At 34.8% G+C, this 129,673-nt stretch overlaps 1 protein-coding gene across 1 annotated transcript; it reads left to right on the forward strand.

The window, feature by feature from the left end:
* The first annotated feature begins 11,998 nt into the window (after nt 1-11,998).
* Nucleotides 11,999-106,099, forward strand: LOC145291154 (DNA mismatch repair protein Mlh1-like). Its single transcript, XM_080136683.1, has 19 exons — nt 11,999-12,111; nt 23,218-23,411; nt 24,982-25,072; nt 32,182-32,354; nt 36,154-36,226; nt 40,363-40,454; nt 44,214-44,256; nt 47,370-47,458; nt 51,912-52,024; nt 66,114-66,361; nt 75,140-75,215; nt 78,544-78,748; nt 82,695-82,807; nt 84,650-84,758; nt 90,006-90,069; nt 93,997-94,161; nt 99,079-99,171; nt 100,926-101,018; nt 105,859-106,099. Exons 2-19 carry the CDS (start codon nt 23,287-23,289, stop codon nt 106,054-106,056), a joined length of 2,163 nt encoding a protein of 720 aa, XP_079992809.1. The 5' UTR covers nt 11,999-12,111; nt 23,218-23,286; the 3' UTR covers nt 106,057-106,099.
* The last annotated feature ends 23,574 nt before the right edge of the window (nt 106,100-129,673 follow it).

The raw sequence follows: 129,673 nt of genomic DNA on the forward strand, positions 1-129,673 counted from the left end.
ATGATGTGATGTGTAGCATTAGAATACATGCGCCGTATAGACTTATGCTATAATGGAATGACCTAGCACCCCTACAGACAATAAGATGGGCATTGTAGCTATACTCCTTCGGAATTTGAGAGGTCAGACTTGTGTTGACGGACAAACTTTTTAAGGAGAGCTTGACCTCCTTGCAACCATTCAGGGAGAGTGTATCCGGTACCCAACCTTCTCAAAAAACTGAACATTCTCTCATGTGGAGTTGTGTTAGTTGCTGTAGAAAGGAGAGACCAAATAGAGTGCAAAGCAATGTCAAGTGCTTCTTGCCAATGGCGATCATCCAGTTGCCAGGTCTTGAGGGCGAGTTTGATCATTTTCCAAATTATACCATTTAATCTCTCACATTGTCCATTGCCAAATGGATGGTATGGAGTTGAATGGGTAATCACAACTCCATGTTGCCAGAGAAACTCTTTTAGTTCAACTGAAATGAACTAACTCCCTCAATCACTATGGATGGAATCTGGGCAACCAAAGAAGTTAAATAAATTCTGGAGACATTTTATGACAGCTTTTGTTGATATATCCTGGCATGGATAGACAAAAGGATAATGTGAATATTTATCTACGATCACGATTAGGTATTTGCAATTATTCTTAAATGATTTTGAACCCATGAAATCTATTGAAAGGCATTCAAAGAAGGATCGAGAATAGATTAAACAACCTGAGAGGTTTGAAAAATCTTGGTTTTAGTTCAACACATTCTTCAGTTAATTCAGATGTGGGATTATTTTTAGATTCTTCTGGATGCATTGATACTTTTGCTACAACTGACGAAATGTCATAAGCCGCTGCATTGTGTTAAATCATTCCGAGACTTCTTGTGGTTCTTACTGCATTATCTAAATTAATTTCACAGTTTTCTAGTAGTCTTTGTTGTATCGTGTAAGGCCTTTGGCAAGATCATTACAGACAGTGGCTAATAGCAATATCACAAACTGCTGTTAGACGTTCAGCAAAATATATACAGACAAGCTACTAATCGAAAATTAACAGATCAACAAGCTCATGTCAGGGAACTTAACAAGATGATCACAGAAGATTACAAAGATTTCACCCGATCTGAATTATTTACTCTCATCAAGGAATAGAAACTATTACTAAAAGATGTTTTTGAAGGCTTACAATGCAGGAATATACAGTCCATACGAGCAGATAAATAAATAAATAATGAATAATTCAATAATTTTTTTTATTTATTTACTTGAATGGTTTCTTTTTCTTTCTTTCTTTCTTTCTTTCTTTCTTTGTTTTTCAACTGTGGGTGGTATTTATTCCATAGGTCCTTTCGAGTGTATAACTCGTCATCAGTGGAGAAACCTATCCATTCTCTAGTCAGTCGTGAATATGTTTCTCCACTGACGATGAGTTATACGCTCGAAAGGACCTATGGAATAAATACCATCCACAGTTGAAAAACAAAGAAAGAAAGAAAGAAAGAAAAAGAAACCATTCAAGTAAATAAATAAAAAAATTATTGAATTATTTATCATTTATTTATTTATTCATTTATCTGCTCATAACGACGCTTCATTCCTGCATTGTAAGCCTTCAAAAACACCTTTTATCCGTTAAACAATGCTTCAAGCAAACCACACCATACTTCTTAGAAATTATAACCACCTAACTTGAAGGCGGGATCAACACAACCATCCGAGGATACACTCTGTTAAATTTAATGATAGCAATATAGAAATTGGTATCATAAATAAAAAATAATAGAACCATAGTATACATACATATAAACAACATAGGTCCCTTATGCAACTGCTACAGATCCAATCTGCAGACACCAGGAAAGAATCCTAGAACATATGTTCACTCCTCCTCCTCCTCCTCCTGCAACTTTGGCCTGAGGGGCCAAAACAGAAAAGAACACCCCAAAACACATGTACAATCTCGGTCATCTTGCACACACACACATTCATATGCATTAAAGTTAGACGAATAGGAACAGATTGCTGCTAACATGCATTAACAGAACATATGCATACTAACACAATGCCATATTATACAGGGTGTTCCAAAAGTTTTGTGCACATTTTCACATTGAATATCTTGAGAACTATTAAGTAGGCACTTTAAATATCCACACTAACGTACTGTACTTACAATAACCCTTATCCCTGAGTGGCTTCCGGGCCTTGATAAGTGGTGACCACCTTGTAAAAAAAAAACAACAACAAAAAAAACAAAACAATTACAGCAGCATCTAAATCCTATGGAGACAATGTGGATTCTCTCCCAGCTAATGTTAAGCATGAGCCCTGTTTGTTATAAATGTGGGAGTTCTAACCATTTTGCTAAGGAGTGCCGGAGTCGAAGTGGTATGATAGATGTTTATCCATGAGTATACAGAACACTACAATGTTATTGCTGCAATGAGTTAGGTCACAGATCTCGCAACTGTTTGAGAAACAAAGTCAGGGACAAGGTACTGTCACCACCCTTGCCAAGCAATGAACACAGCATTGCCTGTTGTCAGCATCAAAGTTAATGTTGTGCAATGTTCAGCACTTGTCGGACATGGAGGAAGAAACAAGTGGAGCTTATGACCATTAATGGCTTATCCCAAGCATGTTGTGGTATAGGGACTGTCACAATCTGCACTGAAAAAGGTGACACAGCTGAAGTTGATGTCCTGGTGATGCAGGAAAAATCTCTTGGATGCAACTTATTACTTGGAATTGATGTAATAAGAACTTTAGGAGGTGTCATGGTTACAGCAGCCAGAGGTATAACGCTTGGTAGAGGGGAAGAAGTATGTGCAGATATTTCTATTAAGGAAAAGCACTTCTGTGTTACGTTTAATGACAAAGAAAGGACCTGGACTGCGAGGTAGAAATGGACCATGATCGAATCGCCAGATCAGTTATGCAATACCATTCTAGAATATGCAGTTTCTACCAAGAATCGGACTGCATATGAAGAACTTCAGTTGTGGATTGATAACAGTGGATTAATACAAGAATGTCTAGGACTACCCAAAGGATTAATTCTACTCATGGCTATTGAACAACCAACTAAACACAAAATTCGACCCGTGATGTATTATCGAGAATTGAATCAGCATGTTCATGCATTTACTAGGAATGCAGATGTGTGCACTGCTAAACTATCAGAGTGGCGTCAGAAAGGGGGTAATTTAGCGCACTGGGTTTGAAGAGATCCTACCTACAAATACGGATCCATGAGTCACTGTAGCTATTTCATATAATGATAATCAAGGGTAAATGATACTGTTGACATGCTTCGGGTTTGGCTTAAACGTAGCACCTTAATAATGACAGCTATCATTAAACCTGTTTTGAAGCAAGATGAGGCCACAGTGAAAGCTGCTTCAGCTTGCATTGATGACATCTACATTAATGAAGACATAATGTTTGTAGATGTGGTTCAAATGAAACTGGAATTTTCCGGTTTATTTTTAAATTTAATAAGCAAAATACCTAAGCGCTTAAAGGATGGGGCACTCATGTTGGGCCTTGAGGTCCAGGAGGAATGTAATACTTTATAATGGAAGGAAAGGAACCCGATACCAGTTACTTAGTGTGTTAACGCGGCAGATCATGTTTTCTATTTGCAGTAAATTAGTAGAACATTTACCTGTCTGTGGATTGCTCCGAGTGGCAACAGGAGTACTAAAAAGACTAGCAACTGCGGTCACAAAAGGACGGGACGACATATATGATGACGATTCTCTCCAGCAAATGATGGCTGAAACATTGACTAAAATATGTAGAAACGAGCCTGTCTAAGGAGAGTGGCATGTATCCAGACATGAACTGAATGCATGGGTTGATGCAAGTTCTTTGGCTACAAGTGTAGTGTTGGAACGATTGGGCAATGTTGTAGAAAGTGCATACTGGCTCTATCCAAAAAATGATGCCTAGCATATACATTTGGCGGAACTTGATGCAATGCTGAAATGCATTAATCTTGCACTGCAGGCCTGGGTTATACACCTCCATACTGACTCATTGTGTGCTTATCACTGGTTGATTGACACCTTAACTGGAAAGGCATAGGTTAGGACTAAATCTGCAAATGAAATGTTGACACGAAGGAGACTAACGATATTAAAGCATCTAGTTAATGAATACAGTTTGCAGGTTGACATTATCTTAGTTCTATCGGAGCAGAATTTGTCTGATAAGCTGACTTGATTACTCGAGTGCCAAAGAGATGGATAGATATAATGAAGCAGGGATCTAATCCTCTACAACTGACATGCACAGGCTTAATAGATTAACAAACACTGGATCAGATCCGTGAAATAGATTAGAAGAGTGGACATTCTGGAATTCATCAAATCACATATTTTGTCTGAAGAGTGTGTCCTGCAACTACGAAGGCATCAATCAAGGCAGCAATACACCCATGCAAAGAATGTCAGCGAATTGATCCAGCACCATCCTGATGGCAAAAAGGGAACCTTGAGGTGGAGGAAAACTGGTGTCGGATAGGTATGGATATAACTCATTATGATGGCAAACATTTCTTGACCGTAACAGACTGTAGGCCGATGCGTGTCATTATATGGCGTCTGTTAACAGACGCCAGGATACATTGAACATTGTGCGACAATGAAGATATATCTTTTTTGAACGTGGTCCCCTGCTTGAAATCTTGACTGATAATGTTTCTGCATTTCGATGTCAAGAATTTCAGAAATTCACAACTGAATGAGGGGGTGTTTAAAATGCATTACTGATGTACATGTTTTCTTGAAAGTAACGGCATAGTTGAGTGGTGTCACGGCACCGTCAAAAGAATTGCAACCAGGACGCAGTGTTTGATTCCAGAAGCTGTGTACTGGTATAATGTGACACCCAAGGATGTTGCCATACCATCAACTGTGTCAACCAATGGGATTTACTGCTACAAACTGCGTACAAAAGGGATAGATGTCACACCATCAGTGGTTAGAGTTGTTGACACACCATATAAGTGGGAGATCGTGTTTGGGTAAAACCACGAAATGCTGTGTGTACTACAAGGTTTGGCAGTGGACGAATAGAAAAAATAATAAGTCTTCGGACTATGTTGGTCAATGGTGGCCCAAGTCATGTGACAGATGTCCGCTCCTGTTATACCTCTTCTACCTCAGAGGATGATGAGTAAGAAAACATACAAACGCTGCCTACGGAACCAGAAGAGGTAATTGTGGAACATACCGGTCGCGATGACGGTAGTGATCAGGGAGATGGGAATGAGGAAGTGACATCTATAATTCTATGTAGAAGTACACGTCAAAGGTGTGGGGAAAATAAAGGAGGCTTACTGCAAAAATATGCTCGGGTTTGTCTGTTGTGCGAGTTGAGAAGGAAAAACAAACAGATTCAAGATGGCGATCGTGGTCTTTTAATGTCCACAGTCTCGAACAGTTCTTGAAAAGTCGTTTCTCACACATGATTTTGAGGTGTGCCTGGGCATCATAAAAACAGGTCACTGGAGGGAGTGGGCAGAAGCATTCAACCTGTGTATAGTGAACTTTGTTGTGCGACTCGCCAGACTTTTCCAATTCAAGCTATTTTGGCATTTTTATTACGTTATGGACAGGTTCAACCTAAAACTGATTTCAGAGTTTGACAGCTCCCCTGTCAGCCCCTCTGTAGTTGAGTGGTGGGAAAAGGCCAAGCATGTCCGTAGGCTATGCCAAATAAAGGATGCAGCACTAGTCATACTGATCCTGAGCACTTGAGACCTCTTTTGCAAATGGCTCCCCCTTCCAATTCAAAATTGTCTCTCGGTATGTTTGCCTTCCATGCAAAATGGATACCTAATTACTCATCCAAAATTAGCCCACAAGTTGAAAATAAATAATTCCCAATACCTTTGATGGTTGCAAACTCCTTTGAAGAACTCAAGAAAGACATTGCCGAATCTTCTGTAAATCGATGAAGTCTGCCGGGTGACTTCTGAATGTCCTACTTGTGCCAAAATAAAACCCCAATTCCTTAATTCCTTTAATCATATTCTTATCCATTCTACTGCTCTGTTTTAATGTCTTTCTGTTGATTACAAAGGACCTCTTCCGGTACCTTTGTCAGGTTGCTGTTACTTACTTACTGTTGTCGGCAAATATAGTCAATTTCCTTTCGCTTTCCCTCGTTTTGATTGTTCTTCTCACTGCATTACAGTGCCTGATGACATTTTGCTCTATCTTCGTACTTCCCTCATTTATCCATTCCAATTGGGGAACTTCATTTATGTCGGGAGAATTCAAGCAATTTCTGCTATGATGTGGAATTGGATTCAATAACACTACAGCTTATAACAAAGAGGTAACAGCCAATGTGAGTGCTATAATAGAGCTATATGGAACACTATCTTATTAGCTTTGGAATTTTTTACATGCCACCCCTCACAAAGCAATTTTCCACTAGCACTGCATTGCCTGTTTGGCTCTGTGAACCTGGAAAAGCGTTATTAAAACGATTTGATGGCAGGAGCAAATATGACCCTATTATTGAGGTAGTGGAACTCCTCGAAGCCAACCGTACGCATGCGAGAATTCAACATCGTGGTGATTTGGTAACATTGAAACATTTTGCCCATTTTCCATGACCTCAGGATTCTGCTGAGAATGGGGACCTAGATCAACCTCAAGATTCTGGGAACATAGACCAAGATCGACCTTAGGATTCTGCTGGAGACGTGGACCCCAAAAATCTGCCATCTTTGCCTGGTGCAAGTTCCGAGATTCATATTTCCTCAAAGTCTGAGACTTCTGACTCTTCTGGTGGTGAGCTACCTCTCTGTCAGTCTAGCAGGATTTGTAAACCAGTCCAGCGGCTGGATTTATAAACTTTTTAATAATAATCTGTTTCAAGTGGGGGAGAGAGTTATAATTTTCTTATAATAACCTTTTTTTATTAAAGTGACTTTCTCTTTATTTGCATATCTCTTCTCACGAGATCTTGCCATCTGCTTTTTTTTTATTTTCTTATTCAATTATTATTATTTTTATTTTTATTTTATTAACATGCATTCCTGGTCACTTGACACATTGTAAAATTCAGTTGAATAAAGTCTTGGAAAAACGTCTTTCTGCTTGCATCTTCATTACATTACACTTATAAATAGCAAGGGTCTGCTGTACCTGGAAGTATTTTAACAAATCGGGCCTTGAAAAGTGTGCTCTTAGCTGTGGGGGAGGCACACAGGTTGCCCTGAAACGAGTGCTCCTTTTATTGCGAATGTTGACAGTCCTTGGACGGAAGTCTTGTTTGTACCGTGTTGCAATTGGGCACCGACCATGAAGAAAGAAGAACACTATGTTTTTCTTTCCTTGAAAGCAGTTATGAGAGGCATGATTTGGTTCACATGACAGAAGGAGGTTTACGGAGATGAGGCCTTTACTGCTCCCCAGCTGGTCCTCATTTTCAAACACCACTTGAAAATGTGTATTCAGCTGGAGGAAGTGAAACTCTCTTCAGCAAATTTCAATGAAAGATGGGTGAAAGTTCTTTTTTGATATAACTTAGGCGGAGAATTTTGGCTGTTCTGAACAAAGAGTGACAATATGTCGAACCATTTAGGATAAAATAGGTTCATGTTAAGAATTTTTCCTAAGTTTAACTTAGCTAGAGTGTGCATGTCGTCATAAGGCCTCTTCCTTTTTAGTTTTGTTCCTGTCTCCCCACTTTTCTCTTTTTTTTTTGTTCCCCTCTTTTTGGTTCGATAATCCCCATTCCGAACCCCAACTAGGTCACAGATCGGCTGTTTTGTCAGCGATGTAGGCTCACTTTCCTGGTGTTTAAATAAAGTCAGTTTTCGTGAGTATAGGATTATCAGACAATTACGGTACATGTATACGTATTTGTTTATTAATCACATGTGTACTTATCGCAGTTTCTGTTTCTGTTATTTTCAGATCTTGATCATTGTTTAATCAACGAATAAAGATTGACAAATAGAGCAGACTCTTATTTATGATCAAGATACAGTGACAATCGCAACGATGCCTGCAGTACGGTGTCCAATCCCTGATTGTGACGACCTGGATCCAGCTATCGTCGCAGCACTCATCACAGCTAACAGTACCGTTCACAGATCTGCTCCGATCTGCAACAATGGAGAAAGTCAAGCCACCCACTGTAACCGCCACTGGCACAAGCGAGGACTGGGCATACTTTCTATCCTGCTGGACAGAATACATGACTGCAACAAAACTGAACGGTCAAGACAAAGTTATACAGCTGCTCGTGTTGTGACGAACCTCTTCAGAGCGCATGTTACCATTTCATGATCTTCTGAAGCCAAGCACTCCTTTCCAATGAAACGAACACCTCCAAACACTATTCGATGAGTCAAAAGTTCAGATTGTGGAAGAAATTGAAGAAGGTGTCTACATCTTTGACCCCGATAGAACCACATGTTTGGCAACAGACTGGTCCAAATCGGGAATATCAAGAGTGAACCACTCTGCTGCCCAACTGGATGGAAGATAACACTCGTGGGCAGCAGATTCACCCACCCAGCCGAGTCCCGCTATGTACCTATTGAGGGTGAAGCACTGCCAGTGCTAGATTCCCAAGACAAAGCCAGGTATTTTGTGCTAGACTGCAGAGACTTAATCATCGCTGTTGACCATAAACCTCTATTCAGAATATTTAGTGATCGATCTCTTGAAGATATCTCAAGCACCCGCCTAAGAAACTTGAAAGAAAAGACACTGAGGTACAGGTTCCGAATGATCCACATTCCTGGAGTCAAACATCGTGCCACATACTGTCTCTCACGCCATCCAACATGTGATGCAGAGAAGGTTGTCCTACCTGATGATATAGCACAAGTTCACAATCACAGACATGCCAGGAACAGTCATCAGACTGAACTCAACCTCCAGCACCACCAGATAGGCGGCATAGATGAAGGCATAGTCTCAGCTGCAGTCACATCCCTGAACGCACTCGACCTAAAGTCAGTGACCTAGGACAGAGTTTGTACAGCCACAGCCAGCGACCCAGGTATGCTGCAGCTGAGTGACCTCATAGAACAAGACATACCGGAGCACCACCATGAGGTACCAAAACCACTGAGGCAATATTTCCAGTACCGTGAGGGCTTATCAACTGTTGATGGGGTCATCTTGTACAAGGATTGTGTGGTGATCCCTCCTTCAATCAGGCTAGAAGTACTGGATGCCCTGCATTCTGCTCATCAGGGAGTCACATCCATGACAGCTAGAGCCGAAACATCTGTATTCTGGCCAGGAATCACTCCGGACATATCTACTCTTCGTTCAAGCTGCCAACAATGCAACTGTAATGCGCCATCAAATCCAAGTGCTCCACCAGTTCCACCAATGAGGCATGATTATCCATTCCAGTGCATTTGTGCAGATTATTGCACTTACCAGGGGCATCATTACCTGGTAGTCGTGGACAGATATTCAAATTGGCCAATTGTGGAACAATCAGCTGTTGGAGCCAGTGAACTCGTGACCTGCCTCAGACGGATCTTTGTGACTTACGGGATTCCTGATGAACTCGCATCTGATGGCGGCCCGGAATTCACAGCCACAACCACATAACAGTTCCTCAGTGACTGGGGTGTGCATCACAGACTATCTTCAGTAGCATTTCCTCACAACAACTGCAGAGCAGAGGTAGGTGTCAAGACAGTAAAGCACCTTCTGATGGACAACACAACTTTGTCTGTTAACATTGACACCGACTCGTTCCAACGTGCTATGCTATAGTACAGGAATACACCAGACAGAGACACAAAACTCTCTCCAGCCATGTGCATATTTGGCCGACCAATTAGGGATTTCATCCCTATTCCACCTGGTAGATACAAGCCTCATCCAACTTGGCAAAGCACATCTCTTGCTCGTGAAGAAGCATTACGAAACAGGCATATGCAAAGTGCTGAGAGATTATCTGAGCACACCCACAGACTCCCGCCATTGTCGGTCGGAGACCATGTTCGCCTCCAAAACCAAATTGGGCCATTTCCCTGCAAGTGGGACAAGACAGGGGTGGTTGTTGAGGTTTGTCAGTTTGACCAATATGCTGTGCGCATTGATGGTTTGAGACGGGTTACTCTGCGGAACAGGAAATTCTTACGCAAATATATTCCAATGCAGGTTAAACCAAAGAGACTCACCATAGACTCGGATGTAGGACTACGCCAACCATCAGCTTACATGCCACAACCTGTAGTACCAACTGCTGTGGCTCCGGGCACAGCTCCAAGACCTAGCATATCAGTAGGCTACCTGACAGGCCACCTCTGCCTGCAAATTCTCCAACCATTGCACCATCGTGTGAGATGCCTGCACATATTCCAGTGCACCAGAGTAGCCATCTACTTACATACACGGAGCCATAATCCCCAGATGTCAGGCCACTAGACCTTCCTCTTGGACCCCCTCAGGTTGAAACGGATCATGTCCCGTCACCAACAGTTGAGGCTACACCTACTCCGTCGAGACACTCCAGCCGTGTGAAATATGCCCCAGAGTAGCAAAAGGACTTTGTTATGTGAAAAAACACATGACATTCATGCACATCAGTTGATTCCTAAGTACAGTGGAATCTACCCATTTCCACTATACCTGTAGGGGACTAGGATATATAAATACCCCAATCCCGTTACAAAAGAATAATGAAACGAATGGAATTGAAGGAAACAAAGACTCAAGTAATGAATAAGATAAACGTCGTTTATTTGCTGTTGAAAGAAATGAACATTTTAGTTATAACATGTCCGCGCGTATGTAACCAATGTCCGTTGCAGGACTGGTGTTGTAGCAAGAAAAGGAAATGTGTTTTCATCTCAAGTTTGGGTCACTATTGTTTGTTCGCGCGTGGGAATTGAAGTGAGTGTTGTAGTGGAAATGAGAATCCAGCGTGTAGGCAAGGAAGAGGATATTAGAGTTGTCATCAGTTAGTAGTCCGCTACGCGAAGGTGTTCTTAGTGACCAGTAGTAGATGGAGAGAGAAAGAATGAGAATGTATACATACAGTCTTTAGCTCGTGCCCCATACATAGTCGCAGGGGTGTTGACAACGCGCGAGCGTGCGCCTCCCAAAGGGGATGCGGTTGGTTAGCCCAACCTCTCTAGCCGAGAGCTAGTCCTAAAAAGAGGATTAGAAACAGCTTGTCTCCTTGTTTTATACTCGTTTCCAGAGTGTATTTTGCGCATGTGTATTTCCTTAGAAAGCGGAAGTGACGTCGTCCATGTGTATACGTGAGCGTGTGTGTATATACACGTGAATGTGAGTGTATGTACGCGAATGTGAATATGTGTACATGTGTGGACGTGGGCGCGTATGTTTGTGTGCACGTATGTATATGACAGCTTAAAATATGAATGTGTGTTTTGTGTGAGACTTGAAAAAGGCTCGTACATACCCAACAGTTCCATATGTTTCTTTGTTTCCAAGTTTTATATAAGTCTTTTTCAATCAGTCCAGCATCTCACGCCAATATACATATGGCTTCCTTACTAAAAGAATTGGGTGGGGAGATATAGGATTATCAGACAATTATGGTACATGTATACATATTTGTTTATTAGTCACATTAGTGTACTTATCGCAGTTTCTGTTATTTTCAGATTTTGATCATTGTTTAATCAACGAATAAAGATTGACAAAAAGAGCAGACTCTTATTTAGTGAGGGCTACATCTTTTTCGACTGACAAAACTACTTATCTGCCACAATTAGTAGCTACTAGCAACCAATTATTCATTGTAAACATGTCATATATTTTGTATATAAAATTTTTATTCCCAAATCCCCACATGATGTATATATATTATCATTTCGGGTTTAATTAGGATTTTCATGGAGTGAATCTGGTATTATAATGAAAGAGTCTAGTTAAGTTAATAATATATTAGTTAGGTCCATATTAACCCAAACCCCCTCTTCGGCCTCGTGCCACACTTTATGTTAATTTTTTTTCCCCCCATAAATAAATATTAACCAGCCGGGACAAATTTTGGTCGGACACCGGTTTTAGAAACTCTTTACTTTTAGAAGGTGAGAAAGAAGAGAAACTTTTGCCGCGAATTTACATCTAAAATCTTCGATCTTCTTTCTTTCCTTGTGAGTATTTCCAATGTTTTTAAAAAGTCTTTTTAGGGTGAAAACACTGCAATGCTATTCTTTAGCCAACTTAATATTTGCTGTCTTCAACTGCTCATTTATCGTAATTGTGTATTTGATAAGTTATATTAAAGTAAATTAAAAAAAAATAATGATTAATATAGCTTGGATGGAACGCTGGGCTGGAACACAAGATAATTTGTTTATTTTCTATTTTTAACTGTAGGCATAAAATGAAAAGTGTGCTTATATAGATCAGCTCCTATGTTTGCAAATATTTGCTCGGTAAAATCCGTTCACACGTTCTGACAAGTAAAAGGCAACCAGACAGAATGAAATTGGTAACCACGTGATGATTTGTTTACGTTTTAATTTTTCGATTTTAACATGTTTACAATGTTGCATCGTATTTTGGTGTTCGAAGGAGAACCTAACCCCTTTGAATAAACGTGGCAAACATAAACCCTGTCAATATAAACAGTATGAGCAAGCTTGGGGTTGCTAGAACGAGGCGAAAGCGATCTTAAGGGATAAGATCCTAAGAACCTCTTGGAACTGTTTATATATATATATATATATATATATATATATATAAATTCTTTGAACTGTTGAATCAAAAACAATTCTAAGGATTTGTTTTACTGTACACAAAGATTCGAAAAAGTTGTCACAAAACAAATATATAACAAATAAATGTTATCAAAGGCAAGATAAGTTACTTTTCTAACTAACTGAATGTTTTTAGTGTTTATATTTAATGTAACATGTTTATTCAGGTCGAAAAACATAGTGTTTACCGATGTATTCGAAAATTCAAAATGGCAGCCAACTCTCTCTCGGAGACGGTAAGTTTGGGAAAAGGAGTTATAAATAATTAAAAAAAAAAAACCAGTCAAAATGCTGTTAAAAACCCACAGAATATATGTCAGCCTATGCCACGCCATTGCCACGGTAACATATATTGAGCGAGTTTCTAACACTATTTTGTCTGTTTTTTATTTATAACTCATTTTCCCAAACTTACCGCCTCAAAGAGAGTCGACTGCCATTTTAAATTTTCCAATACATCGGTAAACACTGTATGTTTTTCGAGCTGAATAAACATGTTACATTAAATATAAACACTAAAAACATATCCAGTTAGTTAGAAAAGTAACTTATCTTGCCTTTGATAACATTTATGTGCTATATTTGTTTTGTGACTTTTTCGAATCTATGTGTACAGTAAACTCCAATTCTAATTCTAAAATGTTGTCTGCAGTATTAAGTGCGCAAAAATTCGGTATTTGTGCATAATTTGAGCCAAACATAACTCAACGTCCGATCGGCGTTGCTCGGAACACGACGTTAACCGCCGAGGCGCCGAGCTTCGCCGATTATGAAAACATAACAAACGTTGTTAAAAAAATGAAGGAAACATGTAAACATAATAAATTTAGCACAAGAAATAAACAAAACAAAAAATAAACCAAGAAATAACGATATATCGTAACAATTTTTTTTTTTTTTTGTAATATGTTTTTTACCGTATTTTTTTTTTTCAGCGAAAAAGTTCAAAACAAAACAGATAAGCAAAGTTTATTTCAAGTTTTTGTGTAGAAATTAAATAAATTTTTTTCCCGGTAATGGTGGTTCTTAGCATGGGGAGGGGTGTCTATTCCGAAAGCCGTTCTTAGCATGGGGAGGGGTGTCTATTCCAAAAGGTGTTCTCAGCAGGGGTGGGGGGTGCATTGCGTGCGCGTGCATCTCTAGATGTGTCAGAATTTTTTGGAATTTTTGACACCCCTAACACAAAACTGCGAATAAAATATACAAAACTCGTAATTTCTCTTTTTGAAGTTGTTTATTTTCTTTATGGAATAAAGCGCCCATACTTACAAAACTGTTTTGTCTTAAGGAGAATTGCTTCCCATCACCCTGGAAAATCTCATCAGTATGCCCTGTATTTAAGAATTCAGGTGATCGCTCATCCCCCCTCTCAGTACAGGCCAATGAGTCTCCTGTGCGTCATGAGTAAGTTGCTGGAATCTGTGTTAAATAGAGAAATAATCAACCATCTTAGCAAAAATAACCTTCTTAGTGACACACAATATGATTTCCGTTCTGCTAGATCTACAGTAGATGTGCTTACAGTTATATCTCATAGGATGAGCGAATCTCTTGACGGAGGCAACCTTTCTAGGGCAATTGCTCTTGACATATCTAAGGCCTTTGATAGGGTATGGCATGAAGGTTTACTTCACAAGATCTCTAGCTATGATATAGCTGGAAATGTCTTCTCAATTATTAAATCATTTCTTTTTAACAGGTTCATAAGCAGAAATCAGAAGCTCACAGTATTAATGCTGGAGTCCCTCAGGGGTCCATCCTGGGCTCAACTCTTTTCCTGATCTACATTAATGATCTTCCACATCACATCCTTACATCATTTGTAGACATTTATGCTGATGACACTACCATCTATGGTAACACATCTAAGATAGTAAACGACCAAGTTCTCTCCGATTCTCTCTCCTCTGATCTTGAGCACGTGGTACAATGGGGAAAGGAGTGGCTGCTTACTTTTAATGCATCCAAAACCAAGCTTTTATCTTTACATCATCACCGTTCTAATCCCCATCTGGCATCAGGTGAAATGAATGGCTCTCGTCTTGTGGAGGCCTCAAGTTTTGACAAGCTTCTGGGCTTGACCTTTACCTCTGATCTTAAATGGAACAATTGGAATCAAATCTGTTGCCAAGGCTGCTGGAAAAATGGTGGGATCCTTCTATCGATCCAGTAGATATCTCACTGCTGATGTAATTCTCTATCTATATAAGAGCCACGTATGTCCAAGGGTAGAATACTGTTGCCACATCTGGGCAGGAGCTGATAGAAAGGACTTGTCCTGCCTTGAGAGAGTTCAAAATAGACTCCGTAGCCTTGTAGGAGATATCCTTTTCTCTTCCCTGCAACCTCTGTCTCACAGAAGAGATGTTGCGAGTTTGTCTCTGCTGTATCGTTATTTTCATGGAAAGTGTTCGACTGAGCTTCAGTCTATGGTCCCCCCTCGCCAAACTTTCACAAGAAACTCGTCTAGCTGAAAACACTATCAATAATTCCCCCCACTCATTATCTGTGTCTAAACCTAAACGTAGATTCCATAAACAAAGCTTCTTTCTTAGAACTGCACGCCTGTGGAATTGTCTTGCATTTTCCTGCTTTCCAGCTGACTACAATATGGTTGTCTTCAAGTCTAACGTAAATAAGTTCTTGATGAGCTGTTCCACTTGTTAACAAATTTACCGAATTTCCATTACTAACGATTACTATATTATCCAATTTCTACTGTACACTCTTTAACCCTTAACCTCGAGTGGCCTATTGGCCTTGATAAGTGGTGATGCCTATGTAAACAAAAAAAAATATATATGCTTCCAAATTAAACTAAAGTTTTTTGAAAAATAATAGAAATATTATTTTAAAAAAAAGACTGTTTATAAATTGTCTGCGCGCTTATGCAACCATTTTTTTTACGTAATAAAATGAATTGAATTTTACGAGTTAGATTTTTAAATTGAAAAAAATTTAACAAAATCTTTTTCAATTTAAAAATCTATCAAAATTTTTCTATTGGTTCAAATTTTACAATATTTGCAGGTTTAATGTAAAATTTTATGCTATTGCCAATAGACCGAATATAATATTCTAGACAAACGTTTTTTTTTATAAAATTCACCCCCCCTCCCCATTTTGAAATGTCTATTAAAATGAAAATAATCCATTTTCTCTCAGATTTATATATCACAAATTGAAGATAAAAGATCAATAAATAAAATAATTTAATTTAAAGCAAACAAAAAAAAAACAATAGTTTTCTGCAAAATTTACCTGTAAAGACAAAAGTTTAAAACTTTTTTTTTTCTTAAAACCATGTGTATTTATTTATTTATTTATTAAGTGAAACCTCACATTTTTTAAATTTTGTCCTGGAAACAATTTTTTCTGCTTCATTCAATTTTTTTTTTTTTTTAATTTTTTTTTATAGATTTAAAAAAAAAAATCACTCCACAAAGAAGAAATAAAATATATTAAATCAAAAACTCATGTATTTCTTTAAGAGAATAAAAAAAAAAAATGGAAAATTGGTCGAGTGGAATTTTTTTTAAACGGCAAAAACTGATAAGTGAAATTTGATCATTTTTCAAGTACGATGGCCCATATTGACTAACTTTTGTTTACAGCCAGAAATAGAAAGGGAGAATTATTCTGGCACTTAAGGCCATCGAAGTTCTCAATTCAAAGAAAGGGAGACGTTTGTCTCCCCTTTATTCCAGTTGTGAACATCTGATATTGCGGTATTTTTTAATCCTTGCTTAAAAAAGTTTTTTATTTAAAAAGGACATAAAATATAAAATATAAATATGGATAAATTCTTAACAATGAAGAATGGAAGTACCCATTGATTAGTATTTTTTATAGGTAAGTGAGTTTTTGGAATTTATATATATTTATTATATTCGAAGTAAGTTAAAATTCATTGATTTTCATGTAATCTTTTTTAAAGAAAACCGATTAAAAAACAAATATTGCATATTTTGCTAGTAAACCTGTTACTATTTTAAAATTTGGTCTTTGCTCCTTTTATTGAAAAAAAATTAGGGTTTGAATTACATTTTTCAAGTAGTTATAAGCTTTGAAAGATAATAAGTCTAGTTATTCAAGTTTTTATCTTGCGTTTTTAATGGCGATTTCTGACACCGCTAGTGCATCTCCACCCACAGCCATTCTTCTCAAATATTCTTTTGGTAATGATGCACTTCTGGCCACCCAGGGGGAGGGGGGGGGGTCAGCAATTAATTTTTTTCCTTGACAATATGAAACCGCTTGTTCTGGTCTTTTCACATGGTGTACGAATCTTTTGAGGAACATTTAAAATTATATGCAGAAGAAGAAAAGCATTCCAAGTGTGTGTGTATGGAGGGGGGTAATGTCGGAAAGAAATTTTCAGAACACAATTTTCAATTTATTTTTTTTTCATTGGAGGATAATTTAAAATTTGAGGAAAAAAATTGTCTAAAACAAAATTTAAAAAAATACATTATAGTACTTTTTTTTTTGTCTTATGTAGTTTTTAATGCATTTTAAACAAAGTTTTCATGAGCGGTTTACAAAATCATAAGCACCAAACATTTTTATGTTTTTCGTTCTTTTTTTTTGGGGGGGGGTCAATTATAGAACTTGTGTGGCTTAACAGGTGCTTCTGTAGTTTAATTAACCGTTTTTCTGTAAGTAATGCACCGACATTTACCGATTAGAATACCATTTAACATTTTTAGGAGATTTTACTGTTTTCTGTTTACATTGGGTGAGGAGGTGCGGGGGTGTGTGTGTGTTGGGGTGCGCGCTCCAACACCACCCCCGCTCCCCGCAAACAAATTAGAGTGGTCAGTGTTCTGTTGTAGTGTATCCCTATATTTACCTATTTTTTTTGTTTACACAGTTTTCAGAAAAAAGCTGTTACAGGTGTGCTGCTTAATGAATTTCATGATTTTTATTTCCTTCAAATTTTTGTTTCGAAAAGTTTGTCTGCTACTTTGCAGTGTATTGATTGGCTGATCGACGTCTTACGTCAGATTACAATCAAACTCAAGCACATGACGTCATGTTCCGAGCAAAGCCAATCGAACACTGAATTATGTCTGGTTTAAATTATGCATAAGTACTGAAAATTCTTTGAACTGTTTTTTTTTTGTTTTTTTTGCCTTTGGTAGCATTTATTTGTTGTATATTACACCTTTTCCGTTTTTCTGTTGTTCAAAGTTAACAACTCGGCACTTTATTAAAAGGGGCTAGGTTCTCCCTCGGCACCAGTGACAAAGTATCATATAACCCACCTTACATCGAACTTAGGACGAGGCTGAATTTCGGACCCCATCTATGTTAGTACGCTATTTTTTAAAATAGTACTTTCGAATTAAATTCAATTTTTACGATATTTTTGTTTATTACATTGTTAAGTGAGAATACAGAAGTTACAAATCACCTTCCTCATGTTAAGAATGGCTTTCTAAATATTAACGTCATTATTTCAGTACGGCAACAAAAATGCATAAGCACCTCTAGTGTTTTTTAGGTATTTTTTTACAACTTGCTCCATGTTAAGAACGGCTTTCAGAATAAATAACCCCCCAACCTCCCCATGTTAAGAAAAGCTTTCAAGGTTGGAGGGAGGGGGGGAGGGGGTTATTCCGAAAGCTGTTCTTAACATGGAAAAGTTGAGGTGTTAATAATACGCTGGGGCACGTCGTAAAAATGTACTGTTTTTTATTGCAAACATTTGTTATTTCTGCAGAATTAAAACTGCACAAATTCAAAGTGAGGAGAGGGGGTTAAAAATAAAATCTGTTCAGATTTTGTAGAAAGTACCCTATTTGCAGATTGCAACAATTCATAAAAAACAAAAAGCTAAAATATAAAGTAACAATTTTACTGGTATGCTGAAAACGAATATCACATTTAAATTTGGAGCAGACTAGTAGTTTTCTGCATATTAAGGCCTTTAATGTAATCCATTGTTTTTGCTGGTGGCCATGGTTTTTCTCAACTGAACAAGTACTAATGCACATGTTTGTTATTAAACTCTCCATCCTCCCCATGTTAAGAATGGCGAACTGCCAAATTGGAGTTTTCATTAAATAAAACTGTGACTTGACACATAGACACTGAATGTTGATACTGTCAAAAATTTATCCGTTTTCAGATAAATTTGACGAGAAACGAGAGCATGCAAAAAAAAAAAATATGAAAAGATAAAATAAAGGGAAGTGGAGTAAATGAACATTGATGTTTATCAAGTAATACATAGGAAAAATATCTTAATATCCAGAAAACTTCTTGTTTGCCCCAAATTTGAATGTGATATTCGTTTTCAGCATACTCCAAAACCGAAAACGTTGTCAATTTAAAGGTTACTATTAAGATGGAAAGAAAGTAAAAATTTACAAAAAAAAAAAAAAACACTTCCACATTTTAGCTTTCACTGGTTTTCGTTTTTAGAAGAGTTTGAGGTTATGGTGATACATAGGTGTCCTATGTTGAAACCTAGGCCTCACGACCGCTGATGTAACTTGTGTAACTCGTGTTTATATAAAACATGAATGATGAAACTGAAACGAAATAAATTTGTGTCAATGACATTATGTGTGTCACAACATTCTCTTTTTCAATGATTTCATTCTGTGTTAAGTTAAAAAAAAAATGTTTTCTTTCTGTGTTAAGTTAAAAAAAAAATGTTTTCTTTCTGTGTTAAGTTAAAAAAAAAATGTTTTCTTTCTGTGTTAAGTTAAAAAAAAAATGTTTTCTTTCTGTGTTAAGTTAAAAAAAAAATGTTTTCTTTCTGTGTTAAGTTAAAAAAAAAATGTTTTCTTTCTGTGTTAAGTTAAAAAAAAAATGTTTTCTTTCTGTGTTAAGTTAAAAAAAAAATGTTTTCTTTCTGTGTTAAGTTAAAAAAAAAAATGTTTTCTTTCTGTGTTAAGTTAAAAAAAAAAATGTTTCCATTCTGTTTTAAGTTAAAAAAATAGTAAAAAGAAAAGAAAACTTGTTAAATTTATTAAAAAGAAAAAAATTAGTCGCATCTTTGTTTCCATTAAAAAACAAAACAAATTAGAGTTTTGATTAAAGAAAACTGCGACTTAACACATAGACACTGAATGTTGATACTGCTAAAAATTTATCCGTTTTCAGATAAATTCAACAAGAAACAAGAGCCCCACCCCTAAATAAAATAAAAGATGAAGTAAATGAATAAAGTTGAAAGTGGTCTTGTTTAAAATGAAGAAAAGATTTTATTTACAAAATAGGTTGCAGATTATTCGCTTTGCAGGCATTACAGAACAAAAAATGCCAAATAACAAAAGTAGCTTAAACAAACTGGTTCTTGTAACAATATTGTTTAGCTTGAAGGAGGGAGGGTCAACGCAATTTGCACGCCATGCATGCGTGAATCGTCAATGCCTTCTTTCATTTTAAATAGCTAAATTTGCGACATCATAACATCTGCATAATTGTAGGCATATTGATAAGAGCGTTCAGTTATGTGAGTTCGCGCCTGGCACATGTAATTTCTTTTTTTTCTTTTATTGATTACAAAATTTTGGTTTCGCTTCTGGCTGATGATATCCGGGTCTCTTTTTTTTTTTTTTTTTTTTTTTTTAACTTTTGTATGACTGGACAATGCCGCCCCCCCCGCCCCCCCGCCCCCGTTGTCACAATTTATTTAGCTCCCTAGTAAATTATAAACATCACTTCAGCAAACGACTACCACTACTATAACATACTCACAAGTTTGAAGATAGACTGTACAGTCATTTGTCTTTTTTTTTTTTTTTTTTTTTTTTTTTAACTATCGGCTTTCAGATTACTCCAGGTTTCTTTCCTTCGAAAACACATAAACCGTCACTGTATATAAAGTTGTAGGGCCGAGTTCACTTCATCACTGGCTGTGTTTTCTTCTTATAGGGCTATTCTTCCAGAAGGAAAGGCTAAGTAATCCTTGTCCATGGCAGGCAATGAAGCACACTTCCACTTTCCTATTTGGCAGGATTTGAAAAGAAAGATTTTTTTGCTGGATTGCATGATGTCAGTCCTAAGAAGCTAGCCTTGCTTTTTATTCAAAATTAATGATAGTTTTGTATGAAGATCAAAAGGTACGAAACCAAATTCAATAAAGTATAAAATACCGCAAATATAACGTATGAACCAGAATAAAAATATAGATGTGGGCCTACATAATTGTCGGTACAAAAAATATTCCAACAATACATGGAAATCTACTGCAAGATGTTTTAAAACTTTTTGCGTCTTGCTTTAATATTAACTAGTTATTTTCTTTTTAATAGATGAACCAAGAAACAGAATAAAAACCTTACAAAAATATATCAGGTTGACAAGTTTTTACAGAACTTTTCAATGCAGATGAACATCTCTGCTCAAACAAAAAGTTATTAATTGAAATAAGTACCATTGGAATCCAGACTTTTGCCAACGCAAAACAAGTGTATTTATGCCAGTAATGTAAAAGTCTTTCATTCTAGTGATGATAAAGCCTTTTCTGTTGACTAATGCTGGGTGTTGTTGTCGAAGTTTCTGATGCATTTCATCTATTTGTTGACAGTACATCTCCGTCGTAATGATTTTGCCTGCATTCAAAAGACCATAATGGTTAAGACTGTAGATCACCAAACAATCAGCATGACCTTCTTTTGGTGTAACACTGTTTTCACGAAGTGTTGTGGAGCTTTGTCAGCGTCTAACCACTGAGCTGAGCTTCAACCTGTTGTCATAAAGAAACCACTTTTTATCATAAGTCACAATCGGGTCGAAAAATGGGTTGTTTTTGTTGCTCAAAAGAAGGGAAAATGACTTCATAATGGGATTTCGTAAGGAACCCATTCATCAAGTTTTTTTGTCTTTCCAACCTGTCAAGTGGTTGGAAATCGTTGTATACATTACGTCTAATTCAGAAGCAAGTTCTCGAACAGTTGTGCATGCATTGGCTTCTTCGATCAAGGTTCTGAATTGATCATTGTCAACATCTGATGGCCAATCACTACATTCATCATCTTCAAGACTCTTGTTGTCACTACGGAATTTCTTAAACCACCATTCTACTGTGCGCCCAGTAGTAGTTCCACAAATTTTCTTTAACTATCATTGTGCTGTGTGTTCAGTAGTGGTTCCTGGGCCAAACACTTTGTTGATATCGTGATCTGTTTCAGCAGCTTTTCGGCCTAGCTTGAATTGAAATAAGAAAATTTTGCGAATTTGCTTTTTTCCATCTTGTATTCAACGTTCTGAAAAAAAGACGTAATTGTTTTAAAACGATTGTAAGTCAAACGATTAAACAGAGCGAATAACACTCTTTAAATAATATACAAAGTAAAAGTATTATAGCAGAAAACTTGTTTCACAATGCATCATTTGAAATAAAAAATTCTGCAAAAACTTTCTACACAACCTTATAGCTGTGATGAATTCTTGATAACAATAAAACCATTAAAAAAAATAAAACAATAAAACCATTAAAAAAAATTGAAAGAAAAAACAAAACATTGAAGGAAGATGCCATTAAAATGTCTTGCAGCAATCTTGACAGCCACATATATGTATTTCATTTCAGTTTCATGCAGTTCATCAGTTCATGTTTTACATAAACACAAGTCGCATCGATGGCCATGTTTCGACTATAGGACACCTATGTATCAGCATAACACAAAAGGCGCATGCTCAGAATACAAACGAAAATTGAAAGTAAAAAAAAATGAAGAAATTTCCATTAAAAACCAATCTTATCTACTTGTCATGTTTCAATTAGTTAAATATTACTACATTATCATAAAGGTTTATGATATATAAGATGTGTACTTTCATGAATTCACAATCAATTTATTTTTTATTTTTTTTTACAAAGGATTCACCACTTATCAAGGCCTGGAGGTTACTTGAGGATGAGGGTTAATGAGTGTACAGTAGTCAATGGGAAAATGTCATCGTAATCGTTAGTAGTGGAAATTTGGTAAATTGGATTACTTAAGGGAACGGCTCATCAAGAATTTGTTTACGTTGGACTTGAAGACGACCATATTAAAGTCAGCTGGAAAGGAAGCAAATAAACGAAAGTGAGTTCCACAGGCGTGCAGTTCTAAGAAAGAATCTTTGTTCATGGAATCCATATTTAAGTTTAGGCACAGCTAAAGAGTGGAGGAAATTATTGATAGTGGTTTCCTTGAGTGGCCTCTGGGCCTTGATGAGGGGTAACTCCTTTGTAAAAAAAAAAAAAAAAAAAAAAATTTGAATACATAAAATTAAAAAAAAATATTTTTAAGCTTATATTTTCATCTATACACTGAAAATTGGCTTCTGAATCAATAACACAAGATAAACTTTGAACGACTCTAATTCAGTGATTAATTGAGCTACCAAAAATAAATTTGGTATCATTGTTTATATTTTACGAACACCTTTGTGGTTAGAGTAAAAGTTTCTAGATATAATGAAAATGAAATTTTGGTTTGCGATATCTATTCGAAATCAGAAAGCGTTTATTTTTGCTCTTTTTCTTTTCAGATCTTTCAAGTGGAGTGTACTTATAAAACATTGAGTGTGAGAGTGAGTGTGCACTCATCATAATTCAAGATGTCGACCGAGGAAAAGAAGCCAGGTGTTATTAAAAAACTGACAGAGGTTGTTATCAATCGGATTGCTGCCGGGGAAGTTATTCAGAGACCAGCAAATGCACTCAAGGAAATGATTGAAAATTGGTAAGAAGTCTTTTTTTTTTTTTTTTTTTTTTCAAGGGTTATGTTTTCATTGATGAGCAATCTTTATTTCATCTCTCCCTTTCCTCTCTCTATTTCACTCTCTCTCCCTTTCCTTTCTTTCTCTCCTTCTCTGTACTTTCCTCTCTATCTTACTTTCTCTCATTACCTCTTTCTATTTCTCTATTTCCCCCATTCTTCTCACTCTCTTTTCCCCCCATTCTTCTCACTCTCTTTTCCCCTTTCTCTCTTCTTTTTCTTCTCCCCCTCTCTTCTCTTTTCTTCTCCCCCTCTCTTCTCTTTTCTTCTCCCCCTCTCTTCTCTTTTCTTCTCCCCCTCTATTCTCTTTTCTTCTCCCCCTCTCTTCTCTTTTCTTCTCCCCCTCTCTTCTCTTTTCTTCTCCCCCTCTCTTCTCTTTTCTTCTCCCCCTCTCTTCTCTTTTCTTCTCCCTCTCTCTTCTCTTTTCTTCTCCCCCTCTCTTCTCTTTTTTTCTCCCCCTCTCTTTCCCCCCTCTTTCTCTCCTTCTCCTTCTCTGTTCTACTCCCCCTCTTCTACTCTCTCTCTCTCCTGCTTCTTCTGTTATGAAAAGGGACTGACCCCACTAAGTAAGAAAGCAAAACTAGTTTAAAAATGATATTAGGAAAAATCTAGAATCGAACTCAGTAGGCGAGAGTTAAAAGATAATGGATATTGAAATTCTAGAAATATAGAACGATTTGCATTGTTCTCGCAAATAGCTAAATATTATTTATGTCAGAGATAGATAATTAATTTAGGAATTCAGTCAATTGTTCATTCTTTTAGAAATAACTGAAAATTAAATATGTCAGTTAAAAGAATGGACAATACACGTTCATAAATAATGATTAACAAATAGGTTAGATATTGAACAATTGAAATTGGAAATTCTTTGTTTGCCAAAAGTGTGTTTGAACATACATATGTAAAATCCATGTGAAATTTATTCACGTGGAACAGCACACCTCAGACGTCATAAAGGAAGGAGATTCTCAATATATTGAGACAGAGTTCGTTGTTGGATAAAGAATAACTCTGTCAGAGCAGACGAGAGTCGAACAGCGACTTAGTGAGAGCTGATGTCCTCTTGGAGGCGAGAGGGGGGGGGGAAAGAGGAGACCATGTAGTTGTAAAAGCTTGAATCCCTGACAATCATCAATCATCCATCTGGTATGAATAAAGAATCATCCATATTTGTAATTTGTCTGTTCTGCCACCAACTGAAAACGTAAATGTGTTTTCTATCATCTCTTAAACGAACTCTATATAACCCTTCTCCAAGTAATGTGTTCCCTTCACCTTCATCATAAGTGAAGTATCTCCCCTCTATATGTTTATGAAATCCCCAAGAATCGCCACAGTCGTTGTTGTGTGTTATCTACGTAAATGTCATTATCATCTGGTCACGGCACCAAATCAGCAAGATGTTGTATAGCGGACACATATTGGAGATACTATATAAAGGGGCTCATAACAGATGATAATGACACATTTACATTTTTCTATTTTGAATTTTTTGTTCTTTTTCATGTGTGTTTTTTTTTTGTACTTTTAGTTTAGATGCCAAATCCACCAACATTCAGGTGATCGTTAAACAAGGCGGACTGAAAATGCTTCAAATCCAAGACAATGGAACAGGGATTCGGGTAAGTTGCACTCTCTTCCTCCTTAAGATACTTATCTCCCTCCTGATAGGAAGGATGATAGATGATGTGACACAAGGGTTGAAAGTTGAAGAGCCAGCATCATAGAGGAAGAGCCTGCAAAAAATGCCTGGGTAGTCCCATTGACATTCCCCAATAGGGGATGCTTCAAAAGAAGGTAAAGCCTGGGAAAATTTACCTCTTAAACCTGCACATAACTGCACAGCCAACAAGAAAGCGATCTCAGCATTGATCTATACTAGTGGTTCTGTTACCGGAGGAAAACCTCATGGCCCTATTACAAGAGGAAAACCTCCCTGGCTGGACTCTTCCTCAAACCTCTTATACGAGTATCAAATATTATTGGGGGTACATGTGCTAGTAGCTATTTGCTTGTGACATTGCAAGAAAATAGTGGCCACAAGTTGAATACAAATCTAGAACTGTTTGATTACAAGGCGAGTGTAATTATGCAAAATTAGGCACCGTTGGAATTCCAAAATGGTCAAATAAAAGGAGAAATGTTTTTTTTTTTTATTTGAGTCAGTTTTGTTTTGGATGTTACATGATTTGCATGCATTTTGCCAACTGGTATTTATATCTTGTCTTGTCAGTAAATAGACAAAACAAGGATTAATGCTAATACAAACAGTGACCGTCATGTGTTGTTGGTGAGGAGAGGAAACAAGAATTACTGCTGATAATACGAGCGAACAGCTTCACTGTTGTTGGTGAAATGAATTACTTGATAGAACGTCTAAAAGTCTGAGTTATTCTCAGGTTTTTGGCACTTTAACCAAACACATCTGCCAAGTATACTTCTAAGAATAGTATCTTTTTTTGAGATGTATGTTGGAAAACAGGAAATGTTTCCAACAAAAATTCAAAGGATCGATCCTGCTCAGTTTTAGAACCGGAAGCTAATGAAGTTGGGTATACAGAAGAGATAGTGGTTGGTGATAGACTCGCAGTCTTGGTAGGTGCTTAAATAAGACAATTCATTTTTAAGATGGTTTAACAAAATGGTAAATAATTAAGCTGTGCTCTTAAACAATAAGTAACTCTCTTCTACTTCCTTTTTTGACCTTTCACCTACATGATGATCACCGGTTGAATAAATCAATTGTTTTTCTTAGAATGCATTGTTTGAATTGACTAACTGTATTAAGAAAGCATGTCAGATGTCTTTTGATTACAGCTAATAAAATAACCTCGATCCTTGGAGAAAGATAAGTCACATGAGTGAATTAGAACAGGTGACTCTTAGTTTGCAATAAACAGTGTCCAATAAAGTATTTCCGCTTACTAAACCAGATTTCTTGTTCTAGTTTGAAAATAAATTGGTGTAAAAATTGTTTGGGGTGAAAATGAGTTGCAAAAGGAATCTATAAGGTTGACAAGAAAGTTCTTGCAGTTTTTAACTTTTAAATTGAGATGAACGTATATTGATTCAAACAAAAATTTGTTGATTGAAATAAGCACCATTAGAATCAACATACTTTTGCCAACGCAAAACAAGTGTATTTATGCCAGTAACGTAAAAATCTTGCATTCTGGTTTTTGAAGCATTTTTGATGCAGAAAGTTGTTGAGATGCTTGAAAAAGTGGTAGTCAATAGGTGAGAGGCTTGGAGAGTATGGCAGATGAGACAGTTTCATAGCCCAATTCATTCAACTTATGCAGGGTGGGTTTAGCAACTTGCGGTCTGGCATTGTCCTGGAGGAGAATTGGGCCTTCTCTGTTGACTAATGCTGTGTGTTGTTGTTGTTGAAGGTTCTGATGCATTTCATTCATTTGGTGACAATACTTCTCTGCCATAATGGCTTCACCTGCATCCAAAAACCTGTAATGGATGAGACCGGTTGGAGACCATCAAACAATCAGCATGACCTTCTTTTGTTGCAACTCTGGCTTCAGGAGTGTCATGGAGCTTCATCAGTGTCTAACCACTGAGATGAGCATTGCCAGTTGTTGTAAAGGACCCACTTTTCGTCGCAAGTTACAACCCGGTTGAGAAACGTGTCGTTCATGTTGCTTAAAGAAGGGAAGATAACACTTTATAACAGCATTTCTTTTGGTTGCCATGCAGTTCATAAGTCACCCATTCATCAAGTTTTTTGTCTTTCCAATTTCTCAAGCGGTTGGAAATTGTTGTATGCATTACGTCTACTTCAGAAGCAAGTTCGCAAACAGTTGTGCATGGATTGGCTTTGATCAAGGCTCTGAATTGATCGTTGTCAACATCTGATGGCCAATCACTACACTCATCATCTTCAAGACTCTCGTTGCCACTACGGAATTTCTTAAACCACCATTCTACTGTGCATTCAGTAGTAGTTTCTAGGAAAACACTTTGGTGATATCATGAGCCGTTTCAACAGCTTTTTAGCCTAGCTTTAATTGAAATAAGAAAATTGTGCGAAGTTTCTTTTTTTTTATCTTGTATTCAATGTTCTGAAAAGAATACATAATTGTTTTAAAAAGATTGTAATTTAAATGATTCGATAGATCGAAAAATACTCTTTAAAATGCTATACAAAGTAAAGGTATTATAACGAAAACTTGTTTGAAAATACATTATTTGAAATCCAAATTAAAAATTCCACAAGAATTTTCTTGTCAACCTAATAATTACCAACATTTGCCAACACCAAATTCTGATTCCCCACTTCTATAAAATCTACGAATTTTAAACCAAAAGTTGTTTGTAATCAGCTGAAGTAAATTCTCTTGTTTCGTGTTTCATTCTTTGAAAGCAGTTTAGCCTGATCAGTAAATACAAAAAATATGAAGAATAACATTAATGGACACATAGTGTGACATGCTGCCTAATTCTGTTTAGCAGTCATTGTGTAGTGCATCCTATGTAGCCAAATTTATACCGTTATATGCCAACAATGAACTCAAACTTTTGTTAAAGAAAAGAATGACAACCTTTTCTAGAATTTAAAAAATGTTTCATATTATTTCAGTTATTAAGTTCTAAGAAATTTAGGGGCCTCTTTCTCTTTCTGATTCAAACACTTTATTTCTATATGAGAGACAGATATTCGAGTATTCACTGAAGATTCTCCTCTACGTCTTAAATGTTAAGTTTGTAAAGAAGTTAAGAACATTGATTTTCCTTTACCTCCCTTTACAGTTAATTCTGTTATAGTTTATATATCCTGCTGTCTCTTGATCTTATCGCATTCCAGAATAAGAATTCATCTAGTCTGGTGCATTATCCAGTTTAGTGCTGTTACTTGAGGTCACATTTATTTTTACTTGGGAGTCACCACTTATCAAAGCCTGAAAGCCACTCAAGGATAAGGGTTAATGAAATGTAAGGTTGTAGTAGTAATCGTTAATGGTGTAAATTGGGTATAATTTGATTATTTATGAGGACGGCTCATCCAGAACTTGTTTACATTGGACTTGAAAGCTACCATGCTGTATTCAACCAGGAAGCAAACAGTGTTCCACATGCAGGCAATTCTGAGAAAGAAACTTTGTTCATGGAATCTGTCAAGTTAAGTGTTTTTGTGAAAGTTTGGCAAAGAGGAACCATAGATTGGAGTTCAGTCGAGCACTTGCCATTATTACTTGGAAAAGGTGCACTATTCCTTGTATGAGTCAGTATATTTCTTAGAGGATTTTATTTGGGTTTAGAATACAATGTTATTTTGAATATCTGGTCAGGGTTTACTTGTAGGTTGAAGTACCCTCATGCCAGGTTGTCTTGACAAACCTTTGTACAGACAAACTGACAGGATGGGGTCTAGTAAGTATTCAAACTTTACTCAAACGACAGTATTGATTTCTTTGCGTATTCAGAAGGAATACAATTTCTTTTTTCATTTTTTTTGGTGGGCATGTACAAGATTGCTCCTCCACCTCTAAATTCTACAATTTTCACTTTTTTTTTTCCAGGTAATCTCATCAATTTCAGATAAAAAAAAAAATTGAAAAAGTATTTTTTATGGCTTTTATTGTTGGGATCAGTTTTCAATTATAATGTTCTACCAAATTGGACACTCACTTTCTGGCCATCATTGAGAAAAATATAGCGACTCTCTCACGTGACCAGTGAATATTCCCATCTACAGGAATTGCAATAAGTATTTTTTGTCCACCTATTTATATATAAAAAAAAAAATTGCTAAAGCTGAAAAATCGTTCATAAATTTTGAATGAATATGATTTTTATTTTCAATTACATTTCATGTCTTTTTAGCTACTGAGTGACACATTATTTCGTTTTAAACTTTCCAGTTTAAGATGTTTTTTATTTCCTGATTTCACTAGAAACTCAGCACACCTATAAATATTTAAATATTGATTATTTACAAAAACATTTGCATTTTTTTTATAATCTGGAAGATTAGTGTCCATTTAATAATAATTCGCTGAAAAATTGTAAAAAAGACAAAAATGTAAAACAAATAGGGGGTATACCTCTCATACGCGTGAACAAAAGATCATTTCACATTTTCGGTTGCTCAAGGCAAAACACTGTTTAATTCACCATTAAAAACTAATGCACACAAGTTATACATTTTCTTGTCTTTTCAACCATATAGATATTTTTAAAAAGTTGATTAGAAATTTGCGAGAAATTGCAAATTGAACAAAGTTCATTATGCCGGACTGTTTGGGATTGCTTTAATATTCTGATAACCGAATAGCTCTAATTAAACTAACTAAACAGGCAAGACCATTTTCTTTATATTCATATTTTCAATTATTTTTAAAAAATCGTTCTGGAACAAAACTCCACAACAAAAATAAATGTCTATTTACAGCCCTGCTATCGCTGGTGCTACTACTATTACAAAGCAGTTTTGCATTGAAAGTCAATAGAAACGATTTTTTTTTTTTCCGGATATCATGATTTTAAATTGCTAGCTACCACAAGAGAAAACAACATACAATTATACTTTTAATGGATAAAAGCAGTAAAAAAAAAATTGTTTTATTTACTAGTGGGTGTCCGAAGCAAGGTTTGCAAAATTTTCAATACTCGTCATATTGAAGTCTTTCTTTTTTTTTTTTAACACAATAAAAAAAAATCCAGTTGTCATAAGCATTTTGGACACCCCAAACTATGAAAACTGATGTCTCTTCTCGTTAATTTCCAATATCATGACAAAATTCTTAATCCAAACGTGGTACGAGCATTTACAAATTAGAAGGGTTGTTACAAAACCTTACCGAAAATGCTGTTTTATGACGTTCACATTTTTATCACTTTATTTGCTTAAAACTCTTAAAATATACACTGTACATCATTATTTATTAATTCATTCGAAAGTATATTAATTTCTAAACAAAACGGTGCTATTTTGAGGATTTAAAGCGCTTTGTTTTTTAAAATATGACTATTTTAGAAGAAACCCCTTGAAATCTGTGATTATCCAAAGCATTTTATCAGTTCATGTGTGTTGTTAGTCAAAAACTGATGCTCGATTCATGCAAGATGGCCCAAAAGCAGTCTGAAGCATTCCATATGTTTTGTGGCATTTTTTATTCCAAGTTTAAAACAGAATTTTATTGCATAAAGTGTCCTCATCTCCAGATTGCATTTGTTAAATTCACCAGCTGCGACAATCAGGCTTTAGTAGGGTGTATTCCGATTCTTGCTTTGAACCTGAAATCATAAAAATTGGTCAATCATGTCAGAAGATGTATAGTAATAACATACTGAATTTTCAAGAGTCTACAACAATTTTTAATCCCCGTAAAAAAGTCTAGAAACTTATTTAAGGCAGTTCATATCTAGTTATATGTTTGAATCGTATGGTGATGATGTTTAAAAAGAGGTAAAAAAACTCTTATTTCACCGCACAACTTGACTGAAGAGTTCTCATAGTAAAGGGAAATAACTTATAACAAATTAATACAAGGGAGGTTTTTTTTTTTTAATTGTAAGTTTTTTTTTGTGTCAAGAATTCAGAACACCAAATAATGTTATGAAACTTTTTATTGATCAAATTTTTTTTTTGAGATCTTTGACAATATCTTTTTCAAAGTAGACTTATTTTTTTTCTCTTCACTTTTGCTGGTATTAACCATGAGGAGTGGAATACTCATGGATACATTAATATATCCGTTCAATCTTGTTGGTAAAAGTATGAATCCACTGTGTTTTGCATACTTGGTGCTATTTTGGAATGGAAGAGGTTGGTCATATTATTGAAAACATTATTAGGTAAAATTATTTTGGGAATTTAGAACATCAAATGTTGTTTTTAAATTATTGCAATACTATGCCCCCCCCCCTGTCAATAAAAAAAAAAAATAGGAAACCAGTTTATCAGCAGAACAAAGGTAATGGAATATAAAAGGAAGCTAAAATAGGATTGTTAATCAATGAGTGGCAGCAACAGGAACAAAAACTTGGTTAATATATTTTAGTTTTTTTGGGAGGGTGGGTGGAAAATTCATTACTACTCTTAGAAAATAAAAACTAAAATATATTGACTGATCTTTTGTTCCCGTTACTGCCACTCCTTGATTAACAATCTTATATTAGCTTTCATTTGTGTTCCTTGGTGGACAACTTCCTCTGTTGTGACAGTTTACGATAGTTAAGTACAGTTTATGTACCATCTTTGGTTTGCTACAGTTGATAGAGTTGAAGGCAGGTTGTGGCTTGGACCAGATCGAGAGAGCTTTAGATTTAAATGAGGTGATATCACCTGGTGAACACAGCCTCGATAGGACAGAGATATGGACCTTAACGTGTAGAGATTCAATGATGTCACACTCACATATGCAGAGTGCAACTGATATTTGCAGAATATGTCGGAGTTTGTGTTTTATTTTTTTAATACCTGTGAACCTGTAATTCCCCACCCCCCCATCCACCCACCCACCCACTCACCACCCTCCCCAGCAACTGTCAATGTGAGAGAAAACAACAAGGCAGAAGACGGAGGAGAAGGCTTCGGAAACAATGCTTGAGTTGTGTTTGTTGTCGAGGGGGGGTGGTATGGAATCTCACAAAAATTTTTTTATTAAATGATTGAAATAATTTTTCTTAATATTTTAGACTGTCAACAATGTCTTTTTAAAGAAGATTAATTGTGAGGAGTGGCAATCTTGTGGATGAGTTTTTTGTTGTTTTTCAGAAAGATGATATGGAAATTGTATGCGAGCGATTCACTACAAGCAAACTCAAGACATTTGATGACTTGTCTTCAATTGCAACTTATGGCTTTCGTGGTGAAGCGTTGTCCAGTATAAGTCATGTTGCACATGTTACCATCATGACACGTACAGCGGATTCAAAATGCGCATTTAAGTAAGTTTTTTTTTTTTTTTTTTTCAAACTAAATCGTTGGCCGATAGTTTTGTTTATGGTTAATATCTAACTTCAAGAATAAGACATAGTTTTGTTTATGGTTAATATCTAACTTCAAGAATAAGACATAGTTTTGTTTATGGTTAATATCTAACTTCAAGAATAAGACATAGTTTTGTTTATGGTTAATATCTAACTTCAAGAATAAGACATAGTTTTGTTTATGGTTAATATCTAACTTCAAGAATAAGACAGTTTTGTTTATGGTTAATATCTAACTTCAAGAATAAGACATAGTTTTGTTTATGGTTAATATCTAACTTCAAGAATAAGACATAGTTTTGTTTATGGTTAATATCTAACTTCAAGAATAAGACATAGAGATTAACTTTAGAAAATCTATAAATTGATTTATTTTTGTTTTACATATAAAAGATTATTTATTATTGTTATTTATCGCCTATATAATATTTTGATTGCAGAAATTCCTCTGTGGTACCAAAATAGCATTGGTTTGCAAGAACAGATGCCACATACAAATTTATTATCTAGCCATTATTTTATGTAACTTTAGAACAACATTTGACAGGCCTACACGTATGTTTGAAAGTTAGTCTGGTTTTAGTCACAATTACTGATTTTTTTTTTTTTTTACACTACATTTTCAAGGCAAAATTTTTTTTTTTTAAAAGTAAATTTCATTACACAGGGAATTGAATTCAGTGGAGTATTTTACTTAAATTTCTTTTCTGGACTGATTCTCGATATTGGGCATACATTAAGCTTGGGAGAGGGGATAAATTTGAACATTAGGTCTGCCTCCACAATTTTCTTTTTGAATGACTACTTTTAGAGGTTTTCTATTATGCTAATTAAGAAAATCTCCTTCAAATTTTGCGGGGACAAGTACTTATAAAGATATAAACACCTGTATTATTCATTAGCTGCCAAGTTTTGTACACATGCACGATAAACAAATATACTTCTCACCTACCGACGCTGCCATCCCACAATTTTTTTTTTTTTTTTTTTTTTTTTTTTTAGCACTTGCAGGTGGGTATGCTGATACTGATTATCACAGTTAAATTTGAGTGAATTTTTTTACACATCCTCCCCCCATAAAAAGGGGGTTGTATACTCCAAAAGCCATTCTTTACATAGGGATGTTGAGGGTGTCTATTCCAAACGCCGTTCTTAACATGACAATACTCAAAGAAGTATATGAAAAAAGTCGTAATTGTTTTGTTTTACACGTTAAAAAAGACGACATAAAACTGGAATGTGCTTTAATACTTTTGTTTTTACTTTCCATTAATGTTCTAATGGACCATATTCCGTACTTTTATTAATTCATACTGATTTAGGCATTCCCTTAATTGCTTTTTATAAAATTCAAACAATACCTGCATGTTATCGCTCCAAACCAGCACTAATTGCCAGTGTAAGCAAGATTATTTAATTTCAGCCATGATTGCCAGTGTCCACAATTGTTCAGGGACGGCAGTGACCACCAACAACAACCGTAGTTTACTTTTTTGCTCAGGCTTTCACCAGGCAACGTCGATTAGCAGGTCCTGCTAGTTATTCTTATTTATTTATTACTAGCGGGGGGAGGGGGGGGTAACCGGCGTTGCCCGAGTGTTTGGAGGTGTGTGTGATTGTTAATGAAAACCTAAGAATAAGTGAAGTAATAAAAACGAACGTTAAAACTTATCTGAAAAATAAAGGAGGGGGTAATCAAAACAAAAAATACAAAAAAAACTAACGTAAGGCAAATGAACGACGATAAATGTAAAAATCCGAAAAACAAAAACAAAAACGAATGTTAAAACCAAAAAAAAAAAAACATGTGAAAAATGGCTTAAATAAGCCTGTTTCAATATTAAAATGTAAAAAATCGGTGGGTACCAGAGTGTTTTTGGATGTGCGTGGTCGGTCGGGGGTGTTAATGAAAACCTAAGAATAAGCGAATTAAAAAACCCCCAGAAAAACGAACGTTATGCGAAAAATGGCTTAAATAACCCTGCTTCAATATTTAAATTTAAAAAAATCGAAAAAAAAAACCGACATCTCACACCCCGATTCGAACCCAAAACGTTTAGATAATGACCCAATGCTCTAACCAACTGAGCTAACACGACGTACATGAAATTTAGTCAGTTCTTCAACTATTTAAACTAAATTAGGTCATGACGTCATCTGATGCATGCGTAGAACCGATCTCGTCATGAGAGGACGGTTTTTGCTGAAATCTGATCAAATTTTAAAACGCTAGAAATAAAAGAAAATATGATAGAAAACATTTATTGTATAGTAATTTAATTTGGGGTAAGTTTAATGAACGAATATTTGTTTTATGTTTTTTGTAAAATGTGTAGCCACAAATAAAAAAAAATTTTTTGTTTATTTTTTTATTTTATTTTTTTTTTAGAAATGTTATTGTTTGAAAGTTTTTATTGGTGCTGGGGTTACAAAAATATGTTTTATGACAAAATTTTTTTTTTTTTTAAGATTAGGGGAGTAGGTATTTATTTATTGCGGACTATTATCCTAATCTTTTAGATGTTTCACGACGTTTCGGCCAACTATTTCTCTGGCCTTCGTCAGGTGGTAACCGCAACAGGATAGGAACTCCAAATCTTCTAACTACATCCTTCCATTACTGCCTTCCATAGTTGTTGTCGTCCCACCACATTTTCGGTCAAGTAAACCTCTGGCCGGCTTTGGGTAGGATTGAAACCGCTCTTCAGACAATTTTCACCTGGAACTGTAGAGATTCAACGTCTCTATCCACTGCACCATGGGCCTTGAAGGGCGATCAAGGCTGAATTTTTGAATTTCAATTAAAATAATGTATAGGGGAGTATGCTTTTTTTTTTCTTTTTCTTTTTTTTTTTTTAAGGTTTTTAATTATCTACTGGGATTTCTAAGAAAGTACTTCTTGCAAATGTCTCAAATTTTCCCAATCAGTCACAGTGTGTTCCGAACTGATGACTAGGATATTCTTTTCATTGTTTTGACTCTCAAATCTATATTCGACACAGACACGATTAATCAGTCGAAAACCACATCACTCTATACAAAAGCATATAAGATATCAACGAATACACACTGGAGTCAAAACAATGAGAAGAATATGCTGTTCTAGTCCTACTGATGACAAACTATTGTTGAAAATTTCAAACAGTTGCAATGTCATGGGACCACATGTGTTTCCATTAATATGGCAAAATGAAAGCACTTTTTCCAGTGATTGTGGCATAATTTGAAAACCTGCTAGATTTATTGTGATGGCTTTACTAGAACTATACTGGTTTAAATTTTTGCATAATTAAAACTAATATTTTCTTCCAAATTATTATCTGTTGTCTGCTTGCATTGGTTGAGCGTTTCGCCATATTCATGCTGGAATCTGCCACGGCAACATTCATGGAAAAAGCAAATTAATTCATCTTTATAAGTCTTTTGATTTTCTTCTAGAGTCCCAGATTGGGAAATCTAACATAATTCCAGGCTTTCTTTTTTGTCATCAGCCATTCCTATCCTTGACAAGTTTAAAATAGATTTAATTTGTTCAAGAAATATAGACATTGACAGACAGCTGAGAGAGAGAGATATTTAACTAAGAGAGTAAAGACACAAATCTACTAGAATCACATCATAACTCCTCATACCCTGGTTTGGGGGCAATTTTTTTAATTTAATTTCTTCAATTTGAGGGTTTTATTTTTTTTTATTTCTTGATAAAATTCTTCATTACATTAATGATGTATGAAGTTATTTTTTATTTTCATTGTAGAGGATCGTATCAAGATGGAAAACTGAAAGCACCTGTCAAACCAAGCGCTGGTAATGTCGGAACACAAATCACTGTAAGTTTATTTGGTGCAACTGTACGATAGTGTGTCTTCAGAAAAATGGATTTCAGATAAAAACATTAAATGGTCCAGTAGAAAAATAATTATTAGTAAAAAACAAAATTTTTTTAAGTTGCTTTTTTTTTTTTTTTTTTTTTTTTACTAAAAATTAACCCTGTAGAAGATCGAAATCGGGGGGGGGGGGGTAATGCATTCTTCCGTTTAAGTTGCTTTGCGCAGAATCTGATGACACTATCTTTCAGGTCGGCCATTTTGCTTTTTATTGATCTACTACCACATCTTTTACTGGACAATTTTGTTGTAATTTTTTGAATTTGTACTAATTTAACATGACACTTAAGTACATAATTGTTTTTCCCTGAAAAATTGTTTGAAAATACACGATTGGATTGGATGACACACTACAGAAAATTGCACCATTAATTCATATTATGCCAGATTTTTCTTTAAAAACTGATAAGTCTCTTGATTTTGTAATTATCATACCTAAGTTTTTTGCTGATCTTGATCAGTCTAAAATATCCAGTCCTGATTCGATTCCTGTTCTCAAACCTTGTGCTTCTGGACATTATATGGTTTGTCTCAGGCCTCTGTTTTCCTTCTTGTTATCCTCTGTTGTCCCTATCTTTCAAATTTCTGATCCAACTAAGCATTGTTCTGTTTGTCTTCCCTCTGTTATTAGTAAAATTTTCGCAAGGTTGGTCAATGGCAAGCTTGTTGATTTTTCTAGAAAATCTAGTCATTTTAGTGGTGTTCCATATGGCTTTTGTGGTTTTCATTCAACTATTAATTATTGTAACTGAGCGGATTTGTTGGATTATTCAGGAGAGGGTAGAGACATTGCACTTGATATTTCAAAGATGCTTGACAAAGTGTGGCATTCTTGTCTTCTATGTTATGATATTGGTGATAATGTTCTTTATATTATTGGGTCTTTTCTTTCTGATCGAAGCTTGTTAGTAACTCTGGAGTGTCTTTATTTTCTTTTCCTATCAATACCAGTCTTCCTCAGAGCTCTATTTTAGGCCCAACTCTTGTTTTTTTTTCTCTATATAAATAATCTTCCAGAGAATATTAAGAAAATTAACATTTATGCTGATGACACCATGCTTTATTCTGGTATTGCTTCTCGCTCATTATTCTTGAATCAATTGAAATATGCAGTTGATCTAGAAGTTGATCTGGATTTAATTATGGATTTGAGTAAAAATGGCTTGTTTCATTCAATCCTGTTCAGACTCTGCTTTTATCTTTCAATTGTGGGTGTGTCCCTTTATTTCCTGAGGTTCTTATGGATGACTCTTGAGGAGAAATTGACTCTAAAACTTCTTGGTCTTTCTTTCTCATTAAATCTTTCTTGGCGTTCATACATTTAATCCATCGAGAAAATATTAGCAGCAGCTGAGGGATGGCTGACTCGCGAAGGTACTGGCAGCATCAGCCATTAAAGCACATATGCAAATTAACAAGTGTGCACAATTTTGTATCACTAGAAAAAGAAAAAAAAAAAAATATTGAAGGAGAAACAAAGTGCGCGCCGGGTAAGATAGATGCATGAAAGTCGAGGGCGAAAAAGCGCTGGTGCCTGCATGGGGTGGCGGTGACAGACTTTTAAAAAAGCACGTGTGTGAAGAGACTTTGGAAAAGTAATGAAATGCGTTGATTTAGAAGAACTATAAAATGCATTGCCAAATCAGTGTCTTTTTTTGTTTGTTCTTTTGCGGTGGTACCAGACAGCATGTGGGTCTGAGAGGTTTGAAGTGTGACGAAACAATTAAGAAATAACCCTTTGCAACCTCTCACAGACATGATTTTGTTAGTCTCAGACGTTTTATAAATACGATTATAGCATGTATTTGTTCTAGCTTGTGTTACTCGTGGTCTTGTGGTTGTGGTCAAATTGCTTTTCTGCTACCTCATTGTAATACAGCTTCTTGTTCCAGTAGTTTCTTTCCAAGAACTGCACGGGTGTGGAACTCTCTTTCTTCTCTTTATTTTTCATTCTAGGCACAGTCTTGGTCTTTTCAAAACTAAAGTCAATCGGCATCTCATGTCTTTACGATAATCATCTTTCATTCTTGTTAGCATCAAAAAACGACCCTGATGTCTATCTCTGTCCCATGGGGAGGCATTGTAAATACGAGCTCCTTATATCAAGTGGCTTCATGCCTTATTTGAAGTGATTTCTATATAAAATTTTTTTTTATCATTTCCATAATGTTTCAGCTGATGTACCTACCAACTTTTTTTAGGTGTATCTTTTTGAAATCTATCATCTATATATTTAAAACATGGGAGTAGATTGTTCTTGTTAAATCAGCCATGGCAAGATTGAATTGTCTACATGAATCATGGTGTAACAAATAAAGGCATTCAGTTCTAAATAAGTCTCTTGAAAGGTCAGTTCTAACTACAGGCAATACTAAGGATTAAGAATAAAATAAATAAGAATAAAATAAAATTCGCTTAACAACCCATGTTGCATGGAGGGGAGGAAGAGGTGTTTGCTTATATTGCGTGTCAATGTTTACTTAACATCAGCCCTTTTAAGGGGTTTATAAAAATGAAGCAGAACGTACCTTTTATATCTTTTTCGCATCCCTTGACCGTGCCTCGCGTGGTTTGTGTCCTGATGTCAGCTCCCCTAGAACAAAAGCTCTCTCATGCATAACAGATGCAAGTTTCATTTCTCTGGACAATTGGAACTTTATTCAGTTTCACGGTTGAAGTCACATCCCTATTCTCTGCTCATCCTTAGAAGGAGAATGGGAATTTTGCTATCGGTTTATCTGCCATCCATCCACACATCTCTCACCACTCCCACGATGAGTCTTGCATCTTGTTGGAATCGCCACAGACTAACTGCCTGCGAATTGTAGAATCTAGATTGTAGATAGTCAAACTCACGACTCACTAGAAAATGCATGTGCATCCCTATTTATTTTATGGTGTATGTGTGGAGCATTAATCCCCGTTACCTGGCTTGCACTCAAAATGCACTAACCTGCCTTGTGACCTTTGCTAGCATGCAGGTGCACATGTTGTAAATGGGTTTAAAACCTGTCAGCCTCAACCCTTCGACCTCTGTGCACTTTTGAACACAAATTAGTGGCATTCAACTTATACTGTATTAACTGTGACACACAACATCCAGTCTATCCAGTCCTGGCTTCCCAAATTAAAAAAATTCATCTGAAGAAAGTTGGAAGTTATATAGTCTGAAATATTATGCTCTGTAACGTAATTCCCCATTGAGGAGCGTTAGAACTACGCTGAAGTAGCTTTTTATTCCCGGGTGACGCCAGATAACCCAAGGATTTAAGATAGAGAAGATAAATATATATATTTTATTTCATGTCAAAATAGATATTGTTTGAAACCAGAGAAATATATTTTTACTGCTAAAAGTTGAGGACAGGAAATTTCACTTATAACATTGTCTGGCCTTAAGTGATCTCAAGGTCGGATGTCAGAATTGACATCTGGCCTTGGAAATCGTGAGAATTAGTAATTCAGATTTAAGGTATGGGAATTGTGCCCACCCAGGATATGGGGTTTTCGATTTCGTGGCAAAATCTTATTGGCTGGGGGGAATTTCCACCCCATCCACATATCTTACTATATATACAACTGTCGTGCGAAAATTAGTCAGATCAGATCAGTTGCAGTTGGGGATCGCTTGTTGATTTTGAGAAGAACAGACCGTATAGGGATGTGACCTCTCCGACTTCCTCCTTCAACTGTCTGTCGCTATCTGTGAAGAGATTTGAGACTTCGAAAAAAAAAAATTGCAAAAAACTGAATGATATTGTAAAAACATTTGTACGTAATTTTGCGAAATTAACACTCTAGATTAGTCTACATGAGTTGTCTTTCTTCCTGCCTGCTGCTTCGATATTCGCTTTCAGCATACCAGATTTCATGTAACAACCTCAGAGAAGACTAGACTGCACGAACCAAGAATTCGGATAGACAGGGGTCCTTAACCACCTTCTCACGTGAGGGTTACACTCTTTCTTCTATTTGAAAATCTGAAAGCAAAATTGTTGACAGGAATATGGGTTAACATTATATTTCTCATTCTGAATGGAAATTAGCCATTTCAGTTATGATGCATTGTATATTTTTAGGTGGAAGATCTTTTTTATAACGTGGCTACACGGAGGAAAGCACTTCGCAGTCCAGCTGAAGAACATGCAAAAATTGTGGAAGTTGTAAGTCGGTAAGTTTTGGACATTAAAAAAAACATGTTTTGTTTTATAAATTGCACTATACACTGATATTCAATTAAAAACCAATCTTTCATTTATAAGCTTAAAAATTGCACTCGGCACTGATATGTAAGGTTACTACTTGGACCTTCAAACACGATAAAAGGTTAGAATAATAAAAAAATTTTATTGGGCTAGACTTGAAAAACTATAAAATATAAAAATCAAATAATAGTAATACTTTCTTGGCACAGTTCCACATCATATCACATTATTTTGTCTGTTTTCTTTGATCATGAACCCAATCTTGTGTGCACCAGTAATTTTCAAATCCTGGTGAAGCATGATGCACTAACACTATTTTGACCCTTCTCTTGCTCACTGGCTCTCAACTGTTTGTACATGACTTTGGCAAGACTTGTTGATTTGCAGGATATGACAACCATACAATATCAGTTGAGATTCATAGAGCTTGTCGGCAATTAGTGCCACTCCATATTGCAGACGAATGCTGTCATTAGCAATGTGGTTGAGAAGGTTAATGCCTGAAATCCACTGCAGTCTCTTTATCTCCATGACGATGAGATGGCTCTCCAACTCCTTGGTGGCTGGCCAACATTCAGCACAGATAAATTGGGCTTATCATTGGCTAGCAATAAAACAAAGACTGGGACATTCAAGACTGAAACTCTGTGGATAAGTGAGTCATAGATGAAATCTTTTTTGTACAAAATTTGGTTGTATTGCAGAGAATTTTATTAACAATTTCATGGATGACATTGAGGTGGAGGGGGTTATCCTATAATGAGTTGGTCAATTGAAAATCAATGAGTTTGAAAGTGATTGTTAGTTTTGAACAAAAATTTATCCCCGGTCAGGGTTTGCACAAGCTTGAAAAGTTCTTGAGTTTTAACTTTTGCCTTGAAAAGACCTTAATTCTATTATTTTGTTTAAAATATGGAAAATATCTTGAAAAAGGCTTTGAAAATAGCATTCTCTATGTTCAGTAAAAATTTGTTCTGCAATATTAAAAATAAGATTGAAATAAATACTATTGAATTATTGTTTAAGTATTAATAAAAATACCATTAAACTATTTTTTAAATATAAAAAATAAAATCGAAATACATTGTTCTGAAATTAATCGTATTATTTTTTTATACAACTTATTTCCCTTTATCACAGATCTATCTGTCTTCCATATAACATTGGGTAGTTTTGTGATAAAGGGATGTAACTCTGGTATCCACAATACTAGAAATTCAAAATTTAAAAGTAAAACGAACACAGCATATACTAATCTATAATGGGGGGAAATAACATTTAATCGCATTTGATTGGATAAATATCAGTGGGTAAGGGAATGTAAATATGATTGTCAACAGACATATTGTTTTGTATATAAATGAAAATGACTTTCCCTGTTGTCAATTATTAATTTTTTTTTTGTTTATTATATCATTGTTTATGTATCAAATTTTGTTTTGAAAACTTGAACTTTGTCTGTAGAAGGCCTTGAAAACTTTTTGAAAATAGACATTAAAAATCTGTATGAACCCTGCCTGTAGACAGATGTTCAGACCTTTTGATATCGGACTAATGAGAAAAGACTTATTTAATTATTACTAGGGCTAGGACAACAGCATATTCTTTTCATTGTTGTGATTCTCGAGTGTGTATCCGTTGATATCTTATATGCTTTTATATAGAGTGATATTGTTCTTGGTTGATTAACTGTCCGTGTTGGATATATACTCGAGAGTCAAAACAGTGAAAAGAATATGCTGTTGTCATAGCCCTAATTATTACATTCCCATAGTGTAAAGGGTAGAACGATAAAATTGTCGCTTGAGAAAAGACATGATTCCATTTTTGTTTGATGAACACTTTCTTCTTCTTCTTCTTTTTTTTTTTTTTTTTTAGCAGACCATCTACTAGTTAGCCAGATGTGTACAAATCCTAAGAGTGATAGGAGCCTTCTATCATGTCTGAAAGTGATAAAATGTTCAACGAGTGAGATCGGAAATGCACCACTATACAACTCATGCCCTCTACTGATCTAAGTTATGACAACAGGATCCTTGCCAGCACCATCAAAATGCAAATCCAGACAGTTCAACTTTGAGGGCACAGATCAACAAAGTTTCTGGCCACAGTTATGGTCTTTTGTGTAGTTTCAACTGAAGGCTACATCATGCCACCTTACATCTTCAAAATTGGCTTGAAAGTCAACACCAAAGTGTACCTGGATTGCTGAAGAGAGTGGTGATCCCCTGGCCTCTGACAGACCATGGGTGGGGCAGCAGGACTCTGTGCTAACCCACAAATCCAAAGAGACCCAGGCTTGGCTTTAGGAGTACTACGACTTTGTACCCTTCTCTCACTGGCTTCTCCTCCTCCTCTGACCTGAACCAGCTGGACTACTTTGTTTGGTCAACGTCAAGAACATCACCAACATGACCTCCAACAAAACCAAAACCAGCCTGATCGCCACCATCTACAGAGGATTCGCCAAGCTCCTGCCGGCACTTGTTGAAAAGGCATGCTCCTAGTTCTGGACCTATATCGAGGCGGTAATTGAGGCTGAAGGCAGCTACATTGAATAGATGTCGGCTCTACTACATAATCAAGTTACCTGAATTGATTTTTTCAATGAAAGTTTAAAAATAAAGATGCAGTGTTGTTTTCTTTAGGGTGATACTTTTTTTTTTTAATTTTTTTTTTTATGGACAATTCTCGATAAGAACCAAACTTTTCTTTTTTTTTTTTTTTTTTGTTGTGAGCAGTTTGTATGAAACGTAAGATGTAAGGATGAGAAAAGGATATCACAGACCAGATTTTGAACCCTATCAAGGCAGAAAAAAAAGTGCTCAGGACAGTTCCTTCCAAAATCTAGCAACATTACTGCATTTTAGGAAGTATTTGTACAGGTAGAGGATTGTGCTGTGAATGAGATATCTCTTGGAGCAGTACAATGATGCAACCATTTTTCCAGCAACTTTACCAACAGATTTGATGTAAGTTTTCCACTTCAGGTCAGAAGTGAAGCTCAGTTCCAGAAGTTTGTCATAGCAGAGTCTTTCCTTGAGACGAGAGCTTCGTTATGCTCATATGTTGGCTGTTCTTTCTACTCAATAATAACTTTTGAATCTAAAGTTCTGTGACAATTTCTCCGTCTCCAGAGCTGCATTAAATGATGGAAAAAATGTGTAACTCTGGGTGGTTCCTATGTAGAGAAACACTAATGTGTAAAATTTCATTTGCTCTGTGGTGGCAACCTTGTCTCCTGAGACAATGGTTTTGTGCATCTGGTCTGGTGCACCGCAGCATCTGATATGGCTATACAGTCGAAGCTGGAGCTACCTTTCCAGATGCAAGCCTGGGCAGGTGATAAGGGGACCTAGGTTTGCCCAGTTACCAGGGTCTCCCGCTCGGCATTACAAAGTTCAAGAGAAAGGAAAACCAATGTGATCGAAGCCAGCGCAGCTGTAGAAATTGCTGGAAAAGTGTTGATGTGATTCACCATGCACCCATCGGGACTCCAAACCACATATATATTTATATTTATTTTTATTTATTTTTTTCAGGGTTTACTCCTTTTGCCTTTGCCAAGGCATCAGAGCTATTTACCCATAGCTGGTGAAAATTTCCAAATATTTTCAATTTTGCTTTATTGCTATGAGGAGTCGGTCAGAGATATTACTTATTGAACATGACTTGTAGAACCTATTTTTTTTTTTTTAACCTGATTATTTACTTCTATTTACCAGGTATGCCGTGCACAATGCAGGAGTCGGTTTCATTCTGAAAAAGGTAAAAACAAAATATTGATTTTTAATTTTTAAAAATCTTTTATTCAGGTAAAACAGAAAAAATTAAAGCCCATTGATTTAGAATGAATGTTTTTATGCCAATTTGATGGTTGGATATGCTTATATTTGTGCTCATTTTTGCATTAAATACTAATTCTTGTTAATCCCTAACTGTGCATTGAAAGATACCATAATACTTAGTCTGCTGCACCTTATCATAACAAAGATCCATACAAAATTCTTTTTAAGTGATTAATGGAAATTTGTAAGCATTACAACACAAATTGAGTATGCATGAGTTATTCTCGAATTATCTCCCTTGTTTTTTGAGAATTTTTCAAAATGGCAAGTGAGACTCTCTGCTCTCATTCTCATAAAATTTGATTTTCTTATTTAAAAATAAAACTATTTGATCAATTTATGTGATTTTTGGAATATGATATTTTCGTTTTGTCACAGATACATACAGATATTTTGTTTTATTTTTTAAAATAGGGAGAATTTTGGACAAGAATGAAAAAACCACAAACACAAAAAATTCTTACAAAACTTCATCAATTTGAGAGAAGTTTATTTCTGTACAATTCTAACTACAAAGCTACAACTTGCCATGCATGGAGTATTGTTGCCACATCTGGGCTGGTACATCTACCACTAGTCTCTCCCTCTTGGATATGGTCCAAGAAAGATTTCCACATTATCAATCAAGCTCCAACCTCTGTCCCATCACTGTAATCTTGCATCCTTGTACCTGTTTTACAAGTACTTTAATGGCATATGCTCTGATGAGCTCATAACATTTGTTTTCTCACAACGTACATACTCTTAACTAACGCTGCAAGCAGCAAAATACCACCCCTTCACTGTTATGGTCTCCAGTTGCTGGAAAACTTCCTACTCTCTGAGTTTCTTTCCTCAGACTGCGAGACTTTTGAATTCTCTTCCTGTTTCCTGCTTACTTGACTGTATGGTTAGACATGATCTCAAATAATAGTCCCTAACTTCCAAGTGTCAATATGTTTTGTTTGGGGTTAAAAAATGAAAAAAAAAATAATTGAATGAATTTTTTATGTTTCCTCTTTCTAAGAGACTAGCGGGGGTGCCCGGAGGTGTGTATGTTGGGGGTAGATCAAATCAAAATGGAAACTAAATAATAAGTGAAGTAATAATCCTGTTTAAAATATTAAAAAAATATGTTAAACTTGTTGAAAACAATCGGAAAAACAGTGAAAAACATTTTGGGAGGGGGGTAGGCTCGAACTTGAAGGCTCGAGGTTAATAGTCTGATGACTTAGCATGACGCCACGAAGGCAGGGACTTGAGAATGGCCGAAAATAAACATTTAAAAATGTCAACATATGGTTTTCTAGGTCAAATATTACGCAAGTAGAGAAAACGAATTCACAGCACAAATTTTGTAAAATAAGTCGCTAAAATAAAAGATATTTACAACGTTATTTTGTAAATTATAATCTAAGGAGTATATAAAAGGTTCTAAGTCATAGTAACTCCCCGGAGAACTCCCTCCTAAAAAGCCTTTGCCGGACATACAGAAAAAATGCACACACACACACATTTTGGCTTTTATATATATCGATATGGTTGTTTTTTTTTTATTTTTATTTTTGTTTGTTTACTCTCTTTCTGGAAGATTTTTTTACTTGAATTGTTTTGCTTAAATTATGATCACATGGATGAGATTTCTTTCGTTTTTTTATTTAGAACTAGCAGGATTGCCTGGAGTTGCTCGGGTATTGGGTATTTTTCATTGAGTAATGTATACTACAACACAATTACAAAAGACAAAGTAATTATTTCTTCCAAGACATGCTGTGCTTAAACACACCTCCTCTATCTAGGATATTGAGCACTTTGTAATCTCAAGTCATCCCCACAATAATTTGAAGAATGACATCATCACCGGAAGTTACCTCCTCCTCCTTTTATCCCCCCTACTCAAAATAAAAAGAAGATGAAATCTGGGAAGATTGTCTAATTAAAACAGTTGCCAATCCATGTGATGATAATCCCACAACATCATAATTTGAAGAGAAATGACATCTTCACCGGAAGTTACTCCCCATACCTGTCACTCCTCACCTACTCGAATAAAAAGGAGGAGATAATGTCTGAGAGGATCGTCTCCTTTAAACACTTGCCTATCCATGTGATGATAATCTCAAGTTGTCCTCCATTTAACACCATAATTTAAAGAGGAGTGACATCATCGCCGGAAGTCCCCCCCTCCCTCTCCAATAAACAGGAGAAGATGATGTCATATCAAAACTGCTGGCAATGCATGTGATGATAATCTCATGTTGTCCCCATCCACACCATAATTTAAAGAGAAATAATGATTGCAGTTTTTCCTGCTTACTGCATAAGTTTAAAGGCTTAATTGGTGAACAACTTGAATGAATGAATTGAATCTGAGCATGAGCACAAATAAGGAAATGGCTTTGGAGAAACAAACGTTGATTAACTCACATTATGTCATTTCCGGTAAATGATTTGTCAGTTTTCAATTCATATTAAAATACATTGTTTTCTTTTTAAAACATTTTTTTGTGTATTTCTTGCGGATGCATATTTTCGTAATTTTGTTTCTACCTCATCGATTGTTGTGATTCTTGGGTGTTTCACTATTTGAGATGCAACAATTATGTAGGTACCATTTTGATTACATGAATAGCAGTATTTCTTTCGGCATTATAGTAAAGAAACATATACAACCAGTTTCGTTGAGAAGTAAAAATTAATGCCATTCTAGAAAGCTGGCATTATTTCTGATAACATTAGAAAACATTTTAAATTTATATGAAGTACGTTGAATTTGTTAAAAAATTATGTAGAAATTGCATTGGATTTGACGGAAAATATCTACCCCCCCCTTCCAAAAATACGACCAGTTCACCCAGACAAAATGAATCATTTTGGCCAATTTTTCGATATTTTTTATCCGAGAGTTTGATCTTTCTAATAATACCAATTTTGTCATTGTTTGATGCGTCTGTCAAAAGTTTATAACAGACATACAAACACACACATAACTTTCCTTTATATAATAGAAGAAGGTGTTAACTGAACTAAACAGTTACTTGTTTTATTTTTTAGCATGGAGATGGAATGGCTGATGTTCGTACTGCAAGTAATGCTTCCAAAGTTGACAACATCCGAACTATTTATGGACCATCAGTGGCAAGGTAGGCATCCGTTGGTCTGTTGTATCATTCGGACTACTATCCTCATTTTGGCGATTATTTTCAAGTTTCAGCCAATGTAACTTCTGACGCTTTGTTTAGTATTTATGAGATATTGCCGCACAACGGATAAAGTACTAAGTAAAATTCAGTTTTAAGTAAAAGGTCGAAAGTTACATCAGCAAAACATGAAAATAACATTCAAAATGAGGATTATAATCTGTATAAATACAAATGATATTGACACTCTTCTGGAGGTTAAAGGTTCAATCCTCAGTGCGGGTGATATGAAGAATACAATTGCGAATTACTTAAGACTTCAATCGAGTCATGACCGACAGAATGAGAACAGTAGTCTGAATAATCCAAATAACACATACTCATCCACGTTATTTTTACAATGTTCCAACCACTGTAACCTCCGATCTAAGTGTTCAAATCTTTGAAGATATGAAAGTTTGATTTTTATTACAGACTATACTCACGAATAAAATAAAAATTACTTAACAATTCTACCAGGTCATAGCTGACAGATAACAATTCACCACATAATTCATGGATTAAATAAATAGTTGAGTTTGAAATTCCATATCAATTCTCAATTTCGACATAAAAAAGATTCCTGAGTTTGACAAGATGCAGAAGATTGGAGGTTACATCGACTGAAACGGAAATAAAAATCAAGATGAGAATGTTGGTCCAAATAATCCAAATCATTAAATTTCTGTTTATTTTTTATAGACGCATTGTGTTAAATCTAACCAGACGAATTAGAAAAAGGAATAATATTAGTAAACTCACCCCCCCCCCTAAAAAAAGGGCATCAGCCCTGGCTGGTACCATGCAAAGTAGTCATGAAATGGAAGTACCGAATAGGGAAAACACTGTCCAAACCTTCATTAGATGAATGGAAAGAGTGTTGGGACCTTGAGGAGATTAGTTGCGAACCAAATTCCAGTGAAAAATCAATGGAAAATGGCTGTTGCTGTAGTGTAAAGTCATTTGTAAAGGTTATCGAAAGAGAAGGAGAGTACTGGAAATCTAGGGAAACTTGTTGTCACTAGGTCACCAGGGAACACCATCAAGTATCAGAAGTGAGTAATCTCTGAGGTGTGAGAACTAGTGAATACAAATACTTTGCAACTGGTATTACTAATGAAATACTTTGCAACTGGTATTACTAATGAAATACTTTGCAACTGGTATTACTAATGAAATACTTTGCAACTGGTATTACTAATGAAATACTTTGCAACTGGTATTACTAATGAAATACTTTGCAACTGGTATTACTAATGAAATACTTTGCAACTGGTATTACTAATGAAATACTTTGCAACTGGTATTACTAATGAAATACTTTGCAACTGGTATTACTAATGAAATACTTTGCAACTGGTATTACTAATGAAATACTTTGCAACTGGTATTACTAATGAAATACTTTGCAACTGGTATTACTAATGAAATACTTTGCAACTGGTATTACTAATGAAATACTTTGCAACTGGTATTACGAATGAAATACTTTGCAACTGGTATTACTAATGAAATACTTTGCAACTGGTATTACTAATGAAATACTTTGCAACTGGTATTACTAATGAAATACTTTGCAACTGGTATTACTAATGAAATACTTTGCAACTGGTATTACTAATGAAATACTTTGCAACTGGAATTATGATCAAAGTTTGTAAACCCCAAACAATGCAAAGTGTCACTTTTATTTAGGGGGCTACTATCGAGGACATAAGTTGCAGGGATACTATGTAGGGAGTTGAGCAGCAAGATTTCTGTTCACATTGCACTTGAACTTCTGCATGTCAGTACAGTTGGGAAAGCAGGAACCCGGACGGGAGTTCCAAAATTTAGCAGTTCTGGAGAAGAAACTTAGAGTAGAAGGCTTTCTTACATCTAAGGATCTCTACGGTGCAGGGGTTGGATTTTGCTGCTTGTTGGGTTTGTTGGGGATATTTACATCGAGGGGGTACAAGGGCTTGTAGTTTGCCATTACTGGATGTTGACGTCACGTGACATGACTAAGCGTTTTTTTGTTTTTTTTTACGTATAAACAACATTGGATCATTGGCGACTGTCCCACAGTGAGAGACTAGTAGCACATGCACTAGCTCAAATGTGACAGCAGTACTCCATACATGGGCCAATCATGACGTTGTAGAGGTACAAAATACTTTCAGGTGTAAGTAACTTTCCAGCATGGTAGAGAGAGCCCACTTTCTTCACAGCAGCCTTGGCAATGCTCTCGATGTATCTGTTCCAACTCATGTTCCCTATGAACGTTAAGCTGAGGAGTTAGAACGAAGTACTTTTAGGTAATGTATCTTTAGCCATAGCCATTGATGATTGAGAAGGTTTCTTGTAATTATTAAAGGAAACGAGCTTAGTCTTGACAGCATTGAATGTGACCATCCATTTTCTATCCCCATTCCACTACAGATTGTTTCTGCCATTTTCTTAGATATCTTTTTCTGTGGTGCTATTCGCATAAAAATTGCATGGTTTTCATCTTGATTTTTCAACCAGTCAATCTCATTTCAAAATACCATTGTAAAATTTCAAACATTTTGCAATAAGCTTATACTGAGTGCTTTTCTAAAAACTGAACAGGTAATTTCTTTTCTAGAAAAAATATTCATAAATTAAGAATTTAGAATTTAATAGATCTGCTAAATAAATATATTTTATACTTAATTTGTTGGGTAGAATTGAATAAGGAATACTTATGGTGCCTAAATAAAACTCCAACTTCAACTAAAAGATATTTTGAATATATAATCCCTCACCTGGTGTAGATAGGTATTTCACTTAGTTATACTAGAGGTAAAGGTTTTGAACTATTTTTTAAATAATATATCACAAAAAACAGTGAAGATTGAAGAATTTGATAGTATGGAAGTTCTATTGAATCCAGCTCAAAATACAAGCGTTCCTATGTTTGACTACAATTTATTATTCAATGCAGAGTTGATGATTTGAGTCTTTCGATGCTGAGATCCCTAAATGCCAGAAAGCTTTCTACTCTAATAGTTTATTCCCTTGAGCAGCTAAACTTTGGAATTCCCTGCCTGCTTCCTTGACTGCACTGATATACAGAAGTTTTAATATAATGTAAATCAACATCTTGTTCATCTTTCTTAAGCATGGTTTTGAATAGTAACCTCTTATGTCTAAGTAGCGATATGCCTTTTGGGGTGAATGTAAGTAAAAAAAAAAACTTGAAGAAGCCTGTTTTTTTTTTTTTTACACAGTGGTCACCACTTATCAAGGCCCGGAAGCCACTCAGGGATAAGGGTTATTGCAAGTACGTACATTACGTTAGTGTGGAGATTTGATGAAGTGTTTACTTAAGGGGGCGGTTCATTAGGAATTTGTTAATGTTGGACTTGAACACATCCAAGTTGTAGTCAGGTGGGAAGCAGGCAGACAACAGAGTTCCACAGGCGTGCAGTTCTAAGAAAGAAGCTTTGTTCATGGAATCCACGTTTTGATTTAGGCACAGACAAAGAGTGGGGGAAATTTTTCAAAGTGGATTCGGCTAGATGGGTGTTTTTCGTGAAAGATTGGTGAGGGGGGACCAGAGATTGGAGTTCAGACGAGCACTTGCCATGGAAATAACGATAAAACAAAGATAGGCTCGCAACGTCTCTTCTGTGGGAGAGAGGTTGCAGGGTAGAGAAAAGGGCATCCCCCACTAAGCCACGAAGTTTATTTTGTACTCTGTTAAGGCAGGATAGGCTGTTTTTAGCAGCTCCTGCCCAGATATGGCAACAGTATTCCATCCTTGGACGTACTTGGCTTTTATATAGATAGAGAATTGCATCAGTAGTGAGATATCTTCTGGAGCGGTAGAAGGATCCCACCATCTTTCCAGCGACCTTAGCAACAGACTTGATGTACGTGTTCCATTTCAGATCAGGAGTAAAGGTCAAACCCAGAAGCTTGTCAAAACACGGGGCCTCTCTCAGACAAGAGTCATCCATCCCAATTGATGCCAGATGGAGATCAGTGTTGATGATGTAAGGATAGGAGTTTGGTTTTGGATGCATTAAAGGTAACCAGCCACATCTTCCCCCACTGAACCACACGCTCGAGATCAGAGGAGAGAGAATCCGAGAGAACTTTGTCATTTACAGCCTTTGATGTGTTGCCGTATATGGTGGTGTTATCTGTTGGAAGATTTCGGTTCTAAACTGATGTTACAGAAGATCATTACTGTTTATTGTTGGCAGAAGGTTATATTAGATAATGATAGTCTTTGATAATAAAAATAATTTTTGAAAAAATAAATGAATATTTTCAAAAATTCTTTTCCTTTTTTTTTCTCTCTTTTTTTTCTATTTTCTTTATTCTGTATTTTTCTTTTCTTTTTTTCTTATATACTTTAAAATTCTTTTTCGTTTATTTGTTTTATTTTTTCCTTTCTTACTTCCAGAGAACTTTTGGAAGTGAATCACGAAGATGAGAAACTAAAGTTTAAATTAAACGGTTACGTAACCAATGCAAATTACTCCACTAAGAAATTGACATTTTTGTTGTTTATCAATCGTAAGTTTTTGTTTTTTAACTTGTTAAATTCATAATTTAATTTATGAAAACATTTTATGCTGTTTTGTTTTCTTAAATTATTTCTTATTTTGCTTCCCTCCCCCCCTACCCACCACCCTTTCCAATCCTCATCCTTTCTATCTTTATATATTATCTATAAATATAAAAGCGAAAATGTGTGTATGTTTGTGTGTCCGCTAAAAACTTTCGACAGACAGAACAAAAATTGACAAACTCGGTATCATATTGAAGCTCCATCCTTCGCCCGAAAAATTGACCAAAAACGTTAATTTTTTCACCCCAAAATCGACAATTTTCTACAGGGGGGGGGGGTCAACAAAAACCGTCCTCTCATGACGACGACCGGTTCTACACATGCGTCAGATGACGTCATGACCTGATTTAGTTTAAATAGATGAAGAACTGACTGAATTTCATGTATGTCGTGTTAGCTCAGTTGGTCAGAGCGTTGGTTCATTATCTAAACTTTTTGGGTTCGAATCGTGGTGTGAGATGTCTTTTTTTTTTTTTCGATTTTTTAAATTTAAATATTGAACCTGTGTTGTTTAAGCCATTTTTCATGTAACGGTAACGTTCGTTTTTCTGTTTTTTTTTTTTACATCGCTTATTCTTAGGTTTTCATTAACACCCCCGACGACCACACACACCCAAAAACACATGGGTACCCACCGATTTTTTAAAAATTTTAATATCGAAACAGGCTTATTTTCACGTTTTTTTTTTTTTTCAGAAGTTTTAACATTTGTTTTTCTGTTTTCTTTTTTGTTTTTTTGATTTTTACATTTAACATCGTTCGTTTGCCTTACGTTAGTTTTTTTTGTGTTTTTTTTTTTTTGATGTTTTGAAGCGAAATTGATGTGAAACTAGTGAGCAGTTCCCGGCCCCGGGAACGTCCAGAAAGCAATGGACATTTGGTCAGTGTCAGTTTTCACCGTCATATCAGACAATTGCTTTCATTTGGACACTCCTCTAATAAAGGGGTAGCTGGTTTTACCCAACAAGTAGTGTAAAAAAAACAAACCCAAAAGAACTATCCTGCAATAAAATTAAGTGCGGAATTAAATTCCGCACGTACCTGCCACTTGTGCGGTTATGAACGTTTCATTCACTGTGGCGTGACATTTCACCTCATTAAACACACACCTGTCACATCACTTTTTAATGATTTTATTTCATACATTCTCAGTTCTCTGCCATCGTAGTGTGGTGGTAAGTCCTCAGCCTATTAACCTCAAGGGTTCAGGTTCGAGCCTACCTACCTACCAAAACTTTTTTCTTTTATACCTCCAAACAACCGGGCAATGCCTGGTACCCCCGCTAATCTATAATATAAATCTCACCTGTCTGTTTAAATGTATGTATGTATGTCTCGCAAAAACTTTCGACGGAAGCAACGGATTTTCATGAGATCTATATCGTTTTGAAGTGCGACCCTTTGGACGACAAATATCGAAAAATTGGCTAAAAACATTAATTCTTTCACCCTCAACTGGGCACTTTTCTACAGGGAGGGGTTGCCTTTTCCGCTGACACTTTCGAAAGTCTCCCTCTCTTTTCGATTGACTAGCCTTAATTTAAACCTACGTCACTTCTGGTTTGCCGATGGGTGCAACAACAAAGACGTCACATTTTTTTTTTTTTTTCACGTTTTTTTCGTTCTCCGCTGTACGGGTTCAAGCCTGTCTGCCTACTATCACTTTATTTTTTTTTTTTTCTCAACACACACCTCCAAACATCCGGGCAACACCGGGCACCCAGGCTAGTTTATAATATATATTACATTATTTATAATATATATTATTTATACTATATATTATATTATTTATACTCTATATATATTACATTATTTATAATATATATTATTTATACTATATATATATTATATTATTTATAATATAATATGTACAGGGTGACCCCGCCCCCCAAAAAAACAAAAAAACAAAAGAGGCCATCTAGAACATATGCTGTAGAACGGAGAAAAAAGAAAACAAGGGCAAGTGTTTTGATGTGATGTTTTGAATATAATAAACTGGTTGTGACCAAAGTTTCATTTAAATAGGACAAAGCACTAAGAAACGGGGCTTAATTAGAGTTGGGGCCCATTTTTTTTTAGTCACCCTGTATTAGTATGTAACTATATATACTGTGGCTAACCATAATCTAGCAAAAAATAAATCATTTCAATCAAACAAAAAAAATGAAATGAAAAAGTGTTTCAGCGTGGCTTTCATAAACAGGAGGCCTAGCCACTAAAAATCATGGGTGCTTCTTTACAATAGTGTGTCGACCTCAGGGTTGCTAGGCCATAAAATATATTTGAAGCCAAATCTTTGAGAAGAAAGGGCCAAAAAAGGCCAAACTGATAAATGTAGCCACATTTTCTCAAACAAAAAAGCCAAATTGAACAGTAAATTGTTAAAAAAATAACAAAGAGTGTGCGTGAATATATAAACATTTATATATTTTTCATTGTGTTTGTATAGATTGGTGATGTTTTGAATACATGCATTTCAAGTGAAAATGTTATTGACTTACGTGAAATTAACAAAAAAATTGTTTTTGATGCTATTGTAAAGAAGCTCTGAAACTTTTTTTTTTAAAATCAAACACATTCTGTTCCTTTTTTTTTTTTTTTCTTTTTTTTTTTTTTTCAAAAATAAAAAATCCTTTTAATTTTTATTTTCAAAATACTAAACACTGGTAACATTTAATTGTCAAACACACACACAAACACATATATAAATAAAATAAAAAGAAAATTTAAGGATGGTGTGTAGGTAGGTTTAACTGCTTGATCTCTTAAAATAAAGATTATGAATGTATTCCTATATGTATAAATAGTGTGTTTTGCTATCTGAAGAGTAGCTTTAGACCTTTTATTTTTAAGTGAAACTGGCATTGGACAGGCTATTTCCCTAGAAGAGTTCGCAATTAAAGGATACTCTAACTTAACTTCTAAATCTGACTCCCAAGATCGCCATGGGCATGGAATATGTGCCTATATTAAAGATAGCTTTCCATGTAGTAGGGACATTTCCAGGGAAGATCCTAACTTACCCTATATGTGCTTCCGGGTTGCTTTAGCTCACACCACTGCATTTATATTTACTCTCTATCGCCCCACAACAGCGGAGTTACTATCTTTAAAAGCATATCTGAGAAAATTGACCAAGTCCTATCTGCTTATCCTTCAGCTAAAATTCACGTATGTGGAGACTTCAATGTTCACAACGTCAAATGGTTGACCCACTCAAACAAGACCGATGATGAGGGGAGGTTCTGTCATGATTTCTCCATTGCCTATGACCTCACTCAGATTGTTCAGGAACCCACCCGTGTGCCCGACAATGACGGCCATTATGCGAGCCTACTAGACCTTTTTCTCACAACTTGCCCTGAACTATGTTCAGTTTCTGTTCTGTCGCCTCTTTGATCTTCCAACCACTCTGTTGTATCAATTAAGATAAAAATGAAATGTAATAAGTTCCCAGACGTACCTCTCCATCGTACAGTATATCGATACACTAAGGCTGACTGGGATAGCTTCCGTACATTTATATCTGATCTACCTCTGCATTCCATGTTTAAAAAGGATGTGTCCTCTATAGTATCATACCTGACGGAATGGTTAATTGTAGGTATTGACCGTTTCATACCCTCGAAAAAGTTTCAGCAAAAACCTAACAGCCAGCCATGGTTCTCTCCAGAATGTGCTGCTGCCATTGCGCACAGAAATCACTTTTTCCACTACTTCCAACGTAATAGATGTATGGAAACTAAAGCCGTTTTCAGGACTGCCAGCAACCATTGTAAGAAAGTAATAAAGAACGCAAGAGAGTTGTATGCTCAATCTGTTAAGTCCAAAGTAGCTGAGCAGCGGCTTGGTTCCCACCAGTTTTGGCAAATAGCAAACAGAATCCTGAACAGAAGCGTGTGCTCCATCCCAACTATTATCAATGGACCTGAGGTAATCTTGTCAGCATCAGACAAAGCCAAACTCTTTGTCAAGAACTTTGCAGCTAATTCTACCCTTTGCGACCAAGGCCGCCAACCCCCAATATTTCCTCCTGTATCAGAAAACACGCTATGTGATATACGTATATCTGTACGTGATGTTGCCAAGCTAATCAAAAACCTTGATTCCAGTAAAGCAACTGGCCCTGACGGTATTCCAATTATAGTTCTCAAAAAACTTCAACCTGAACTAGTGCCCATACTTACAAAACTGTTTAAACGTTGTCTTCAGGAGAATAGTTTCCCATCTCCCTGGAAAATTTCATCAGTATGCCCTGTATTTAAGAATTCAGGTGATCGCTCATCCCCCTCTCAGTACAAGCCAATAAGTCTCCTGTGTGTCATGAGTAAGTTGCTGGAATCTGTGTTAAATACAGAAGTAATCAACCATCTCAACAAAAATAACCTTCTTAGTGACACTCAATATGGTTTCCGTTCTGCTAGATCTACAGCAGATGTGCTTACAGTTATATCTCATAGGATTAGCAAATCTCTCGACGGAGGCAACCTTTCTAGGGCAATTGCTCTTGACATATCTAAGGCCTTTGATAGGGTATGGCATAAAGGTTTACTTCATAAGATCTCTAGCTATGGTATAGCTGGAAAAGTCTTCTCAATTATTAAATCATTTCTTTCTGATAGGTTCATAAGAGTAGTAGTTGAGGGGCAAAAATCAGAAGCTCACAGTATTAATGCCGGTGTCCCTCAAGGGTCCATCCTGGGCCCAACTCTTTTCCTGATCTACATTAATGATCTTCCAAATCACATCCTTACATCATTTGTAGACATTTATGCTGACGACACTACCATTTATGGTAGCACATCTAAGACAGTAAACGACCAAGTTCTCTCCAATTCTCTCTCCTCTGATCTTGAGCATGTAGTACAATGGGGAAAGGAGTGGCTGGTTACTTTTAATGCATCTAAAACCAAGCTTCTCTCTTTACATCATCAACATTCTGATCCATATCTGGCATCAATTGAAATGAATGGCTCTCGTCTTCAGGAGACCTCCAGTTTTGACAAGCTTCTGGGCTTGACCTTTACTCCTGATCTTAAATGGAACATGTACATCAAATCTGTTGCCAAGACCGCTGGAAAAATGGTGGGATCTTTCTACCGATCCGGTAGATATCTCACTGCTGATGCTATTCTCTATCTATATAAGAGCCAGGTACGTCCAAGGATGGAATACTGTTGCCACATCTGGGCAGGAGCTGCTAGAAAGGACTTGTCCTGCCTTGATAGATTTCAAAATAGATTTCGTAGCCTCGTAGGAGATGTCCTTTTCTCTTCCTTGCAACCTCTATCTCACAGAAGAGATGTTGCGAGTTTGTCTCTGATGTATTGTTATTTTCATGGAAAGTGTTCGACTGAGCTTCAATCTATGGTCCCCCCTCGCCAAACTTTCACAAGAAACACTCGTCTAGTTGTAAACACTATCAATAATTCCCCCCACTCTTTATCTGTGCCTAAACCTAAACGTAGATTCCATGAACAAAGCTTCTTTCTTAGAACTGCATGCCTGTGGAATTGTCTTCCGTTTTCCTGCTTTCCGGCTGACTACAATATGATAAGTCAAGTCTAACGTAAATAAGTTCTTGATGAGCCGTTCCATATAAGTTATCAAATTTACCAAATTTTCATAACTAATGATTACTATATTGTCCAATTTTTACTGTACACTCTTTAACCTTATCCTTGAGTGGTCTCTTGGCCTTGATAATGTGGTGATGCCTATGTAAAAAAAAAAACAAAAAGTAGCTATTTTAGAATATTTGTAAATGATATAATACTTAAAATTGCCCAAATAGTTATGAAACAATTGTAACACATAAGAAAATACACAAGAAGATGTTCTCATTTCATATTTTGTTGTCTTGGTTTTTACAAAAATATTAAATATATATATATATATATATATATATATATGTGTGCAATTTTATTTGTTTTACATAAGCATTAATATGTTGCTACACAGCCATGAGCATGTTTCGGTCAGCCAGTTACAAGTAACGCGAGATCGCTTCAGCCAATATTGCTTCTACAAAAGTTTAATTAGATTATGGACTAAGCTTTTGTATAAGCAATATCAACTGAAGCGGTTTCTAGTTGTAACTGGCTGACCGAAACATGTAAAAACAAATAAAAAGTATATCTTGTCCAACTTTGGTAGTGAGCATTCTTGTATTAACCTTGTTAAAATTTTATTGGTTGTTTTACCTCTGAAAAATAATAATCTTAAATTATATATATATATATATATATATATATATAATCAAAATAGCAAGCAGCAAAATCTCGCTCCTTCATTGTAGAAATCCTTAGATACCGGAAAACTTTCTAATAGTTTCTTCCCTCGAACTACAAGATTTTGGAATTCCCTCCCAGTTCCCTTCTTTCCTGACTGTACCAAAATGCAGAAATTTTAAATGTAATGTGAACAGAAATCTTGCGGCTCAACTCCCTACATAGACCCCCTTGTAGACATGATCCCATATTAATCCACAGCTGGCCGCAAAAGGTTATAATTTGTCAGTCGTATGCTGTGATAAGTCTTATACATACTTAGATTTGAAAACGTTCACGGATGACGTGAACTTAAGAGAACTTTGTCAATTTGATTGCGTTCTATCAAAGGCAACGATAGTCGACACATGGGAAATCTATAATCAATACGAGAGAGAAAGAAAGAAATGTCTTTCATCCTTTCGTGCTACAATGAACGTATCAACAATCACTGCTGCTGCTGCTAATGCCACAAGTGCCTACGTTTGTAGTCTTATATCAGTAATGAGTTCACATTGGTGTCATGAGTTGAAGTTTTAATCTTTTGTTCTCCATTATGGAAATTCTATTAGTAGAAGCAAACGTGATAATGTTATCAGCCGTTGAAGTGAATGAATTTTTTTGGGTTTTTTTTTACTTACTAGAAATATCCTCCTATTCTTCCTGTAAACTTTTATCTCAGTTCGTCTCTCTTATTTAACTCTCTTACTTTTATTTCCTATCTCTCTCTTATTTCTTCATCCTCTTTCCTTCTTTTTCTCTCCTCTATCCTTCTCCATTTCCTTCTCTCCTTTCCTCTCTCTTTCCTCTCCCCTTCTCTCTCTCCTTCTCTCTCTCACTCTCTCCTTCTCTGCCTCCCTCCTTCTCTCACTCTCTCCCCTTCTCTGCCTCCCTCCTTCTCTCACTCTCTCCCCTTCTCTGCCTCCCTCCTTCTCTCACTCTCTCCCCTTCTCTGCCTCCCTCCTTCTCTCACTCTCTCCCCTTCTCTGCCTCCCTCCTTCTCTCACTCTCTCCCCTTCTCTGCCTCCCTCCTTCTCTCACTCTCTCCCCTTCTCTGCCTCCCTCCTTCTCTCACTCTCTCCCCTTCTCTGCCTCCCTCCTTCTCTCACTCTCTCCCCTTCTCTGCCTCCCTCCTTCTCTCACTCTCTCCCCTTCTCTGCCTCCCTCCTTCTCTCTTTCTCCCCCGTTCTCTCTCCTTATATCCCACTCTTCTCTCCTTCTTTATCTCTCTATTATTCTCTTTCTCCCTTCCTCCTTTTTACCCTCCATCAATCTCTTACACTCTCTGTATATGGGTCTCTCTCCTCCCTCTATCTCCTCTCCATCTCCCTCCCTCTCTCTTCCTCCCTCTCTCTCTCTATCTCCTTCCCTCTCTCTATCTCCTTCCCTCTCTCTATCTCCTTCCCTCTCTCTATCTCCTTCCCTCTCTCTATCTCCTTCCCTCTCTCTATCTCCTTCCCTCTCTCTATCTCCTTCCCTCTCTCTATCTCCTTCCCTCCCTCTATCTCCTTCCCTCCCTCTATCTCCTTCCCTCCCTTCTTTATCTCACTCTCCCTTCTTTATCTCTTCTATCTCCTCTCTCTATCTCTTTTGCTTTCTCTCTATTACTAGGTACGGACAAAATGAAAACCGATGCTCAAAATGTATAAATTATTTTTATTTAAATCTTCATAGAAATGTATCATTTTTTTAAACAAAAAATACCTTTACTTAAGTTATGGTTTTCTGTAGTAAAAATAAAAAAATGAAATAAATGTATTATTTTTCATTTTTTTTATGAAAATAAAGCATCATAAATTATAACAATTAAAATAATTTTTTTTAATTTTTACAGGAAAATTACAAAAAAAGACCCAAAAGTCCATATTAATGAATTCGATATAACTTGAAGAAAAATGAATTTCTTGAACTACCGCTACTATCTTTGAATTAAGCATTGTCTATTTAATATTTTCACATAAAAAATTATAATCGCAAAAAATATTTCTACTTTACAAGTTTTGCATAATTTTTATATGTAAAATTTTAATATTTTCCTTGCATGAATGTGAAACATTTGGTGTAACATAATTTTTATATAATCTTGAACAACAATTAAAAAAATTTAATTTAAAAACAAGAACATAGAAAAATAATTTAATTAAAAAAATGGTAAAAATTATACAAACGTTCAGAATAGGAATGTACGAATGAATGTCTGAGGAAAAAGCAAAACTAGTACCCCCCCCCCCTTTTGACGTCATTTTCACAATCTGTCGACTGGCTGAAATTTTGGGTTTCCGTATATTCCGAATTTACGAAATTTCCATTTGTTGTGATTTTGCGAAGAGCAAAATCACTCGGTTTTTAGGCTGATAAAGCTATTTTTTGTACTAACAAAGTGTTTTTTTTTTTTTAAATTCAAGGATTTTACTTTACTTATTATCTTTGAAATAGACTAAGAAAAGTAATATTTATCTTTTAAAGGATTTTTACAATGAATTTATTTACCTTCAAAATTTAGCTGAATTGGTTAGCTCGCCGTGAAAACATTTTTTATCAAGTGTACAAATATTTTTTTCCTTTTGGAAATAAGTTTAGTCTTTAATCTTTCAAATACAATCAAAAAGTAGTCGGAAACCTACAAAAACATTATGATAAATCAGCTTTACAAACTAGTCCCCCCCCTAGCTTTATTTGTCTATTTTTGCCCGTATTTATCTATTACCTCTCATTCTCTCTCTTTCGTTTTTACTCTCTCTCTTTGTTTCTTTTTTACTTGCTCTCTGTCTCTCTCTTTTCTCTCTTACTTACTCCCTCTCTCTTTCTCTTACTGTATCTGTCTCTGTCTTTCTCTTACTGTATCTGTCTCTCTCTTTCTCTTACTCTCTCTCTCTGTTTCTTTCTCTTACTCTCTCTGTCTCTCTCTTACTCTCTCTGTCTCTTTCTGGCTCTTACTCTCTTTCTCTTTCTCTCTTTCCCTCTGTTTTTCTCTTTCTCCCTCTGTTTTTCTCTTTCTCCCTCTGTTTTTCTCTCTCTCCCTCTTTTTCTCTCTCTCCCTCTGTTTCTCTCTCTCTCTTTCTCTTCACTTGGAAATGTTTCTGCTGAACTCGGGGGAATTTGGACAGAATTTCAAATGGAACACTTTATTTAATTTACGGAGGTTGCATGCTCTTGTTCTGTCAACCATGACTGAATAGAGTTCCTAATTAATTCACAATTGTATTTTTTGGTTGCTCACTGAACTTTGAACCTTTGACCTCCGAGAGAATATCACTTTTACAATTGATTTTTTCCCAGTATGCTTACTATGAGTCCTTGTAGGTACCGGCAGCCAAAATTTTAAAATCGCCTATGGCTAAATTTGATCCTCTCATATAAAAATACACACAAATACAAGAAAAACAAAACAAAAATCATAAAGATAGCTTGTTTAGTCTTCAAGTTATGATCATTTTCATATTTACAAACGTAGCATGTACATGTTTATATTACAACATGGCAACTTTGAAAGCAACTGACAAAAAAAGTAATGGGTAAAAACGTCACAAAAGATGCGTTCATCACTCTTAGTAATAGAAGACAATAGGAAATAAAAGTATAATCATATCTAATTCAATTTCAGCCTTCATTTTTGAGATGTGAAAAGTGAACATTGCAATATTTATAATCGCAAAATTGCACTGGTGGGCACTTTTTGAAGTACCAGCAAATAAAACTGAATTAAAGAAAATTAAATATGCATAGTGGTTATTATGCCTATTTTTTTTCAAACAATTCCAGCTGCAAGTTTTTTTTATTATAAGTCGATAAAAATACTGATATCTTCAATTTCAATGGCAGAAATAAAGTACCGAATGTTTTAAACATATACAAATTTCAAAATCACAAAAACTATTAAAGATACAGATGTGAAATTTTGCATGCATAATCAATACATATTGTAGAATATCATATCTAAATTTCAACTCTGTACATCTTGTAGTTCTAAAATAATAAACTCAAAAATCGCAATAATTCACTGTTTATCATGGCAAAGTATCGTATATAAGCAAACGTACCTGTTCAACACCAATTGACATTCAATACAAAAGAGTTCTCTATACAATTGATATTTCCTTGTGATTCTGTTGAACTCTTCGCTTGGAACTGACCACATTCGTCCATTTGAGGTGGTTACCTCAAACCCCCAATCAAACACATACAGAGAAGAGACTTTCTCTACTTCTGACCTTGCCCATCTAAAGGCATTTATTTTCACCTTACACTTGTCCAGAAATTTCACTTGTCCTTCTTCATTACTCGTGACAGAAATTACTTGACCTAAATAAAAGTCATCGTCATAATATACTGTCACAAACTGTCCTTGTTTGCTAAAACTGTAGTTTCCAAACTCTGCCTGATGAACTAGAGCACTTTCTTCATCTGTTTCGCTTTGTTTGGCAAGGACATGCCCTTTGCCAGATGATTGCTCTGATGGCAGGTCTTTTGAATCTATAGTTGTGTGAAAGATGTGTCTTGCTACAATATCAATTATCTTTTCACAATTCTTGCCAGATACTTCTGCTTACCCTATCAATTCAATGACACACTTGATAACATCTTTGGTGTACCGGTTGCTATTATATTCCTTCATAGAAACATTTCTTTTCTCGGCCTGATTAAGAAAATCAAATTTCATAAGTTTTATTTTTGGTTTAATTTTTGGAAAAGTATTTGTTTTTTGTCTAATTTTAATTTTTTGCCAATACTACACTGTGACAAGGCAGTTTGGTACACGAGTGCACATTCAACAGCCTTCGTTTATGCTCGCACGTAGCGTAAATGAAAGCTGGGCTGTAAAATGGAAAATAGTCCCAGAGTTCAGGAGTTAATACCATGCAAAAGAAATCAAACAAAAAACTTTTTAGCCAATAATCACAAAAAAAAAAAATGCACCCCCCCTCTAAGGTGCCCAGAAAGTTGGTACTCATTTTAAGTTAAATTTAAATGGAAAAGTGATCACCCACTTTTCGAAAAAGTAATTTCTTCATATCATGAAAACTATTTTTTGCGATGGAAACGGTTTTCAGATTCGTTTTTAGCACACTGAAATCTACAAAAATACACATTTTGTTATATACGGACGTGAGACGGGCCTTAAAATAAAATAATACCGCGTCTTCAACATAAAAGTTGTTTTCATTGTGCTAATTTCATTTTTCTGTCTAGAATAAAATAAATTAAAACAATGAAACTTATGAAGTGAGCTATTATTTAGGAAACATGTGAGAGGGGGGGGGGCGTCTTTTTTTAACTAGTCTATACTTTCACCTAACAATTTAATAAACGATACAAGAATAAAATTATTAAAACAATAGTATTTATGAAACAAACTATTATTTAGAAAACCACTCTTAACTCTGTGTGTCGTTTTTTTTTTTTTAAAGAAAAAAGCAATCATTTAAATTAATTTGTTGTGTATCTTTCAAAGTTGCTTTAATTCAAAAAAATGTTTAAAATTATTTATTTGTTCGAAAAAAAAAAAAAAAAAAGGCGCTCGCCCAGTTTAAACCATTATGAATATGTCATTTCATTTTGTGTTTTTAATAAAAAAAAAAAAATGTTCCATGAAAAACTTTCCCGTTCTCATTAATTAAATCGAAACATTTCCAATTAAACAATTACAGATATAAGTTCTCTTTCACTTTTTTATTTACTTTTTTCATAGTTCTTTCCGGAAGTTTAATTTTTTTGTTATTTTATTTCATGCTTCAGCCACAGTTTACTATAATGTTCTCCCCTAAATTTGGACAGCAGGTGCGTGAAATAAAATGGCGTCTACAATTTCGGCAATAAAGTGTAGAAGCACCGTATTTTCAGCTAACAATTTAAATTATACAAAAATAAAAAATAAATGTTAAAACAATGAAAGAAAACAATAGTACTTATGAAGTGAACTAATATGTGGAAGAGAAGGTGTTTTTTTGTTTTTTTAGCCTAGTCTGTACTTTCGGTACTTATGCACTTAGCGAACTGTGCTGAAATAACATTTAGAAAGCCACTCTTAACATGGGGAGGAGAGGGTGTTTTGTAACGCTTCTGGACTTTCAACTAACAATTTAATATAAAAAGCTATCGTAAAACTTTAATTTAATTTGAAAATACTATTTAAATATAGCGCGGTTTCGCTAAGTGCAACCACCGTACTTTCATCTATGGACGACAATAGTTTTTTACGTTTATTCAAACTTTAATTTTATGCAGTCGTATGCCTTGAATTAAATATCTACCATACACCAAATCCTTTTCAAATAAATACAAAATGTTAGAAACACGCCGTTCAATTTGCTATGTCTAGCATTTTTTACGCTCTTTTGCCAAGTTTGTTTACTTTCAGGAAACTGGTTTAGAATGCTGAATAAACGAATATTTAGATGCTCAAACGTTTTAAAATTAAATCACTAATTTTATGAATGGTTTAGAATAAATACTCCCTGTTTATTTCTCCCCTAAAATGATACAATATTAATTTAATTTTTGAAAAAATCCAAAATATCGCTTATTTGTTTACGTTAAAAAGCTGAACATGTGCTAACTAAATGTTGCAAAATACTTCTGAATATTTAAAATATTCAAACGTAATTTTTACAAATTAATGTACAGAAATGGTTTCTTATCGCTTATATTGAAATTGAAGCAGTATAGTTAACTATTTGGTGAAATACCGAAGTCGAACTTTCATTGACTCGCACAGTTTTACCGTGTTCACGGTTCACGCAATTTTGTCCAAAAGACTCCCGAGGTGTCAATTTTCTTTCGCCTTGCGCATTTTCGCGAATAAAGCTAGGTACAATTTCTTAGCACCATTTTATAGGAAATTGAATAAACTTTAATTTAATATCACGTTTGCCGTGGTTATTATGAATAGTTAATTCACTAGAAGCAAATTAAATCAGAAAAAAAATTTTAAAAAGAATTTCACATATTTTTTTTTAATATTTGTTGTAATTTTTATACATAAATAAAGATCATTCTTTGCTTAATTTGATGCTATTTATAGTTTTTTTATTGGTCGAATGGCAAAAATTCGCGAGAGTTTTAAATAAGAGGTATGCTTTTCTTGATTTTTTAAAAATTAGCAGCTAGCGTTCCACGTCAAAATGTTATCACTTTTGTTGGTGCTATTAAAATAAATCAGTAAAATTGACTTTTTATTCAACAAATACAAAATAAAAACCATATGAAAGAGGGAAATTTGCTCTTTCATTTAATATATATTTTATCCAAAAACAAATTCAAATAAATGAAATACAGGCTGGTGAACATAACCTAAAGTTGGCCATTTTTTACGAATTCCACTCATTTTTCAGGCTGCTGCCGGTACCTAGTCCTTTTGGGCCTGAAGAAAGAGATTGCATTGACTGAAACGTGAAAATAAAACTCAAGATGAGAACAGTAATCTGAACAATCTGAATGATACAAATAACCAATCCTTATCTCAAAAATTCAGAAACGTAAAATGTAATATTTCAGATTTACATTAAATTTTATCCCTTGTCATTAGACGGCAATTAAGCAAGATTTTCTGAATTTCAATTTATATTAAGACCCTCTTGCCTTTAGAAATTTTATCGAATCATGTAATGGATTTTGATCAAAATTAGAGTAAAGATTCTAGACATAAGGTTTAGTATTATATTTTCATGTTAATTGTTGTAAACGAGTATAAAAGTGCTGCAAAAGATATAATGAATTTTAAAAAAATAAGAAAAAATGTTTTTCTTGTTCCTCTTCTCTCCTACAGATCGTTTAGTTGATTCATCTGCCATCCGAAAAGCTTTAGATGCTGTTTACCAAGCTTATCTGCCGAAGAACTCTCACCCGTTCATCTACCTGAGTTTAGAGATTGCCCCGCAAAATGTGGATGTGAACGTGCACCCAACCAAGCATGAAGTGCACTTTCTTAACGAAGGCAGTATTATCGAGAGTTTGCAGAAGACTATTGAGACCAAGCTGCTCGGTTCCAACATGTCGAGGACTTACTACACGCAGGTGAGACAGCTTTTGCTCAATCCACCTCTTGAAATGGATTTGTGCTTGTTTTGAAAAATTAATTGGGTTTCTCGTTCCTGTTTCTAAATTTTAAAAATAAGGATCGATTATTTTTATTATTTGGATTTTTCGGACTGCTGCTCTCATCTTGGATGCCATTTTCACAACGTTTCGGTTGATGTAACCTCCAACCTTCTTCAGGTGTATCTTATCAAACTCTGGGAATTTTTCTGTTGAATTTGGGAATCAGCACAGAATTTCAAACAGAACCCTTTATTTAATCAACAGGCGTAGCATGCTCGCGTTCCATCAGTTATAACTAGCTAGAAGTCCTAAGTAATTCTCAGTTGTATTTTGAGTGTCGCCCACACTGAGGCCTGAACCTGTAACCTCCAGAAGAGTGTAAATTACAACTGATTTTTACCAAGTCATGGTTGATGAAGCAAGAGCATGCTATTCTTCTGGGTGAAATCGGGTTCCGTTTGAAATTCCATGCAGATTACTCGAGTCTGACTGAAAGATTACCCGAGTTCAACAAGATACACCTGAAGAAGATTGCTGGCTGTTTGCAGAATGTTGGACAAACAACTGTGATAAAATGAAAAAAAATACAAGATGGCAATTAATAATATATGTATTTAGATGTTAACAGTGTTGGACAGTTTCACGTTTACAGTAAGCTGTCCAAAGGAAAAAGAACTGTAAAAGGACAGCAGAAATGGTTCAAGCATAGCTTGAAGATGTCCCTCAAACAATTTGGTTTTTATTCCAACTTGTAAGTAAACTAAAACAATTGTTCCTGGCATATCGCAAGTCACAAAAGAGCCATAATTACTGAGTCTACGTGTATTAACAAATGCAAAAGGAAACTTACTATTAGAACAGACAGAGCAGTCAGCACCTTTGCTACAAAATCATCCCACTGATGCGCAAGATATTTCAGAGTTAAAATCAAACTGACAAGCAATTTCCAGACCCACAGAACAACTGCATGATCACAAGAATGTTTTGCAAACTGTTGTTGTGGAGTAAGTTACGAATGCTTTGTCACCACTGTTATGGCCTGGCGGGCAAAGACAGTGGTATAATTAACACAATGTGTATTAGCAAATATATGTTACAGAAGTACACATCATGATTCTGGAACCATAATTGCCATGAGTTGCTGTTATTTACATCTTTCCCCGCCATAGGAAGATGTAACACAAGGTGGGGAAAGTCAAGCCAGCGCCCCTAAAGGAGAAGCACTCTGGCCTTTTAAAAATTGTCTGGGCATCACTGTTGGCATTCAGTGATCAGGGTGCCTCAGGCAATAAGCAATAATTATACTCTATCCCAAAGAGGGGAGCCAAGGCAAGGCCTGAGAGGCTGGAGCTCCTAGGACTACCCAAAACAAATGCCTCAACCCACTAGATAAAAAAGGTCAAAGATATTACCCAGTTTCTGCTAGACTAATTGTCGAGATTGGAACCTCGACTAGCAAGCAACCACAAGTGCTACCCAACGCCAATTGGATTGTGCTGATCGCTACCCTTGATGGTTCGACGTAATTATATTTATTGTCTCTAAGTTAGTCTACTATTCCTGAAATGGGGAGATCAACCTATCCCATAACAGTGTGTTTGCGACTTAATTAAAAGATCAACTTAGCTGATACTGTACATATATGTCCATATTGTATAACGGCTATCTGTCTATTAAAGTATGGCATGATTTGTTAAATAAGTTTCTTTTTAAAGTCTTCTAAGAATGGATTAATAAACATGTCCTGATTCAGAACAAGGACAAGATAAGGCGTTTGTGTTTGTCTCATCAAAGTGAACACCTGCTGATTGGTCAAAGGAAATAGTCTTGCCTATTTTGCAATTCCTGCGCTGGTGCACCAACCCCTAGCCCTCTCCCTCGTGGACAGGGTACAAAAAAAAAAGTTTCTAAACTAATAGGTATCTATCATTATCTCTTGAATTACCTCAATGTTTCAACCATGTGCTCTGATGAACTTACTGTATTTATGCCTCCCAATAAAAAGTACTCAGGACTGACTTACAGCAAAATCTCACCCTTTCACTGAAAATATTCTTGGATGCTGGAAGATTTTCTACTCTAATGGCTACTTTTTTCAGATCATTTGCCTGTGAAAATCCCTCTCTTGTTTTCTTAACCATACTAATGTACAGAAATTTAAATGTAATTGTTAACAAAAAATTGCTGCTCACTCATGTTACAAACCTATAAATCTGGTCCTTATCACAGTGGCAAATTGCCTTTTTTAAGGTGACCAAAAGTTATATGAGAGCTCCTTTTTTATTTTCTACACTAATTTGTGCTCTTTTTCCCAATGCACTTTTTTTTGTTTAAAAAGTAATGATTTATTTAACAAAATTAAATTGAAACGAATTTGGTTGATAAATATTTTTGTTTTAGATTGATTGAAAAATGAAATTATTCGAGGTTTTTTGTGATTAATTTTTATCTTGTGACAAAAGTTATTCCTGAAAGGATCCATTATTTTTAACTCGTCTTAACTGTTAAAATGTGCACTCTTGATTGTTCATGCCTACCAAATAACAGATTAAATGTGATGTCATAATTGACTCATTCTTGCGCACTCTCTCTTTCCCTCTTTATTCCTCTTATCTCTTGCTTTTTCTCACTTCCTCTCTTTCTTCTTTCTTTTTTCTTCATCTATATTCTATCTTTTCTCCCCTTCTTTCTCTTTCGAACCTATTTCTTTCTCTCTCTCTTCTAACCTCCCCTTTCTTTCTCTGTCTATAACCTCTTTTTTTCTCTCACTCTCTCTAACCTCCCCTTTCTCTCTCTAATCTTCCCTTTCTTTCTCTCTATAACCTTCCTTTTTTTTCTCTAACTTCTTTCTTTCTCTTTCTCTCTCTAACCTTCCCTATTTCTCTAACCTCCCCTTTCTTTCTCTCTCTCTCTTTTTCTCCTCTTTCTATCCCCATTTATACCCCCTGTGTTCCCATACTCTCCCTTAATGATTTACATCATTCCATTCTTCTCGCTACTTTTCTTCGTCTTATCATCTAAGACAGCCCAACAAGAATAGCATCCGAGTTTTACTAATGCATACACGCACTGATCAAATGTGAAACACACAATCGTTCACATAATAAAATGACAACGTTGCATTAATTACCACATAAAACTAATGACATAGTTTAACGTCTCTCGTTTCCATTTAAAAATATTGATTTTTTCACTGTTCAATGAATCTGTGCAGCTGTGGCACAATGACGTAGCCCCTTTTGTGGGAGCTAACGGCTTCTACATTAATAACCCCTATATCTAGCTTCTAACCTTGTGCCTGACTTTGTGATGAAGTTAAAAACGTTTCATGCAGGTGTTTTGTGGGGTTGGGAAGGTTAGAGCATGTCAGTTGGGTTTGAATGACGTGACATGACATGTTATGAAACTTCACCAGTGTCAAGAAAGGTCAAACTTACATGCGGATATCTGAAGTTGAAAAATAAAACATTGCGTGAAACGCATATTTCTCTCTCTCTCATTCTCTCTCTCTCTCCCTTCCTTTCTCTATTTCTCTCTTTCACTCCTTTTCTCTGTCTTTCAATGAAGAAAGGGAAAAATGAAATATAATTTGTTTTAAAAACAGTTGAGGCCTGCACTCTATACGCGGAGGGTGTGTATGCGATGGGTCGACTAAATGTTTTCCTACTTGTTAACTGTTTAATAAATTATATATATTTTTATAAAAATGCATTCGTTCGCTGTTTTTATACAAGTGTTCGATTTCAGCATACCATTAATGCCGACGACAGAAAGCTGCCTGTAACGACACAATGACTACACAAGAAGCGACGATGGGAAGATGCCTGCAACGACCACACATAATGCGACCCATGCCAGACAGTTATAGCCAACGATGTATCGACCCGTTTTCGTTGATGTTTCCAGTATGTGTTTATCGTGTTAGATATCGTTGAATATCGTTTATTCTCCGGGGAGCTGGTTGCGTTCACAAGACGTTCATCAACCAAGTAACCCTCCCGGGGAGGCGATAGTATCACATAGCAACAAAAATATTGTTTCCTTACAGAAAGCAATTTGGTTCTAGTCCAGAATTCCCCAATATTAAAAAATAAAAATATAGAAAAATCTTATGTATATCACCATGACAAAACGAAAATATCATATTCCAAAAATTATGTAAATTTATCAAGTATTATCATTTCTCCAAAGAAAATAATTTAAAAGCAAGTAATGGGAATTTGTAGGCATTACAAAATAAATCTCAAATTTTAATCATTGATGAGTTATTTCACTTTATTTTTTGATTTAAATATATTAAAATATTGGGCAAGACAGTCTCTTCTTGAGTACTCATAAAATTTGATTTTCTTATTTAAAAATAAAACTTGATCAATTTGTGATTTTTGGTCCCCCAACAAAAGGAGGGTGGACCTGTAAATTCACTCTTGTCTGTTCGCACTTTTCTCTATAACTATGCCTTGGAATTTTTTGAAATTTTGCACAAACATTAAACATGATATGAGTAAAAAAAAAAGTAACAGAAGGGATTTTCCGGGAAAACTCCAGTTGCCTCCATAGGGGTGCTTTCCGAGTTAAAATGGCTAAAATTGACACTTTTGTTCTTATTAAAAAAAATTGATGCCTTGGATTTTTATAAAACTTTCTGAAAAGTTGTAACTAACTGATTTCTATATAATTTTGTTTGTTTATACTTTGCGATAACTCTTGGGTGTACCCCAGGGGCTCTTTTAGGGCTAATAAAAACACTTTTTTTTGGACTATTTTATCATATTTGTCCAAAATGTTCTGTGTATGTCTGTTTAGCAGTTTTGCATGGTGCTGAACTCAAATTTACATGTGTTAAGGCCTAAAACTGCACCATTTGTTCATTTTCACCAAGATTTGATGTCTCCTGGGGACTTTCGGGACTAAATGTTGGGGGGGGGGGATCCTGAACTTAGTAATTTTTTTTATGCCTTGTTTACTGTGCACTCATGGGGGACCATGCATCCTTCACTTGCTTTTTGGAATATGGTACTTTTGTTTTATCATGTGTACATCATACAAATTCTTTACTTTTTTTTTTTTTTAAATATAAAGGGACTTCTGGTCCAGAACAAACAATTTTCAAATACATAGTAGCAATCTAGAATTATTATTTTAAAATAATGAGAAAAATTTTTTTTCAGAAATGAACTTCATATCTTTGTACGTACTAGCAGGAGGGGCTTTGCTCGGGCGTAAAATACATCTAAATATATTTTAATTTGTCCAGATTTTGTATATATTATTATTGTAGTCGTGATTTCAAAATTAATAAAGTACTTTGGTGCCATCAGCCAGAATCGAAACTGAAACTGTAGCATTCAAAGCTGATGACATTTCCACTGTACCAACATGACACACATGTGAACTGATTAAAAATTAACTAAGATGAATGTACTAAATGTACGACGATATTTTCAATTTTGATCCATTTTTATCCCTTTAAAAACTATTTTAACCGACTAAAAACCCATAAAAGAATGGTCTGTAAAAAATCCAATCATTTGAGGCCCCTAGTGTTGCTTTGGAGGAGATAGTTTGAAAATATAGAGACAGACAGACAAACATATGGCTGCTTATATATTAGATTTTGGGTGAATTTTAAGAATTGTTGAGAACTTAATTTTTGATTAATGGTGCACGTTCATTACCAAATAGCAGTTTCATTGCCGAAAGGCAATCTCAGCATCTCTATTTTGTGACTGGAGAAAATGCCAAGATGGTCAGTTAAACATCTGGTTTGCCTTTATAAAATCAAATTTGGAATTCACGTTTACTCAATGTTTTTTTTGCATCTGTTGCTGGATTGTGATTTATTTGACACTAGCAGGGTTACCCAGCGTTGTTTGGGTCTATAAAAACAAAATAGAAAAGCTTAAAAACTGTAATAGTTGTATATTAAAACTGCTGTCTTTCTTAATCTGTTTTTCCACATTATTTTCCCACCCCCTGTTTCTCTTTTATCCAGCCCATTGTCTTCCGTTTTCCTTCTTTCCAGCTGACTACAATATGGTTGTCTTCAAGTCTAACGTAAACAAGTTTTTGATGAGCCGCTGCATATAAGTTAACAAATTTACTGAATTTCCATTACTAACGATTACTTTATTGTCCAATTGTCTACTGTCTACTCTTTGACCCTTATCCTCGAGTGGCCTCTTGGCCTTGATAAGTGGTGATGCCTCTGTAAAAAAAAAATATCCAATTTTTATTTCAAACAAACTCATGCACATCTTTCCTTTCTATTATAGAAGAAGATAAAAGCTTATATCAAGATCGCATATATGTGTATAAAAATATTAAAAAGGAATTTTCCATCTAAGGCTTCAGTAAGGAGAAATTGGAAAATTCCATTAGCACTTAAGTTAATGTAATGTTAACAGCTATCTTACTGCTCAACTCCCTACATAGTATCCTTGTACATTTGGTCCCAATTAGTTGCCCCTTATGTAAAAGTCCTGTTTGGTGGTGAAATAACATTAAAAAAAAAACTAGAGAAATGTTAAATAAAAAAATACAAATTGCAGCTGATGAGAAGAATTAATACAGATTTTTTTTTTTTTTGCAAGTATAACTCAATTCCAGAACTAAAGAATATTTTAGCATAAATTTTGTGTCCTTAAAATATATAGGCAAAAAAGTCATAGGGAAACAAACTTAACCCAGCATTAACAAAATAATAGTTTGAAAGATGCATTTGATTAATTTCTATTTCAGTCGCGTAAATTATAGCTTTAACAAAATAATAGTTTGAAAGATGCATTTGATTAATTTCTATTTCAGTCGCGTAAATTATAGAGTTGAAAGAACACACAGAAGAATCAGCTATCGGTATTCATGCATGGAACCGGATTATTTTCTTCCTTTTCTTCTCTACAACAACAACAGGGAAGATGTTTGCTCTTAATATCAGCAGCACCAGTTCTTTCTTCTCTTCACTGACAAGTCTAAAAAAAACGAGATAAACTGACTCTCGTTCAAAATCACAATGTATAACATGGTGTCCAAAAATGAACTTTTGAGCAAAAAATCTTACTTTTAGTGCTTCTACATTATTGGGACGAAATTTTGGAAATCATAAAACTGAATTTCACATGAAAACAATGGTATCTACGTATTCCTCGTATTTTTAAGATGATTATATCAAAAAATTACGAAAATCGATGACGTAGAAAATTATTTATTAAAGAAAATATAACATAAAATTTGATCAAAACGATCGTAAGACACAGGAGAATTCAAAAGGGAGGTAATTTTCCGTTTTGATTTAACCAATATGGCGGAAAAGTTTCACCTGCTAACACAAAGTTGTTTTGTTTAATAATTCAGTAATATTCGGGTAATTTCAACTGCATAATTTGGAAGCTACTATTGTAATTTATTAGAATTGACAAAAAAAAAATCAGTTGAAACCATTGTTTTTTTTATCTGAAAACTCCATTTGTCAACTACAAAATCTCGTCCCAATTCTGTAGAAGTGCCCTTCTTTTATTAACTATTTTGGATTGCCAACAGCACCTATTTTTCATAATCCTAACCCTTGCCTTAAAATCAAACTCTTATAAGTTTGTACCTGTGTGCAACTCAGTCCCCGTGTTTTGACAAGCTTCTGGGTTTGACCTTTACTCCTGATCTGAAATGGAACATGTACATCAAGTCTGTTACCAAGGTCGCTGGAAAGATGGTGGGATCCTTCTACCGCTCCAGAAGATATCTCACTACTGATGCAATTCTCTATCTATATAAAAGCCAAGTACGTCCAAGGATGGAATACTGTTGCCATATCTGGGCAGGAGCTGCTAAAAACAGCCTATCCTGCCTTGACAGAGTACAAAATAGACTTCGTGGCTTAGTGGGGGATGCCCTTTTCTCTACCCTGCAACCTCTCTCCCACAGAAGAGACGTTGCGAGCCTATCCTTGTTTTATCGTTATTTCCATGGCAGGTGCTCGTCTGAACTCCAATCTCTGGTCCCCCCTCGCCAATCTTTCACGAAAAACACCCGTCTAGCTGAATCCACTGTGAAAAATTTCCCCCACTCTATATCTGTGCCTAAATCAAAATGCGGATTCCATGAACAAAGCTTCTTTCTTAGAACTGCACGCCTGTGGAACTCTGTTCCGTCTGCCTGCTTCCCACCGGACTACAACTTGGATGTCTTCAAGTCCAATGTTAACAAATTCCTAATGAACCGCCCCCTTAAGTAAACACTTCATCAAATCTCCACACTAACGTAATGTACTTGCAATAACCCTTATCCCTGAGTGGCTTCCGGGCCTTGGTAAGTGGTGATCACTATGTAAAAAAAACAAAAAAAAACTACTGTTTCCTTGCAACGGACACATGCTAGTCATAATTGCTTATCCCTCGACTTCTCGCACCGTCATCACATCGATTTCAACTTCTATCATTTTTAAGTGATAACAAATTTATCGCAATCTCATTATAATACATCTTCCTATTTCTGTTGCTGCTTTCCAACAACTGCAAACTTGTGGAATTCTTTCTGTTGACGATTTTCCTCCTACCTCTAGCCATGGTCTTTTCAAGATTAAGATCAATAGGCATTTTCTGCCATTGTGTTAATCATTTGTTCTTTTTGGCTCCTTACATTAGGTGGCTCTGTCTTGTCTGGAGCGACTTCTATGAAAAAACATAAATTTTGAAATTGGGTTAAACATTTATTTCATCTTTCTAAACTTTTTCTTTTTTTTTTGTATTCTTTTGATAGGCATTGCTGCCAGGTGCCCCTGTCTATTTAAATGACAAAGATGGTGAAAAAAAGACGTCAACCACAGCTCAACAGGGTAATTTGAGTTTCTTAATGTCGTGCATTAACTTCTTTATCTGAAAAACATTTGTATAATATACGCTTGTACTTTTATGCATATGATATCACCTTCCACCCCATTTTAAAAATTGAGATGGCCTCATTATCAAATATGAAATGTAAAAAGGTAACAAATAATTTTATAAGAAATAAAGTGGCATTAATTATTTATTTATTTTAATTTTATAAGAAATAATTATTTTAATTTTATAAGAAATAATTATTTTAATTTTATAAGAAATAATTATTTTAATTTTATAAGAAATAATTATTTTAATTTTATAAGAAATTTATTTATTTTAATTTTATAAGAGATAATTATTTTAATTTTATAAAAAATAATTATTTTTTATTTTATTTTTAATATCGTTATGAAATTAACATTGAAATTTAACCAGCATTTTATTTCTGGATACAAAGTACATTTTCTGGACTTCATAATAATGGATGCCTTAACTCAAGTATAGTATCCATTTTATGTATATTACATATATATATAGCTGGCCTTATCAACTTCAACTACGAGAAAGGATCCAGGTAATTCAATTATTATCACTGTCGATGTTGTCTCCTTCTTCAGCCCTGATAATCAATTTACCTACTTGGCACATTTTAGAAAACACTGTTACCTGCGTTCTGCCTCAAACGTCAGTTAAGATTCTAACATTCTTGTTATGACGATAATAATATAAACAACAGATAGCCAATTTTTTCCTGAGATGACAAGACTACCCCCATTGAAGAAGTTTAACGTGGCTATTACATTTTTTTATCAACGTCAACCAATTTTTATGTCAGGAATCTTCAAGGAAGTTAATTTATTATCAAATCAATATTTCTTTTTATGGTCCAGAATAATCCAAAGGTCCTTTTTTATTATCAGTCACATTTTTATGACCTTTACTGGCATTTAACATGGCTCCAACTTTTTCTTGTCTTTTTTTTTTCTGCTTTTTCTCTTTTTCGTTTCCCACTGTCTGAATTCTGACATTTGTCTCTGTGGCATATCAACTCTTTTTAATCTGTCAACATTGTCGCAGCAGTTACTGCTTATAGAAATATGCTTAGAATCACGAGACATAGAAAGCCCAACAAAATAGACAACAGAAGAGTTTCAAATGGAAAATCTAAAGGTCTTTGCATCCACGTTTATTTTTTCTTTTGGAGAAAAATTTGGTTCAATTAATAATTTAATAACCACATGATACTGTATTAATAAAATTTAACTTTCAAAATTATATTCTAAAATAAAATTGTAATGTTTTTAGGAAAAAAAACCCAAACTATTGCTTGCTTTAAATAAAAAAAAAACTATAAAAAATAAGCCATTAGAATGCAATTGAGTTCGAGTAACTTTTTTTTTTTTTTTTTTTTTTTTCAATATAATTTTCAGATATACTTCCTCATCAGAATTTCAAATAAAGATAGTAAAAAAAACTTTTTTTCAATTTGATTTTTACTTCCTCAGTTCTTAATTTCTGAGATAAAAGCTGATTGTTTATATTATTTGTTTTGATTGGAGTATTGTTCTCATATTGAGTGTTGCAAAGTTTCGGTCAATGTAGCCTTTGACCTTCAGGTATGTTGGTTGCCATCTTGGAAAAGAAAGGAGAAAAGTTACTGGGTCCATAGATGGTTTTGTATTGGAGTTTTTGTTTTTTCACTGTGGTTTCATCTGTGTGAAAAAAATTTGATTGATAAAGTGAAGTCACTCTAATAAAGTTTAACAGGGGATTATCTCCCTTTTGCTGTTGAAATTTTACATAAAATTTGTACAATCCTTCTTTTTCTTTATAATTAGAGGTTCCCATATACTGCTGATCTCTATGCTCGGTCTGCTTAGTAATTTTTTTTTTTTTTTTTAAGCATATGTGCCACTTTAAGTTTTCTAACTCTCCATCTAGCATCCCTGTCAATTATTTTGACCTCATTCTATAAATTGTGACCAACACACCTGATGAAGGTCGAAGGCTACATCGGCCGAAACGTTGCACAAATAACACTCAAGATGAAAACAAAAGTCCGATCATAACAAGTAATACATATACTTCCTCTTCGGAATTTCAAATAAAGATACAGTAAAATTACTTTCTTTTTTCATCTCTTATTTTGGAGGTTTTCATTTTGTTTGATGTAGAAGCAAATGCTGAATGAAAAATTCCAAAACTGCAGAGCATGTCAAGTGAATAAGTAATAATGCTCATTTCTTAGAAAACATTGTTTATTAGTAATTTGAATTAATAAAACTAATGTTGGGTACATATTAAGACAACATATAACGGGGACTCAGAATGGAGGATGATAATGACATTTCTATAGATTACACATGCAGTTCATATTTATAACACATAGGAGATGCAAATTCATTATTGAAGAAGGGAATGTGTAATACAGAGCTGAGAGAGACATTTATACAGATTTTTAACTCATTAGAGGAAGGGAGAGACATTATTGATGATTACTTGGAAGGGGGTCATACAAAGTTTGTTTACAAGAGGATAGACAAAACACATTTCCCTTTCAGTTGTAATGATGACACAAAGTTTACAAAATTCATCCAGCTGGCTGATGATAGTGGTCAGGGATTCAAGCCTTTATGACTATGGTCTCCTCCTCTCCCCTTCACCTCTAAGGGGCATCGGCTCCCAGTCTGACTGACTCTCTCTGAGTCTCTCTCTCGCTCTTTGGCTTTGTCTATGACTGACTATCTCCTAGATCTTCTAATTAACCTCGAACCCCGTCTCAATATATTGAGAATCTCCTTTCTCGATGACGTCAGAGGTGTGGTTTCGCCACGTGAAAGTTATTCACATAGATTTTACATATGTATGTCCAAACATACTTTTGGCAAACAAAGAATTCTCCATTTGAATTGTTCAATATCTAACCTATTTGTTAATCATTATTTATGAACGTGTATTGTCCATTCTTTTAACTGACATATTTAATATCCAGTTATTTTTAAAAGAATGAATAGTCGACTGAATTCCTAAGATTAAATATCTACTCTCTTTTAACACTACTGGGTTCGATTCTAACCTTTTCCAAATATCTTTTTCAACTTATCTAGTTTAATTACTTGGATCTGTATAAGTTGTTAGAACATTGTACAATGTACTTGAAAATTATTATTTATTTATTTTTTTTTTTTTTAGAAATTTAATTTTTGAATACATACTTCCTCATTCTATACAGTATTCACTTCAACACCAGATGAATTGAAAATACCAAAAACTATGACATGACAAAAAAAAAGCCCTCAAGTGTTACATTAAAGCATCTTTGTTTTTCCTTCTCTCATGTAGATGATACATCAAAAGTTTACGCTCATCAAATGGTAAGAACAGACAGCAAAGAACAGAAACTGGATGCTTTCCTTCACAAACCTAGCAGCACAACACCCCAGCATGTAAAAAGTCCACCCAAAGATAACGACAACGACACTACAGAGAATATGGAAATAGATAATCATTCAAATATTAAGAAGCCAAATACTTCTCCAACAAAACGGTAAATCATTTTCAGTTTTCCCTTCTGACGTTATGACGACTTTAGATGTTTTTTTAACAGAATACTGCTCGTATTCTGATTTTTGGTTCTCCACATGATGATATCCAAGCAAAATTTTTTTATTCAGCAATTTAAATCAGACTTCCGTACCAAGTCTGTTTTTTTTTTTTTTTCATTTGTATCTTACAAAAATTTTCCAGAAAGTTCCATACGGATTGAGATGCAGTTTGTTGATGATTTATTGTCGGTGTAACAATCGATAACAACATATCTGAGAAAATGTGGATGAAAAGTTTTAAGCATTGAGTATAAGAAACATTGTCACATTGTCAAACCTATGATTTTTTTAAAAAGATGTTTGTAAGTATTTCTGTCAAATTTAAAGATTTGGTTATAGTCAGCTAACGTACTTCCTAACTTCTGGTGTGGCTGCTACCGGAAGCGTTGACAAGACAAATCAGTTCCTTTTACTTTTATTGTTCTTCCGTATTTCTATCGTGAAGCGATTTATTGAAATAAAATATAAAAAAAGGACATTATTTAAAAATATACAATAAAAATGAACGAAATTATAAAAAGATAAAAATATTACAATTCTCGTAGTCTTTATTTGGACTTTTAATAATAAAATTTTTAAAAAGTTTTTATTTTTTTGGAAATTTTATGAGAAATAAGTTTATGAAATTATAAAACTTTTTTTTTGTTTGTTTAATATTAAAGATAAACGTTTTTTTATTTAAATTTATATGATAAATAAATTCTTATTAAAGTGTAAAAATAAAGAAACAAAACAAAATTTCAAAGGAATTTATAATAACATGTTGAGCAGCCCTTTGATATGCGACAGTCACACGTTGGATCAGAGAATTCAAATCTGGCAGAGACGATATTGATCCAAGGTTAGGATGATCTCCAACAGCAACAATAAAGGGTGACCTTAACCTTGCTCTGCAGATGGTCATGCATGATTGTGTGATATCATGTCGTCAGATATTCTTCATATATCTATCGAGCAGACACAATTTTGACTAAAAAGACTGGGATTCTCATATTATTCTGCAAGACAGAGATCCCTCGTCCTTTAATATCCAAACAGAAACGCATCAGATGCACCATCTTCTAAAGCAATCTTGAACTGAGACTTATTCTAATCCCCCTCATCTCTCAATTGAATAATTTTTGTTTGAAATGTTGAAATTGGATTGTGCTTGGATTGGGGACTGTCCGTGAGGATGTGTCCGATAGTCTACATGTTGGTACCACAAAAACATTAAAAACAATTTTTTTTTTTTTTTTTTTGTATTACACTTTCACCCCAAACAAGTGCCACTTTGATGTAGGGAGTCGCAGGGATACTATAAAGGCAGTTGAGCAGCAAGATGTCTGTTCACATTACACTTGAACTTCTGCATGTCAGTACAGTTGGAGAAGCAGCAAACTGGAAAGGAATTCCAAAGTTTAGCAGTTCTGGGGAAGAAATTATTAGAGTAGGGATTTCTACTGTGTAGGCGTGGGACTTTGCTGCTTGTTGGGTTTGTCGAGGATATTTACGTCGAGGAGGTACAAGGGCTAGTAGTTCGTCAGAGCATCCACCATTAAAATACTTGTAAAACAGGCAGAGGGATGCAACATTTCATTGATGGGACAGAGGTTGAAGCTTAGATGACAGTTCAGGACTTAGCAGGTTGGTGATGTACCAGCCCAAATGTGACAACAATATTTCATACATGAGTGAATGGTGGCCTTGTAGAGGTACAGGATACTTTCAGGCGTAAGTAACTTGCTAGCACGGTAGAGAGAGAGCTCATCTTCTTCACAGCAACTTTGGCAACGTTCTTGCAGCATCTGTTCCAACTCCTGTTTCCTGTGAACGTTAAGCCAAGGATTTTGAAAGAATCAGGTAATATATACTCAGTCATAGCTATTAGTTGTTGAGAAGGTTTTTTGTAATTATTGAAGGAAACAAACTTAGTCTTGGCAGCGTTGAATGTAACCATCCATTTTTGACCCCATTACACTACAGATTGGAGATCTTTCTCTAGTGTTTCTGCCATTTCCTTAGATATGTGTTCATTTGTTTTCCCCTTGTGTCTATCATAGAGCATGGTGTCATCAGCAAATATACCCATCTTGGAGACTATATTATCAGGGAGGTCATTTATGAATATTAGGAATAATAAAGATCCAAGGATTGACCCCTGAGGTGCACCCACATTTATATCATTGTTTAGATGTACGACCGTCGAGGACAACGCGGATTCTTCTCTTATTTAAGAAGAATTTAAGTATTTGTCCAGTGATACCATATGATCTGATTTATAGAAGATAGCAATTGTAAATTAGATGGAGTGTTGCGATTAATGGTGTGCAGTTTTGCTTTATGTTTGAGGGTGGAGTAACGGATACTATTTTCAATCTTAGGCAGTTGCAAGAAAAATATCTCGACAGAAACAAGTTATTTTTTTAAATTTGGAAGAGTGTAAAAAGGCTATAGCAATATGATGTATGCACAGAAATAGAGCTTGTTTTTTTTATATTTTCATATATTCATTTATTTTCCAGATCAAATACAAAACAATGAAATAGACTTGTTTTCTATCCTTACTTTAAATAAGAATACAGCAAGAAACTCGGGGTTATGGGTGAAAGACAAAGGGGTTTATTTACAATGAAATACATGTGACATAAGAGTTCGTCGACATCTTTTCTTATTCTCTTCCTGTCTTTTTTCCTTCTGCCTCAGTCACGTGAGAGGGTCAATATATCTATAGTTCATTTCATCTATGAAGGGGTGTTAGGTTATTCCATTACATCAACTTGAGATAACCTGGATGGTAGAAATCTTTGATATTTCGAGGATATAATCTCTTTTTCAGAAAGAAATGGACCAAAAGAAATCTTGGTAAAAATAGAAATGGAAGATATTGTAAAAACAAATATCATTTCTTTCTGAAAAAGATTATATTCTCAAAATCTCAAAGATTGCTACAATCCCAGCTATCTTAACAGTAAGTATATTTTACTGTTTTGTATTTGTGATTGAGCTGGAAAATAAATGAAAAAATAAAAAAAAATAAAAAACAAGCCCTAAAAGACCTTAATTTGTTTGTCCACTTTTGTCCATACATCTCATCATTTTAATACCTAGTTCTCTGCATTGCTATATTCTTCCATATGTATTTACCAGTAATGCTTCAAGCAAACTACCTTTCCCTTTTAGGTTATTTGTTTTTGTTGACCTAAAAAATTCAATAAACCATGATCTTGAAACTGTGCTTTTGTAGTCAAAAAGACTCTCCATTAATAAGTGAAGAAGCAATGAACTATGAATTAGATTAATCTCTATACGCCATAATCAAGTTGACACACTGGTTCTCATTAGATCACTGAAATTAAACAACATTGAATTTGATCAGTACCAGAGGAGTGACCATTTTGAAATACCAGGTGCTGTACGTAGGAGGATGTTGACACGTCTGGCAGCTCTTGCATCCCACCCAGCCTCCAGCTGTCTTGATCCTGTCTTACCGTTATATTAGGCTGATTCGAACGAGCAAGTGAGGCAGGCTGGCTCTGCGCAAACCAGATTCACTTAACAAAAAAAAAAAAAAAAAAAAAACTCCCAGTGTGAGTCATCCCTAGGATGATCAGATGGTGTTCGCTGTTCCGATGGACAAACCACTAGATTGATCCCTATTGAAAACTCTTTGTTGAAGATGTGCTCATCCAATTAAAGGCTGGCTCTGTACAGAGTTCTCTCTGCATGGTCTGCAGAAGTTGGAGTGACCGAAAAACTGAAAAGATTTGGTCAAAAGTTTTTCTTGATGACTTGACTATGCCGTTACAATTTTATCAAGATGGTTCTTTAATTTTACTTACAATTGAAAAGATAAAAAAACTTAATTGTAAAAATTTTATTTGATCTTTTTTTTTTTCTTTAAATTAGATCATCTGAACGCTCACCACCAGCCAAGTTGGAATTTGACAGTAAACGTCAACCAGTCAAATTGTCCAGTGTTTTGGATTTGCAAAAGGAAATTCAAAAAAATTATCACTCTGGTAATTTTCTTTCTTTTTTATAAAAAAAAAAAAAAAATCATTTCTTTATTGAAAGGAATTTTTTTTTTTTTTAATTTTAAACACCAATGTCTTTTTTTTTTATTTGAAAAATCTAAGAATTTTTTTTTTTTTTTAAATGAATATATTGCAAATTTCTGATCTCAAAGTCTTGCATTTTATTATCTGAGAACTCAAATTGATCAAAGTCAAAGCTAGTATAAATTCCAAATATTACAAAAAATGATCCGGTAGAAAAATAATCAAATCTTTCATGAATAATAAAAAAATCCAGGTTGTTCTTGAAGATCATACATCTGAACAACATGATATTAAACGCGGGTGTGCCATAGGGGTGAATCTTTGGATCTTTATTATTCCTGACATTCATAAATGACCTCCCTGATAAAATTGTCTCCGAGATGGGTATATTTGCTGATGACTCTATGCACTATAATAGACTCGATGTGAAAACTAATGAATACATATCAAAAAAAAAAAAAAAATGGTTAAAACTCTGGAGGAAAACCTCCCATCTGTAGTAGAATAGGTCTGAAACTGGATGATAATGTTCAATGCCGCCAAGACTAAGTTTATTTCCTTTAATAATTACAAGAAATGTTCACAACCACTGATTGTTACTGATACACTACCCGAAAGTACTTCTATCAAGTTCCTAGGCTTAACATTCACAAACAACATAAATTGGAACAAATACATCCATGCTAGAAGGCTACTCACACCTGAGAGTATCATCTATCGTTACAAAGTCACTATTCGCCAATTTGTGGAATATTACTGTCATATCTGGCCTGATACATCTGCCACTAGTCTCTCAAAAAAGAGTCGCCAACCTAATAGGTCCTGCACTGTCGGACAAACTCCAACCTCTACTCCATCACCAAAATGCGGCATCCCTGTGCCCATTTTACAAGTACTTTAATGGTAAATGCTCGGACAAACTCTAACCTCTACTCCATCACCAAAATGTGGCATCCCTGTACCGTTTTACAAGTACTTTAATAGTAAATGCTCGGACAAACTCAAAGCACTAGTACCTCGTTGACATAAATACCCCGGAAAAACCAGACAAGTAGAAAAATCCTACCCCTATACTGTAGAGATCCCTAGATGCTGTAAAGCCTTTTATTCAAATAGCTTCTTCCCTTGAACTGCTAGACTTTGGAATTCTCTCCTAGGCCCCTGCTTCCCTGACTGTACTGACATGCATAAATTCACTTGTGCCTTCTGTGGAGTGAATAAACATAAAAAAAAAATAAAAATTTATCAAATTATAGAATTTTATTGTATGCTTTAATATGGATCAGTTGGTTGTGACCAATGCTGTATGATAAACTGAGTTGTCTCCCTTGCTTTCAAAATACAAAATGCCAGACTGATAGTATCTATGATTTTTTGTAAAAAAAAAAATCTAACGCATCTTCTGGATCATTTTTCATAATTTATACTGATTTTTATATGACACATGTTTTTACCTGAAATGCATTTGTTTAAAATCCCATTATACTGCAGAAGCCCTGAAACATTTATCAGTCTCTGGTAACGATAAAGTAAAAAAAAAAAAAAAAAACTAGCACCATCTCTTATGTGAGAAAGGACCTGTCGAGAAGAAGAGAAACGATCATCTCTTATTATTGCAAAGTAGATTTTTTTACAGCAAGAAAAAGTGTTCTGTACAACGTCTCCCTGGATGTTACAACAGTATTTCATTTTAGGATGTATCGTGAGATGCCGAGTCTGTTATGGGGTAGAGGGATGTAATTGAAAACATTAAGCATTTGATGAGTTTATAAAAACCAACTGTTTTTGTTTATTTGGTTTCAGGTTTACGGGAAATCTTCCAAAGCCATAAATTTGTTGGCTGCGTAAGCAAAGAACTCTCCTTGATCCAACATCAAACAAAATTGTATCTTGTGAATACATCCAAACTCAGGTAAAGAATATTTCTGCTCATCACGTTTTGTTCTTGGCCAGATTTGCCCTTATATTAGAAAACAAAAATAAAGAAAAATCTGTATGATGTATGCACTGGAAACAAAATGAAAATATATTCCCAAAATTATGTAAATTGATCAATTAGTTTTAGTTTTAAATAAGAAAATCAAATTTTATGAGTAACATAAGAATGGCCATCTTATTTACCATTTTGAAGACGATCTTATAAAAAAAAAAACAAAGATTTATGATGTAATGCCTACAAATTCTTATTAATCGCTTTAAAATGATTTTCATTATAAAATAGAACTACTTGGTTGATTTACGTAATTTTTGGAATATGATATTTCCGTTTTGTAATGAGGCTGAACATTATACAGATTTGTTTTTATTTTTGTTAATTTTTTTAATATTAGGAGAATTCTGGCTAAGAACCCTGCATTTTGTAAGGTTAACTTGGTTCCAGCTAATTGTTAGACAAGCTGAGGTTTGCTTTGGCATCATTCTGACAACCTACGTTCTGTTCTGAATCATCACTCTTCTTTGTCGAGGTATGATCTAACTTGAACCTCCCAGGCATCACCTCTTTCTGGAAGGAGGTGGTTTATTGCCTCTGCTGTGAAATGCCAATGGGTTATGTTATTCTATCATTATTTTTATGGCAAGTGTTTGTCTGAGTTCCAATCTATGATCTCCCCCTTGCCAAACTTTCACAAAAAACCTTGACTAGCTGCAACCACTATCAATAATTTTCTCCACTCTCTTTTTCATGAGTCGCATCTTCCGCTTGATGCGGATTGCAAACTCACGTGACTTATTTTTCAACATGCCTTCCAATCCAGTGCAAGTTGGTTGATGGACGCCCAACTGTTGAGACCTGTCGAATCAAAACCATTTTCTCTCCACCTTCTCCTTGGCTTTCCTCTGCACCTTTTGCCTTCCAACATACACTGAAGCGCCGGTGGTTGATTGTTTGACATGGCCAAAAAGTTTAATGGTTTTACTTTTGATTTTATTAAATAGAGGGAGTAGGGAAATAGTTTGACAGAGAGTGGATATTTGTGTTTTTCGATCAGACGATGTCCTGTAGTGAAACCCATTTCATGATTTGGAAACACCATAATGTGATGGGCTAGTTGTTTAGTCCATGTGATACAATCAAGGTCATATAAAACTACTGGGATGACATGAATTAAATAAACTTTTACTTTAACAGTTATTGGCACCGTTTTGGATTTTAGAATGGTGCTGTGTATTTGAAAAGCCGCCCAAGTCATCCTGATTCTGTATTTCAATGTCATCTCATGATCACTAAAGAAAGTCAGTTTATGTCCTAAATAAATGAATTGGGTGACCTGTTCGATAGGTTTACTGTTAATAGTCATGTTTAGGTTAAACTGTGATTTAGCTGTAATACATTGTTTTCTCTTGGTTTATTTCTAATCCTATCTCTTTTCCATTCTTTGCTAATACATTAACAAAAACTTGGAGTTTATGTGTGCATTCATTAACAAGAGCAACGTCATCAGCATAGGAGAGGTTGGAGAGGATTTGTCGACCTATAGAAAAACCGCTTTGGCAAGTCTCGTCTGTCTTAAGCATAACAACAGTTAATGTAACACAACAAGATTGCTGAAAGAATATCTTTTTGCTTGACATCTTTTTTGATGTTTACAGAGCGGCTAAACCCAAGGTCAGTTTTTATAAAAGTCTGTGATCCATTGTAAAGTGATTTTAAGAGATTAATGTAGTTTTTGTTGAGGAGGGTTTCGTCTAAAATTGATCAAAGTTTGTCTAATTCGCTACTATTGAAAGCTTTTGTAAAATCGATAAATACGATGCATAATGGTTTATTAAACTCGATTGATTTTTCAATCAATTGGCTAAGGACAAAAATTTGTTTGACTGTGCCCCTTCCAGGTTGATAGGCCGCTTGGGAATCAGGGAAACAAGAATAAAAATAAAGATCACTTGTGATTCTGTTGATAGTCGTGTAGAGTTTCTAAACGTGGCTCAACAAACTTATAAATAACTTAGTTTTTTACATTCGGATTTGTCATTCTTTTCGTACAAAACAATTATTAATGCTCTATCTGTGCTAAATTCTAAACACAGATTCCATGAACAAAACTTTTTTTCTAGAACTGGCCGCATGTGGAACATTGTTCCATTGGTTTGCTTCCCGGCCAATTACAATATTAGCCTTCAAGTCCAATGTAAACAAGTTCTTGTTGAGCCATCCCCTTAAATAATCCAAATTCTACCCAATCTACACCATTAATGATTACTAAACTACTACCTTATATTCATTAATCTTTATCCTTGAATGGTCTTCAGGCCTTGATATGAAAAAAAAAAAAGTTCATATTCTCATCTATTAAAACTCCCCTAATCTACACCAAGCTGCAAATTGTTGTCAACTGAAAACTGATGAAAAACTAACTCAGTATGGAAAATCCTATATTCGGATTTTTTGTCTTACTCAGCCACACTACCATTCTACTTCCAGGAATCTATCCTACTGCATTTGTGCATAATAATATATTTACAAGGGGCGTGCAATAAGTAATGCCCCTGACCCACTTCCCATAGCAGTAGAGCAGCGAAACTTGGCGAACCTATTCTACTGCATTTGTGCATAATAATATATTTACAAGGGGCGTGCAATAAGTAATGCCCCTGACCCACTTCCCATAGCAGTAGAGCAGCGAAACTTGGCGAACCTATTCTACTGCATTTGTGCATAATAATATATTTATCTGCCGTATAAGCATTTCTCTAACTTTACCTCCTTTTAATCTGTATTAGCTGTATAGGGTGGAAAGATAAAATTGTCGCCCGAGAAAAGATAACATTCCATTTCCATTTGATGAAAAGCAATTTTCTTGATTTGTTGTAGGCTATCTACTAGTTGGCTAGCTGTGTACAAATCATGTCTGAAAGTGATACGATGTTCAACAAGCGAGATCGGAGATGTGCCGCTGTGCAACTCATGCCCTCTACTGATACAAGTCCAACAGGACCATTGCCACCACCCTCAAAATGCGTTGCTGGATTGCCACAAATAACTGGGTCGTGCCCAGGGTGCTGAAAACAAAGTTTCTGGCCACGATTGTAGTCTTTGGTGTGGTTTCAACTGAGGGTCACATCATGCCACCTCACATCTTCGAAGTCAGTTTGAAAGTCAACACCAGAGTGTACCTAGATGTGCTGAAGAGTGTGGTGATCCCCTGCTGCAATCAGGTGGCCGCTAGCAGACCCTGGGTGTGGCAGCAGGACTCTGCGCCAGTCCACAAATCCAAAGAGACCCAGGCTTGGCTTCAGAAGGAGTGCTACAACTTTATACCCTTCCCTCCTCCCCCGACCTGGACCTGCTGGAGTACTTTGTTTGGTCATGTATCGAGACCATTATCAACATGACCTCCCACAACACCAAAGCCAGACAGATCGCCGCCATATGCCGAGTTTTCCCCAAGCTACTGCTGACACTTGTGGAAAAGGCATGCTCTCAGTTCAGTATTGAGGCAGTGATTGAGGCTGAAGGTGACTACATTGAATAGATGTCAGCTCTACTACATAATCAAGTTACCTGAATTTCTATAAAAGTTTTAAAATAAAGCTGTAGTATTTTCTTTAGAGCGACACTTATCGTTCCACGTAGATCATATATTGTTTCTATTTGATGTGAATCCAATTTTTGTGTCACCACAGAAACGATTGTACACTGTTTAGTTATGGAGGTCGACTTCGATAAGGTATAGCACAAGAGCCTACTTCACAAAATTTCCAGCTACGGTATAACTGGAAATGTTTTCTCAGTTATTAAATCATTTCTCTCTGATAGGCTCATAAGAGTAGTGATTGATGGGCAGAATTCAGAGGCCCACAGTATTAATTCTGGAGTCCCTCAGGTGTCTATCTTGGGCCAAACTCTCTTCCTGAACTACATCAATGGTCTCCCAAAACACATACTTAAATCATTCCTTAACACCTATGCTGATGACACGACCATCTATGGCAACACATCAAAGGCCGTAAATGCAAAGTTCTCTTTGATACTCTCTCCTCTGATCTTGAGTGCATGGTACAGTGGGGGAAAAGGTGGCTGGTCACTTTTAATGCATCTAAAACCAAGCTCCTATCTTTACATCATCAACACTCTGATCCCTATCTGGCATCAATTGAAATGGATAGCTCTCGTCTTGGGGAGGCTTCATGTTTTGACAAGCTTCTGGGTTTGACCTTTACTCCTGATCTGAAATGGAACACGTACATCAAATCTGTTGCCCAGGTCGCTGGGAAAATGGTAGGATCCTTCTACCGCTCCAGAAGATATCTCACTACTGATGCAATTCTCTATCTGTATAAAAGCCAAGTACGTCCAAGGATGGAGTACTGCTGCCACATCTGGGCTGGAGCTGCTAAAAACAGCCTATCCTGCCTTGACAGAGTACAAAATAGACTTTGTGGCTTGACGAGGGATGCCCTTTTCTCTTTCCTGCAACCTCTCTCCCACAGAAGAGACGTTGCGTTCCTGTCTTTGTCTTATCGTTATTTCCATGGCAAGTGCTAGTCCGAGCTCCAATCTCTAGTCCCGCCTCGCCAATCTTTCATGAAAAACACCCATCTAACTGAAACCATTGTAAATAATTTTCCCCACTCTTTATCTCTGCCTAAATCAAAATGTAGATTCTATGAGCAAAACTTCTTTCTTAGAAGTGCACGCCTGTGGAACTCTGTTCTGTTTTCCTGTTTCCCACCTGACTACAACTTGGATGTCTTCAAGTCCAACATAAACAGATTCCTGATGAACCGCCCCCTTAAGTAAGACACTTTATCAAATCTCTAATACTAGCGATTACTACGATACTATCCCATTGATTACTGTACAGGCAATAACCCTTATCCCCAAGTGGCTTCTGGGCCTTGATAAGTGGTGACCTCCATGTAAGAAAAAGAATAAATGATTTTTTCCATAAATCAATTCATCATTGACCAGAATTATTTCTATATTCATCTATCTTTCGTCTTTATTTCAAAACTTTCTGAAGATGATTGATTTAAAGAAATAATATACAAGTATTGGAAAATATTAAATTTAATATATAAAAAGTTATTTTCTTTGTTTATAATTAAATGTTGATTTTCTTTATGATTAAATGTTGATTTTCTTTGTTTATAATTAAATGTTGATTTTCTTTGTTTATAATTAAATGTTGATTTTCTTTGCCACTTCAACAAACAGCCGAGAACTTTTTTACCAACTTTTGTTGTTGGACTTTGGAAATTTTGGTGCAATTCGACTTTCAGTAAGTTTTATTTTTATGTCTTTTTTTTTTTTAGTAAATAAAAAAAAAAATTAACAATGAATTTAGTCTAAAAATGTCATGGAAAAACGTCATTATTTATAATATATCAACACTAGTAAATTTAAATTTATAATTGCGTGTATATGTATGCACACACATTATATATATATATATATATATATATATATATATATATATATACTGTAAACATAAAGTCCTATACAACCTGTAATCTTACGGCATTTCAGTATTTCATTTAAATTATATATCGAGAGAGATAAAACGAACAAACCAAGTTATGTGTTCATCAATGTTTCATCTTTATTGCGAAACTTCTTCTGGATATATATATATATATATATATATATATATATATTCCAGAGCATATATTATTATTGAAAATTGCTGGATGTTCTCAAACCTGAGAACGAATATCCTGTGGTACATGTTGGGCTATTCTACATTCTGAGATGTCCTCCCTATGTAATCAGCTCCACACTGACATAGGAATTGATAAACAACTGAATTCTTTTGAATAGCATGCAAATATATAAATATCTATATATATTCTATTCTAGCATGGACACCCAGCGTTACCCCGATTGACATGAAATTCTGTTTGCATAGATCTGCTATATTAAGGATATTGAGCTTCAATTAGTTTCACTTTATTTATACGAAAAAGACAAACACTCGAAACGAGGGAATTTTTTAAAATGTGATTAAAAAAAAAAGTTAGAGACAATGTCCGTTTGCAAATCTGAGATATTACAATCTAGGAAGTATGAGAAAACTTCTCCCAGAATATAACCGATGTGAGAACCCTGACGCAAAAAGCTTTTCGCGGATATACACAAACGCTCGTGCCCATTTTTAGAAGATTAGTGGGGTTACCTGGTGTTGTTCAGGTGTGGAGAGGTGGTGTAGTAAGGATATTGAAAAAAAAAAATTAGACGCAGTAGGCAGCCCGGGTGGAGAGAGATGTGGAAAAAAAAAAGTAGCAGGCAGGCTTGAATCTGTAATGTGAAGGTGGAAAAAAAAAAAAAAAAAAAGCCAACTGCTTAGACCCCATAGCCACCGTGACATATGACATCACCAGCGTTCGAAATAAGCTTAGTTATTGCAAGGCGTATGATGACTTTGCAAAAATGTTGACAAAAAAACTGACCTTGTAAAAAAAGCGGCCCAGTTGACAGTCAAACAAATATTCTTTTGCCAATTTTTGGATATTTGTCGTCTGAAAGACTGACCTTTCAAACGATACCAATTTTGTCAGTGTTGGTCACATGTGTTAAAAGTTTTTGGCAGACATACAAACACACACACACACACACACATTTTCCCTTTTATATTATAAACTAGCAGGGGTACCCGGCGTTGCTCAGGTGTTTGTAGGTGTGTGTGTGTTGGGGAGGATAAAGCAGAACAAAAAGGAAACTTAATCCTGTTTGAATATAAAAAAAACGATGTTAAACTTTAAAAAAATAAAACAAAAAAACAGGATTTTAAAAATGGAAAGAAAAATCTTTTGTAGGTGTAAAAGAAAAAACAAAGGAGGGAGAATGGCAGGTAGGCTCGAACCTGGAGCCTTGAGGTCAATAGGCTGACAACATACACCTGATGACAGAAGTAATGTTAAATTTAGCGATTAAAAAGTAAATGAGTTCAAATTGAGGTCAAACATCACGCTATTTCGCAGTTAACGATTTCTGCGAGTCAGTTTTTTAAGTATGTGTTTAATGAGGTCAAATCCGCACTTAATTTTACTTTTTGAGTTTTTTTTTTTTACCCAACTTTGTCTGATTTTGTTTCGCCAACGTGTTGGAAAACCAGCTCTCTATTTATTAGGGGAGTGTCCAAATGAAAGCAATTGTCTGATATGACGGTGAAAACCGACATTGACCAAATGTCCATCGCTTTCTGGACGTTGTTTCCGGGCTAGCTGAGAACTGCTCACTAGTTTCACATAAATTTCGCTTTTATACAAAAAAGCCAAAAGATAGCAATGATTTTGTAAAAGACGATGTAAATAAATCTAGATGCAACGCGCGTTTGCAAATCCTAGATATTATTATCTAGGGGGTATATAAACACTTCTAAGTGATAGTAACCCCCCACCCCCCCCACCTGGGAAGCCCGGCGAAAAAAAGCCTTTCTTGGACATATAAAAACTCTCGTGCGTGTTTTGCCTTTTATATATATTATAAACTAGCAGGGGTACCCGGCGTTGCCTGGGTGGAGATGAAATTGGGTTCGGACATAGCTGCCAACTCGAAAATAAAAAAACTGATAAAAACAGAAAAATGTAATCGGGCTGAAAAAGAAGTAGTCTAAAACAAAGTGAAAATAATTCAGTTTTAGAAAAGAATTTGTTTTAAGTGAAATAACCTTTAAAAAAAATGAAAAATGAAAGAAAAAAATTACATTACATAACCCAAATATTAAAATTTTCTTTTAAAACCTCTGATAAAAAAGCAAAATTGTTTTTCACATTACAAAATAACCCTGTTTAAAAAGATAAAAAAGATCGCTTATAAAAAGTAGAATTTGTTTTAAGCGAAATAACCGTTATAAAAATGATTCGTTACAAGGAAAAAAATTACATTACGTGAGCCTCAAAATAAGAATTTTATGGCAAATAAAAATCTTTTAACCCTGATAAAATGCTAAAACTTCCTTTTAAAATCTGTGATAAAAAAAAATCGAAATAAAGAAATTATTTAAATTTAGAAAACAATCTGTTTAAAAAAAAGCAAACAAAAAAAAACACCGTTACGTGTACTTGAATGTGAAAGCTATAGCTTATGACGCAACCTCCTAATCCACTGCTTCACGAGGCTGAGAGCGAAATAATGTTGGAAATTTTGTTATTTAAACGGATTCAAAAAAATAATTTTTGACTGCGCATGCACAGTTTTCAAAAAGCACGATTTTTCAGGCCCTCCCTTGGTTTAAATGTTTATTTCTATATGAAATAAGTCACCTTTTTTTTTTTTTCTAATTCTCACATATTATTCAACCGAGACCTTGCTCTTTCAGATAGTACCGGTCTCGACCTGGTCTGATGCATTTGTCAAAAGTTTTTGGCAGACACACGAACACACCAGCAGACAGTTAAGATAACAGGGGGAATAATTCTAAACTTGTTTCTAATTAAATAGAACACTTAAAACAATCCTCTCGCTATAAACAGTAACTAACATATGGCTAGTTATTAAAATCGATTTTCCTTAATGCAATATGCAAATGAGGTTACCTCTTAATCGTATATTTCATAAGAATCCTACTATGTCTAGAAATAAATGAAATAGGAAAGTAAGGGACCTTTTGTACAGGGTGCTAAAAAGTCCTCAATCTTGTAAAAATGTTGATTTAACAACTAAGATGAAATCAAACAAAAAGCATCACAACAATATCATAGAAACCCGTTTAACATTTCTACTGAATTATTTTTTAATATGGCCGCCCTAGGTTGCAGTTATTCATTCAAGTCTTCCCCTGATGCTCTTTACTGTGGCATGGAGGGTTTCTTGGGGAATTTTGGTCCATTTTCGCTTAAGGGACTTAAGAGTTTCCGTATTATCATGAGCTGTAGCGCAGGTCTCCTTCTCTTAGATTTATCAGACACAAAAGTCCAGAGGGTTTAAGTTTGGAGATGGAGGAGGCCACAGTTCCTTCCTCTAAAAAGCAGGAAAGTGACTCTTCTCACACCAATATTTTTTTGTGAACCGTTCTGCATTTTAGTTGGTAAAAATAGTTGCTAAGGGTTCAAAATTAAAAACATTGGCAGGCGTAAGCTGACTTAAATGCATTATTTGCACGTATGCACACATATGCACATTTATACGTTAAACACTGTTCGCGCATTTGGCAAATAGAATAATCCTTCATCGTATGCATAATCTTTTTGTATCTTTGATGTTTCAGGAACCAGCACCATTATACGATCTGGCAATGATGGCGTTCAATCTAGAGGAGAGTGGCTGGACGCCAGCTGATGGCACAAAGGAAGACCTTGCCGCTTACGTTACCGATTTTTTGAAGTCGAAAAGTGAAATGTTGGAAGAATATTTTGCGTTGGAAATTGACGCGGTACCAAGTTTCGATTTAATTTTCTGAAACGTTCACATTTAGTTTACGTTTTTACGCTAAAGTTTAATTAACACAGTATGTTTTAATCATGTTATGGAAATTCTCTGCAATTTAAGCTCATGTTTTTAAAAATATTCTACGTACGCAAAGATGCGATATGAACCCAGATGCATTTTACTTTACAGATAGCGTAAATTGGTTTCAATACGTTAATTATGAAATTGTATGGATGGTTTCAGTTATATTACTGTAGTATGTTGTGAATATATAATTCATTTTACTTCAAAATTCTGAAAAAAATGAAGTCCCTTCTTGGGACTAAAACTTGATCTGTTTATGAAATGCATAGATTTCGAATATTCCATTTCAATTCTTTTTTATTTCCCAAATGTGGCGCTAGTTAAGAAGTTTTTTTTTTTTTTTCAAAGGAGTCACCATTACACAAAGCCTGGAGGCCACTCGAGGATAAGGATTAATGAGTGTACGGCAGTCAATGGGACAATATCGTAGTAATCGTTAGTTGTGGAAATTTGGTAAATTCGATTACTTAAGGGGATGACTCATCAAGAACTTGTTTACATTGGACTTGAAGATGACCATATTGTAGTCAGCTGGAAAGCAAACCAATAAACGGAAGTGAGTTCCACAGGCGTGCAGTTCTAAGAAAGAAGATAAAGAGTGGGAGAAATTATTGAGAGGTTTCCTTACGTCCTTCTCAGTACTTGCAATATCCGTAAGCAGGCAAACGGTGTACAGTAAGAAAGAAGCTTTGTTCATGGAATCTACGTTTTAGGTTTAAGCACAAATAAAGAGTGCGGCAAATTATTGATAGTGGATTTAGCTAGGCAAGTGTTTTCGTGAAAGTTTGGTGAAAGAAGGGACCATAGATTGGAGCTCAGATGAGCACTTGCCATGAAAATAATGATAAAGCAGAGACAGGCTCACAACGTCTCTTTTTGTAAGAAAGAGGTTGCAGGGAAGAGTAAAGGACATCCCCTACTAGGTTACAAAGTCTATTTTTAACTCTGTCAAGGCAGGATAAGGTGTTCCTAGCAGCTACTGCTCAGATGTGGCAACAGTACTCCGCCATTGGACGTACTTGACTCTTACAGGTAGGAATATTAATTTTCCTATCATTTATTGACCAATCATCTACTTCATAGCATATTTTTTTTTTGTGTCTCTTGGTTTTATTAGATTCCAGGACAAGAATTCATCTATATGCAGCATAACTTAGAAAACGTGCGACAATCCTCGTATAAGCCATCGTAGGGTATCCATCCCGAGCGATTTGAATTATGCTTTGAATATTTGGTCAGGTTTTACAACTTATCATTTGAAATAATAATTTTTTTTAAGAAATTATCTCTTATGTAGAAATCCATTTCTTTTAAAATATTTTTTTCATTGATAAAATTAACTTTTATGTTATTTTATTTTTTTTTAAATTTTTATTGAGCGCTTCTTCATTATAATTGCAGAATTAAAAAATCACTAAGGTAGAAAAATCTTATTGAAAATTAAGTTTTGCTAAATTGACCTAATTTTTTAAGTTTTCACAAAATAATTACCTCCCTTGTTACAATTTGAACTCTGCAGTTTCCTTCTTTAGCAAAACTCAATTTTCGCTAATTGTCTTCGAAAACTATTTTCATTAATAATTAATTTTCTTCCTTATCGTTTTTCATAATTTTTTAATATGTTCATTACTGTGACATGACATATTATTAGTTTTACTTAATATTCAATATTTCGATTTTTGAATTTTGCTTTAATGAAGAAGCACCTTTTATTGTTAATGAACATGCTTTAGAAACGACAGTAATACATTTTAAATATTAATCAAACTGGTTAAAATTGTTTGCCAGGATCTTCTATCATTTTTTAGATTATATTAACTATATATATGTGTGTGTCCGTGTGTGTGCATAAAAATTCAACTGCTTTTTTAATTACTAGCCTGGGTGCCCAATGTTGCTTGGGTGTTTGGAGGGGTGTGTTGAGCAAAAAGAAAAAAAGTTGTAGTAGGTAGGCAGGCTCGAACCCGTGACACGAAGGCGGGAAAAAAAGTGGAGGTGTGTGCAAGGGTGCTGGTTGAGCAAAAAAAAAAAAAAAAAAAAAAAAGAGAGAATTTGTGAACGCAAAAAAAAAAAAAAAAGAGAGAGAATTTGTGAACGCAAAAAAAAAAAAAAAGAGAGAGAATTTGTGAGCGCAAAAAAAAAAAAAAAAGAAAGAGAATTTGTGAACGCAAAAAAAAAAAAAAAAAGAGAGAGAATTTGTGAACGCAAAAAAAAAAAAAGAGAGAGAATTTGTGAGCGCAAAAAAAAAAAAGAGAAATTGTGAGTGCAAAAAAAAATGAGAGAGAAATTGTGAGCGCAAAAAAAAAGAGAGAGAAATTGTGAGCGCAAAAAAAAAGAGAGAGAAATTGTGAGCGCAAAAAAAAAAGAGAGAAATTGTGAGCGCAAAAAAAAAGAGAGAGAAATTGTGAGCGCAAAAAAAAAGAGAGAGAAATTGTGAGCGCAAAAAAAAAAGAGAGAAATTGTGAGCGCAAAAAAAAGAAGAGAGAGAAATTGTGAGCGCAAAAAAAAAAAAAGAGAGAGAGAGAGAAATTGAGTGCAAAAAAAATAAAAAATAGGAATAACCCGTATCACGCCAGAGGAAAAAGAGGTGAAAAAAAACAGACTGTCTTATTGATGTGCCCACCGTGGTTGTGACGCCACGGACAGTCGAAATAACGCATTTTATATTATGTAGAAGCAAGGGTTGAATGATTTGCAAAAAATGCTAGCAAAAATAAAAACGACCCTCTCTGTACAAAAGTGCCCAGTTGAGGCCAATAGTCTAAATAATCCAACTAAAAACAAATTATCAATCATCATCTAAAAAATTCCAAATATAAATTTTGATTATTTACCACTAATTTGAAATAAACATTTTTAAAATACTATTTAAACAAATATTTTATAAGGCAGCATTTTTTTTTATCTTTTGTTAAAATTTGAAACAAATAATGAATTTATTTCTAGCTTTAAAACAACATGAACTTGAATACCTATTGGAGAGAACTTGAATGCCTACTAGACAGCATCCATGGTTGTCTTCAGTCTCTCTCTCTCTATAGGGGCTTGGCCTTTAGTTCTCACATTCCATGAACAATATTTCTGACAGAGATAGAATTATTGTTTGCTATATAATTATACGAAAACTAAGAACATCACCATTTGTTTCCTTTTTCTATTCTATTTTAACCACACAGATATATGCCAAAATTGTATAATAAATTCATGTGCGCTTTTATTGTCATTTAAAATGAGTTTCAATTGTGCTTAAAACAGTGGATTCCTATATTTTACAGATATATATATATATATACTAGCAATCGGTGCCCGGCGTTGCCCAGGTGTTTTGAAGTGTATGCTGAGGAAAAAAAAACGGTCAATTTTTTTAAACTTTGACCCCTATTATGACCTCTTAACATTTATTGTTCAAGTATAGTTAATAAGTTAGATCCATGTCCAAGGAATCTATATATAAAATATCACGTGTTCAGACCTTAAATTGTAGGAGGAGTTTGGTAGAGTTCTCAAAGGTCTAATTGTTGAATATTGACCACTTAATCGCCAAATTTCTGTCGAAAACCTATCACATCGATTTTCCCAAATCTCAGTACCCTGTATATCAAATTTCGAATCTGTAGGCTTAAAATTGACAGTTTTAGCGCAGGGAAATGCACACAGACGCACAGACACACACAGATACTATCACTTATACATATATATAAACATAAACATCATATATATAAGGATAATAGTACGCCATATATATATAACAAAAGACCATTATTTACTGAAGTGAAAGGAAAACCCGGGGGAACTTTACCCAAAAATAAATCTATATTTTTTTGTGTGTATTGATAGTCTGGTACTTATACAGTTTAGTGACGGCATTAAAAAATGGAAATATTGAAAAAAAAATTTTATTGTACGTAACTGTTATAGACTGAAGTTCTCCGAAAAAAAATTTCACTTCATTTGATCAAGTAGTTTTTTTTTTTTACAGCGAAAAACAATGATTTATCACGGCGAGAACTTCAGTCTATAACAGTTACGTACAATAAATTTTTTTTTCAATATTTCCATTTTTTAATGTCGTAACTAAACTGTATAAGTATCGATAGTCTTATCAACACCCCTTTTTTCTATTTATTTAAAAAGAAAATACAATTTTATACAAATTCCCTATTAGTTTCTTTTTCGGTTCTCTTATACGAGGATCATCTTTATTTAACTATTACGTGTAATTATATTCATACAGATATTCTACATGATTTATATTTGCGTAATATTTGCGTAGAAATGAAGAAAATCAAATTTACTGTGTATTTATCGTGTTGCCATAACAACGTGACGTAGCCAAGGACGGTAGTGGACGTGAGTTTGTGTGCGTGTGTGCGCGTGTTTTCGTGCTGTATTGTTTGTAGTAGTAGTAGTACTAATAATCTCTCCAGCGTTTGCTTTCTTGTTGTGTGAATGGCGGACGTTGAGTCGGAGGTTGGATTGTGGAGTTTCGTATTTTTGTAATTTGTGAATTGCAAGTTAGAAAAAAATTAAACCCTTCCAAGATGGACAATAAATAAGACCAAAATATTTTATGGTAAAGTTAAGAGCGTAAGAACTATACTTTTTTAGGAGATGTGATTATTGGATTAACCAATCAGAAATCGTCTGTGGCACACACATCTCTGTTTTTATAGATATATAGATATATATATATATATATATTTCTTAATTTTATATATAAATTTCATTTGTTTTTAATAAATTATAAAAAAAGAAAGTTATTGGTGACATTTTTTTTCATGATTGAATAAGATTGTTTTGCCAGGAATAATTATGATTTTTTTTTTTTTTTTTTTAGGATGGGAATTTATGTACGATACCCATGATTTTAGAAAACTACATTCCACCATTGGAAGGATTACCAATGTATATTCTACGTTTGTCTACCGAGGTAAAATTTTTATTGTACCATTCCCCATTTATGTATAAATATTTGATTAAGGTATATTGAAGCAGCAAGCATTTCTTTTTTGTTGCAAAAGATGTACAGGAATCACTCAGAGTGTCGTCTTTCATATTTTCACAGAAACTTTTTTTTGGATAATCATGTCATTTAGATGTGCACGTCATCAACAAATCGTTCTTCCTCTCAGAACTTTCATCCAACTCTGGCCATTATCAAAGAATTGATATTCCTCAACACCAAATTGTTGGGACAAGAGTTATTTCCCTTTGAGCAGAAATTATTTTATAGCCAGTGTTACACTAGGTGTATCAGAATTTTTGTAGGAATTTTTGACACCCCTAACACGAAACTGCGAATAAAATATAAAAAAACTCGTAATTTCTCTTTTAAAAGTGGGTTGTTTATTTTCTTTATGAATTATACTTACAAAATAAACTATTAAAGTTGTTTTAAAAGTAATAGAAATATTTTTTTTTTATTTTTTAAAAAACAGTAATGAATTTTACGAACTCAATATTTTTCAATTTTTAAACTTTAAAAATCTATCAAATTTTTTCTATTGATTCTATTTTTATGATATTTTTAGGGTCAATGTGAAATTTTATGTTCTTTCCAATAAACCGAATATAATATTTTAGACAAACGGTTTTTTTTTTAATTCACGCCCCCCCCCCCATTTTTAAGTTTCTATTAAAAAATAAATAATTAATTTACTCACCAAAGTTTTATATATCACAAATTGAAGAGAAAAGGTCAATAAATAATATATTCAAATTTTTTAAAAACAAAAAAAACTATTTTTTTTTTTTTTTTTTTAATGAAACCTTGGTCCTTGCTCCTTTAATCGAAAAAAAAAATTAGGGCTTGAATTACATTTTTCGAGGAGTTATAAGCTTGCAAAGTCGGGGTGGAATTATTCACTATTTTTCACGAAATTTCTGACACACCTAGTGTTACACTTCTCTATAAAAAGGATTTAGCGTCCCTTGTTAAAACAAAATTCCTAAATATGATTTCCAACATGAAACTTTATAGCAACTCTTACATCAACAAGGGATTGAGAATTAAGATAAAAGATTTTATTCATTTTGCTGATGTAGAACAGATAAAACTTGCCTTCGGCATATCATCTGAGAGATTAAACATCATGGAAAAAACTAAGTTTTTATCACACGTTTAGCTTATACTATTATGAATACCATATGGATTTTTATTTATGCAAATGTAAACACATTATAAAAATATTCAATCCTTTTTTTTCTCTCATTCACCTCAAGCAAGGTAGAGTATCACTTGAACGTAAGAAGCTACTATATGGGACCCTATCTACAGGGACATTATGTAGGGAGTTGAGTAACGAGATCTCTGTTTACATTACATTTAAACTTCTGCATATCAGTACAGCCTGGACACAGAAAACCAGGATGGAATTCTAAAGTCTAGCAGTTCGAGGGAAGACACTATTAGAGTCTTTTCTGACATCTAAGCACCTCAACAGTGCAGAGATGGTATTTTTTTCTGCTTGTCAGGTTAGTTGGGGTATTTATGTTGGGGAGACACAAGTTCTAGGAGTTCATCAGAGCAGATTCCATTAAAAAAACTTGTAAAACAGAAGCAGGGATGCAACATTACTGTGATGGGACAGGGGTTGGAGCTTGGTTGATAGTGCAGAACTGTTTTTGGACCTTGTCTAAATGATTACAATAGATCTGCAATTATTCTTTTATTCTTAATTTCAGGTGAACTGGGACGAAGAGAAAGAATGTTTTATGACGTTCTGCAGAGAGACAAGCGAATTTTATTCGTTAAGAAATAATGAACTACAAAATGCGGTAGGTGTCTCTTAGTATCCAATGTTTTTGATTTAATAAATGTTTGATTGATGGTAAATGAAAAAAACAAAACAATTTAATATTCATTGTTAAGTAGGCGTGAAAAACACATCATTTCTAATAGGTTTATTTTGGAGTTTCTTAGGAATTTGGAGTTTGCAAGGAATCCCCGAACCCGCATACATATCCCGGTTAGGGGAAGTTGGCTTTTGGGTCTTAGTTTTAAGGCATCAAACATTCGCCTTTCACACCCTTCCATTCTGTTTGAAATGGGTTACCAACGAGAACATATGGGACAGGAGCTTGACTGGCAGAGATGATCTTGTGGCACACACGTTTTGAAACTATTTTGTAGACCAGCAGGTGTACTTGCCCGCTGACCTGCCCAGGCATAACGGACCATTTGGTAAGATATTTATTAGCTGAATAAACGGCTGAAGAGTTTGTCCGACATATCTATTGTTGGAGAAAGCACCGAGGTGGTCAACTCAAGATCTGGCAACAGTCAAAGTTTTTTTTTTTTTTTTTTTTTTTTTTACAAGGAGGTCACCACTTATCAAGGCCCGGAAGCCACTCAGGGATAAGGGTTATTGCATGTACAGTACGTTGTACGTTAGTGTTGAGATTTCATAAAGTGTCTAATTAAGGGGGCGGTTCATCAGGAATTTGTTTACATTGGACTTGAAAACATCCAAGTTGTAGTCAGGTGGGAAACAGGCAGATGGAACAGAGTTCCACTGGCGTGCTGTTCTAAGAAAGAAGCTGTGTTCATGGAATCTACGTTTTGATTTAGGCACAGATAGAGAGTGGGGAAAATTTTTGACAGTGGCTTCAGCTAGACGGGTGTTTTTCGTAAAAGATTGGCATGGGGGGACCAGAGATTGGAGCTCAGACGAGCACTTGCCATGGAAATAACAGTAAAACAAAGACAGGCTCGCAACGTCTCTTCTGTAGGAGAGAAGTTGCAGGGAAGAGAAAAGGGCATCCCCCACTAAGCCACAAAGTCTATTTTGTACTCTGTCAAGGCAGGATAGGCTATTTTTAGCAGCTCCTGCCCAGATGTAGCAGCAGTATTCCATCCTTGGACGTACTTGGCTTTTATGTAGATAGAGAATTGCATCAGTAGTGAGATATCTTCTGGAGCGGTAGAAGGAACCCACCATCTTTCCAGCGACCTTGGCAACATACTTGATTTACGTGTAGGCATGAAGCTTGTGTCCGATCCTCCCATTTTTGGTATCCATCGCTGGAATCGTTGACTATGCTGCCAATCAATGATGGCTTTGACGCACGATGCGATTAACTCCATTGGAGCTGGCTTAACCCACCTGCCACAAGTACAAATAGTGATACAAGGTGCCTTGAATAATTTTCTAGACTTTTTTTGTAAAGGCATTTAAAATTGCTGCATATATTTTGATTTATGCATTTAAAATTGCTGCATATATTTTGATTTATGCATTTAAAATTGCTGCATATATTTTGATTTATGCATTTAAAATTGCTGCATATATTTTGATTTATGCATTTAAAATTGCTGCATATATTTTGATTTATGCATTTAAAATTGCTGCATATATTTTGATTTATGCATTTAAAATTGCTGCATATATTTTGATTTATGCATTTAAAATTGCTGCATATATTTTGATTTATGCATTTAAAATTGCTGCATATATTTTGATTTATGCATTTAAAATTGCTGCATATATTTTGATTTATGCATTTAAAATTGCTGCATATATTTTGATTTATGCATTTAAAATTGCTGCATATATTTTGATTTATGCATTTAAAATTGCTGCATATATTTTGATTTATGCATTTAAAATTGCTGCATATATTTTGATTTATGCATTTAAAATTGCTGCATATATTTTGATTTATGCATTTAAAATTGCTGCATATATTTTGATTTATGCATTTAAAATTGCTGCATATATTTTGATTTATGCATTTAAAATTGCTGCATATATTTTGATTTATGCATTTAAAATTGCTGCATATATTTTGATTTATGCATTTAAAATTGCTGCATATATTTTGATTTATGCATTTAAAATTGCTGCATATATTTTGATTTATGCATTTAAAATTGTCGCAAACTGTTTTAAAATTCAGGATTTTATTGCTCTTCATCTTATGAGATGACTGACCAATTTTTATAATTTCTGGTTCAAATGAACAGCTACAGCAGGAATTGAAATACACCCTACTAAAGTCTGATTGTCACAGCTGGTGAATTTCAAAAATGCAATCTGGATGTGAGGACACTTTAGAAGAACGATATGCAATAAAATTCTGTTTTAAACTCGGAAAATAAAATGCTGCAGGAAGGTATAGAATGCTTCATACTGCTTTTGGACCATCTTGCATGAATCGAGCATCAGATTTTGAATGGTATAAGAGATTCAAAGAAGGCAGAGAGTCTGTGAGAGATGATGAGAGGTCTGGGAGTAAGGAAGTCAGAACATTGAATTGATTTGCCAAATGAAAAATTTAATGGATAAGGACCGTCATGTATCTATAGAGACAATAAGTGCACAGTTTGATGTCAGTGTGGGAACTGTACACACAATTATTTGCAAGGAACTGAAGATGCAGAAGATTTGTGCAAAATTTGTCCCAAGAATACTCCATCCTTGTCACAGACTATTTGACCAAGATGGGCATCAAGACAGTTCCTCACCCTCCCTAAAGTTCAAACCTTGATCCCTGTGACTTTTGGTTATTCCCTAAGCCTAAGGAAAATGTTAGAAGCTGTCGGTATAAAACAATTGAGGAGATGAAAGAGGCTGACAATGATTTTTGGGTATGCTGAAAATGGGTATCGCATTTAAAATTGGCAACTGATTTTCACAATACTGAAAAGATACTTTTCCACATGTTTCATGTAGTAATGTAATGCGTCAGTCATATTTGTTTCAAACCAGAAATGACGTAATAATGAAGAGTTATTTTTTTTTTTTTTATAATAAAAATAACCCAAAAAAATAAAGAAATAAAAATTTAGTAAATTTTTACTTGGTTTTCACCTTAACATTTTCTTATAAAATGACGACTTTTTTAGGTATGCTGAGAACAAATATGGCATTTAAATTTTTCGTAAATTAGTTTTCCAGATATTAAGCAATGTCATTCTTTGTTATAAGTGATGGCCATTGTTATACACGCAAACGGGCGCATATTTTTGCTGTGTGCACAACAAAAATGTGAAGGTGGAAACCAAGTAACGAAAAAATGTCGTTTTTAATGAAAAAAAAACCCCAACAAATGAAAAAAATAGGGGAAACGTTTAAAATTACTTCTAAAAAACTTAAATATATACACTGCGCATAAAGTGCATGCGTAAATACATTTCAAATGTAAAATTAAAACAAAAGCAGTTGGTTGATCATCACAACAGAAGCTTGGTTAAAATATGCTAAGAATTCCTTTGTAACAAGATACAATATGGCCGCTGCATTACATTACTACCTGGAATATGCGAAAAAGTATGCTGGCAGTATCGTGAAAACTAGTTGCTGACTCTAAATTTAAATGCAATATTCGTTCTTAGCACACTCTACTACCCCTAGAAAACAACTTTCTAAAGGTAGGTTTTGTGTTTGCCTACCAGGCCACAATTACCGTTATATATATAAAAAAAAAAAAATATTTATCTTGATTTGAACAAAAGGAATGATAAAAATATTTTTTGTTTCCTTTCGGTAAACAAATGTTTGTTCTTCCAAAAATTTTAATTTTATTTATTTAAAATTATATCAAGTGAATTCTTTTTAAAACCAATATCTTTTGTCTTCTTGCTGTAAAAACAAATGTCACTTTTTGAAAGATATTTAAAATTGTACCATTTTAGTTGGTGGGAAGGATATAATTAGATTTTGGAACAATTCATTTTAAAAAGTTAAAATTGTTTACCTTTAGTGATATCAGATTAATCACCAGCTTTGCTGATTGGTGGATTTTTTTTTTTTTATTTAATGTATGAAAAGTGATAACTTACATACAAACATTAAATGCCTTATTATATAGATTTTGTCACTTTATGCATAATCACATTTCAATCCAAAGCCAACACTCTGATCCCCACTTGGCCCCAATTGATATGAATGGCTCTTGTCTTGAACAAGCACCCTGCTTCGACAAGCTTCTGGGACTGACCTTTACTCCTGACCTGAAATGAAAGCTTTACATCAAATCTGTTGCATCATTCTACTCCTCCAGAAGATATCTCACTCAAGACACAATCCTCTATCTATACAATACATCCTAAAATAGAGTACCGTTGCCATATTGAAGGGGGGGGGGTTGTTCGATGCTTGACAGGATTCAAAACCGGCTTCGAAATCTAGCAAGTAATGTCCTTTTTCTCCTCCTTGCAACTTCTTTCTCACAGAAGAGATGTTGCAAGTCTGTCTTTGTTCTATTGTTATTTTCATGGCAAGTGCTTGACTGAACTTCAATCTATAGTCCTGCTTCCAGAAAGACTAAGCTTCAATCTGTGGTTCCTCTATGCAAAACACTCACAGCAAAAACTCGTTTTGTTACCTCAACATAAAATAACTTGTCTTTCTTTCTTTATATTACTAAAGTCAGACATACATCGATTTATGATTTTAACAACATCAGATGTGTATCTTTCCTTTCTCCACAAGAAAATCTTTTTCCATAAATAAGTTGTATCACCACCAAAAGTCTCAGAAAAAAATGATTTTAATTATTTAATAAAAAAAATATAACATGATTTGGTTTTTAAAATTTTCCAGTAAAACTGTTTTGTAAAAAAAGTGTTGATCTCTTCACTTTTATCTCTAATGAACGTTTCGTCTTTCGACAGGAACCCATTCTTTGCTCTTCAAGTCAAACTGACGATTCTGAACAAAATCCGCATGACAACTGGAAATGGACAACGGAACACATTCTCTTTCCTGCGTACCGTGACACGTTGATGCCGCCAAAACATTTTGCCGAAAATGCAAGCGTTCTTCAAATTGCAAATCTACACGATCTCTACAAAGTCTTTGAAAGATGTTGACGCAATTTCTGTTTTTATAAATAAAAAGCAATTTACAATTCTACTTTCTTTTTTTTTTTTTTTTTTTGTACTCCTTAAGATTTGTCAGTCAGAATTTAACTGTATTTCCTTTATAATAATTTACGTTGGTTATAGTAATGATTACTGTATTTTTATAAATTATATAAGAGAAAATTACTTAATTAACATCACCTGATATTCCAAAATAGTCCCTTATCTAAGTACTGATCAGGTTGAACATTGCTTAACTTTGTTTATCAGATAACCAGTGTTTCAACTAGGTGTTCATTAATCAATGTTCAAATAATTAAAAAAAAAAGTTATCTCCCTTACATTAAAATATGAAAGAGTAACTTCCCTTGTTCCGGGTGTTGAAACCGATATAATTTTTTAACTTGTGATATTTTCACTTATCTGATGTTAATCTTTTGAAAACAACAAATAACATTTTTATGTTGAACCAGCAGGCTGACTAGGTATCGCCCAGATGGAATAGTATGTAAGTGCATTTGGAAATTATTCAAAACAATTTATTTTGCTTTACCGACTCATTTCTGACTTATTTGTGTAAATATATATACACCACTTCTATAGTATTAAAAAGAATATTTTCTTATTTGTTTTAGGGGGGGGGATGCGGTTATAAGAATGCACCAATAATAAGAATGAATAAACTTATGGAGGTATTTGGGGGGAGGGGTCACCACTTGTAAAATCTCCATTTTTATTGGGGTTTTGCTTTGGGGTGTTCATAATTGGAGACAGATGCGAGACGCGGTAAAAAAAAGAACAAAGCCAAGAAAGCGTTGAATGGCGTACATTCACGCAAGAGATATTTAATGTGTTTAGGAAAGGATTACAGCAATAGAAGGAGTGGAATGTTTGTGAATATTAAGAATTCTTGTCGAGCAAGGAAAAGTCTTTAGTTGAGATATAGAAAAGTTCTGATGTCGACAGTTTCAAACCCATGCAATGCATGAGTCTGAAACTGTCATATCAAAACTTCTCCGCTCAATTATATGAATTATTTTCTTTCTTAAAAGTTATTAAAGAGTTTGTTCATTGCTTTTTATATTATTAGAAAGAAATTGAAAGAATGTTTAAATGTTGTGTGTGTGTGTTTGTGTTAAGTTGCAATAGATTTTAATCATTTTTTTTAGTGCCAACAGGTTCCCATTGGGGCACTGTTGCATGCATGCTGTCTGTTCTGGATTCAAGTATGGAAGAGAGGGAAAAGAGAAATGTTTAGGTTCAACCATTTTATTTACTTCGTCACGTGATCAATTGGTCAGACATGACGTATGATTGGGCCAGCTGGGAGCTAAGCTGTGTGCCTGCGCCAATCAGCTTGGAATTTGTTGATGAAAACTCACTGGTTTCGCCACAGGCTCTTCCAGGAAGCTTTTTAAAAAATCTGTGCTTATTCAGAGTAACACTTATAGCGATAAACAATAATGAAAAACTTTTATCGGGTACCTACTTGTCACGGAATGAAGATGATATATTCTAAAATCACAAAAATTTATCAAGTATTTTTTTATTCAAAAAACAAAAAAAAAATTGCCGTTTTTTTTTGTACTGATAAGTGAAGACCAAAGCCATTTTAAAATTCTTCAAATTTTATTTTTAACTTTTAAAATGACCCTTCTAAAAAAAATTGTTTCATTATTTGAAAATTTTATTTTTAACTTTTAAAATGACCCTTCTAAAAAAAATTGTTTCATTATTTGAAAATTTTATTTTTAACTTTTAAAATGACCCTTCTAAAAAAAATTGTTTCATTATTTGAAAATTTTATTTTTAACTTTTAAAATGACCCTTCTAAAAAAAATTGTTTCATTATTTGAAAATTTTATTTTTAACTTTTAAAATGACCCTTCTAAAAAAAATTGTTTCATTATTTGAAAATTTTATTTTTAACTTTTAAAATGACCCTTCTAAAAAAAATTGTTTCATTATTTGAAAATTTTATTTTTAACTTTTAAAATGACCCTTCTAAAAAAAATTGTTTCATTATTTGAAAATTTTATTTTTAACTTTTAAAATGACCCTTCTAAAAAAAATTGTTTCATTATTTGAAAATTTTATTTTTAACTTTTAAAATGACCCTTCTAAAAAAAATTGTTTCATTATTTGAAAATTTTATTTTTAACTTTTAAAATGACCCTTCTAAAAAAAATTGTTTCATTATTTGAAAATTTTATTTTTAACTTTTAAAATGACCCTTTGAAAAAAAATTGTTTCATTATTTGAAAATTTTATTTTTAACTTTTAAAATGACCCTTCTAAAAAAAATTGTTTCATTATTTGAAAATTTTATTTTTAACTTTTAAAATGACCTTTCTAAAAAAAATTGTTTCATTATTTGAAAATTTTATTTTTAACTTTTAAAATGACCCGTCTAAAAAAAATTGTTTCATTATTTGAAAATTTTATTTTTAACTTTTAAAATGACCCTTCTAAAAAAAATTGTTTCATTATTTGAAAATTTTATTTTTAACTTTTAAAATGACCCTTCTAAAAAAAATTGTTTCATTATTTGAAAATTTTATTTTTAACTTTTAAAATGACCCTTCTAAAAAAAATTGTTTCATTATTTGAAAATTTTATTTTTAACTTTTAAAATGACCCGTCTAAAAAAAATTGTTTCATTATTTGAAAATTTTATTTTTAACTTTTAAAATGACCTTTCTAAAAAAAATTGTTTCATTATTTGAAAATTATTTTTAACTTTTAAAATGACCCGTCTAAAAAAAATTGTTTCATTATTTGAAAATTTTATTTTTAACTTTTAAAATGACCTTTCTAAAAAAATTGTTTCATTATTTGAAAATTTTATTTTTAACTTTTAAAATGACCCGTCTAAAAAAAAATTGTTTCATTATTTGAAAATTTTATTTTTAACTTTTAAAATGACCTTTCTAAAAAAAATTGTTTCATTATTTGAAAATTTTATTTTTAACTTTTAAAATGACCTTTCTAAAAAAAATTGTTTCATTATTTGAAAATTTTATTTTTAACTTTTAAAATGACCCGTCTAAAAAAAATTGTTTCATTATTTGAAAATTTTATTTTTAACTTTTAAAATGACCCTTCTAAAAAAAATTGTTTCATTATTTGAAAATTTTATTTTTAACTTTTAAAATGACCCTTCTAAAAAAAATTGTTTCATTATTTGAAAATTTTATTTTTAACTTTTAAAATGACCCTTCTAAAAAAAATTGTTTCATTATTTGAAAATTTTATTTTTAACTTTTAAAATGACCTTTCTAAAAAAAATTGTTTCATTATTTGAAAATTTTATTTTTAACTTTTAAAATGACCCTTCTAAAAAAAAATTGTTTCATTATTTGAAAATTTTATTTTTAACTTTTAAAATGACCCTTCTAAAAAAATTGTTTCATTATTTGAAAATTTTATTTTTAACTTTTAAAATGACCCTTCTAAAAAAAATTGTTTCATTATTTGAAAATTTTATTTTCTGAAAATAAAAACAAAAAAAATACACAATATGTTAAATTATTGTTTGGTTTTAAATCTTGCGTTTCGGTTGTCTTTCCGACATTATCCAAAAATAAAAGACCCTGTCGGTGGGGCATTAAAATACGCCGACTGCCCCCCTGCAGAGGGTAAAAGTCCCTCAATGGGGATCCTGGATATGACCTTAAACTATATCCAGTGGTGAGGCCCCAGCTTGTGGTCTTTGGGTAGTGTGGAGCCACCCTTTAATTACCATTGCTCCCAGGTCCACTCTGACCCGGAGTGGTAGTACCTGTTAGGGTCCCAACTATGGGTTAAATAGAAACCAACGTGAAAACAACAAATATATTCTATTAAAAAAATTTTTCTTCCAAATCTTTGAATTCGGCATTAAATAACCCGGAAAGGGTTGATATGCCGTAAAACAAAAACAGCCAACCAACCAAAAATAAAGAAAATAGATAAATTTTAAAAAAATTTGAAATGAAAATTGTCTGTCCTTGATTCTACTATGGCCGCTACTTTTTTTTCCTTATTGACGCAAAGTAAAATTTGACTTTTTTTTTACACAGGCATCACCACATCATCAAGGCCAAGAGGCCACTCGAGGATAAGGGTTAAAGAGTGTACAGTAGAAATTGGACAATATAGTAATCAATTCGGTAAATTTGTTAACTTATATGGAACGGCTCATCAAAAACTTGTTTACGTTAGATTTGAAGACAACCATATTGTAGTCAGCTGGAAAGCAGGAAAATGGAAGACAATTTCACAGGCGTGTAGTTCTAAGAAAGAAGCTTTGTTCATGGTTTTTTTCATCTTCGATTCATGACTGATTCATATATCATCCAGGCTTTTCTGTATTTTCTTTACTTTTAATTGCTGCCAATTTAAATAAGTGCCAATTTAAATAAGTGCCAATTTAAATAAACACCAAAAAGTCTTTATTATTTCTTGTAGATTCTGCAGAATGTTTTGACTCCTCATTTGCTTCCTTGTAAGTCGAGGGAAAATTAAATATTGTTTCTGAATTTTGAAATGATTCATAATTTGGATTATTCCGACAACTGTTCTCAACTTTTTTTTTTTTTTTTTCAAAACGTTTCGATTAATGTAACCCCCAATCTTTTTCAGGTCTATCTTGAAATCAAGGATCTAAACAGAATTTCAAACAGAATCCTTTATTTAATCCATGGAGGTAGCATGCTCTTGTTCCGTAAGCCATGACTGGGTATAGTTCTAAGTAATTCCCAAGTGTAATGTTGAGTGTCGCCCACACTTAGGATTGAACTTTCAATCTTCAGAAAAGTATAATGTACAACTGAATTTTACCCAAGAAATTTATGACCAAATACAGTGGCAAATTACTTGGGACTTCTACCCCATCAGAAGTGATGGAACAAGAGTATGCTACCTCCTTGGATTAAATAAAGGATTCTATTCAAAATTATGTGCAGAATCTTGAATTGGCCAGAAAGATTCTCAAGTCCGATCTGAAGAAGATCAGAGGTTACATCGACCAAAACGTTGTGAAAATAACACGCAATATGAGAAACGTAGTCTGAAGAATCCAAATAATTTTATTGATAAAATGTTGACAATGAAAAATAGCTGATAATGATGAGAGTTCAGGGTATCCAACGAACGTTCTGAGTGAAAGAAAAGCTGTTTAGTATGTAAGAAGTTTTGATGTCTTGTAGCACTTGTACCCCCTCGGCGTAAATACCCTTAACTAACCCTACAAGCAGCGAAATCCCACCCCTTTGCAATTGAGGTTTATAGATATCGGAAAGCCTTCTACTCTAATAGTTTCTTCCCTCAAACCACTATACATGAATTCCATCCCTGTTTTCTGCTTTCCTGACTGTACTAATCTGCAGTTTAAATTTAATGTGAACAGACATTTTGCTACTAAATTCCTCACAATTCTCTGTTAGAAATGATCACAAACAATAACCTTTATGCCCATAGGGCAATACGCCTTGTTTGGGATGAAAAAGAGTAAAAAATGGATTAAATGATTAAATAATTAGATGATTAGATAATTAAATGATTAAATAATTAGATAATTAAATGATTAGATGATTAAATGATTAAATAATTAAATGATTAGATGATAATTAAATGATTAAATAATTAAATGATTAAATAATTAGATAATTAGATGATTAAATGATTAAATGATTAAATAATTAGATGATTAGATGATTAGATGATTAAATGATTACTTAGAAGACGTAAATTACTTCCTATCAACTGAGGAAAGTATTTTGACTAATTTGAATGGAGGACAAATTTTCTCTAAACTATACTTGTTGGAAGCAGATCTACAGATAGCAGTAGATGAAAAATGCACGGGGTTGCTAATTACAAATATTTACAAATAGATGAAAAATGCTAATTAAAAATATTTACAGATGCTTGTATAAAATAAATAGTTCAATTACACTACAATAGTAAAATTCGGAAAATCAAAAAATTGATTAAAAAAATGGTATCTACTGACTTTTTATGTCGATTTCAACTAAAAGCAATAATATCTACTTAATTGGCATGTCAGAAGTGTTAGCATAATACCGATTTATGTGCCCTTGATATGAATCTCCCTACCTTTGCATTGGAGTAATTACTCCAGACAGTGCTTAATTGTCATTGTAACATAAAGACTCACGTTGTAAGTTAAAATTGAAATGTAGTTTTCTGTTGTCATCCATTTCATATTATAATTATACATGGTTGTTAGAAGTAGGATATAATAAAAAGATAATAAATAAATACATTGTGCATAGAACAGCCTATCCCAAGTCAAGAACAGAAATTTGCGTGAAGACAACGGACACACGTGCGTAAGTTTGAATACCTCTTAAACCCCTGCCCTCTTACTTGCACCTAAATCGTTCATTCATTAATGCCTCATACATTTTATGCATTTTGACCTTTTTGTCTACAGCAATAACTGAAAATATCTAACCCATACGAAACCCCCATCAAAACAGACTGAAATTGACTTAATAATGTTCACGATGCACCAACAACAACTTGCCATGCAAGAATGAATGACACACCTTATGGCACGTTTATTTCCTGCTGAGCAACTCATACTAGCACCATTTTTGTGCCACCTATGTGTTAAAGCCGACCATCTAATCATTGAACCAAACTCATCAAACAATAAATGGATCATCTTCAAAGATGCATGGCTCCATCATAAAGAAAAAACCCAAAACAAGCTATGATCGACATGTATTTTGTCTATTAATGAAATTCTGTTCGATTTCATGATTCCAGATGCTCTAAATAGAGGAACAACTGCTAGGATACATCAAATCTATTGCAATAAAGTCCGTCCACCCTGAGGTGTACAGGCAATAATTCTTTATCATGAAGCAAGGTGATGGGAAAACTATCACATCTTTTTATTTTCCGATTGAAGTTGCAAACGCTGCTCTGCACTTTCAAAAGGCAATGTGGTTGCAACAACCAATGATGTACAACCTCATTTTCTGATATGATCAAATCCCAGATCATTGCCAGCTTATGGGACATCTCCCACCAAGATAAATTATGCCACAAATGTGGAAAAGAAAACCATTTTTCTAATAGATGCCACAGCAAAGCATTATCTAATGCCATAATAGATGACCATCCTAATGACAATCAGAGTGAAGACACCTCTTTCATATCGACCATGAGTATGCAGCCCAAATGACTGAAGGGAGAAGGAATTCCACATGGTGCATAGACCAACAACCAGTTCACACCAGGATGACCAGAGCCACCCTCATTCATTAATATTACAGTCATATTGAATACAATGGCTCACAAGCACCTTGAATTTGATGCACACAGATGTGAAACCACGAACCACTCAATTAACTACCATGGCAGATACTGCGGCTCAAACCAGTACAGCTGGAGAGGATATATTGAATGATTTCAAGTGCATTTTAAACATCTATTGTGCACTAGACATCAATTATGTGCTGTAATCAACAACAATTTGCCCATCATGGGAACCCTAATCACCACATTAACACTTGGTGATGTAATATGCTCAGAGATAATTTACATTACATCAATTAAGGGCCTAAAAAAATATAGAGGATTATCGACAATGACTTTCTAACACAAATTAGGGGTCAGGTAGCCACAACAAAAGTAGACTATAATCTGGCTAACAATACATTAGCTCCTTGCGGTTACCCATCCAGATCATCTTGCTGCCATTCCTCACACCACCTGACTACCGCAATGGCCTAGAAAATTGGATCAAGTGTCACTTTGCCAGCAGTGCATTCAACATGTGCACACACCAATAGTTGCAGACAATGATGGGTGAATCACTCAACATGAAATTTATAGACAACTACCAACTCAAAGCCGTTCACAAGCCAATCCCAGTCCTCCACTATTGGAAAGAAGCTGTCAAATCGCAGCTAGATGCTGATGTGGCACTGAGCATAATTGAACCAGTGCCACCCGGGACCCAAATAGCATGGTGTTCCAGGATGATCACAGTTCCCACAAAAGATGGCAGCCCATATAGAACAGTCGACTTGCAAAATTTGAATGCAGCAAGAAGACAAGAGACACACCACACACCCTCTCCATTTAACCTTGTCAACACAATACTCCCAGGAAAAAAGAAAACCATCCTCAATGCATGGAGTAGATATCACATAACAAACTGCGGCAGATACCAATATTTTCAAGCTCCCCAAGGTCTCCAAGCATCTAATGATGGCTACACAAAGATATTCAACACCATTATGGAAGGTTTCTGTCATGTGACCCGTTGGGTGAATGATTCCATTTTATGGGATGATGATATAGCAATATCTTTTTGACACACTATTAGATTTTTTTTTTATACTCATGTTTATCCCTTGCAAAGCATATCGCCACTTGGACGAAACGGGCTACTATGCCTAGGAAAAATTAACAAGATATTTGTTTATGTTACATTTAAACTTCTGCATATCAGTACAGCCAGGAAAGCAGACAACAGGAAGGGAATTCCAAAGTCCAGCTGTTCAAGGAAAGAAACTATTAGAATAGAAAGTTTTCTGGCATTTAGGGATATCAACTGTGAAGAGGTGAGATCTTATTGTTAAGCAGGTTTGTCGAGGATATGTACGTCGAGGGGGTACAAGTGAAATGAGTTCATCAGAAAACATTCCATTAAAATATTTGTAAAACAGGCACATTGTGGCGATGGGACAGGGGCTGGAGCTTAGTTGTTAAAGTGGGACCGATTAGATTGACAACTCTTTTTTGGACTTTATCTAAGAGGAAGAGACTAGTAGTAGCTGCACCAGCCCAGATATGGCGACAATACTCCATGCACGGGCGGAGTTTGTTTATATATATATATATATATATATATATATATATACATATATGTACATACACATATTCTGCTTTAAACTTTTATTTAAAAGTTTTTGCCTTCCAACTTAAAATCATAACTTTAAACCATGGTATACGTTAGACATGGTAAAATATTTTTCTCCTTTAAAATTTAAAAAAGTACTTAAACTTTTTCTTTTTGTAAAATTCAATTTTCACCCCAAACAAGGCACAGTGCCACTTTGAAGTAGGGGGTACTATCGGGGACATAAGTTGCAGGGATATTATGAAGGGAGATGAGCAGCAAGATGTCTGTTCACATTACACTTGAACTTCTGCATGTCAGTACAGTTGGGAAAGCAGAATCTCAGAAGCGAGTTCCAAAGTCTAGCAGTTCTGGGGAAGAGACTATTGGAGTAGAAGGCCTTCTTACACCTAGGGATCTCTACTGTGAAGGGGTGGGATTTAGCTGCTTGTCGGATTTGTCAGAGGTATTCATGTCGAGGGAGTACAAGTGCTTGTAGTTCGTCAGAGCATTCACCATTAAAGTACTTGTAGCACAGGTAGAGGGATGCAACATTTCGTCGATGGGACAGAGGCTGAAGCCTAGATGACAGTTCAGGACCTATCAGGTTGGCGACTCTCTTTTGAACCTTGTCCAGGAGTGAGAGACAAGTAGCAGATGCATCTAGCATGGTAGAGAGAGCCCACCTTTCTCGTAGCAGCCTTGAATGTTCTCAATGTATCTATTCCAGTTCATGTTTCCTGTGAACGTTAAGCTGAGGAGTTTAAAGAAAGTACTTTCGGGTAATGTGTTCTTGGCCATTTCTATTGGTGGTAGAGAAGGTTTCTTGTAATTATTGAAGGAAACAAGCTTAGTCTTGGCAGCATTAAATGTGACCATCCATTTTTGTCCCCATTCCACTACAGATTTGAGGTCATCCTCTAGTGTTTCTGCCATTTCCTTGGATATGTGTTAATTTATTTTCCCCTCGTGCCTGTTATAGAGAGTGATGTCATCGGCAAATATACCCATCTCCGAAACAATTTTATCAGAGAGGTTATTTATGAATATCAGGAATAATAAAGTTTCAAGAATAGACCCCTGGGGCACTCCCGCATTTATATCATATTGTTTAAATGTATTACCATCAAGGACAACCTGGATTTTTCTCTTACTTAAGAAAGATTTAATTACATTATGTATTCTTCCAGTGATACCATATGATCTAATTTTCCTTAAATCATTGTGCCACGGGATCATATTCAACTCAGATAAATTTTATTTCGCAAAAGACATGTGGAGTTTTCCGATTTTGACATCTTATTAACAGGGTATAAACCATCTCAAAAATTGGTCGAGGGAAGTGATCAGAAACTTTCCATCCCCCCAAAAATATAACAGAAGTCAGATCTTTCTTTGGTCTGATTAACCAGGTTTCATATGCGTTTGCCCAAGCACCCATTATGTCACATTTCAGGGAACTGCTTAAACATAACTGGGATGATATGTTGGAGTAACTCTTTCAACAGTCTAAAGATAAAATCCTAGACAGCATCCAAGATGGCGTTCAATCATTCAAGGTAAATCGTCCAACATGCCTGACTCGAGTCAAACAAGAATAGGATTTATTCTACTCCAAAAATATTGTGAGTGTGCATCCACAGTGGACCACCTTTGTGGGCACGGACACTGGAAGATTGAATATGTTGGCTCCCAATTCACTAGACCTGCTGAGAGCCATTACACAGGGGAAGCTTTAGCCATAAAGTTTGGTTTGAAAAGCTGCAAAATGTTTATTTTGGGCTGCCTCCACCTGATACGCGACATTGACCATAAAACCCTTGTGCCAATATTCAATGATTGTGACTTGGATGATATCACTAAAGTCACAACAACTGAATCAGACATTGAAGAAGTATTGCAAGTTGAAATAGAATCCCAGTATAACCAGGAAACATCAGCCATCAAAATAGCATCATCAATAGAAAATGAGTTTCCTGAACATAAAGATCATCTACTACTCAAACCTTAAAAAGTTATGGAAGATGCGGAATAACTTGTACATGGTTCAGTCTATAGTACTTAAAGAAGGACATATATTAATCCCCAAAAAGTACACTGTGAACTCATCGACCAGCTTCATATTGGCCACCAAGGGGTCAATAGCACGAGAAGCAATGCTAGACAACGTTCTATTTTTGGCCTGGTATTGGTGCATAATTGCAAGAAAGACGTAATGCAAACATTGCGACAGCATTGCCTCATGAAACCATAAAGAACCCATACTCGCACCTGTCCAACCAGATTATCCCTTCCATTCAACATTCATACCTTCAACATGGCCGAATGAAAAAATATAAAATATGCTGACAGAAACTCAGGTTGGATAGAGACCACTTCAGTGCACTGGGATGCCAGTCTCCACACTATGTAATATTTTATGCAGGTACTTTGTAAGTTATGGTGTGTTGTGCTGGAGGAAATTGCTTGCGATGATGGACCCCTTTACAACTCTGATGAATGGAAGACATGTCTAGAGACATGACGCATATCCCTGCAAGTATCATCAGCCTATTATCCTCAAAGTAATGGCAGAGCTGAGGCAGCTGTCAAACACATGAAACAGATACTCATAACAAACATTAAACTTTCAATAGAGGCGACGGATTTTACCAAGATCAGTATTGTTTTAAAGTTCGATCTTTCATACGACAAATATCGAAAAATTGGCTAAAAACATTAATATCTTCCCCTTCAACTAGGCACTTTTCTACAGGGGGGGGGGTCACTTTTTTCGCCGATATTTTTGAAAGTTATCCTCTCCTTTAGATTGTCTAGCCTTAATTTTAAAAATGTTGCTTCCGGTTTGGCAGTGGTCGTAACAGTAAAAGCACTTCTACTACAACGCAACCGTAACCGTAACCGTAACTGTAACCCTAACCAGACATAAGTGCATCACCAGCAGAACTTTTAATCGTTTGTCCCTTGAATGACCACTTATCAAACCCTACAAAATCCCCCCAGGAATGGCTGGAACTCTTTTACATGCATGGGCAATCAACCAGTAGTTCATAAACAACACCAAACACACTGAGAACAGGCAACAGCTTGACCCATTAAATGTTGGGGAGCACGTGTCTATTCAAAATCAACATGGGTACAAACCTCTACACTTGGACAACACTGGCACAGTTGTTGAGACCCTCCCCCACAGACAGTACCATATATGAGTTTATGGCAGCAGAAGAACTATACTCTGAAACCACCATTACCTCGACAGAATAAACACAGATAGACGCAAACTGGTCCATGATGACACCTTACTAGATGCCTTACCAAACAACAAGATTGCCTCTCTTACCCAAACCAATACACCTAGAAAGCCAACACCCTCAAACACAAATACCGTCGATACCGCCTACCACACCAAGAACAGTAATAGGGAAGAAACATCTGCAAACTTCAGAGACAATACAAAACAAAGAACTAGAAACTCGTCTGTAACAAATGATTACTGGCCAGATTTAATGTCTTCCAACTCGGATGATATTTTTCTGTCTTCCTTTAAAAAAAAGATACATGTTAACATAATACCTGATTTATGTGTCCTTGATACGAATCTCCCTACCTTTGCATTGGGGCAATTACTCCAGACAGGGGTTAATTGTCATGGCGACCTAAATAAAGGCACTTACTCGCGTTGTAAGTTAATATTGAAATGTTGTATCCTGCTGTCATTCCTACACATACAAGAGCCAGACAATATTTTCAGACATTTACTTTCCGAGTACCGTAGAGTGGCGAAATTCCGTCAATAGAATAGCATAAACATATAAAGACAATACCTGTAATAAAAATTGAAGAAAATCGATTAGGTAACAAAAAATATTTAATTTTCATCATTTTTTACAAAACACATGCAACATTATTTGAAAAACTGTTAATAGTCTGTAATATCTTTCTTCTCAATAACTTTTATCAATCTTTCTTCATAATGATCAAACATATACACAATAATATCTCTACGTGTTTCTATTAGTTGTTTTTTGGCATCTAGTATTCGTTTCCATAGTTGAGCCTCTTTCGTTATTTCAGGTCCATCATAGACAAGTTGCGCAAGCATTTCCCAAACATTTTCCATTAAATTTAGATCTGGGCTTTTTGCAGGTCATTCCAAAGTAGTCATATTCACTTTAGCCATCTATTCTCTCATGAGTTTTGACACATGGATGCTGCAATTGTCTTGCTGCAGAACGAAATCATTCCCCATCTCTCTTCTTATCCTTGGTAGGGCTTTCTCGTCCAGCAACTGTTTGTAGCTTTTGCTGTTCTGTCGTCCTTTCAGCCACTCCAACTATATATTTCCATTAGCAAAGATCATACCCCAAACCATAACTCCTCCTCCTCCTCCTCCTCCTCCCATCTGTCGTTTATTCAGTACAACAGGCTCCCTCCTACTCGACAAAGTACATCATCCATCGGGCCCATCAAACTTGAAACGCTTCTCATCTGTAAATATAACCTTCTTAAAGTCAACATGCTTTGTTAACCACCTTTTAGCACTCTCCAGTCTTGCTCCTTTGTGTTTCTTTGTTAGTGTAATTTTTTCTTAGCCTTTGCATACTTCCAACCAATCCTGTAGTATTTTTTGTACTGTTTGGACGTTTACATCCAATTCACATTTCTCTTTCACTTTTCTTGCTGTAACTTTTTCTCCAGATGTCAAAAGCTGTGTCACAGTCCTCTTCATTCTCCTTTCAGTCCTTTTGCCATTTGAGCTTTTCCGTCCTCTCTTTTTTTTTTTTGCTCGGAGTTTGTCTTCAGCATGTATTCAACCGTTGATTTTGATAGCTTCAAATCCATAGCGATCCTTCTGATGCTAAGGCCATCTTCTCGCTTCTTCCGTGCCAAACAAAGACTTTTTTTGAATGCATTTTACTTCATTAAATTTAATTGTTTTGCCAGTAGAATAGAACAGATAATTGATTCTAATGATGACAGCTAAGTGTACAAGCAAAAAATTTGCAAACAGCAACATATACATGACCATAGCTCTTAATAAAATAGAATATTTTGTCTTGTCCGAAAAATAGTGTCGCACAAGTTTTTACACAAATCACAAAAAACTAAAATTATCAAAGCCAAACTAAAAAAATGATTACACTAGTAGTGGATTTTCACTGCTCAACTATATACTTACAGTCTCAAAAGTTTTTGGCACTAGTAACCACTTCGAAATATTTTTTTCAAAGTGTCCGAAAAATATTGTATAATGTTTTGTACTATAATTAAAATCTGTAAAAACTTGAATAGCAAGTCTTGGGAACCAAAAATAAAAACCAGTTAAAAATAAATCATACACTATCCATTATGAAATCTCTACAGCTACATACCTAGAAAACAAGGCTATTAAACCTGACATAGTGATATGGGACAAGAGGAAGAAAGTAGCAACCCTAGTTGAAGTAAGCGTCCTTAATGACGCTGGCCTTAACAGAGCTGAGAAAATAACAAAATACCAATGACTTATGTACGACATGAAAAGAAACTGGAATCTTAAGAAGATATCAGTCATTCCAATCATTAATTCTAATCATTATAGGAGCAACCGGGCTAATGAAAAAGAATTAAAAAAATATCTGGCAAATATACCCAGTGAACCAAGTACAAGCGAAATACAAACAATTTCATTTAAAAAAACCGTTAGAATCTTAAAAAGATCTCTCGGTTGGAGTAACTAAAAAAATAGAGGAAAATGTATAGCATCCGGTAGAATGCCTCATCCCCAACAAAAACAAAATGATACGATAATTGTACAAGAAGTACTTACATATAAAAAAAATAACAATCATTCAATCATTATCATAAAAAAACGTCCCATATTTCATAGTTATGATTGTTAACACACAATTTATTAAAAACTTAGCAATAGTTACACCCTATTTACCTCCTCTAGTAACTCTCTGGTATTTTTTTTTTTTTTTTTTTTTGCTAATTTTCGTCCAAAATGTTTTCTTTAATAATTTTTTCTCTCTTATCGTTTTTCGTAATTTTTGGATATATTAATTACTGTAACATGACAAGTGGATACCATTGGTTTTTCTTGAAATTCAATATAAAAAATTTCTAATTTTGCTATTATATTGTAGTTGCACCAAATAAATATATAAAAGAAACTAGTTGGAATATAGGATAAAAGTTGTGCCGACAATTTTTTGAACAAGTTTATGATATCAAATGTGAGTTTGCTATAACATACCTTGATGATATATTAATTAAAAGGAAAACCTTGATGACATATTTATGAAAAACAAACAAAATTCTTGATGACATATTAATTAAAAGTAAAAAAACTTGATTGCATATTAATTGAAAGCAAAAATAGAGAAGAGCACGCAAAACATATTTAGGAAATTGTTATAAGGGACATAACTACGTATCGAACCGGATACGAAACAGTGTATAAAAGAGCTACCATTTTAAGGTTAGGCGTCTTGTCTTGTTTGCAGTCTTGCGTCCTACCAGTCTTGCGTCTTGCATTCTACAAGTGTACTCCGGTTAACCAAGCTTCCCAGGGACGAGCGTTTAGCTCTCACACGCTAATTTCCTTTTTCTTTACCTTCATTTACATTTGTCTAACTTCAAAAGCAAGTAGCCATTTTGTATTTGTATTATTACGAAGTACTAATAAACCTTTTTGTTATGCATCCCACTCGGCGTATTTTGTCATATTATTATATACCGTTGAACAGGATATAACAGTTGGCGAACGAATATGATTCGTTATCTCTTAACAGAGATAAATTACCGTATTTAAAGGACTGTGTACTATTCAATGATTTTTTGACGAAAATTTACAAGGATTTCGTTACTGAACTACCATTAAGATCACGTACGACAAAGAACTATTCGAGTTTTCCTACATAAACTAGTGGAAAGTACTGATTTCTCCAATAAGAACTCACGGAAAGGCAATAAAATTGTATTTGAAAGATATTGTCATAACAAATGCGAGGTAAAGTGAACTTTATTTATATTTTTGACGAAAAAATATTTGGGAAACGCAAACTGAATTCGAACCCGGCACCATAGGATTACGAGTTTTTCGAAAGAAAAGAAAGAACTCTTACGATTCTTTTTCTCTAAACAAAACAGAGACTATTGTTATATATATTTTTTTCATGTGCAACCGTATTTTTGTTGAAAAACATTTTGTTCATCATTGTTTCGGGTAAGTTAATTAGAACTATTTGTTGTGTGAATTTGAAAAAAGTATCATTGTGTAAAATTACGTTGTTGAAGCTGTTTATTTTGCAAAACTTGTAGAAATATTGGTGCTAATTTGCGAAAACGCATATTTACAAACTTTGTAGAATCATTGTTGTAAATTTTGGAAAGACATTTTCGAACTAAAATGGAACAATTGGCTGAGTTGACGAAGGTGCTAACTCTTAGCATCCAGGAACAGTAAAAAATGACGCAACAATTCTTAGTGCAACAACAACAATAACAACAGCAAGAAATGACACAAAAAACAAGGCACAACAAGAACAAATGTCGACTCAACAAAAGAATTTGGAAAAATTAATTCAAACCTCGACAACTGAAAAAAAAAAAAACGATTTTTTCTGCAAAGGGTATTTCAAACTCTTTGTCGGAATTTCACTACTCTCTCGATACTGGCGTTACATTTCCAGCATACTATAGAAGGTATGAAACAGTTTTTACAAAGAGGTGTTCGGACTGGACCGACGAAGAAAAAGTTACGCTGTTACTTCAAAAACTGGGTACTGATGAAAACACAAAATATGCTCACTTAATTTTACCCGCCAAACCGGAGGAAGTGACCTTTGAAGAGACAATCAATACTTTATCTAGAATATTTGATAAAATAACCTTTTCCACTCTAGATATAAATGTTTAAATTTACAGATATCGGAATCTGAAGACTATCTAGAATATGCTTGAACTGTAAATTGCTTATGTGAATCATTTAAAGTAAATGAAATTTCTGTGGATTTATTTAAATGCTTGATCTTTGTGCAGGGACTCACAGCACCAAGAGACAAAAATATCAGATCCCGGATCCTGCCAATTATGAAGTCGGACCCAAATATAACTTTACAAAAAGTTACCGAGGAATGTCAACGTCTCATTAATATCAAGAGAGACAACACCCGCATTGAAGAAAAACGCGTTTACAAGGTACAACATGTAAAAAGGCAAAGAACCTCTAGAACGTACAAGACCCAAGAACAAAGGACCCACAGAATGCACAAGGACCAAAATTGTGAATGCTGCGGAAGTACGAGACACACCAAAAATACCTGCTGGTTCAGGAATAGAATATGTTACGAATGTGGATTCAGAGGCCACAAGGGAATGTACTGTGACCAGAAGAAAAAGCGAAGGACCGACAAAGTGAATGCGCTTCGCACAAGGAAAGAGAAAAGTTGCGAAAGGCGTAAGTATGTCGATGTTCATATAAATGGACACCCTGTAACATTACTCCTGGATAGTGCTGTGGACATCAGCATCATAGGTGAAGATATCTGGAGAAGGATCGGTCGACTTGAACTAAGGGAAATCAGTAAGATGGCGAAGAGCGTGTGCGGCAAAAAGTTGGAATTCAAAGGAGAACTGAGGTGCAACGTGACATTTGGTGGTCAGACACGCAAGTTCAAAGTGTACGTGGTACCAGGAAATAACACAAGTCTATTTGGAGTGGATTGGTTTATCCTGTTTAACTTATGGGAACGACCAGATTATTATTTTTGTAATAGTTTGAAATCAGAGAAATCGAACCAAGTGAAAGGCTTCCTGGACGATTTAAAAGCAGAATTCCCAAGAGTTTTTGCCGAAGGACTTGGACACTGTGTGAAAATAGAAGCCAAATTTGAAGTGAAGAAAGATGCCACCCTAGTGTTCAAACCTAAAAGAAATGTACCTTTTTCATCGATGGACGCAATCGAGGAGTTGGAGAAACTTCAACAGTTAGATGTCATTGAAAAAGTTGACCATACGGATTGGGCCAGCCCGACTGTATATGTGGAGAAAAAGAATAATAAAATCAGAGTGTGCTGATTTCTCAATGGGCCTGAATGATTGTTTAGAGGACCCCAATTATCCCCTTTCTTCGGCAGAAGATCTATTCTCAAAACTAAACGGAGGAAAAAATTTTTTCCAAGATAGACCTCTCGGACGCGTACTTGCAAATCAAGGTCAATGATGAATGCTCAAAGTACTTGTGCATTAATACGCATAAGGGTATCTTCAAGCTAAAGAGGCTTCCTTTCGGCTTAAAGGTCGTCCCTGCTCTCTTCCAACAGATAATGGATACGATGCTCGCAGGGTTGGAATTTGCAATGGCATACCTTGACGATGTCTTGATAAAGAGCAATAATTTGCAAGAGCACAAGAAGCACGTCAGACAAGTACTTAAGAGAATAGAGGTGTTTGGTTTCAGATTGAGTCCGGAGAAATGCGATTTCTTCATGAAAAGGATCTAATACCTGGATCAAATAATTGACGAAGATGGACGAATGCCAGATCCACAACGGACCGAAGCAATCGAAAAGATGCCTGCCCCAGACTCAGTACCAAAACTACAGTCATTTTTGGGATTGGTACAATATTATGTGATATACATCCCTAATGTGCATATTTTGAGATCTCCTCTTAACGAGCTACTAAAAAAGGCAGTAGATGGAATTGGACAAAGGAATGTGAATCTGCTTTCCAGAAAATTAAGAAATGTCTACTGTCAGGTCTGGCATTAAGGAATGTCGATCCAGAAAAGGAGATGGTACTAACAACGGATGCCATTGATTACGGAGTTGGTGCTGCATTACTCCATAAGTATGAGGATGGAACAACAAAAGCAATTGCTCACGCGTCAAGAACTTTGGTTGCAGCTGAGAAAAACTACAACCAGACTGAAAAGAAGGCTCTTTCGGTAATATTTGGAGTCAAAATAGTTAACGGTTTTCTCCATGGACGAAACTTCATATTATGGACGGATCCTAAACCGTTAATCACAATATTTGGATCGAAGAAAGGCATCCCTACGCATACCGCAAATCGACGACAGCGATGGGCTGTAACTCTCTTAAACTATCAGTTTAAGATGGAACATGTGTCATCAAAAAAGCTAGGACACGCGGATTCACTGTCAAGGTTGATTCCAAAAAGAAATGAAAGTTTCGAAGCGACGGTAATTGCAGCTCTTAAAGATGAAAGCGAATGCTCAAATTCAATATGATCAGTGAACTCCCGGTAACTCTAGAAGAGATTAAAAGAGAAGCTGCAAAAGACGTTTTCATAAAGAATATGAAAAATCAAGTAGGACGGACAGAAAGAAATAAAAAGGACAAATTACACCTTTTTCCATTTGCGAAGACGTACTCATGTATGCTGATAGAATCGTAATTCATCAGGTATTACGAAGAAAAAGGCTAAAGGAATTTCACACAAGTCATCCTGGCATTTCAAGGATGAAATCCCTAATTAGAGGTTACGTGTATTGGCCTGATATTTATAAAGAGATGGAAAACTGTGTCAAAGCGTGCAAAGGATGTCAGTTAGCAACCCGAGATCCTCTGGTAAAAACGACCCCGTGGCCGAAGACGGACTTGCCCTGGTCACGTCTGCATATTGATTATGCCGGACCCCTAAATGTTTTTTTTTACTTAATTGTAGTGGACTCTTTCTCCAAATGGCGGGAGATATTCAAGATCAGACATCCAACATCAAAGGACACTTTAAGTGCACCTAAAGAAATTTTCAGTCAGTTTGGTGTACCAAAGACCATAGTGAGTGACAATGGTACAGCATTCACAGGTTACGAATTTAAAGAATTCTGCAACTCACTGGATATACAACACATCACGACACCTATTTACCATTCTAGGTCGAATGGGTTGGCAGAGGAATTTGTCGACACGTTTAAGCGGGCATTAAAGAAAAACATGAACATTGACACAAATGAGCGAACAATACAAACATTTCTAACGATCTACAGAGTAACCCCAAATCCAAACAATGATGTAAATTCATCCCTGCAGAACTTATGTTCGCCAGAAAAATTGGATCCATTTTCGGTAGACTCCTACTGGGCAAAAAGAAAGTTGCTAGAAAATAAAACTTTAATGTAAAGTGCTATTTCCCAGGAGATGAAGTTTATTTTCAAAATTTTCAAAATGGGAAAAATCATTGGGTGGACGGTATCATTAAGAAAAGAATTGGAGACATGGTCTATACTATTCAAGGCCAAAGTTTTTTCTGTAAAATACATATTAATCAAATCCGCTCCAGAATTTCGGAAAATACAGAGGAAATCCCAAATGGAAACGTTGTGTGACACATTTGACATTCCAAAACCGGTGTGTATACACGGACCCATGAATGTATCCCTGAGCCTACCATACGAGATAGACAAAATTCTTTACCGCAGAAACCTCTGGCCAAAAGGAAAAGCACACATAAAAGGAAAGTCGTCAGGCGTTTAATCCCTGATCCTAAACGGAAGCGGTATTAAAGCTAAAATCGGGACTATCTAACTTCAAAAGCAAGTAGCCATTTTGTATTTGTATTATTGCGAAGTACTAATAAACCTTCTTTTTGTTGCGCATTCCACTCGGCGTATTTTGTTATATTATTATATACCGTTGAACAGGATATAACAGAAATATCCAAGAAAATAAAGCAATACAGCTCCAAATTAAGCTTAGAAAAGTGTGAATATTTTTCTGGGTATAATTATATATTTAAGGCAGTAATTGACGGAAACGGCAGAAAACCAGACTCAAATCGGGTGGAAGCAAGTAAAAATATGCCAGCAGCACCGACGAATTTAGCTGCATTAGAATCCTGTTTAGGGTTGTATAACTATTAGAATAGCCTTATTTCAAATTTGCACATATGAAGAGCCCCATTAAATCGTTTTCTATATAAAAAAAGACGTGAAATTCCACTGGTTTGTCGAATGCCAAAAAGAGTTTTTAAAATTAAAAACTGCATCGACACTAACACACTTTAACTCTAAAAACAAATGTATGTCGTAGAGGTTGTGCTATTACATCAAGAAATAACGATAAATTAAAACCAGTTCATCATGTGTCGAAACACTGCTTCCAGGGGAATTAAATTATTCTCAGATTGAGAAAGAATTAATGCCATATTAATGATAGCTATAAATAAATAGATGTGAATACATAGATAGAGAGAGAGAGAGGGGGCGGGCAAACAGAGACAGAGAGAGAGAGAGAGAGAGAGAGAGTCATTCACAGGTTCATATCTCTTCAGAGTAACTAGACAAGTAGGTGCCTCAAACTGGGATCGAAATTCGACTGCCTAATCAACAGTTGCAACTCCTAATCGTCCGGTTATCAGTACTTGCCATGAATCTCAATGTATACATAAATGCTGCAATTGTACTTGCCATGTATACATAAATGCTGCAATTGTCAAAGAGTTACCGATTTACATAATCTATATGTCTATAAAAGCGAGAATGTGTGTGTGTGTGTGAGGACTATTCTCAACCTATATACTCAACGAATTTGTGATCTACAGACGTGGAATTTGGTATATAGTGTATTCAGACATTGGAAACTTTAATCGATTTTCATCCGGAAAAAAGGCTGCTAAGAGGTCAAAATAAAAAAAAATGTTACTTGGTGGCCATCAGATTTTTTGTCAACTGTTTCACGACTATTTATGCTCGAATCGTTCACATTACGTTAAGAATAAGTAGGTTTGAAAACACTTTTTAAAGACCGTGTCAAGCTGGTCAAATGGCTATCGTATTTGACTCACTGTGTTGGGTTTTGGTTTCAATCTCAGCTCGATTTTTTTTCCTTACAAGAAGTGAACTGTTTAGAAAAACACAATACTCGCTTGCACATTTTCTTTTCGTTTTTAAGATGCATTATCTAAGCCACAGAAGCGGTATGACAAACAGTAATTGCTCCATTAATGTATGAAATAAATATTCCTGTGAATGCTAAAAAGTAAATGTTTCTAATTGCTTACACCTTTTCTTCGGTTTGTTTGGATTCGCTCTTTCCATCACTTCCTAAAGCAATAAGTTTTCACATAGACATGTTAGCTCAAAGTATTTTCAACCATTCCAAACCCCAAAAAGTAACAGATGCAAAGTTAAAAAAATATATAATAAATAGCCCAAATATCAAAGAAACAGATATGGCACCATCTGGCCGCACCCAAAGACATCTAAAAACAATGCTTAACAACAACCGTCGAGACCTTTTGGACTGAGGAGGGAATATCACAAAAGAAAAGGATTTGTGCATATTTATACACGCACTAACAAAAACAAGGTAAACCAACGCACACACATACACAATGCCATGCTGCCAATATATGCATAATAACACTATAAACATTTTGACCGACATATTTCTAAGCCTTGTGATTGCTAATGAACATTTCTTGCCAAACACTAGTTTGCATAAATGATTAAAAATTTGATTAAACAACAGCAAAATAAAACGAACAAAATATAAATTATATTTACACCCAATTCCAATAAAAGTGATGACGTTTCAAGTAATTTACATTTTGATTATAGATTAGAAAACTCCTTGAATCTAAATTTATGCTTTGATTGTATGACTTGGTAATTAACAAGTTAAATCAATGTTAATTTCTCATCGAATATTCGCTTCGTTTTATATTCTTTCAATAATCCTGACTTCTATCGAAAGATTCTCTTCCAATTTTTTATTTGTCAAAATTTGGAAAATGATCTGCTTTCACTAAAAAAAAAAAAAAAATCATTTTCATCGATTAAGGATTTGATCTGTGGCGCAACTGCTGACCTCAAGTAAGGTACTTTGGACGCTGCTGCTATTTTCATACGTGTTCATATGCCACTCTGTTACAGTCCCACTGTTTTCTTTTCTTTTTATTTCTAGTTCCATCATTTCGTCTGTTGTTTTTCTTGACAACGTGTCTCTCGTTGTGGTAGTTAATCTTATATACTTTTCGAAATCTTTTTGGTGTTTTATATACAGTCTTTGATTTGTATTTCAAATACAGCCAGCTGGAAATCACTAAGCTAACTTTAATAGCCTCTAAAACTACCTTTTTTGTAAGAAAAACTGTATAATAAAGTTCTTATAAATCTTCTAGATTTTAGATGTTTTCAGAATGATTAATCCATATTATCTCCACCTCGGAATTCTTTAATGTTAAAAAGTTTGCCTTTCCCCCTTTTTTGCCATGTCTATTTTAATTGCTCCCAACGTTGACGATTAAAACTGAGTCTTGATTTTTACTAACTTCTTACTTACATTAATATTTTTTTTTGCAAAGGAGTCACCACTTATCAAGGCCCAGAGGCCACCTGAGGATAAGGGTTAATGAGCGTCCGGTAGCCAATTGGACAATATCGTAGTAAATAGCACGTTGCGTTTTCTTTTGAACATTGGTTGTACATTCCGTTTTAATCTTAATTCTGCGGTCATTTTTGTATATTTTTTAAACTTTTGTACATTTTTGTATATTTTTGTATATTTTTGTATAATTTTGTAAATTTTTGTAGATTTTTGTAGATTTTTGTACATTTTTGTATATTTTTGTATATTTTTGTAAATTTTTGTATATTTTTGTAAAGTTTTGTACATTTTCGCAGGCCCAGTTCGAATACTTCCGTAAATTGATTTTTTTTTTAAATTCACGCTGGAAAAAAAATTGACCTGGCACTCAACAGATTAGAAAATGTGGGCATTCTATCGAAAATAGAATACAGTCAGTGGACTG

Source organism: Euprymna scolopes, chromosome 12 (genome assembly GCF_053919585.1).
Source record: "Euprymna scolopes isolate OS-2025 chromosome 12, ASM5391958v1, whole genome shotgun sequence".
Taxonomy (NCBI): domain Eukaryota; kingdom Metazoa; phylum Mollusca; class Cephalopoda; order Sepiida; family Sepiolidae; genus Euprymna; species Euprymna scolopes.

Bases quoted from the DNA above. Each gene is read 5' to 3' on its own strand.
- LOC145291154 (XM_080136683.1), top strand. From the start codon at position 23,287: ATGTCGACCGAGGAAAAGAAGCCAGGTGTTATTAAAAAACTGACAGAG. The intron at 36,227-40,362 runs GTAAGTTTATTT...GTATATTTTTAG, and splicing joins ATGTCGGAACACAAATCACT to GTGGAAGATCTTTTTTATAA. The intron at 52,025-66,113 runs GTAAGTTTTTGT...TCTCTCCTACAG, and splicing joins ATTTTTGTTGTTTATCAATC to ATCGTTTAGTTGATTCATCT.